General features: G+C 29.6%; 4 protein-coding genes across 10 annotated transcripts; 1 reads left to right on the top strand and 3 right to left on the bottom strand.

Moving 5' to 3' along the window:
- Positions 1-7,239: 7,239 nt before the first annotated feature.
- LOC129964249 (alpha-methylacyl-CoA racemase-like) lies at positions 7,240-21,845 on the bottom strand. Its single transcript, XM_056078991.1, has 6 exons — positions 21,560-21,845; positions 18,279-18,417; positions 15,753-15,896; positions 11,748-11,902; positions 11,153-11,351; positions 7,240-8,258 (listed from the first exon to the last, which is right to left on the bottom strand). Exons 1-6 carry the CDS (start codon positions 21,665-21,667, stop codon positions 7,864-7,866), a joined length of 1,140 nt encoding a protein of 379 aa, XP_055934966.1. The 5' UTR covers positions 21,668-21,845; the 3' UTR covers positions 7,240-7,863.
- A 12,022-nt stretch (positions 21,846-33,867) lies between these two features.
- On the top strand, positions 33,868-54,986 carry LOC129964250 (GDP-fucose transporter 1-like). The gene is made up of 8 exons (XM_056078992.1): positions 33,868-34,187; positions 34,814-34,874; positions 35,747-35,887; positions 37,732-37,848; positions 41,360-41,468; positions 48,307-48,599; positions 53,096-53,412; positions 54,727-54,986. Exons 1-7 carry the CDS (start codon positions 34,117-34,119, stop codon positions 53,339-53,341), a joined length of 1,038 nt encoding a protein of 345 aa, XP_055934967.1. The 5' UTR covers positions 33,868-34,116; the 3' UTR covers positions 53,342-53,412; positions 54,727-54,986.
- A 5,990-nt stretch (positions 54,987-60,976) lies between these two features.
- Positions 60,977-71,347, bottom strand: LOC129963431 (cytochrome c oxidase subunit 5A, mitochondrial-like). Its single transcript, XM_056077790.1, has 4 exons — positions 71,178-71,347; positions 70,344-70,582; positions 61,613-61,770; positions 60,977-61,123 (listed from the first exon to the last, which is right to left on the bottom strand). Exons 1-4 carry the CDS (start codon positions 71,254-71,256, stop codon positions 61,111-61,113), a joined length of 489 nt encoding a protein of 162 aa, XP_055933765.1. The 5' UTR covers positions 71,257-71,347; the 3' UTR covers positions 60,977-61,110.
- Positions 71,348-80,759: 9,412 nt separating this feature from the next.
- Positions 80,760-134,432, bottom strand: LOC129963765 (zinc finger protein 236-like). Of its 7 annotated transcripts, XM_056078312.1 has the most exons (7): positions 116,792-116,874; positions 99,867-100,001; positions 93,509-93,667; positions 92,886-92,945; positions 90,403-90,614; positions 84,507-86,090; positions 80,760-83,855 (listed from the first exon to the last, which is right to left on the bottom strand). In XM_056078312.1, the coding sequence occupies exons 3-7, from the start codon at positions 93,609-93,611 to the stop codon at positions 83,424-83,426; spliced, it is 2,391 nt and encodes a 796-aa protein (XP_055934287.1). In that variant the 5' UTR covers positions 93,612-93,667; positions 99,867-100,001; positions 116,792-116,874; the 3' UTR covers positions 80,760-83,423. The 7 variants fall into 7 exon arrangements, with proteins under 7 accessions (XP_055934287.1, XP_055934280.1, XP_055934281.1 ...); XM_056078305.1 differs by having other exon boundaries at positions 80,760-86,090; XM_056078306.1 differs by lacking the exons at positions 99,867-100,001; positions 116,792-116,874 and adding an exon at positions 134,345-134,432 and having other exon boundaries at positions 80,760-86,090.
- Between the last annotated feature and the right edge of the window lie 9,747 nt (positions 134,433-144,179).

The following is a 144,179-nucleotide window of genomic DNA, read 5'->3' as shown; positions in this document are numbered from 1 at the left end:
GCAATTTTTTAGAAATTTTATTCCATTGGAATTTAGCAATATTTTCATTCTTCTCTACAATAATGCCTAAGAATATTGCAGAAAATTAATTTCTGCACCATTTTAAAATTTAAAAAAAATCTTTTTAATGATACTAGTTTAATTACCAGACAAATTTTTCACTGTGGGACAAATATTCAGTTACATGATTTTCTTTTATTATTGAAAACTTAGGATATTAGATTCTATTAAATAAATGTATAGTTTAAATGAGGAATAAGAAAGTGAAATTACAATACCACAAAATGATGTCTTGGGACTATATAAAATGTTATAGATGAACATACATAACAGATGAACTATCCTCTGTTACAGTTCGTCAACGGATTCGGAGACGACCACATTTCGAAGACTCCATCTCATTAAGGAGTGAGGCGGGGAACGATGGGTTCATTTCCGGTATTCCCTTTGGCTTTGAATTTTGCCTATTAGATACTAATAAATGTAAATATCTCCTCCTTTCATCTTTCCTTTCACCCCTATTTTGAAGAATTAAACCCATCCTAACGCATACGCAAAAACGCGGAGGGTTTTACAATCTGTTGCTGAACTATACACAATTAAGTTTCATTTCGAAAATTGCAGTCCTAGCCGCAATGAAATAAGATATTTACATTTTAGTTTAGAGAATTTGATTACTGCTCAGAAGAATATTTATACTTCAAAAGATTTCAAAACAAGTGTGTGAAAATAAACATACAAATATTACTTCTCAGATACTATTTCATTTAAAAAATAATCATGTACTTAATTTTATTGTTATTAAGGATAATGAATTTTAATATACTTTATACAATTTTAGGCAGTTCTATCACTAAGAAGACACCAAAGAAAAGTGTTGTAGAAAAAAAGAAATTGCAAAAGGTTTCTATTTTTTTTTTTTTTTTTTTTCTGATGAGATTATATGACAGTGTTTTATTTTGTGAGTACTTTTCTAATTAATGAATCTGTTATTTCATTATAGGCTCTGGAAAGAACTATTAAAACAAATGTTGAAACAGAATTGCGTGCCAAAGCTGGTGGTTCTGGGTTGATTGATAAAAAAGCTCCGGCTGCTTCAAAACCTAAGAATGTACGTAAAGGAAAAAAGAAATAGAAAGAGATTAAAATTGCCAATTGAAATGTCTTCCCTTTTACAATAAAATATTTTATTTTATTGCTTTTTGTTATAACACTGCCATTATTTATAAAAAAAGTTATGCACAAAGTGCTTTTTTAAAAGATAAACAAAACATTTTAGTAGTCAGTTTTTGAATATGCTTTTGTAAAATAGTATAGTCAAAATTATTTCATAACTTATGAGTTGTTAAATTTTCATTCAAATTGAAAAGTTAACAACTGATTAGAAAAATCAATGAATTTGTTAATTTATGTAATTAAGAAAGCTTGTGTATATCAGTGATAATGATGTACGAATCAAGGCTTCTAGCTTTTTTGTTATTTTGTTTCTTTATTTTCATAAATTAAAATCAGAATCTCTTTCCTCATCGTGCTGATTTATTTTAAAATTCTCATGAAGAAGAATACAAATACAAACTTTTCCCTCTCATTTTGATTATGTGTAGATTCATTATCTTTTTTTAGAAGTCTGTGGTGAGGGGATATTTTGTAAATGAATAATTATTTCTACAGTCTTCAATAACATTTAAAGTTCCATCAAATTCTTTGTAATGAATTGTAAAAAGTTAATTTCAATCTGTGGATTCTTTTTCTTCCTATCAAAATTTGTTAAACAATTTACTGGTGTTTTTTTAATTTTTCTCTCCATTGAAACTAATCTGTAGTGAAAGAATGAAAAGGTTCAAGATTTTTATAATATGTCTTCGTCAATGAAATAAATATTATTTAATCATCATTTGGGGTTTCTTTCTTTTTAAATCCTAGATCTTGTACATTAATATGTTGTGATCTTTAGTTTTAACAGAGAAAAAAATGTCCTTTCTCTTTTACAAATGGGTAAAAATTATATTTCTTTTGGTTCAACAATGTTAGAGGTTAAGTAAATATTATTGCCACTCTTGAAATATTTCTATATTGAAGCTATTTTAAATTTGTGATATTCCCTGTAAGTGAAATGAATTAGAAACTAATAGCAAGTGTTTAATCAAGAGTGATCTAATTTTTAATATATTATTAATATCTAAAATAGGCAATAACAAATATTTTTATCTGAAAAAAAAAAAGGAAATTATGAATAATGGAGACTCCTTGTCTATTTTTCTCTTTAATATTTGTAGATAATTAAATATACAATTATGCTAATGTAGGAAAGAAAAATAGATGTGTTGAATCTTTTTCAGTTTTTCATTAAGTATTATTTTGACTTGCTGATAATGCTTTCAAGTGAAAATATATTTTATAATAAAAACATTCTATGCAACATTGAATAAATTATTCAATGCTGTTGTCATAGTGACCTTTTTTACTTCCATTGAAAGCTTTTGAATTGAAGCGAGATTTCATCTTGAATGGATTTTAAGTATTAAGGAGTGAAATATAAATATTCTAACAATAAACTAACATACCATAAATTGTCATGTAATTGTCTTCATTTCAATCTTGTATTAAATTTGAGAGAAAATGCTTTTATCAGAATCAAGTCATGAAGATCGAGCTCCTTTTCTTTTTTATTCATTAATACAAGAGAGACCAGGCTTACACCACCATTTTTTATTTTTTTTTTTAAAGAAAATATGTAGATGCGAATTACATATAATTTTCAATCTTACCTACATATAAACTGTTCATTAAAGAAATTTTTAAAAAAACCCATGAATGCACTTAGTTTAACATGTTATTCAAAACAATCTGTTGTATTACAGTATTCATTTTACAGTTTTATCTATCATTACTTACATTTTTGAACTTACGCTGAGTTTTAAATTGGTGAAATCGGGTCCAAGATGGCGCTATATGCCAGCATGTGAATTCATAGAAAAAGGTTAACCCAAATATTTAGATTATTAAATTTAAAAAATTGTGTGTAAAATAGCGTTTTTTCAAGGAAGACACCAATGTAGATAAATTTAAAATGCAAATATTAATTATAAATATTTAAGTAAAAGAAGCGCAACTTGAATCGTGGACTTGCAACTCGTGTGTCAGCCATAATGTTCCCGAGCCAGTGCTCACTTTTCGAAGAAGTGGAATAAACTTATTCTAAAAGATAATTATTTAAAATATGGGGAGGGATATAGAATCTTTTTTTTTAAGAACACATTTATATAGATAAAGATAAAAAGCAAAACTGTATCTAAATATAAAATTTGATCGAAATTATTAAGCCATTTTTGAAATACACGAAATAAATATATATATACAATAATTGCTTGCTTGAAGATTTTTACTGAAGCTCGAAGGTTTGTTTAGGTTCTGCCTGAACTAGGGGCGCCATCTCTTGGACTCGAATAGTTGTAAAAAATGTTTTTGTCTATCTTAATTGTACAAAATCATGTTTAAGAAAGACAAATTTGAAAAGCAAAGCCTTATCTAAATATAAAGCTTCTTAGATGCATGAAATATATATATATCATGTACTCAAGCTTGGATATTTACTTTGGTTTGTTTAGATTGGTAGCGCCATCTCTTGGGACTCTAATAGTTAATTTTTATAATTACATTGAAATTTATTTTTATTATAATAATCATACTTATTTTTCTTTTCTGCATTTATGTTTGATATGATTTATTATTTATTATATTTTTTTTATTCTTGGCTTGTGACATGTCTGATATTTTTCATCTTTAGATAGGGCTATAAATAATGTATGTTTAATTATAAAAATAATCATGCTTTATAAGCATAAAATGGACTTCTATCTTAATTTTATTACTGTTGAAGTAATATTAACTTATTTAAAGGAAGATCAAAATTAATCATTCAATTTAGTGATTGCAAACAACTTATTTCTCCTGACAATTATTAAATCATTAAAATATTAAAAACTTGTATTCTTAATGATTCCTAAACAATATTCCGATGTCATTAATATTCAACTCACAAAACTTATTCCCACAGGATGGGAGCAATTTTAACATTAAAAAAGAATTATACATTTTTATTATTACTGGTATTTAATAATTGTATAACAAGAATTCATATTTTTTGATGAGACAAATTAAATTAACACAAAACCTTTTGAGCATAAATTCAAAACACATTCAAATAAATTAAGCTTTATTGTCAAAATAAGTCAGATAAAAAGTGAATGGAAATAGACTTTTTATACATAGTGGGGCAATTAATCATGTACAGAAAATAAATAAATTGTGGATAAAACACAAATATTTATAAAATTCTATATTAAAGAAATCTTTTTTAAGCCAAGCTTGTCAAACTCATGCCATAGCAAAGTTAATAAACAAAACTTGTAGGAAGAATTTCATTGTTTAATATTTTATTCTAATAATATGTAGACACTATTAAAAGACCACAACATTCTGGCAGATAAATAGTTTGACTTCATCTACATTTTTTCAGCAACAAAAAAAACCTCCGAAATACATGGTAGCAGGGAAGTGATGTCAAGTGTCAGAAAAAAAACATTAACTTCACTAGTATCCAAATTTTTATTTTAATGCTGAAATTTAAAATTAATCAGTGATTTTTATAAAAATTTATATTTTACACCCCATATAAATCTAGACCTTGTTTATTTAGTCTGTGGAAGTATTCAAATATGACATACTTGTTTTCAGTAATATACATGTTTTGGAGAAATAAGATTATTCATAGAAATATTTCTATATTCATCTACACAAAACAAATTTGAATTATGACAGCGACAGAAAACCCCTTTCAATATGAAAATATTTTTATGAAAAATATTAAGTGCTATAGCCAGAATCCTTTAAAAATACTAATTATTACAATTAAAGTTCAAAGGTATGTAAAAAGCTTCAATAAAATATAAAACACTTTATAGTTTCATATATGGAAGATAAATGCAAAATTTTCATATAATTTCTTCTAACAGAACTTTTTTACTCTAATTCTCCAATACTGACTTTTAAAAGTCCACATACTCTGCAAAACATGAAATTTTATTTTAATTATTCTTCGAAAACTAGCAAATTCTTAAGTTAAATTTGCCTTGGTTATACAAAGCATTAACAAGTGAAGATAAACACTAGAACATCATTAGAAAAAATATTGATAAAGCAGTTTGTTAATGTACAAAAATATAATCTTGTAATTTTTAGCTAAATCCCAAAATAGTATCATATTCATATTTAATAGCACCAAATTATTAATATTACACTTGACAAATATTATAAAACTTAGAAATTTACATATTATAAAAATCAGTGATCTTTTAATATGCTAATTGCATCGTAATTGACAATATATATAAAAGGAGAAAATGAGATATTAATCTTCTCATGTCTTGTCTAGCTCAGGTTTTATACATCATCAGATAATAATCTTAAGTTTAAAAATTAAAAAAAAAAGTTCTTTATAGCATTTTTTATGTATCTATATTAACTTCCCTATAAATACCATAATTCATTTATACATGATTCTGAATTTCCTAATTGTTGTGTCATTTTATTAAACTCTATAAGTGAATATACAAATATGCATGCATTATATAATATATATTAAAATGCTTATTTTCTTATAAATTTAAAGTTTGTATACTTATTATGCTTTCATTACATTATTAATGACTGATTACTTGTACCTCAATAAACAACTGTCATTTGAACTTTTACTATTGCACTTGCAGGCTAACATCTGCAATGATTTCTGAAAGCTCTTATGTAATTCTCTCTTAAGAACATATAATGGACCCTAGAAGTATTTAAAAAATTGTCATATTTTGATCAAAGATATATAGAATCATTTTTTAAAAAAATTGCAACATTAGACCATTCTATATTAAGAAGAATTTTTTTTTTTTTCAAACTGTCAAGATACTGTACTTTGTTTTTAAAAAATTAGTGTTATCTATACATTTATATCTTTTCATAGGAAAATTTTAAAATAATCAGATCTTCTCTTATTATGAAATTATTTGTTTATAAAAATAAGCCCTTTATCATAAACAGATACCAGGGTAGCCAGCCGACCGGGAATCGTAAAGGAATTTTGGGAGCATAGGAAAAGCCAGAGAAATTTACTATAAAACCGGAACCGCTGGTATTTTTTTCATACGTAAAAAGAGACAACTAATGAAAATCAAACCTTTACTGATAATCTAAAACAGATTATGGAAGAGAAAGCTCAAACACCATATCTAACTTATTGGATATATGTATAAATATATAATATTCTCGCTGAAAGTTTTTGTTTGCTTTTTTTCAGAACGACAAGTTATCGGCATAATTAGCGAAAATGGTTTTGCGTACTATGGGAAAAGGCAGCCTAACTAAAGTCCAACTCCTGCTAACTGTTATGATTTTTAAGCCTTAATGGGTCTTTTTTATTTGAAAAGATATATAAGGAGCTATCCCCACACACACTTTTCTACCTTCGAACGTCAAATCGTTTATACCACATATTATGAGAGCGAAATTGGTTGCAAAATGTTAACCTATTATTGTTATTCCAAAACAATTTATTTTAATTACATAAGTGTTTCACAATAATTATATCCCCCCCTCAGAGAGATCTTTTTGTTGAATTATGAAATATTGAACCTTAATGCTATTATTTCCGTAAACCTTTAAAAAATATTATAAACACGTATTACTAAATTCTCCGTATGAACGAATGCTATGGACGTTATTTCTAATATTTTCTTTTAACATTTTTTTTTATTTAGTGATCGTTTAAAATTCCCCATATATTCAAAAAATGCTCTATAATTTAAAAATAATATTAAATATGAGAAATTAATTTCTTTGATATTATATCATTATAGGTGCACATGCCTCTCGTAATTTTTTCCAAAAATTCTTGTAAAAAAGAAGGGTGGCATTTTTCTTATATGATTTGATGTATATGAAACAGTTTACCACAAAAATTTACAAAATTTATTCATACTATTTTTTTTTTTATTTATTTATACCTTTGAAATATTTTTCTTTTTATGCAATAAAGGAAAAATTGACAAGGACCTCATTTCCTTTTTTTCTCTATTTTACCGGTTAAGTATTGAATTAGCGTGCAATCGATTTTTTTTTTACTAGTTGGTGAGCTTGATGTCAATGCAATTTTGTTTTCGTCGATGAAATTTTCGCATTTTGATGCAGAGATTTCATTTCGTATTTATAAATGAGTTTTTTTTTTCTTTCTGTTAATGAAGTTATTGCTCAGTTCTGATTGGCGTGTTGGTAAACTGTATGGATGGAGGAGAGACGCCACTGGAAGCAAACAAGTCATTTCATTCTTGAGCATTCCGCCAATGGGTATATATTTTTATATAGCATTTTTCGTGAGTAAATTTGACAAACAGTTCCGAGATGTGACTGATTGGTTAAAAGTAAGTCTAGACGGGCATGTATCTTGAAATGTTGGTTAATATATTTGAAAAAAAAAAAGGAAAGGGTTTTAGACTATTGAAGCTTATCTGAAATTTAATAAGTAAAAATGATGTTTTTTTTTTCTGAGAATTAAATTTGATTTTACATTGAATTTAGTTAAGAGAGTAGAACAATTTCTCAAATATTGTTCAATAATTAAAGAGAATAAAATAAAATGATATCGCTCTGAAGGTATTATAAACATAAAAAAAAAAATGTCCGGTAAATTTCTTAAAAACAGGTGAAGTCAGAGAAATCAAACAGAAGAAATGCTGGCCACCCTGGATACAGCAAAATATATCTAAAGGTTGCATCGAGTTATAACATTTGTATCAAAAAGAAACCTTAGATTCTGTTCTATAGAGAAGCTTTCATGTCTACACAATACACAGTTCCATCTTCAATAAATGATTCAATTTCATCCTCTCTAAATCCTATTTCAAGAAGGATCTCTCTAGTATGTTGCCCTGGAACCGGATTCGTTAGACCAGGTTCTGCTGGAGTTCGAGACAATCGAGGTGCAGGTCTAGGTACTATAGTTTCATCCTGTTTCATAAAAGACCGGTTGTGAGCATTATGAGGATGATTGTGTGCCTCTTCAAGTGGCACCACTGGAGTCACACAAGCATCGGTAAGATCAAATTTTTCACACCATTCAGCCTGGGTTTTTGTGAGGAACACGTCTGCGCATTTCTTTTGGGTTTCTGGGCCAAATTTATCTTGAGAAAAATTATCTGGATCCAAGCCTAAGCCTAAGAATAAATTTCATTAAAAAGGTTAGAAAATAAAGTTTTTTTTTTTTTTTTTTTTTTAATGGAACAGTTGATTTAATGGCTTTTTTTAAGGCATAGATTCAGTTTGAATGTGCATTTCTAAATTCATTAATTCCAAGTATAATCAGTTTAAAATAATTAGAAAAATCCAGCCCCATTACTAGTCTGATTTTTCCCCATTTTCACTCGAAAATTTGTGACCTTTAAGTATGCCAGCACTGATTCCTGCCTTTCCTCCCAAGCAGCTTGAATTATTGAGAGAAACTTCAAAAGCAATTTACTGTACAGTCTTTATGAAGAAAAGCATTAACAGAGTTCCTTATAATAATATTTTTATCATTCTTTTCAGATGAAAGTTTATGGGCCTTAGATATGTCACTTGTCCATGCCCCTCTATTTATGAGAGGTATTACAGAATGGAACTTTTAACAGAGTTCCACACCTCAAAAATTTGATGACAGATTTTGCCTATTTTACTCACCCAATTTCATCACATTGCAATGCAAGTACAGCTAAATAATCAAAATGCTTTCTGCTTACTGAGCAAGTATAATTTAAAACAGTATAGTTACAATGATATAACATATAGAACAGCACATATTTTATTTCTTTGGTTGTGATAAAATGGAGTTTATCAAAGTTGGTTGACATGATTATATTGATATGGCAGCTGAAGAAATGATTACTGAAGAAGCTAATTTAAAATAATTCCAGCAATTAAATAAATAGGATGAAAATCTTTGGTAATATTCTTAAAATAAATAATTTATGTTACTTTTTCTTTAAATTTTTCAAATAGATCAAAAAATTATATGCATATAAAGATTTATGCATCTAATCAAGAAACTTTTTAAAAAATTATAAATGTAGCACAATCAAAAGTTTATTTAAGATAAAGAAAATCTCATATAATATGACAAATTTTCTTTGAAATTTAGAAATTTATTAGCTTTGTCATGTTTTAATAAAAATTCTAATCAGGAAATAAAATTTATATTTTGTAATATTATTCCAAAAGAAAACTTGATACACAAATTGAGATTACTGATATGTTTAGTATGACTACATATCTATTTATTTAAGCATTGAAAATACTATATGTAGCACAAAATAACTAAGAAAGATGCTATTTTCTTCATTATCAATGTTACTTTCCTTTCTTTTCTTCAAATTTTTGGGTTAGATTATGTAAATTTGCTATATCAGTTCTGAAGTGTTTGCTAAAGTTTAAAAATAATTCAGTTCTAGTACATTTTGACCATACAAGCACCTATAAATTAAGAAATTAAAAGAAATGTCTTAATATAATAATTAATTTATTAAAATCCTGGTTTGAAATTTTAAATGGATTAATTTCAAAAAGTAAATCTTAGATTTTAAGTATGCTGTATGAGGATGGCTCTTCAAGTTTCTGTATTATATAAGAAAGAAAAAAATTTGCTCCTGATGAATTTTTTTTATGCACTGGAATGTGCACAAGATGAATCTTTTGTACAAGCTGATTTCAAGCATGTAACTCTCTTACCTTTTAGCCAAAATTACACATCAAGCCACTGTAACTGTTTGCTGATATGCATATTACAAATAATTCTCAGTGAAATTTAAACTAAACCAATTATGTATCTGAGAGAGTACAATAGTGTAGCAGCTATTAATTATACAAGCTGCCGGACCATAAAAATTTGTCATAATGTGATGATTTTCATTTGGCTACATTTTTTATGTAAAATGCTTGTTTTTGAAGTGCAAGGACTTAAAGTGCAAGGACTAAGCTATAAAAAATAGTGAAGTCTAGTGGACTGTATGATATCTGCAATTCATAACATTACTAGTATAGTTTGTGCTTAGTTGTAATTCAGTTATATAAACACAGTTCTTCACAAAGTTGATTTTGTAACTTTTTATAGAAAAATTATATATAAACTAAATTGTTTAAATTCACGGACACTGCTTTTATCATTTGTGCCATGTGTCTCAAAAGAAAAGAAACAATACATCCAAAAATCTAAATCATGATTTCTTTCAAATTATATATTTTTATGTAATTTAATTTGCTATTTTGATAACCCAATATTAGCCTTTAATCTTAAGAGAGAACAGAAACTGTACCAGTAGAATTTCTTTATCTATGAGTTGATACAGCTTCTGTACCAATAAATATTTAGATTTTTATTTATTTCTCTCCATTGATTACTATCTGATTATTTACTCTTTGCTTCATTCAACTCATGTGATCATTAATGAAGAAAACTGTAGACAGTAACTCTATGAGATGCTGAGAAAATACATTGACCTTATTTTATAATTATTTGGAATAGTAGTTTGGAATAGAACTAATCCAGCAATTTAAAGATAAATGCACTTAACTGAAGTTTTGCTGTTTCTTTGTTGAGGCTGAATTAATGAAATTTATTCCTAACGAATATGATTTGAACCATTACAATAATTTTAATTACATTGGAACAAATCAATAATGCTTAAAAAAAATTGTATCTTCAACAAATTCTTTTTTTAATTTTTGAAAAGGAAAGATTAAAAATGTTTAATAAAGGAAAGCAAGCCATCATTAAATAATATAATATTGCCTTTGTAACATTATGCTATAGATTATTATCATGGCATATTTATAAAACTTGTATATAATTGTCTTTTTTCCCCCCTTTCCTTTTTTCAATAAAAAAAAAAAAAAACACCATTTATTTTTTATTTCAATCAATATTTAATGTTAACTATTACAAAAGTAATCACCATGAAAAGTAAAATTGACGAACTCTATACATCTCTTATAAAATAATTTTTAAAAAGAACAGTGACAAGAAATCTGGAATATAATCAAAATTGAAATAAGATATTAAGAAAAGCAAAAATTTTACCTTCTATAAAAGCAGAATAGAAAGAATGTTCCAGTGCTCCTACTGCAATGTATTTTCCATCTTTTGTTTTATATGTCTGGTAAAAATGGGCACCACCATCTAAAATATTCTCACCTCTAGGCTTTGACCAAAGTGGGTAAGGATATGATTTAGAACGGCTAGCCCACAACCAACTGGATACATATGCTGATCCTTCAACCTGGTAGGGATAATGTTAATAAATAATATTATTCAGGTGTGCAACTTTAGGAAAGAATATATCCTAAACATCAGAATTGTGTCAATCTTTTAGTTTAGTAATTACGGCTATTTAGTAGGAAGCATATACAAATGAAGCAAACAGAAGAACCTAAAACAGTTATAATTCATTATTTTGATAATTGAAAAAGGTTAATAAATAAAAATACTCTTTCATAAATAATAAGCTGAAATATTGTCTTTAATTAAGGAGGTACAAATTAATATTATTTTCAGTGTAAAACCACATAACTTTTATGTGCTGAATGCTCTGTTTTAATAAAAACTATTTACTCATTTGAAATCATTATCATACTCATTTGAAAGGGAGGACGAAACTATTTTGAATAAAGTTTACCATGTTCGCATCAATCACTTGTCCTTTACCAGATCTGTATCTATCTAGTAAAGCAAGGCAGATGCCTAGAGCACAAATAAGGCCACCACCTGCAAAGTCTCCCATTAAATTGATTGGATGCTGCGGTTTCTCTCCTCCTAGGGCCGATAGAACACCTAACAAAAGAAGAAATATTTTTTTTAAAAACTAAGAGTATTTATCTTACGATAATTTTAACTGATTAAAAGAAGCTAGATTTTAAAAGTCATATGTAATACGAAAGACTATAATAGCACCCGATCGTAGAACTTTTTATAACACTTGTTAATTCAATATTTGTATTACATTTGAGTGAAATATTTATAAGTATCCCAATGTTAAGACATTTAAATACCTTTTTGATTAAATTTAAAATTCTCTTGGCTCTTAATAAAATACTCTATTGCAACAAACAGAAAGGATCACGATGTAATGAAGTTAAAGATTTTGATTCGTGCATTTTATTCAACATGAAAATTATTCTGATCATTTTATAATAATTTCTAATATACAACATTATTGTTTCTTAAAGTAATAAAATTTTTGGAGGAATTTCTACCTGGTTGCAAATTTTTTCCAAATTAAAAACGTCTCTTGCAGTATTTTGATAAATATTAAAACAGAAAGCACACGTCTACATAAGCTAAATTTAATCACAAATTCTATTCCTGTTGATGTAGAAAAAAAGATTTTGGTACATATATTTTTTCAGATACAGATTTTAAAAAAACTATATAAACTGCCAAACAAATAAAGCTAAGTTATTTTTCTTTCAACTATTAAAGGAAAAAAAAAAAAAAAAAGATGCAAATTTTAAAAAAAAATTATCAGAAAAGTATGAAATGGAAAGTTAATTTTTTTAATTTGTAAAGTAATTAGGATGAACAAAAATACCTCCTAAAAAGTTTACCTTATTCCATAACTAACATCAGAAACATAATTTCATACAGAATTTTATAAAAAAAGAAAAAGTTAAGTTTATTAGAAAAGAAGTGATAAAAATGAGATTTTATAATAAATTTTATTTAACATTTTACTTTTTAGAGCTCAGGGGCGGATAGAGGTTTGCCAACGGGGAGGCAAGACAAATCCGACAGGGGGGGCAAGCACAATTTCTCTAATTTGGGTTCAAAATAACTCATTATAACTCATTTTTACATTTAATTAAAGGAAATTATTATTTAGCTTTTTTTATTCAGATACTGGCCCTTTCTTTCATTGTTAAATATTTACAAAGATACTTGAAAAAAATTGTTCCCTGATTCTGTTATTGACCATCAAAAGATTGTCAATATTTGACTCTATTCTTTTTTTATGAGGCTCTTGAAATTTACTTGCCATAAGATCTAATTTTTGAAATAAATATAATTATATTTCATTTTAGATTGTGGTATATAGATAAAATAAGCGTGCGTGCACAGCAAAAATTTACTATAGTTCGGACACGAACAATATAGAATGCTGAAAAGATACAAATGTTGTTTCTTAAGAAGGTTGGAGAAAACATTTTGTAAATATAATGACAAACTTACTATTTTTTGTAAGATATGAAAAATGGTCTACTTAAACATTCGGTTCCCCATGTATTTATTTTTCAATGTATATTTAAGATTAAAACCAAGGGCAATAGTGGCCCCAAAACTTTCTCCCATACTTTCTAATAAACATGTCATGCCAGAAAATGCCTTACATGGCATTTGCATACAATAGTTACGAAATATTACCTTTGGCGTGAATTTAGAATTTTAATGAATCTGTTATATCATCCTTGGCGAGTTATTTGGCGATTAATCTGTAGCATGCATTAATAGTATTCAAAAATCGAATTTGTGTTTTAAATAATCGAATCTGTGTTAAATGACTGAAACAAAACTACACTTGTAGTCACAAAATTGAATAGCAAATTTGATATATTTAACTCATTTGAATTCTCAAGCTTGCGTGTTTCTGAAAGTAGAGACCAATAGACAGTCAATCCATGGTTCAATTTGGCTCAAAGTTTCATAGGAATTTATACTACAGATGTCAAATTTGTGTGTCAAATTTTACTGATCTAGCTCTCTTCGTTTTGTAATTATCGTGCAACTTATATTCGAACAGCCGGACTGACGGACTTCCTCTGAACAGATTTTATTCAAACTTTGATAGAAATCTGCAAATTTGGTGTACAGACCGTATACCGAATTTCAACTGCTTAGCTCAAAGCGTTTTTCAGTTATCTTTGTCACAAACAGATAGATAGATTTTTCCTAAAAAATGTGTTTTTCGAAAACAGAGAGGTCTGAAATGTGGAGATTAGTCAAAATCTCAAGTTCAAAGTTTTTGACAACTACTATACTTTCTCTATACTACGTATGCAAGAAAGTAAAAATCAATGCATTTATTAAAAAAACAATTGAATATGATATGAGCTCCCAATTTGTCCCAAACAAGATTTGTCATCTAATTAGAAAGTTAAGTAAATCCGTATGTGAAAGGGTAAATGTGCAATATATGAATATTCTATGAATAACTATTTTAATCATCATTTTAACAAGATATCCTTATCCAAAGTCCATTAAAAATTTAGAAGCGCATAATATTATATAGATTTTGCCGCAAAGAGTAACTGAAATTTTTTTTTAAAAATGCCTTTTTCGATAACATAGTTATAATACTGAAAGCAGAATCTGAAGAATTTAAGAAATAATTTATTTAATAAATTTAGTGCATGCTTGGATAAGCTCTTTCAGCGTAGCTGAAAAACTACCATACAACATATATTTATTTTTTGTCATCAATTGAAGTCGGTAAGACTTGTGTAGTATAATAATTCCAGCCTGTAAATTAGATTGCAAAAAATAGATATTTTAATGTAAAATAAATTTAATTCATAGTTATACAATTTACTTATTCCAGAGACTTATAATGAATACACGTAATTTGGCTACAGCAATGTAACTCTTCTTAGCATGCATATTGCAGAAGAATGTCCAGAGAAAACAGCGTTTTATTAAATTTAGTTTAACTATTAACTAGATTTTAATCAGAGAATTCTCAGCGAAATACATAAAATATATTTACCAATTGTTACCGAGGATGTAACAATTAGATGAAAAAAATGACAATTTTAGAATTATTATGCATTGAATTAGGGAAAAGAACTCTATTGCCCTATTCATGTATAATATAAAAGTATATTTCTCTAATAACTCTACTTGAAGGAAATAGAAATACTCGATGAAAATAATGTTTGTCTTATAAACTATGATAACACTTTTGCAGAAAAACAAAGATTAGTTGGCAAAAATGTGAAGTCTTATTCACTTCTCAGCTTATTGATTATTCTGCTAAATACGGTACAAATTATAAACTGAATTAACTGCATTTAAATCAGATGTCTGTGGACTCAACAGCATTGGCATCCATAGAATTGAATTCAGTCAATCAATCGAAAAGTTTTGGCAAATTGCGATATCTTATTCACCTATCACCTTATAGGTCACATAGCAAAACATAATACAAATTATAAATTTAATTAATGATATTTGAATCAGATGTATGAAAATTTGCGAATTTCTGTCTATTTAGTTCACAGGCGGCTTTCCAGAAATTGTCGGCAGAATGGGATATCTTATTCCCCTAGTCGTAGATACTGCCAAATTAATGCAAATTACAACCTTGATAAAAGATATTTCAATCAAAAACCTAAAAATCTGCTGATATAACTTCTTTCATCCTCAAGTGGTGAAAATTTTTGTCGCCGAAACTCTCAATCCCTCACCGACCGGGGGGGGGGGGTGCAAGAGGTTGCCAACACGAGGGAAATTGCCCCCCTGCTACTGCCGCCTCTGTTAGAGCTCTGCAAGTATTATGTTGCTCATATAATATCCTGATATGGCCAAACAGTATAAGTGAATTTATTAAGCAATTGAATAATCATCTAAGTAATCTTACTAGACATAAAAAAATACTTCCAAAGCTATGAATATTTATTTTCACACTCACCAGCTATTGCAATGTAATTAATATCATGACCAGCCATTTTAGAAAAAGGACCATCCTGCCCAAAGCCTGTTAACCGTGCATAAATAAGTTTAGGATTGAGCTTACATAATTCTGAAGGACCTAAATTGAATTTTTCCATCACACCTGAAGAATAGAAAATTATTTATATTAATAAATAATACTATTAGAAACATGACTATAAGCATTGCATTGCAACAAATTACAGAGAAATTTATAATTTTAGCCATATTTTAGATAATTTATATATTTTTTTAATATTTCTTTACCCTATATACATTTTTTAAAAAAACCTTAAAATCCTTTAAAACAAAAAAATAAGAAAAGTAAAAAAAAAATAGCTTGAATTTTTTTATACTGAAAACTTAGTTAATGATATCAATAATAAATCTATAAACTCTTATGAAGTTACAAAGAAAAATCTAATTTTGCATCATTTTAATCAATATCAAATAATTGTTCAGTAAATGTTTTATTGTGTTCATTAAAATAATTGTTATTATAATATAATGAATTAATATAATTGCTGAACATTATTAAATTAAGGTAAATGAATTAAGGTCTTTCCAAAACATAAAAGTATATTCTTATTAAAAAATTAAAATGATATAAAGTAATTTCAAAATAATTTGTATTTCAGAAATGATCATAAAACAGTAATATTGAATAATGACGATTTTAACCCTATGCCATTGGTTTACTCTTTTAAATTCCAATTCAATATTATAAATTGAATTATTTTCTTTCTCTCTAAAATTTTCTATCTCTTTCCTCTAATTCATTTTTTTCCCCTTCTAAAATTGGCACCGAATTTAGTTGAATTCTTACTTTTGTTTCAGAGCTTATTTGAAAAACTGAAAATAATAAATTGCAAGTCAACGAAGAATGAAATAATAGCCTAGTTTAAATGTGAGGAAGTATGTAAATAAACATTTTATCATAATCTAAACAAATGATAATAATACTTTAGGCATCTTAAGACCGCCTTTTTTATTTTACATAAATATATTCATCTGATGAAATGCAGTCTCTTTTATATTGTTTCATAAACATTTCCTTTCACATTATTATTCAAAATATCAAGAGCTCACTACATGTTTTGAAGAAATAAGTTATATATTTGCCGACATGTTAAATATGAAAATACAAATTATGGATTTAAATGAACTTTATCACAGGAAAAAGATTAATGAATACAAATATATACAGCATTTAGAAATACCAAAATATTTTAAAAGACAACATACTTATTGAATAAAAGTATCTGAATTGTCTTTTCTTTTTTAGCCATCCCCCACCCCTTAAATATGATGTTTGTGCAAAGGAACAGATAAAATAAATAATAAAAAATGGCATTAAGAAAAAGAAACAAAGAAATTTTCTCTACTTTTTTTTTTCTTTTTTATGATATCAATAATAAATCTATAAACTCTTATGAAGTTACAAAGAAAAATCTAATTTTGCATCATTTTAATCAATATCAAATAATTGTTCAGTAAATGTTTTATTGTGTTCATTAAAATAATTGTTATTATAATATAATGAATTAATATAATTGCTGAACATTATTAAATTAAGGTAAATGAATTAAGGTCTTTCCAAAACATAAAAGTATATTCTTATTAAAAAATTAAAATGATATAAAGTAATTTCAAAATAATTTGTATTTCAGAAATGATCATAAAACAGTAATATTGAATAATGACGATTTTAACCCTATGCCATTGGTTTACTCTTTTAAATTCCAATTCAATATTATAAATTGAATTATTTTCTTTCTCTCTAAAATTTTCTATCTCTTTCCTCTAATTCATTTTTTTCCCCTTCTAAAATTGGCACCGAATTTAGTTGAATTCTTACTTTTGTTTCAGAGCTTATTTGAAAAACTGAAAATAATAAATTGCAAGTCAACGAAGAATGAAATAATAGCCTAGTTTAAATGTGAGGAAGTATGTAAATAAACATTTTATCATAATCTAAACAAATGATAATAATACTTTAGGCATCTTAAGACCGCCTTTTTTATTTTACATAAATATATTCATCTGATGAAATGCAGTCTCTTTTATATTGTTTCATAAACATTTCCTTTCACATTATTATTCAAAATATCAAGAGCTCACTACATGTTTTGAAGAAATAAGTTATATATTTGCCGACATGTTAAATATGAAAATACAAATTATGGATTTAAATGAACTTTATCACAGGAAAAAGATTAATGAATACAAATATATACAACATTTAGAAATACCAAAATATTTTAAAAGACAACATACTTATTGAATAAAAGTATCTGAATTGTCTTTTCTTTTTTAGCCATCCCCCACCCCTTAAATATGATGTTTGTGCAAAGGAACAGATAAAATAAATAATAAAAAATGGCATTAAGAAAAAGAAACAAAGAAATTTTCTCTTTCATTACAAAAATTATTATTGATCAAAATCACAATATTAAAAAAAAAAATCATTGTTATCCAAAATTGAAAAATTAATGCAACACAAAACCTGGACGGAATGGATCAATAAGAACATCTGCTTTGGCACATAATCTGGACAGAATAGAGGTAGAAGTTGGTTTTTTGAAATCAACAACCACAGATCGTTTGCCTCTAGCTAATGCATCCATCTCTCCCATTGTGAAGGGCTAAATAAATAAATAAGCAAATAAAACATAACTAGATATGTGTCTTGAAAGTTGAAAAAAAGGAATTTATTGATTCAATGAATGATTTTCATATCATTCAATGAACATTTATGATAAAAATTATGCTTAGGCTTAAAAAATTTTATGAATTTATAGAGCATATTTCATTAATATTCAAGTTCCTTAACACAAGTATTTCTATAATTCATTACTAAATATTAAACATTAAAATGATATTATCATCAAGTAAGTTTCTAATACATAAATTCAACAGTGAATATCTTTTTGAATAAAATAAAGAAATATGGAAAGAAAAGGAATTTATAAAATCAACGAACAAAAGAGAAAAAGAAGTTAAAGAATTCATATGACTTAGAGAATGGTGTTCATTACTTATAATGTTTCAAACATGTATGTCTACCAGGGTTTTCTGAATTAAAGTCCTGTTTTGAAGAAACGTAAGGGATTTTTTTTTCTTAATTAACCTCATAATTTTGAATAATGGTCAAATGTTATAGAAGACACTAAAAATGACAAATCCTTATCTGTAAAATATTAATTGTGCTAAAATGCAATACGAAACATACAATTATGTATAAGATCTCATTCTAAAAATATAAAGTCTAAGCCATAAATGCAAACTGCATAGAAATTTATTTTCTATAAGATATAATTCTTATACAAACTTATCAATAAGTAGTTCAAAATGATACAGAATTTAATATTGAAAACAAAACAAATTCTAAAATCTTATTTGATGAATGATTAATCATGAATCTCTAACAAATAGTAGAAATAATATTTTAATTTCTTTGATATGCTCATATTAGACTTGTTTCAGCTTTTTTTTTAAAAAAAAAAAGCTAAACTCTTTAATACTATACCCATATGAAGGATATGTTATATCGATAAATTCAATGACTTTGAAGTCAAAACTTGAACTTCAGTTCTTTTGATACAACTTTTCACAATTAAGCATTTTTTTTTTTTTTTTCCCCTTCTTCTTTATTAAGGTAAAGATTTACAGCATTCAGAAGATGAACTATATACATCTTTAAGCTATCTTCGTCAATTTTAAAAATGGTATTTTATAATGCAATTTTTATTTTGCAGGACATGAAAAATAAAGTAATTTATTTCTCAACTGGTTATATATATATATATATATATAAACATCTAGCAGTATTCAAATTTTTCTTCATTATCTAACTACAATGATACGACAATGCAGAATATCTATACTTACAGTGGCTCAAACAATTAAAAGTACACCTTACTTTTACTTGCTAAATCCGACATACAATGCAAATAACACATTAACGGGAGGTGCAAATATGTTTTTATTTTTAAACATAACAAATGGCTTAATTTAAAGTAATAAACAAAGAATAATCAATGAAAAACTTCGAAATTGAAAAGTTTAGAAGCATTTTAAATAAACATATACATATTTTTGCCTCAAAAAATTGAGAATACACCAATGATATTTTTGTAATATTTCAGATGGAAAGAAAGGGTCAGTATTTAGTTGCATATTTTTTGGCTTTTATACTGGCATCTAAATGTCATAGTACTGATTCGACCAATTTCTGGAGATATCTGAAGTTTTACCCCATTCTTCTTGCAACATTTGTTTTAAATGGTTTAACATTTGTTTCTAATTTTGTGTCTCTGGACCACTGTTTCGAGTGTGACAAGATTTTTAATGACATTGATGTCGGGGGACTGTAATCGTGTGAGTAACTGCTGTTTACAATGAAAAAGATACCATAGTTGGACACTATGTGCAGTGTGCTTGGGGTCGTTATCCTGCAGGAGAATGAAATTTCCATCTAAACCCAAATTTTTAACACTTTCCTTTAGATTGCTGCGACCACACGGTTCACCCAATTTGCTGCAAAAATTTCACAAATTATTGGCAGAAGTTTAAGTGCTGAATCTATGCAAAATGTGAATAGACAAACTGACATAAATATTGAGTTGCTAGAAAGAAACCATTCATCAGCTTGCAAAATCAGAAAATCCATTTTTAGTTTGCAAAAACTCATCAATTGAAAACCAATAACTTTTGGAAGAAAGTTATATTTAGTGAAGAAAGTAAATTCAATATTTTTGGCACTGATGGCCATCGCGCTGTATGGAGAAAGCCCATTACTGCTTTGAATCCAAAAAATTTACATTCTACAGTTAACATGGTGGTGACTCCGTCATGTTTTGGGGTTGTATGGCTTCATCCGGGATAAGAAATTTAGTTTTTATAGAAAACATTATGAACCATATTGTTTACTCAGATATACTTTACAACAATCTAAAGGAAAGTGCTAAAAATTTGGGTTTAGATGGAAATTTCATTTTCCAGCAGAACAACGATCCCAAACACATGGCCCGTAACGCCAAAATGTGGGGCTTTTTTCATTGTAAACAGCAATTACACACACCACCACAGTCCCCTGACATCAATGTAATTGAAAAACTGTGAGCCACACTTGAAACAGCGGTACAGAAACACAAAATCAGAAACAAAACCTATTTAAAACAAGAAGTATGGGATAAAATATCTATACCACCAGAAATTGGTCGAATCAGTACCATGACATTTAGAGGCCATTATAAAAGCCAAAGGACATGCAACTAAATATGGACTCTTTCTTTATGTGCGAAATATTACAAACATTTCATTGGTGTATTCTCAATTTTTTTGGTAAAAATCTGTGTATGTTTATTTAAAATGCTTCTAAACTTTTCAATTTCAAAGTTTTTCATTGATTATTCTTTGTTTATTGCTTTAAATTAAGCCATTTGTTATGTGTAAAAATAAAAACATATTTGCACCTCCCGTTAATGTGTTATTTGCATTGGAAGTCGGATTTAGCAAGCAAAAGTAAGGTGTACTCTCAATTGTTTGAGCTACTTGTACAAATATGCATTACACTTTCCTTCCGAATGTAAGTTATAACAAATAAAATGTAGCAGAAAACTCCAAATATTTTTAAATAATAAATTTTTATATCATAAACATTTTAAGTGACTCCAAATGTGAAATAAATAAAATAAGTATTGTGTAAGAAAAGAATTTAAAAAATAACGATACAGTAAAATTTTAAAATTTCAAGAAGAAAAATTAATTTTTGATAATACTTACTTTATCTACTCTGATCACGGAAGCACCATTATCTCTTAATACCATACCACAAAAAGGAGCAGGAGCTAAACCAGCAAATTCAATAACTTTAAATCCACGTAAAGCCATGTACTTTGTTAATACAATAAACAAGCAAGTTATTTATTTATTCACTAACAAAATTCTTAAAAAATTCCCACCACTGTAATTTTTTACAAATTTTGTCATGCAAACTCTAATTTGAAAGCATCTTTCCTTAATTCTCATCTCTTGTCATGTGGGTTTTGTTAACAAACAGAAAATTAAAACCAGCTGATATATGCCAAAAGATAAATAGTAATGTACTCTCTGTTCAAAATACCAAATGAAATTGCGAAAAAATATACACTTAAGACATCCAAAAAAAATTGTAAAATACAAATACAATATAATACAAAGATTTTGAAATTTTAAAATAACTGAAGCCTTTTCCTTAGTTTTTATATTATATTAATTACATTTTCATAAAATCGAAAAATACATTTTTAACTGCAGCTGTAATTAGAAGCGCTATATTTGTAAATAAGCGTATGCGGGTAGCGTTAACCGGAGGATATATTTTTACCCCCTCTAAACTAAGGGGGATTTAGCCGTGTTATAGATAGCGAATGTAAACGGCGCTAACGGTCTGCTGCCGTCTGTAGGCAATAACAAGAACTACCCCAATTCCGTTATCTAGCTATAAATAGGGGTTTATAAGATTTGGCAAATGAGCACATTTGTGGCGATTTATTCTGATCTTCTTTATTTCCCCCTTTAAATAGGAATTTATTCCGCTTTAACTTTGAATCAAACTGTTTTGTTTCTTTTACTCTTTCTGAAACTTTATTCGTTTCCTTTTTTACTTGCTTCTTTTATATTCTTTCAGAAATTTATGTAGTTTTTTTTTAATTTCAATGTGAACTTGATGGAGATTAATTTTTTATTATTAATAAATTTAATTTTATCAAATTTTATTCATTAAGAATTTTTTTAAGTTATTTATTAAAAATTATTATCTATTAAATGATTTATTAATAAAACATAAATGTATTTATTTTATTATTGTATAATAGTTTTTTATTTAAAAAGAAACGTCTCCAACTGTCAAAAATAATAAAAATATTTTGATGCAAAATTTGAATAAATAAATATTTTTACGTTATTGAAGTTTTAAATAACATTTTGTTGCTATGACTCTTTATATAATGTATGTAAAAAAATTTTACTATTTACAACTTTTTTCTAATAAAAGAGAAAATGTGTGTCTACAGAGGAGCATAAATAGCGTTGGAGGGCGGGAATGTGTACAGTTTGGTAATGCAATTTTTCAACTTTTATTACTTAAAACTCGAGACAAAATTTGACGTTTTTCTGCTATGACTTTTGAAAATGTTTGTCAATTAAAACAGATTTTACTTCAACTTTAAAATCAAAATATGTTTATATACATTGTTTTTAATGGTAATTTTTTTAATTCCTTCTTAATTTCAATAAATTTTTAAATATTTATTTTCAACAATATCTCTATCTTTGTAATGAAAGACAAATCATTTTCATAGTTCAGTCAAAGCCGAACAATTTCCCTTTGTTTGGAAAAAAATGAGATTTTATCTAATATTTTATGAAAATATGAGATAAAATTATTCATAATTCTTATATAATAATGTTTATAGGTTGGTATACTATCAGTAAATTGCGTCCTTTGAGGCAAATTGTTGGACTTACAACTTCCAAATTTGGATTATATTTAGTTACTTCTTGGATACCAGATGTTAAGAAATGGTGCTTCAAAATTTAAATTACAATTTTAATTTAAAAAACTAAGGAACATTTCAAGATTTTCTTTAATAATTTCGAATCACATCACTGCATAAAACAATTTTTGCACCATTTTAAAATTCAAAAAATTACCTTTCTAGTGATATTTTTTTTTTCATTTAATTTTTTTCCCCTTAATCTTAATATTTTTCAAAATATTTTTAAGAGCTTTTTCGAAAAATATTTTTTATTGGTTAAGTAAACTATACTTTTATATACGGAAGTTGTAGTGATATTAAATAAATTTTTATCAACATATTTTTGTTATTTTTATTTAATGTAATTTTTTTAAAGATAATATAAACAAACAATCGAATCTAAAACCTTGGGTGTCTATGATGTTTTGGATGGGGATTCAAAACCATTTTTTTTTTATTTTCATTTCTTTTATTTATTTCATTTCATTTATTTTCATTGCTTTTTTTTCATTATCAATTTATTTTATTTATTACTAGCTGCCTTTGGCGACCAGCTGGTTCGCCAATCTTAATGTTCGTTTAAATTTTAATAATTAAATATTTTACGCAATTCCTACTTTAATAGATTCTTCATCAAAATATTTTAAAACTTCAAATTTTGATAGTGATATAATTCACTCATAATATTATAAAGGCCTCAGTCATAACGTAATATGTATCTCTCTAATTTTCTGTTGGCTCCCGTAGAATTTATGCTTTAAATTAAAGTGGAAAGAATTAATCTGCAATTAATATAATAATATTTTTTACTGAAACAAAGTATTTTTTTATAATATGATTACTGATAACAGAGTCATTGAGCGTTTAAACTTTATGGGCACTAAATAATATCTTTCTTCATTAATGTAATATCTCAAGAATTTTTCAACAAAATTTTCTCAGATTCATCATGAACAGATCGATTAATTAACAATGTTTAATTTTAAATGCATCAAACACTAAGAAAATAAAATGAATAGTTTAAAATAATCGGTCGAAAACAGGTTTAAAAAACTACTTAAAAAACGATGTACTTAAAACTATAAGCATATACAAAAAATATATGACTAACATAAATACAATTTAATTACAAAAGCATGCAACTAACCTAAAAATAATTTAAATCAAGAATCATCGTTGATAATATTGTCAACAATCAGAACACAATGCGTATGCGTGAATTTTCAACGCCAGTTACGGTAACGCAAATGCGTGAATTTTGCTACGCCAGTTGGGGTAACGCTATGCAGATTAGAAATTTTTAATTTCCTTTATTATGTGTTATTTTAATTCAAAACTACTTCAGAATGAATCTGAAAGATCGATTAATTAACAATGTTTAATTTTAAATGCATAAAACATTAAGAAAATAAACAGAATCCTTTGAAATAATCGGCTGAAAAATGTTAGCCCTACCCTCATTACTGTTTGGAAAAAAAAAAAAAAAACTGAAGCCTTACTCATTTGGCGGTGGGGAAAATGGAAGATTTTTTGGCGGGAAAGTTAGTTTTTAATTAATAATTAAAATTTTAATTAAGAATTCAAAAAAAGGGACCCTAGGTGCACATTTCCGACCTCTAAGGTATACATGTACCAAATTTGGTAACTGTAGGTCAAATAACCTGGCCTGTAGAGCGCCAACACATTCTCACACACACACACATTGAGCTTTATATAATTATAGATTTTCTTTCTATGTTTTTGAAATTTTAGAATGATATTTTTACCAACACTAATTTTATTCCTTTAATATACTGTCTCCAATTTTCTAAAAATTAATAATTTAATATAACTGGAACATCATCTCTTTTCTTCCTAATAAAATACAGTTCTTTATTTTACCAGTTTTTTAAGTTTTTTTTTTTTTTTCCAGCACTATATGAAAAGAGGTTTTAAAAATTTTCTTTCCTATTAGTTTTAATATATTTACTTCTTCGTTCAATCTTTAAATCATCTTTTCATAAACTGCAAGATCATTCTTTTCGGATATTATGCAAATCATTTGTATATTGTAATTTGCAAAAAAAAAAAAAAAAAAAAAAAAAAAAAATCTATAAATTGTTTTCATTCGTTAAATGATTGATGCTGGCAGTCATCATAAATAAATAACTTTTTAAGGTCAATACTTTGCACCCAATCAACAAACAATAGAAATTTTCTGAATTTTTCCAATTTCTTTTAATATGTTCATTATAGTTGTTACGTAAGCATGTTGTCCCGCCTCTCACTTGTAACGCCCTCTAGCGGTATATGTAAAAAAAACATCAGTCTGTAACATCATCGACGTAGCAGCACGCCGAAAGGCAAAGCTCAAAGAAACTCCCGAAAGCGGAGAAACAATAAAATCTTTAAAAAAACTAAAAAATGTCCGTCATCATTGTTGAACCTCTCCAATAGTTATTATAATAAAATTGTTAAAATTTTACCAAAGAATATTATTTTATTACTTTTTAAATTTTTATAGCTTATATATTTTTATTTATTAAAATTATCAAGTATTATGAATGAATCTCTCTTTGCCATTGATTGCCTTAAAAACCATTTTTTCTCTTTCTCTTTCCTACTTTAGGCGTTTACAAGTGCAAAGTTTTGCTCGAAGGCGACGGCAGAAATTTTCCGATGTTAGAGGAAGGGAAATAAAATTTCGCTCATTTTGATTTAAAATAATTCACAGTAATTATTTTATATGCATAACAATTAAGTACTTAATACATTATTTAATTATAATAAATAATAATTTGTAATAATTAACTACTTATATGTTGTTGGAGAATAAAATTGTACGCCCGAACGACGAGAAAAAACAGAAAATGCGGAATCAGTAATATAATTTCATATTAATTGTACCTCACAGATATAGGAAATAAATTTTCACAGTATTTAAATCTTATAACAAAATAAGATAAAAGCCGAAAAAATTATAATTATTAAATTATTATTATACCCAACTAATAAAAGATGTATATTACAATATAAAATGTTACGTGAATGGAATTGATGATGGTGGACGCTGCTTGAAGAATAATCCATCTACTGATTACCAATGTATTTCCATTTTTAATCCTTAAATTGAACGAACTTATCAAAATCAAATTGGGATAATTCACAAAATACCAATTATAGTAGTAGTTGTTATTATTTTTGATGAAATAAATAAATACCTGTTTAAAGTAAAATTGCTATTTCTCAATAAAACTTAATATACTAATGCTAAATTTTTTAACTAATAAATATTTTTTCTAATAAATTTCTCGATATAATTTTTTTTAACCGTGAGTTTGTATTTTTTATTCCTTAAACTAAATCTAATATATAAAAATGAATTTTTGTCTGTTTTTATTTTATGCATTGCCTTACCGTTCATCCGAATGCGATAAAACCTTACTAACTTATTGTTTGCACTTGCTCGAAAGTTATTAAAATTATTGGTATTTATTTTGAACACAATAAAATTAACAAACAAATCTTTCGTACATTTGTTTCTATGAATCAACTTTATTTTAAAATTTACATCTGACAAAAGACAAACAATAAACGACAAACGGCACATGTCATCTATAATCACACATATATCAAACAAAATAAAATTATTATCACCAATGCCAATGAATGTGAGTGAAATGAAATCGAAAATATTTAGTGCAAGCGCTAATTTATTTTTCTTTTCGTTAATGAATAGCCATTTACACAAGATATTATCATTCAACGTACAAAATATTTTGGCTGCGATGAACCACCCATATTATTCAGAGTTTATCGCACGCATATAAAATAGAAAAATAGAATCATTATTATCATTGCCGATCAAGGAAAATTATATATAATGATATTTTAAACTCTTAATTTAATCCAAATTAATTTCTAAAACTTTATCTTAATTTAGCCCATAGTAAAATATTCTCTTATTTCCTGATGTAATTCCATTTTTGATTTAATTAATTCCTTTGTAAAAATGATGCACCATCAGTACTACATATTAAATGAAAGTGATACTTCCGTTCCCCTTGTCAAAGGTAAAACGTATATTGAATTGGCGCGTGGTCGGAAATCCCATGTTATATAAGACTAGTGATCATTTATTTCGTCCCTTTTTTCTTACTTCTACTTTTGCTTCTCGCTGTGGCGGATGTGCCTTGCCCGCGTCTCTGCTTGTAAATGAAACACGCCTGTCTCCCAGAAGAGAATAAAACGAAATTAAAAATACAACGTCTCGTCTATGTCTTCAAACCTGCCTTCTGCTGCAACCAAAATAATCTTACACACACACACACACACACACACACACACACACACACACACACACACACACACACACACACACACACACACACACACACATATATATATATATATATAATTTAATCGCTTCATCGTGACTATTATAATTCCAATATTCTTTATCCAGCATATTTGTAAATTTATATGCTACGAGGGAAAAACAATTTAATCAATTTTACTTATAAGAAACATCCGTAAAAACATCTGTTTAAAATACAGTAGGCAAAATGATTATTTGTACACCACTTTTTTTTAAAGTTTTAGAAACATATAAGCAGCTATTTTATTCATTGCGACGTGTGAGCGTGAGTTTGTTGTTTATTTCTAAGTAAACGAAAAAAATATTTTGAAATAATTGAAAATAAAATCTAAATCTAACAAATTTGGAAAATTTCTTGCAAAATGTATATTTGTACACCTATATCTCGGGTAAGTATTACTATGATTTCATGTAATTTTTCACATTTTAGTTAATTTTTTGGATAGTTTGTATTTTTTAAACATTGAAGGTTATCTTTTTTAACAGTGAAGGTCACTCTCAGAGAAAAGTTGAGAAATGGCCACGAAATCAAAAGAAGTCTCTTTAGACATGAGAACTCGTATTGTTAACCTTAATAAAAGTGGAAAATCTTATCGCGAAATTCAAAAGATGGTTAAGTTACTCTTTACAACTATTGGTTACATCGTAAAGGCCTTATCACACGGGCAAATACCGTCTACACTTTCGTGGGCAATTTTCCGTTTTTACCCGCAGGCAACCGGTCAAGCAAGTTTTCCGTCATCGTGAGCTTTTTCAAACCTGCTTGAAAATGTAGACGATAGCGACGGAAAGATTGTTTGCAAACGAAATTCAACCAATCGTGCATGGCTTTGGTACTGACGTAGTTGCCAAGAATGGCGCGATTGGCGCCAATATGAAACTAATTTGTAAACACATTTCCAAAATGTTCTATGGTCGTGTGATAAAAAATGGGTTTTGATCGACTTTATTCATCAAAAACCGGCTATTTGGAATCCACTGAATATTCATTATTAAAGACAAATGCTACACGAAGAAATTCGTACAATAATTAAGACGAAGAGATATTGACACCCGTAGATAGTCATTAAAACTAAGAAAATTTGTTTTCAGAATTAAAAAAATTATTAATGTTTATGTGAACTGTCTTCTTTTTGTGAACTGTATTTGATCAGATTAAATCTTTAATTTTTTTTTAAATAATGGTATAATTTTTGAATTTCTAAAATATGTAATTAACATCTTCCATACAGTTGAAAAATTATTTAATTCTTTGCTGTTGTGAAAGTTAATAAGGATCAATTAATTTTCTTACCTCTGAAATATTGTGCAGCACATTATATAGTACATTTAAGGGAACTGAAGAATATGAATAATTCTGTTATTGTTTAATGCTTTGATTAATAAATAATAGCGAAGTTTTTATTTTTAAAATTAATTGCACATCCAACTCACAAAATCGCTTTTTTAGCATATTTCTGTGTTCAATTTGATTTTCACAATTTAATCTATGAAATACCAATACAGATACATTATGCAATTATGAGATTTTTTTTTGTACGTAAACCTGTCATTATTACTGAAAAATTAACAAAATTGATGAAACAGCAATATATCCCAGGATATAATGTATGGAATGTATGAACAGGAATCCCAACGAAATGTGTAAACTACAGATATTCACCAAACAGAAAAAGCGAATAAAGAGCGATAAATTAGCCATAAAGTACACCTGTGTTTTAGGTTTACCATACAGCAAATCCCCACCTGACGTCACTACACACATTTTTCCGTGCGCGTTTGCCCACGAAAGTGCAGACGGTATTTGGCCGTGTGATAAGGCCTTAAGAAAATATAAAAATACTGGACGCGTTGAAACTGAACGCAGGCCAGGAGGCCCGAGTAAATTAACTTCAAGAAATAAACGAAGTATTGTTAAAGCAGCTATTAGAAAACCACAAATTTCTGCTCAGAAAATTTCAGATGACCTTCTCGCATCTTCTAACATTAGAGTGACCGCTCAAACAATAAGAAATGTGTTACATAGTTCTGGTTTAAAAGACAGAACTCCGAGAAAAAAACCAATGATCTCTGAAGTAAATAAAAAGAAGCCTCTAGAATTTGCTATGAAATACAAAGACAAACCGATGGACTTCTGGAAAAAGGTTAATTTTCAGATGAGAGTAAGTTTGAAATTTTTTCACCCCCTAGTATCCGAAAAATCTGGGAAAAAAATAAAAGAGCCCTTGATAGTAAAAATGTACTTCATACCCTGAAACATGGTATTGGAAATGTGATGGTTTGGGGCTGTGTAGCTCATGGCGGTGTTGGAAAATTACAATTTATTTACACAAAAATGACAGCTTTAGGTTACATTGATGTGTTGCGGCATAACTTACTAGACAGTGCTAGAAAATTGGGTATCGGTGACACTTTCTTATTCCAACGATCCAAGATAACGATCCAAAACATACTGCGATAGTTACTAAAACATGGTTGCTTTATAATGCGCCAAGACGCCTTGAAACTCCACCACAATCCTCGGATATAAATCCAATTGAAAATTTGTGGATGCTATTGGATGCTCGAGTCCGAAAAAAAAAATATTACAAGTAAAAATAGTTTGAAAGAAGCACTCATGAAAGCTTGGGAAGAAATAGATCAAGAAACCAACAAAAAATTAATAGAATCAATGCCAAGACGTCTTGAAGCGATTGTAAAATCCAATGAAATACATACAAAGTATTAAATTTCTATAAAATAATTATAATTATGTTTAAAATTTGTCACTAAGAAAGTGTACAAATACTCTTTTTGTATAGTTTTTATAAAGTTTTATTCATTAATCAACTAAAGTTTATGCGATTGTTTTTTGTTCGTATTTTATTATTATTTTACCTCACTAGAATATATTTCTGCAATTTTAACTTAGTTACCTTATTTTATTTTGCTATAATATTCCAAAATTGAAGTGTACAAATAAACATTTTGTCAACTGTATATATTTACAGACAAATGTGAATACCGCATAAGTTGTTATATTATTTGTGTAGACAAATAATAACACATGAATCAATTTCCCAACGAAAATAATATTAGAATTTCCAAACAATTCGCATTTTGGAAAAATCCGTTGACAAATAACCTGGTTATTCGTGTTACAGAATTGATTCATGGTGGCTTTTTGAAATCCGGAACAACAGGTGCACTTTTTCAGGGCATAGCCAAAGCCTTTGATAAAATTTGACACGATATGCTCTTATTCAATGCGTTCGATTTGAATTGTCGGAGCAATTTGTCAAGATTTTATGCTCGTACCAATCTTTTCGTAGTTTTAAGGTACCAGTAAACCAGGTAATTTCGTCCTCCAGATCAATCCTGAACAGTTGTGCACAAGGAAGTTTTCTCTCTGCAGCGCATTTTAATGTTTATGTTAATGATTTACGAAGAGTTAGGAATTTTCAATTAACAAAATTTGCAGATGATACCACCATTCTTACAGTGAATAAGGATCCACAAATTGTCACAACACAACTGCAACAGTACATGATCCTTTTACAGCGCTGGCTCATCAGCTGGAAAATAAAAGTTAACCCAAATAAATGCTGTTGCCTCCTATAAAGTTGGTAATGTCCGATCTAGCTCATATCCAAATTTTCGACCATCCTGTCTCCTTTATAAACGAGTACAAATACTTAGGGTTAATTTTAGACGCTAAATTAAATTTTAATAGTTATATTAAAGCAGCCCTCACAAACATCAAAGCTATGATTATGAGTGTTAAACTTGTGGTGGTAGCTTCATAAGCCAGTTAACAGCATCCGGACTAGAGTGATCACTTTTGTCCAGTGGTTACACGGCTACAGAGCCTAACGTTGCGGGTTCGGTTCTTGGCAATTCATTCTCCATATTGGTGTCCTTGGCTAAGCAACCTTCGTGCAGCTGTCGTGGCATCATTTACTCTCTACAAAATGTAACTAACGAATGTCGACAAACTCATTTGACGCAGCTAAAAGTCGTCAAACACACTTGACGAAGCAATAAAAAAAAGTCGTCAGACTCACTTGACGCAACAGCCAACATCACCGCTTAACAGCAACAATTCACACATTCCTCATAACGCTTAGCGTGATATGGCTCACAAATTTAGGGGGGGGGGCACTTCCGCTGAAAACATTAAGAAGTTACAAGTTTAATAAATATCTGATGAGAATCGTTAATGCGCCGTTGTACGTCAGACACAGAATACTTCGCTATGACCTCCAAATTGAATCTGTTTAAGAATTTATTAAAAGAACATCAATTAAGTTCTTTGAACAATTACCCCAGATTCGTAACGAGTAACTTTAAATGCCAGTATATGATCCGGCTGTGCCCAGCTCTAGGAAAAAAACCTAGGGCTGCAATCGACAATTCCTACATTAATTTTCCGTCTGTAAACAGACTGAGAATTTATCATCTTTGTTATCAATCTGGTGGATTAAAATCTCTCAAAATTATTCCCATTTTGGCCTTAAAATAGCTACGATGAATTAGCTACACGCCTGAAACGTCTGGAATTTTTTAAAAATAACTAATCAAAATAGTTAAATTAGTTTCCATAGTAAATGGTACGTACAACGCAGTACCGTTATAGTTCTGTTTCCTCCATAAATAATAAAAATATTATTTTATATTAATAATTATATCATAAAAGTATTAATCTAACAATTCTACCAAATTTCATGACGTTAGTGCATTACGAACTAGTTTAAACTAGTTTTAATTAATTTTAATTTCCCCCTAAACTTACAAATTATAATTGCAATCCCAAATTGTGATGTGGAGGGGCTCGTGATTGCCATGCATTAAGAAAATGCGCTTCATTCTTGGCGCATAAATAATTGTTTCACTTTTTGGTGAAAAAGGCTTTTTTACAAGCAACCATACATGTAGTGCTTATTTCCCCATTTCCTTCACTACTGAACAACGACAATGTCGTGATGTTTCGGAGTTCCGAAGGTGACAAAGTGGTAAAGAACACCTCCACATCATAATTTAAAATAGTTATTGTAATTTGTAAGTTTAGAGAAAGATTAAAATTGATTGAAACTAATTTGGATGAGCGGATAGATCTGTAATGGCATGAAATTTGGTAGAATTATTAGATTAATACTTTTATGATATAATTATAAATATAAAATAAAATTTTGATTATTTAGGGGGGGAGGAGCACTTTAATGGAATTACGTTGCACGTGCCTTTTACTATGGGGACATTTAACTATTTTAATTAGTTATTTACGAAAAAATCGAGAAATTTCACGTGTATAGCTCATCGTAGCTATCTAAGGAGGAAACAGGAATAATTTTGAGAGATTTTAATCCACCAGATTGATAACAGAGGTAGTAAATTCTTAGTCTTTTTACAGACGGAAAATTATTGCTAGAGTTGTCGATTGTAGCTCTAGTTCTTTTCCTAGAGCTGGGCACTTCGGATCACATGTTGGCATTTGAAGTAACTCGTTACGAATCTGAGTAATTTTCTGAAGAACTTAATTGATGTTCTCTTAATAAATGTTGAAACAGGCATAATTTGAGAGGTCATCATAAACTACTTTTCTTCTTAAATATAGAGCGCATTAACAATTTTCACCAAATGTTTATTTTGGAAAACTTGCAACTTCTTAATGTTTTGGACGGAAGTGATCCTCCAAATTTGGGAGCCATATATAAAGACTGGTCTTAAAATCGCTGTGTAGAGCAGAAGCTTGAGCATAATCGAGAGCTTACTCCATGAAGCATTTAAACTGTGGAGTTTAACACTCATAATCATACCTTTGGTGTTTGGGTGAGGGCCTCTTTAATATAATCATTAAAATTTAATGTAGTGTCTAAAATTAACCCTAAGTATTTGTACTCATTTATAAAGGAGATGGGGTGGTCGAAAATTTGGATAATTTTTATTTTCCAGCTGATGAGCCAGCGCTATAAAAGGGTCATGTACTGTTGCAATTGTGTAGTGACAATTTGTGGATGCTTATGCTGTGTAAGAATGGCGGTATCATCTGGAAAAATTGCTAATTGACATATTCCAACTCTCAGTAAATCATTAAAATAGATATTAAAAAGCGCTGGAGAGCGCAAACTTCCTCTAGCACAACCGCTCAGGATTGGTCTGGAGTCACTACTAGAATGAAACCAATCCTTTAGAGCTATTTTCCTTTATCGCTTCTAATGTCTCCTCCCACCTTTGGACTACGATAGGAGTATAAAGTGTCCTCAGATTAACGAGTCTCATCTTATGCGGCTTTTTATGTCAGGAAAGGTTTATTTTTTTCGTCTGCTAAAGTTAAATTGTAATAAAGTAGCAAGTTTGAAAAATTTGTTACCATCAAATTATGAAATGCGTAGTTTTCCCCGATAAATTTTAATTTTTACTAAATTTGCTTTAACATATTAATGAATGCTAAATTTAAAATTTGATATTGTACAAGTGACTGAAAGATGGCTGTTAAAGTCCAAGAATCCTTGTTTTCCAAATATATAAGGATATTTGTTGTTGTGTCCTGTTACTGGTAAATTAAGCTATTTGAAATATTAATAAATTACTTTTTTTTTTTCAAATGGCAGATTAATTGTAAATGTTAAAACACAGTGCGTAGACGTTCTATTTATGTTGTCATATCATATATTTAAAAAAAAAATATGTTTAAAACTAATTGAAGGCTGTTTTTGTTTCATTTGTCTTAACATAATGTATTCATTCATCTAGAAATTAATCAATAAGTTTATTTACTTTTTCAAAAACACTGCAATATAACCAATGATAAATTGGTTCTTGATAAAAGGTTTTGAACAGTAAACAGAAGTGAACTATTCTTTTTTAGTTGAACTAAGAAAAGCATATTAAAATGCATTCTTATAAATCAGTTAATATTAAACACCTTTTTCGGTTAAATTTTAATCAGTTAACGTATTAAAAGTATTTAGCTGGGATGATATGATATTTCCATTTAGTAGTAGAAAAGTATATATTATTGTTTTAATTATTTGTAATATTTAAATGTTAATAACTATACTAGAGAAAAAAATTTATAAAATTATATATTTCATTTGACATATCTGTAAGAAAATATATTTGAATTGAATTAAAGTTAAAATTAAAACTAATTCTCTATTCAAATTCATTTATTTTATGTAGGTTTGTTTCAATATCATTAGTCTTTGTGAACAAATACCTTCTAAGCAGTGACCACTTTAAGGTGAGAAGTAATTTAATTTTTCTTCTTAATTTTTTTATTGTTTTAGGTATTGACAGTAATATTTAGTATACTTAAATATTAGTATATTATCTAAGCTGACAAATATCAGTGCAGTTTGTCCTTTTAAGATTTTTTCCTTTGATTATGTAATTGATTTTTTTAAAGAGTTTTCTACTTGTTTGCTTATGTATTTAATTATTTGTTATTTCATGGTTTGTTTGTATAGGTTGATGGTATTGGAATTCTTAAACTTTAATTTAATTAAGATGCTTGCTTACATTTTTGGTTTCTAATCAATATTTAAGTTATAATTTGTGTTTTTCATAAAATGTTATTAACTCTTCATGTAGCAATTAATTATAAAACTAAGAAAAATAACAAATCGAATCTGATTTTTTAGCAAAAGAAAATTAGTATTTTTTATATTAGAATTATTTTTTTCCTCTGCTACCATTTTACATGGATTAATTTTTATAAATGTTTCCTGGATATATTTATTTAATTTAGGTATGTTATTAATTTATTTTTAAAGTTTCATAAATATTTATTTGATAAATTAAATTTTTCCACATTCTTGAAATTAATCTAATATGATAAAAAATCAAATTATGCTTTTCTGAAATGCTTTTTATACGCTTTTTTCTGTCCTACATAGAAATATTTAGATTTGTTCTCATCAGTACTTATCTAACCTTAATGTAATACTGTTAAATTTCATTAATTCATTTCTTTATCTTTATATGTTTTTGTTGTTGCCTTTGAGCAACAGAATCTCTTATTATGCATATATAATTTAGAAAACGAACAATTTTATGATATTTATGTAAAGGACATCTACAGAAAATTGTTATTGGTAAATATTTATATTTTAGATCAATGCTCCACTTTTTGTGACTTGTTTTCAATGTGTAGTTACTGTAGCATTATGTGCTGTGTTGAGTTTCATGGCAGCAGTTGTTCCATCTCTAATATCTTTCCCCTCAGTTAAAATAAACATCAGTATTTTACGAGCAGTAAGTATTGAATTTCATATTTATGTTTTAAAAAATTATTAAATATCTGTTTCTAATTCTGATATTGTCAAAGCATACAGTTGATATAACTATTACCATTAGAAAAGAGAATTCTTTTAGAACTTTCATTTATTTATTGCTATTAACAGTAATAAGAAGTAACTCCAATTATCAAAAGTCCAAATCTTGAATTATCTGAATTTATTATTTTGTACATAATTTATTATTTTGCACATGTATATATGCATCTGTATAAATAATTTTTGAATTGGCTTTTCTAATAAAACTTTTAGTAAATTTTAAACTCTAATGCCAATCTGGTTGAAACTTATTTTAAACTTTACTATTTCATTTAAATATTTTTTTCCTAGTTACATCATTGACTTTTGCATGTTGAAGAAAAAGCTCAGCAAAAAGGAAAGAAGAGGAAGCTTTTTGCTATCGAATAAAATTAAAGAAATAAATTTATTATGTTTTCTAAGTTCATATGAAATTTGACAAAATCTAAACTATAATATATCAATATACAAGTTGAATGTAATATTTTCTGTTTCATTGCCATTTATTCTTTTAATTTGAAATAATATTTGCATGCTTTTTTTTTAAACTTTAAAGCAACAATATGTTACATTTAAATTTCATTCTGTATATCTGAATTTTTTTTAAAAAATTAAAATAAATATAAATAGTAACAGCTATGTGAAATTAAAAAGTATTTGATTATGCTTGCATGCCTGAAGTCCATGTAAATTTAAATTTCTAAGACAGAGTAAATCTATATAAAAAATAATTTTTTAAATTCTAAATCAAGTTTACTGTAGATAAATACACTTTAAAAAATAATAAAAAAACATAAATAAAAATGGAAAGAAAGAGACTAATTACTAAAATGTTAAGTGAACCCAAAATCAAAATTTAATTTTGAAGCATCTTAATTATATTTATTAATACTTATATAAATAAAAATTTTAGTTATATGCTTTAATATATAAAATTTTTTAGTTCATGTAACCCTTTAGCTATTTGCTACACCGAATTTTTTTCTCGTTCATGTTTAGGTTGTATGCAAAATAAATAGAAGTGAATTTTATAATAAGGAATAATAAAAGTTACAATTATAAATTAGAGAAATTGAAAGATTCTTAACCACCCCTAGACTTGAACATACTTGGCACATTCATATTTCTATTCAGTTATATCTTGCAGTCATTTTCATTTTTGTGAGAATCAATAAATATGAATGTGATCTGAGACTTGTCAATTTTTTTTCTCACTCATCAAATAAAGTGAATGCTCAGATCTGTCCATCTGGCCTGCCATTTCAAATTATTTGGTTATAATATTCATGTCTTTTTTTCAAACAGCATCGTTTTGAAAATGGAATAGTTAAACGATTATCTGCAATTGATTGATAAATACAGTGACAGGCTGATAAAATTTTAAATTCGTTTAATAACTCTTGAAATCATAGATAATTTAGCAATTTTCTGAAATTCTACTTCGGTGCAATTTTATAATTCACCAGCATCTTTTTTTTTTCTTTTTCCCCCCCTTTAAAATCTCCTTCATAACAATAATGAGGCAGTTGCAGTGATTTGCATTTCATTATGCCAGGAAGCCATGATCATCAAATACATTGAATTATGAGGAATGATAAACATCTAGAGAAATGAATGTATGAAGCAACATCCTAGGTGACATTGATCATTCATTCTTACTACAAGGATGAAGTACATACACATTTTTTGCTTCTTACTGATTGAATATTTAAATCTGGAATTCAGAATTTTATTGTTTGTATTTCATTTTCATTCTGTATTATAGCAACAATTTTATTTCCTTAGGTGCTTCCTTTGTCTTTTATTTTTGTGGCCATGATCACATTCAATAACCTGTGCCTTAAATACGTAGGTGTTCCATTCTACTATATAGGCAGATCCTTAACAACTGTTTTCAATGTGGTAGGTTTTTAATGTTTTTTTTTTTTTTTCAATTCTTATTTTTGTTATGCTATTAGTTTATTGGATTAATGAGTTTACTGCTTGATAAATATGCTGATTTACATGGAATTATTATGAATTTAAATTGCTTTATTTAATCTTCAGTTAATTGTTTTAATTGGTTCAAATGCTATTAAAAAACCCTTCATATGGAATTAATTGATGCAATCTGATATAATATTCTATTTTATTGACATACTTGCAACCTTTGGTAATTGATTTGTTGGGAATATTGGTTGAGAAAGAATCAACTCAAACTTTGAGTTTGTCACCATTTGTGCAATACAAGTGTTTGCAACCCTGTTAAAAAAAAAAAAAAACCATTTGATAGCTGATAGTTTAAGGTTAGTAAAAATGGAGCATTACATGATAGAGCAACGTGTTAACTCAAGATTTATATCAAATAAAAAACTTGTTTGTTTGTTATATTTTTATTGAATCATAAAGTACCCAGGATAGGATTATGTATAGAATAACACAAAAGGCAAATGGATTTCACGACTTTGCTGGCATATGCACACACTTTTGTCGAAATTTTCCTTGACTATTTTGCATAAATGTTGCTGAATTTCATTGATGCAGGGTTGAATTTCTTCCTTCAATGCATGTTGCTCGTAGGCATAAACCTTTGACTTAAAATATTCCCAGAAAAAAAATCCATTGGTGTCAAATCACACGATCTAGGGGCCAATTCTCAAATTTTTGAACTCCACCAGATTTTAGTTATTTTTGAAATATTGTTCAATAATGAAAATACATTGTTCTATCTTGCAACACACCATTTTTACTAACCCTAAACTTCAATTTTTTTTTTTTTTTTTTTTTAATAGGGTTTCCAATACTTTGCTGCACAAATAATGGCAAATTCAAATCTTGAGTTAATTTTGGGACACTTTATTTAATTTTAATTAAATTTCTTATGCACAACTTGATGTTTATTCTCTCAATATTTTTAAATTTCAAATTGGGAGGTGGAAAATATTGCTATTTTATTTCAGTAACCTTACATTTTTTCTATTCTGTTTATTGTTACATTGTCCAGTTTGTTTCTGTAAATTTTTATTCTAATGATCTTGCACCTCTTCCATTATTATTTAATATGTACATGTATATTCCTAATAAAATCAACTCTTATGACTTTGTTCGTGCACATAACATGTACTATGACATCATAACACCATTAAAAATGAAAGTATATAGATATTCCATTTCAAATTTTTTGTGGTATTGTAATTTCATTTTCTGATTTCTCATGCAAATTTACCTTAGCTTTCAACAGGGAAAGGAAATCGCATGATAAAATATTTCATGAAATTATGAAAACAATTTTAATTTCGTTACATCAGTGAAATCCATTATTAAAAATTATGCAAATAATAATAATAATATTTTCAAAAAAACGTCAAATTTTTGGAAAAATTTTCAGAACTAAATTGATATTATTATCTTTGGTACTCATAATTTATTATTAGTAGACAGCAATTTTTTTTTTTTTTTAAATTTTAGAATGATATAAAGATGTTGTGTGCAATAGTTTTTTCAGAAATTTACATTAAAAAAAACATACAAAAGATGCAAACTCCCCTTAAAATTGCAAAAAAAAAAAAAAAGTGCTACAAGTTGTATATTCTTATTTCCAAAGTATATCTGTACCAAGTTTGGTAATTAACAAGAGGAGGGCATGAGGTTGAAAATTGGGTTTGGGATGAGATTTAATATAGATTTAGGATGTTCACTCATAAAAATATTAAAGTGCAATAGGCAGTCAATTTTAAGAAAAGAGTCCTGAAATTTTCTGCATAGTTTATATACTAATAATCTGTCTCTGTTGCCGAGACCCAAATATTATAGTGGATAAGGCGCTGGTGTAGCATTTACGAGACCCGAGTTTGATTCTGGGCTAGTTTGGTTTTTTTTTCTAATTTACTTCAAATTAATTTATTAATTTACAAACAGTTTTAATTAATATTTTTCATTTTTTTATGTAAAAATAAATATTTATTCACCTATTTCTTAGATTATAATTTAATTTTTAGAAGAAAATTAATTATAAATTTTAATATACTTTTTTAAATATTCAGAATTACTTAAATTAAATTAACAATTTAAAGATGTTTTCAATAAATATGAGACTAATTTTTATATGAAAAAATAAATGTATTTTCTCTTAATACCTAAATCATAATTAAAAAAAATTAAAGATATGAACATGTTTTTTCTTTTAAAAAATATTTATATAAAATTACAGACAGTTATAATTAATATGTAACTCTTTTACCAATCAAAAATAAATGTTTTAAAAATAAATTTCCCTCAAAAATAAATATTCATTCACTTAATGCTTCAATTATAATTTTATTTTTGAGCAGAAAAAATAATTACAAATATAACTTAAATGTTGATAAATTTTAATTAAATTATTGATAATCATAAAAATATTTCATTAATTTTTTATTACATACAATATTTTTTTTGTGCTCCCTTCAAGACTGAAAAGAAGATTATTAATATTTTTACATACAAAAATATGTAAAATAAGTAAGAAATATTTTTATTACAAAATTTTTCCTGGATTATAATCAGGAATTCAGGTACTTGTAATAAATTATCGATGCCATTATTTTGTAAATTACTTATTCCATCAACATATTTAGTTAAAATATAAAAACCAATTGTGATAACTAAAGAAGTGAAATGATTTTTTTATGAATTAAATTTTAAAAGTTAGAGTTTAATATACTAGAATATATAGTTTTATTTTATTTTAAATAACTTTATAGCTTGCATAATATGCATTTAATTTTATATTGTCTTATTTGTAATAGGGTTTTCCTATATTTATTATTATTAATTAATTAATATTCAAATTTTGCAATATACTTTTATGTAAAACAGTTTTATTCAATATGATTATTTTCTTGATCTCCTTTATTTAGTATAAAAAATGGTAATACATATTTAAAGTCTTTCTATTCAGTGAAAATCTTTTAAAAAACATCAGAAAATGAAAGAATTTTTAATTTTGTTACATTTGAGAATTATAATGAATAAAAAATAAGTGATTCTTCAAATCTACATAAATCATTATGTGATAGAAAAGAAAATTAAACTAAGATTATAGTCTTTATTATTTGAGTTCAGACTGTGATTTACAAGATTTTTATTTTATTTAAATATAAAAATATTAACAATTATCTAAAAGTTAAATAAAAAATTATAATTGTTTTTTCTCAAAATAACATCATGTTAAAATGTTTTTTAAAATATAAAATATCATATTGTCAAAAATCCTTTATAAAATAAGAATTCTTGATTGTAAGACTATAATTCTCAATAGATATTTTAAAAAGTAATGAATGAAAATTGAAATAAATAATGTAGTGTTTTTTTTTTTACAATTATTATATTATAATTTGTGTGTTTGTGTTTCTAGTTTTTTTATTATTATTATTTATTTTTTTCATTGTTTTAGATATTGACATTTACTGTGCTGCATCAAAAAGTATCTTTTCAATCTATTATGTGCTGTGTATTCATCATTTTTGGATTTGCTTTAGGTGTGAATGAAGAAGGAACAGCTGGTAAGAACTTTTCATGTTAAACAGAAACAAATAAATTTCTCTTTATTTTCAATTTGAATCAGCTGAACATTTTTAAAATGCATATAGAAAAAAGCTTATATGGTGTATTGAAATTTTAAAACTTCCTTATTGTAAGAAATTCACTTGTTCATGTGACATTCATTTAATGTCTGTAGTTTTAATTAAACAGATTGTATTGAACCATTTAAATGCAATATATTTAAATAATATTAATTAATATAATAATATTTGTAATACATTTAGATAAAAAGAAATTGTGTATATATATTACTTATCTTGAAACAAAAAGGTTCAAGTTATATTCCTCTTTAAAAATGTGTCTACCTATTTATATATATGTTATTAATGAAGTATGTGTTCTACATATTTGTTCTATGTTTGATGTTTTGTAAATGCAAATTCTTAAGGGATGGTCATGCAGAAATTTTCAATATCTTTAGAACAGTTGGAATTGTACTGAACAGCAGTAACAACAACAAAAAATATATATACATTTGTATTTTATGCATATGCAATTATAGTACTTTTTTTTAATGGTAACTCATGGACATTTAGCTAAAATTTGAAAAGAATAAGTCAACAGATTAGATATAAATTTAATCTTTTAATGAAAAAACTAAATTTATGAAATTAATATTTTTACTTTTGAAGACAAAAATGATAAAATTTTAAAATTTTACAGAAAAAAAGCTGACTTTCTTCATAAAAAGAAAGAAAAAAAAAATGAAAGAAAGAAAAGGAGATTTTATTAAATTTTAGAATGCATGTTTTTATGTCTTTTAAAGAGTATTTTGCTATGTTGTTAAGTGCTGGTGTAGTGAATTCATATCCTTAACATGCATAAGTCAGTTGTGGGTTGTATCTTGAAAGCTAATATAGATTTCTAGGAATTGTAATAGCATTCCTATTAATAATCTTTTCATTGTCTGTGGAAATATTTTTTCAATCTTTCTCTCTTTTTTCTTGTATCCAATCAATCAATATTTTATCAATATCAATCCAATATTTTAAATTTTTTTAATTAAATAAATTTGAAATTAAAATGCAATTTTTTTTAAATAAGGAATACAAATATCTTACTGCAAGATATTCTTACTGCCATTAATAAGTAAATGTAGCTGAGGTTTGAAAAAGTAATTCTTCCATGGGGAAAATAAAAAAAAAAAAAAAAAAAAAGCTTTGCTTAAAATTAGTATAACAGATAACTTCTAAATTCTGTGTTCCAGATATAAACAAATATAAAAATAAATACAAAATCGAAATTTCAATACCATATTGGCGTTAAAAATTTATTATATGTATGATCTCATACAACTTGTAGTAAAAAAATGCAACAGGCTTTGAAGTCTCTCAGATTCTCCTGCAATAATACGCTTACACTAGTGTCAACCTTCTTAACATGAAACAGAATTACAATGTGAAAGCTTAATCCTTTTTGAACATTTGATCTAACATGGGATTTTTTTTGCATAAATGGTGAACAATACATGTGAAATGAAGGTTTTTGTAAATGTCCTTTTGTGAATGGGAATCTCTTCTCTCCGCCTTAAGGGGCACAAGAACGGACAGTGGAAAAGAGATCAACCCTTCCCAAAGCCCTGATCATTAGTTGCTGTTAGAAATTCCAATTCCTTTCAAAACTATTTCGAATGGTCCATCGGTCTTAATGAAATTTCTGATACTTATCGAATTTTTGATAATAAAGGAATTTTCATGACTTTCGGGACTGGCAGTAATTTTTATATTGAACTTCAAGACATTGTTTTGTATACCAGTAGACAGTATGTTGGTATTTTTTAAAACTTTTTAATGCACATACTTTTCAGTAGCATCTGCTTTTATATTTTCAAAAATGTACATTTTTCTAGTTTTACATTTTTAAAAACTTATCTTTTTCAATTTCATAATATAATTTTTATTAGAATATTTTATTTTGCATTTAAATTTAAGATTATTTTTAATGATAGAATATTTCATCTAAATTTTGATGCTCAACGTAGTTGATCGATTGCTTCGCGCTGTTTGGACTTGATCAAACTGCAATATTTATATCGAACTTTCGATAATGATCTAATTTTCATGACTATACAGAATCAGTTCTGGCAATATTTTACTAATGGATTTCAAAGCATTGTTTTGTATATCAGTGTGTTTTCTTTTGAGACAGTGTGTGTATATTCTTTTTAATCCACGTGCTTTTTTTGTGCTATGCACATTTATATTTCTAAAAATTTATAATTTTTCTAATTTTATATCTTTAAAAAATACTCTTTTCTAATTTCATGATATATTTTTTATTAAATTGTTTTATTTTGTATTTAAAATAAAGACTGATTTTAAAGAACAAATATTTATTACTCCGATTATATATTACTGCAGAGTTTTAAATGCACTCATGTCCATAACTTAAGGATAATTCAGAGTCATGCGGAAGTCTAACTCTAAAATACATATATCACCCGTAAAATGACTACACACATCTTCAAAAATCTTATGGAAGCCATCAGATGACACCGATAGTACGTCACAATGACGAGAGTGTAAGAGAGTGATGTATAAGGAATACAGGCAACGAAGTAAAATTGTTCGCAAGCGCTTTATAAGAATTTCAGTGCGGTAACCACATAGTTATGACACAAAGGATGCATTTGGATGATTTTTTACATGGTAAAATTATCGGCCGTCTGGAATGTGGGCGTATTCAGCTGGATATATCCGAGGAACTTGGAATCGCCCAGAGTGTCATCTCCAGGCTTTGGCAAGGATTCCAAGATGATGGTAATGTGAGTAGACATTACAGCACAGGTCGCCCCCGAGTTACAACGCTGAATGAGGACCAGTATTTGACACTGCCAAAAGAAACAGACGGATCACAGCATGAGACCTGTCTCGTCAGCTCTCTTCAGCCACTGGTACGACAGTTTCAAGGCAGATCGTATACAGACGCTTAGGGCAGATTGGTCTATATGCTCGTAGGCCTATCATATGTGTTCCACTTACTGCAACTCACTGCCGCCTGCAGTTAGCCTGAAGTAGAGAGCATGCATTGTGGACACCGCAACAGTGGGCTTTTCATGTTTCCCGACGTGTCCAGGTTTAGCTTGCTGTCTGATTCTCGCCGAACTTTCATATGGTGAGCGCAAGGTACCCGTTACCACCAAGAGAACATCATTGAACGACACAGTTACGTGGTGCAGGATTGCTCGTTTGGGGAGGAATTATTCTGGGTACCAGAACTGACCTGCATGTTCAAATTGGAACCATGACAGGCCAATTCATTCAATCAGGACGTCATTCTGGAACAACATGTACGTTTGTTTCGAGGTGCCATTGGCACAGAATCCGTGTTTATGGATGACAACACCCGTCCTCACTGTGCAAACATCATAAACGACTGCCTTCCATCGGAGGATATCACCCGTATAGACTGGCCAGCATTCTCACCGGACTTGAATCTAGTAGAGCATGTGTGGCACATACTTGGCCAATGAGTTGCAGCCCGTCAACCACCTCCTACATGTCTGCCGGAACTTCGGAGAGCATTGCTTGATGAGTGGTGTAATATTCCCCAAGATGAGATCGATAATTTGATACTCAAAATGCCTAGGCGTTCTACGGAATGTATTGCATCGTCTGGGATGTATTAACCATCATACCAGCCATGTAATATTGTTTTTTGTAAATAGTTTTTTTTATTGTAATTTGCTCCAGGGAGCAAAAATTTGTAATTTTTATTAATGATATCAAACATATAACATCTTTTTTGCTCTTTACCTTTTGTTTAATCAATAGGCTTTACAAATAAGTCACATTTGTTTTGCTTCTGACTCTTTTTTTCCCCCCTGAACTTGCATTATTTTTAATTTATGGACATGAGTGTATTTCTACATATAATCCAATCATTTTTATTCAGTTTATTTGATTGGATTATATGTTGTGCTGTTTTTAAATTTTCCCACAATTTAAAAAACTTTTTTTTTTTTTCTCCCCTCTGCCTTTTTTTTATTTATGTACTTTTTCCCCAAATTTTTACACAGTTTAAAGAATATTTTCTTTGCTTTGCTTTTTTTTTTATTCATGTACACTTATTTAATTTCAAATATACAATATTTTTAAAAATCTTGCATTTAATTGACTTAAGAAATTTTTTGTGAACTCGTTTTATTTGAATATTGGTTATATTTTGATTGAGTTTATATTAATGATAATGGCGCATTTTCCCTTTATTTGATTATGTCGTTTCATTATTGAAAGAAAATTGGAAGACCTTTTCTAAAATTTTTAATGTATTGTATCATTCTTCCCTAAATAAACGCACACTCTATAATATTTGTTATTATACCCGATATGATTTTTCATTTTTTTGATTTTTAAAGTAGTAAATTGCATAAAAGCTTCTTTAATTTTAATTTCTTTTAAAATTAAATTAATCTAATCCAACCATTTTCAAAATGCTAGTGCATATTGAAATTAAACCTGCGAATAACACTTTTAAAGTAAGAATAAAATCAATGTGTAGAATGAATTTTTCGGAACATTAGACTTCAGTTTTCGAATTTTATTCAGACTACTTAATTTTACTTGTTAAAGGCATTATTATGTCGTAAATGAAGAATGAAGGAAATTGACGTTTTCTAAACCAACAGTATGTTATTGAAAAAACGGAATATGAGTAATTGTGGAATATGGACATTGCTTTAACGTTGTCATAATTTATTGAGAGTGTTTAAAACAAAATTATTTTCTAATTATTTTTATTGAAAAAGAACACAAATATTTTTATTACAGAATTCCTTTTTCCTTTCCTTTTACAAAATTCCTTTTATTTCCAATCATTCTGATTAATCATTATGTTAGGAAATGCTATCTATAATTAATAGTAGCAATAAATAAATAATGAAATCATGATGTATCGAGAAATGTCGAAATTCGATCACCATTTGCAAGTCATTTACCTAACTTACTCCTATGAAATTATCTCATTTTTAAAAATATATTTGATATTTGTATCTTTTGTTATTTTATTTTTGTTATGTAAACCAATGGGAGTGGTCTCGCCAAAACTTTCTCACTTATTCTCTAATAAAGGTGTTACCCCCACCCCCTGTGAAAAATTGTGGACCTTGGGTAATGCCTTGCATGTCATTGGCATGAGATAATTATGGAATATTAAATGTTGTCATGAATTTAGCATTTTTACTGAATTTATCATGTAATCCTTAGCAAGTTTTTTTTTTTAAATTAATCTTGGGCATGCATTAATGGTATCCAAAAATCGAATTTATGTTTTAGATGTATTGAACCAAAATTTGACACAGAACTACAATTTTAGTCACAAAATCACATACAAAATTTGACATATTTAAGTTCTTATGTTTTTGAATTATTATGTTTACATGCTTATTCAGGTATATTACATGCTTCTTATTATTATGACTTCAGTGCTTTGTTGGATTTGACTTAAAATTTGATAGGTTTCCTCATTATAGATGTTAAATATATGTATAATCCTCATTATAGATGTTAAATATATGTACCATCCTCATTATAGATGTTAAATATATGTACCAACCTCATTATAGATGTTAAATATATGTACCATCCACATTATAGATGTTAAATATATGTATGTTTTATGCATCTAGTTCTCTTTGATTTGGAGTTATTGCATTAACTTATTTCCGAACAGCTGAGCAGACTGAATAGATTTTGCTTAAAATTTGGTAGATATCTCCAAAATTGATTTAAAGATTATATACCAAATTTCATTCATCTAGCTCAAAGTGTTTTTGAGTTATCTTTGTCACAGACAGACAGAACGATAATTCTAGAAATGTGTTTTTCGAATTCAGGAGGTGTAAAAAAAAAGAAGACCCATCAAAATTTAGAGTTTGAATCTTTTGATAATTTTATTACTTTTGAATTTTTACTCTACTTCGTGTATGAGAAAGTAAAAAAGAAGATTCACTTTTTCAGACTCGACTGAACACGCGATATAAAATACGTATGTGTTTTTTATTTTGGTTCTAAATTTCTGTTTTAAGTGCATTCTTAATGGAAGACTCTTCAGAAACAATCAAATATTTCAAAATTTTATTTTTTCATTCAGATATTTTTTATCAATTGAATTAACATATGTAACAGTTGATAACAAGCTAATTTTTGTAATCCAAAAATTTGTCATGAAAATTATTTATATATATGTGTATTTTAATATACATACTAATTAAATTTAAAACATTAATAGTGTTTCATATTGGCTTTTTTCATATGTGTGCATTTGAAATTTAATTTAAATTAGATATAATATGGTTTAATCCTTCTTTTATTCTTATTAAAATGGAATAATAAGATTTTTTCAATGCAAGGCATTGTTAAAGAAAACAACCAGTAGATAGATATTTAAAGATTTTTAATTTAAATTTTCTTGTGTTTTCGTTTTGGAAACTTGAAATGATTTAATCTATGTATTGCAGTATTTTAATTGGTTTGAATGGGAAGCTAAGTCATTGAATGTCATGTTGCTAAGTCATGTTGAATTCCTTAAATGTTAGGAAAAATTTTCCTTGAAGAATTCAATGGTTTAATGCATGACTATCTACTCTTTGTTGCACTTATGACTACTATAGAAGTAAACTCAGATAAATTGAGACTGAAAAGAAGTATTCTGTCTAAAATATGTTTCTGTTTATCTTGCCTGTCTTTATTATTATATTTATGAAGAAAATAATGATTTTTAAGTAGAGGGGAGGGCTTTGAAAAGCCCCGACTTAATAAATCTTGGCATCTTTCAATTAAAAAAATATTTATTTTGCAGGCTCTCTGTCTATAGAAGGTGTACTTTATGGAGTTTCTGCTAGCTTCTTTGTTTCTCTGTATTCCATTTACATGAAGAAGATTCTTCCAGTTGTTGATGGGAGCATTTGGGCTTTGACATTTTATAACAATATCAATGCCATTATATTGTTTATTCCTCTGATGATAGTCTTTGGCGAGATGTCCAGCATTTTTGATTTTGAATTATTGACTGACTCTTACTTTTGGACCTTAATGACTATTGGAGGCACATTTGGATTTGCCATAGGATATGTTACAGGACTTCAAATTAAGGTAAGGAATTAGCATATCTTTATATTATATTAATTTTACAAAAGATCATAGCTATCAAGTATTATAAAAATTAAACAAAAAAATTTATTAGGGTTGCCACTTGATATTGGGGGGAACAAATTCCCTGTACGTATATTCAAAATACGAGGAAATGCGCGAATAGCTCTTATGTGTTAATTATAATGGAATATGATTTGATGGAGTGATAAAAGTACGGAAAGGAAACATCAATTTAACATTATTTGAATTAATAGCATATTAAAAGAAAATTTTTATATTTACATATAGAGGGAAAGAATTTATCTCTATTTATTATCTAAAATTAGCAAAACAAAATTTATATATTAAGGGAGTGGATATACTACCTCTCATGCTCTTGAACTAAGAGTCACACAAAATTAAGGACTTGGGCGAAATAAAACACCAAACATTTTTGATATCATAATTCAAATCATTTAATGATTTCTTCAAAAAAAAAGTTACAAAAGCAAGATTGCTTTTTATTTATTTATTCATTTTTGACAATTAATGTATTTAGGCATCATTTTCTGCAAATTTTTCAGGCATCAGTTTCATGGTACTAATAAGTAATGAATAAAACATGACATTTTCCTTTGGCACAACATACATTTCTTAGCCATTTCACTTTCAGTGAACATATGTGAAAATATTTCCGATATATCATTTGAATGCATTAAAGGACGAATGTAGCGCAACGAGTTTTAATGCCCATAAAAATTCAGCTTCAAATGATTGTGCTTGTACTAAAAAGTTCGAAATCGGTTTATTTTCGGACATTAAATTTGATGCGTTATCTTTTCCTGTATTTCTCTTAAGCCCCGTTCCAGCGGCCCGTTGTATTTACTGATATGGTCGTAAATCTGTCATCTGACCTATTGTAGGACTACTCTTGCCTGTGGACATCGATTGAGAGCTTCCCACAAATTGTCGATAAAAAGAACAGATATCAATGAAGCCCTGAAAACCACAAGTGAGGAGAAAGGGGACAAAATGCGCCTGATTCAAGGCGCGCACAGACCGTCGGTATGGGGCTTTAGATACTAAGTCCAACAACAGTGATGACTCTTGAACTGGCACATAGTCTTGTATGTTTTCTTGAGATTTATTTGCACTAAGATCTAATTTTGGAAAAAATACAATTATATTTATTTTAGATTGTAGTATATAGATAGAAACACAGGCTGAGGTAGAATGCGGTGTCATTATAAATTAAACAAATACATGTTCTCATCATGGAAGCTATTTAAAATGAATGTAGAAATTATATTCAAAAAGTTTTATAAAAGAAATTTTTTAGAAATCCAACATGGTAAATAAAATGGAATATTCAGTGCTTTCGCCAAAAACCGATTTTTTCCTCCTCCTTTGTGTAGTCTCCTACCTAAAATAATTTTTATAAGAATTGCAACAACGAGAGGGAATTCAGATATATTTCGAAACCGAGGCGAATAAGCGAGCGCATACAACAAAAACTTAATATAATTCGGACACGAACGATATAGAATGCTGAAAAGATACAATGATGTTTCTTAAGAAAGTTTGAGAAGATATTTTGTAAAGATATGTACAAACTTAACTATTTTATGTAAGATTGAAAAATGAACGTGTGAAAAATGAGCGGCTTAAGCATTAGGTGTCCCATGTATTATGTATATGCTAAAAAACTATCAAACTTTAAAAGACAAAGCGTTTTATTAAAAAAACATTTAGATCTAGAATATGAACTCCTCTATCTTCATTTTTAAGCACGTGTTCTTGTGGTTAAGTACTTGTTTCCCTCGAAGCTATTGCAAGCTAATATACCTCTAAAAAAATTATTTTTATCCCCTCAGTTGCATGCATTGGTTTTTCGTAACCACTTCGCATACAATGACGAGTCTGGATCGCGCATCGAATTACTGAATTTTTAATCTACAATTAAGTGAAAGTATTGAGTAATTTAAAATGCAAAAATCACTTGAAAACTCATCATTGCCTCAAATGACTTTATATTATTTTAGGAATTAAAATAATAATAATTGTCCTTAATAAGATGTACCAGTTAAGTAAATTCGTATGTCAAGGTATTAATATATCATCTATGAATAAATATTTTAATCAAGACATTATCATTTTATCAAGATATCTTTATTTAAAGTCTATTAAAAATTTAGAAGCACCAGAAATTATATAGATTTTACTGTAAAGAATATTTATTAAAAAATGTAAAAGAAATTTTTAAAAAAATACTTTTTCCGATTACATAGTTATAATACTGAATGCAGAATCTTAAGAATTTGGGGTAGTAATTTATTTAACAAATTTAGTACATACTTGGATAAGCTCTTAGCGTAGCTAAAAAGCTACCATAACATATATATTTATTTTTTGTCGTCATTTTCAGTCGGTAATATTTTTTTAATAATTGTAGCCAGTAAATTAGATTGCATAAAAATGATATTTTACTGTTAAATAATTTACTATAATAAAATTTACTTATTCCAGTAATTTATAATGAATTCACATAACCTGGTTACAGCAACTTAACTCTTCTTAGCATGCATAAAATACAAGAGTATCGAGAGAAAAAGAGTGTTTATTAAATTTAGTTTAACCATAAACTAGATTTTAAGCAGAGAATTCTCAGTGAAGTAAAATAAAATAAAGTTACCAATTCATCACCGAAGAAATAACAATTAGATAAAAAAAAATGATTCATTTTATAATCTAAAATCTCATAAAATGATTCATTGAATTCCTAATTATAGAAAACTATCGCCCTATTCATGTTTATAATGGCACTTGCCATGGACAAGCTCGCTGATTTTAAGCCAAGGGAGCGTCTCTTGTTTTAGTTGCGCTAACTAGGGCCAAGAGTATGTCTTAGCTATTCACGCATCACATTCGCTTGTACAACCCCTTTTTAGAGGGGGGCACATTCACACATCTCACAGGTACAACAGATGAAGAACAACCATGCCCGATCCGGGACTCGAACCCAGGATGCCCAGGTCACGGGGAAGAGGCGATACCCCTATGCCAGGACGCCGGCCCTATATCTTGTGAAATATAAAAGTATTTTTCCCTAATAATTCCACTTGCAAATAATCGAAGTACTCGATAAATTTTTTTTTCTCCTAACTTATGATAACATCTTAGCCGAAAGACAAATATAAATCGGCAAAAATGTGACTTCTTACTCACTTGACACGTTGTCTGTTATTCTGCCAAAAGTAATGCAAATTATTAGCCGAATGAGCATTTAAACAAGATGTCTGAAAATTAGCGAACTTCCATCGTATTCAGTTCATAGTCGGCAGAATGAGATAACTTATTCACCCTGTCGGATACGCTGTCAGAAGTAATGCTAACTAGAAGCTTGATGAACGACATTTCAATCAAAAGCCTGCAAATCTGTGAATTTAACTTCTACATCTATCCAATTGCGTTCATAGTCAGGCGATCAAAAATCGTCCTCAAAATGCGGCATCTTATTGACCTGCCACCCTATTGATTATTTTACCAAACATAATCAAACCGCTTTAACAGCTACTTAATTGTTTACAACATATTAATTTTAAGATGGTTTTTAAATTTTCATATTCGAGAATGTGTGCTTTTCCACAACCATTTTGAAGTAATGAAAAATTTTGCCGACGAAACTCTCAATTTCTCGCCGACTGGGGGGCAATTCCCCCCCTGCTAACGCCGCCTGTTTTAGATTGGTGGTGGTGGTGGGGGGACCCTAAGAAACGTAAAATTTCCTGTACTTCCCCAGTTTTTATGAAAATTTTCCTGTTTTTCCAGACGGTTTTCAAATACCCTGTGTTTTCCCGGTGACGTGGCAATCCTGCTTACATTACGTGTGTATGAATGTGCAATGTTTAGAAACTTGTAAATGGCACTACAATGGAAATGCAGTTTATTTAAAAAAATTAAATGAAAATAATACTAGATGTAAATATATGCACAGCAAGAGAAAATAATTTTAAAACTGCAAAATGCAGTAATGTTTTTAATGAATAGTAATAATAATAATGTTTTGCACTCAGCATTTTAAATTCAATAAAACTTCAAAATAGACTATACATTTCACATGTTCAATTTTAAGTCAAGGCTTTTTTATTATTTTTTAAAATTAAAGTATTATTTCTCTAGATATATAACCCAATATTTGATTTTTTTTTATTAAATAAGTATGTTAAGTAATGAAATCCCCAATTGAATTAAAGGCATTAAAAATATTCACTATTGATTGCTAATGATTCAAGATAAAAATATTTAATAAAAAAAATCGATTGAGGAATAAAAAGAATTTTACAAATTTCGATTTAAGCCAAAATAAATTTGAATCCCAAGCAGTATGGAAAATTCAAGGGAACAAAAAAAAAAATTGTACTGAAAAATTTGAATTATTCATGTATTTAAATGAGTATGTTGAGTAATGTTATTATAATTGAAAATTAAGAGATATGTGCTATACTAAATATTTATAGGTAACTTCACCACTGACACATAACATCAGTGGAACAGCCAAAGCCTGTGCACAGACAGTTGTCGCAGTAATGTGGTTCAACGAGAAGAAATCTACCCTTTGGTGGCTCAGTAACTCCATCGTTCTTCTTGGTTCTGCTGCTTACACTAGAGTTCGCCAATTAGAAATGATGGCAGACCATCAAAAAGCAAAACAAAGGCGAGATATTGAGAGCAACATTGGAGAGAAATCTTCTATAAAGGACTAATATTTGTTTAATACACTCTTTTTATACATTTTTCATGTGTACAGATTTATAAGAAAATAAAATTAATGGTGGTAAGTGAAATAATTTTAGAACATTTGTGATGTATATAGAATTAAATTAATCATATTATTTTAATTTTTATTGAATTGCTAAGATGCTATATGCTTGAAGTATTTTTTTACTTTGATGACACGATTTCATAATCATAAATTATGAAAAAATGATTTAATCATAAATTAAGTTATTCTACTATGTAAAAGAAAAATTAAATAATTTTGAATACAATTTATATTCATCTCCTTTGACATTTTTTCTGATAGATCATATAAGGATGTTTTATTGACAATTATGGATAAATTAATTTTGTAATTATAATGTAAAAAAATAAAGTTATAAACCAAGTTCATATTACAATAGCATAAATAGAAAGGAAGAATCCATGTGTCTCATTAGGTAAAACATATTTAATAGTTTTTTTAATTAATTGAAAAGGGAAAATGACAAAATTTCTTGAACATTCATTCAATAAAAATTGTTTTATATGCAGTGCTACATTACATGATTAAAAATATCTTTGGATTTATTTGTACTTTTTTATTTGAACAGATTATTCTTGAACATCGACCATGTAAAGAACAGACTTGAACTTAAATTTTTCAATTAAGATTTAAATTCAAGAAATTATTTTGGATTTGGTTTAAACTTGACACATATCAGAATAATTTAAATTTATCCCATTTCACAGAAATCTGATAATAACTTGCAACTTTTATCAGTAATTTTATTTCCTGTGCATAATATTTACATGTATTTTTGTTAAAATAACATTGATATTCAGAAAGAAAGAATTTTTTAATAAAAATTTTATATTTTTTGATAACATGTAAAATTTTCAACTAAATTGTGAAAAATTTATATAGTATATGACTATGCTAGTTTAGAATTATATTAAAATTTGAGTAAATAAAAGTAGATAAATAATTTTTAAGAATTTTATTTATTTATTATTAGTATTTTACCAATAACATGCAAAATTTTCATCTAAATTATATGAAACAGTATGTGACAACATGTCAGTTTATCATCATATTAAAATTTGAAGTCAACATTTTGAATATTTGAGGAAATAGGAATAGATGTTGTAAGTAATTAAGTTCGTATGTATGAAGCATAAAATAGTTTTTTTCTTACTTTAAAAGTCAGATATATGTGGCAATTTTTAATTGAATTTTTATATAAAAATTCCATTTGAAATCAGTATTGTAAAAGCAAAATCATGTAACTTAAAAAAAAAATGTAAATATTACATGCAAGAAACAAAATTATTCATAAAAATTATAATTCATGAGCTTTTTATGAAGCCCAAATCATTTTTTTTCCTTCAGTTTCTGGTCATTCCCCTAAATACCATAGGACTGAATCTTCACTGAAAAATGCAAGCCCAAATCTGATTTTCAAATGGTCAAAGTTCAAGAACAGTTCATCCTACTTTCTACAGAAATTTGAAAAAAAATTTGTAACTCTAAAATTGTCTGGATATTTTTAATTATATTACATGCATTCAAAATGGAATTGAATGTAAGTAGAACATAAAACTAATAAAGATAAATTGTTCATATGATAAGTACTTTGTTAAATATATAAAAGATTTTATGTCTTCACATAATTTTTTATATAAAATATATTATTGTTCTTTGAATATATATATATATATATTGTACAAGTTGTTAATTTTCATATTCTAATGTTAAAATTTTTTCATTTAAAAAAAATAAATGTGATATTTGTGTGAAAGTAAATTATTCCTGTTATTTATTTGGAGTTTATCATACATTATTCGGTAATTTGTGACAGTTCTTAACTTTAAAATTTTTTCTTATAAGAATATAACATTTTAACTGTGTTGCTCAGTTTTAAATACTTTATTTTCTTGCTACTGTGTTCTTATATATCTTAAAACTCAGGTATGTTGAGTAGCACTCCCATACTATTAAATGTCTGCTTATCTTCCTGCAAGGATACACTATTGTTGATATACACATTGATTCAGTATCTATTCAAATGCTCATAATTATTGGAAAATAAATACTTTTACATAATTTTTCTATGTATCTATAAAAGACATCTAACAGAAAATCAAAATTTAATCCTATTTCCGCCATTACTCTTTTAAAGTTAAAATGATACATCAAAATAAATAAATTATGCTGAATATAACTTTGAAAACAATTCTGAGTAAATGATAGCATCATTATTTGAAAGCATTTTGTTATTACAAGGTTGCCATTCGAATTTGGGAAAAAAAATTCCATATATTCAAGATATAAGGAAATGCTCGAATAGCACTCATGCTAGTTATAATGCAATATGGCTTTAAGGAGTGCATAAAGCAGGGACAGGAAGCAACAATTTTACATTATTCGAAAAAGTAGCATTTTAAAAGAAGGTTTATATTACCTACACCCCCCCCCCCCAATTTCTCTTCACATATCCAAAATTTAGCAAGACAAAATTTTTATATTAAAGGGGGGATACATTACTTGGATGAAATAAAATATAAAACCATTTTGTTATCATGATACAAATAATTTAATAATTACTCAAAAAAAATTACAAAGCAAGATTACTTTTTTAATTTAAATATTTTCGCCAATTTATGCAGATTTTTCAGCCATCAGTTTCATAGAATTTATTGCTAACAAATAAAATACGTCATTTGTGTATGGCCGAACATATATTTTTCAGCTATTTCACTTTCAGTGAACATATGTGAAAATATATCCGATATTACTGTATGCATTAAAGGACGAATGTGACGCAACAAGTTTTGGGGCCCATCAAAATTCAGCTTTTCATACATTCAATTAGAGGCTTACAGATTTGACATGTATTCCTTTTATCCAACATTAATGCTGATTTTTGGAAACGGGCAGGCAAGTCTTGTATGTTTCCTTTTTTTGACATGACTAATAAGTGCCTGTTTTCCCATATTACTAAACCTTATTATCTTATAAAAGGAGCATTACGCAACAAATGAATTTTGCAGAACTTCTCGAATTCATTAAGCAAAATCGGGTTTGGTTTTTTTTTAAATCTATCCAATTTATATTAAATACGGATTCTGAGCAGCTCATTGTTTAAAATATTTCCCTAATCTACTTTGAATAAGCTCATAGTTTCTCAAATAATAAACAAGCCAATCAATAACTCAAATAAGGTAGACTAACACCACCGCGCTGCCTCCGCAGATTAAAATACATTTCTCTGGCAGAAATATTTCATTCAGTTACAGAAGTGTCGCACATGCTCATCAGCTTCAATTCGGGATTCTCATAGAAAAAAGAACTATCAAACAAATCGAAACTGGACTGATCTTTACAAGAAAAAAGGGGAGAGTTTCCATATTACACAATCGCAATTGATATCGTCTTTGGAAGCTATGGCTATGATTTTTTAAATGAAGGGGGGGGGGAACCCTAAGAAACTTAAAATTCCCGATTTTTACAAACTATTTTTAAATTCCCTGTTTTCTCCTGGTGGTATGGCAATCCTGCATTAGTTCTTTCCTTTGCATATTTCATAAATGAGTCTACATAATTAAGAGTAGTTCAAAATAAATATGCTCAAGATTTTTCAGCATTTATATAAATTTCGGGAGAAATATTTCATACAATGTCGGACATTATTGATGGTTATTTTGTTATTTACTTTTATCACTGAGTTACAGGAGTTTTTTTTTTAAAAACAAATGTTAAATAATAATTTTAAACAAATGTTAATAATAATGTTAAATAATAATTCAATGAAGTTACAACACTAAATTTCTGTTCATTGAAATACACTGATATTTTAATTGCAGAATCCTACATAAAAAATGGTAGAATGCTCAGATAGTAGTTTAAAGTTGAATAATATAGCGCATTGCCTCAAAATGTAACAATACTCCTCAAGTGAAGAAAGAATTTTATTAAATGAACTGCTTTAAAGTTTAAATTAAAGCAAAGAAATAATTTTCTTTTTATCATGACATCAAGAACAGTAAAATATCATGCGACTCAATGATATTGTTTATAATATCATTACAATAAAAATAATTGTTAAAATTATGTACAAAACTCAATTTAAAAAAATTATTAAAACTAAAAGGAAAAAATGCCCTTATTCAATAAAATCAAACAAAACTGAAGAGCTACTTTCTTCAAAACCTTTATGATGGCGTAAAAATAATTTTCGTGGAATACACTTTAAAAAAAAGTTTTTCTGTCATAACATTAAAGTGAAACTTCTAAAATTTTGAAAAATCCATTCTTAGTGGACTTATAATACCAAAAAAATAACTTTCTAAATTTTATGTTCTTAACTTCAATGGTTTATGTTGCATGTTGCTCTGTCAATCAGCACAAACCTTTATACATACACAGAGATTTCATTGGCAGGATGTGGGTAGGGTCGAATCGATAACAGCAACATGAGCAGAAAATCATTAAATTATAGATTCTAAATCCTGAAAAATAAATTTTGAAAAACTTCTTAGAATTCTTTTTAAAACAAAAATTTAGTGTCATTGGTCCAACAAATAGTAATTTTAAAATGAATGAGGATATTTAAAAAGTGCACCATGAAAGAAATTGCGATCGTTGAAAATTTATGGCTTCAAAGCTCAAATGTCATGTTGGATTTTAGACCTGACCAATGTAATTACAAACTGCAATGAATTATGATTCAATATAGTAGAGTAAATCTCCTTCGCAGGTCATTCAAAAGATAGCTCCAAAATGAAATATTAACTAGAATGATTATCGAATGCATAACATATTTAGAAGGCTTTACCATAAGTATTATTAAAGCAGTCTCTCTAATGTTCAATATATCTATCTCTTAGGCACATCAAACTCGCCTTGCCTTGCTTTCCCCTTATTTTATGATGAATGATCAACTTGCATATTCTTCTTTAACAACACATAAAAGGTTAAACATACATGTATCATGCTTACTTGAAATTAATTCATCATCTAAAATATTAAAAAGTTAGCTTTTTCGAGTCACAAGTTTTGACAATGTGCATATTTCATACTGCTCCTGCAGGATAATAAAGTATTTCAATAAACTGTGATGCCCATTGTTGGAGAGAGTGTGTGTAGGTTTGGGGGGGGGGAATGACTAATATTATCTAAATATGTATTCACATCTCTTATTCTGGATTCTATCTCTGAATTCTTCCCTTCTGATAGTTTTTTTAATTGATACAATCAGTAAACAAAGCTTTACAACCAGGCTTTCAATTTATCATATTCAACATCAAGGGAAACAAATTTTTTTCGCACATGAAAAAAATAAATTAAAAAACTTTTATTTAAAATTAAGCACTTTTATGGTGCTCAAAAAACAGCTTCCAAATTTAAGCGCATATAAAGCACCTTTCATGCCACTACACATCCTGTTCAGGGAAGTCTACCAAAATCCTGACAGATTTTTTTCACATTAAGATTTCTGAAAACCAAATATTTTATTAATAAAATTCAACTGCATTAAGAAATTAGAAAATTAACACTTTTTATAACAATAAGAGTTATTCTTGAAACTCAACTTGAATTTCATAGTGTTAAAGAAAGCCTAATGTTTCTTATAATAATTAATGAGAATTCCAACTACATGTGAATGATTAAAAAGTAAAAGTAAATTATGTGGAAAAGCCTGAATAAAGGGAAAATGAGTGTTCTTGCATGACATTAATTTATTTTGTGGCATAAAACTTTTCCTGGTCTTTAAAAATACAATTTCAAATTATGAGATCCAAGAATTTATTATCTGATGGCAATTTTATTGCCATCAGATAATAACAAATTTGACATAAAATTGTTATGCGTATTAGAAAATATTTGGACAAAATGATTTAATTTTTTTTTCTCGCACGCATGATGGTTTTTTTAAATGAAATTATTTATTCTTCAATCAATCTACTGTAAAATTATAAAATATTTTAGCTATAGAAGGTAATATCGAACTTTCCTTCATTAATATATTCTAGAATCTCAAATTTTTCAACATGCATAAAATAGGGTTGTCAAATCTGCAATCTATACTTATATGAAACTCAATGTGTGTGTGTTGGCGCTCTACAGGCCAAACCATTTCACCTACAGCTACCAAATTTGGTACATGTATACCTTGGAGGTTGGGAATGTGCACCTGGGGTTCCTTTATTTGAATTTTTAGTTTTTAATTAATAATTAAAAACTAACTTTCCCGCCAAACAAATCTTTTCATTTTCCCCACCACCAAATGAGTAAGGCTCCAGTTTTTTTCTCAACCGTAATGAGGCTAAGCTTAGGATTTTTCGGCGGATTATTTAAAACGATTCTGTTTATTTTCTTAATGTTTGATGCATTCAAAATTAAACATTATTAATTAATCGATCTTTCAGATTCATTCTGAAGTACTTTTGAATTAAAATAAAACAGATTTAAGGAAATTAAAAATTTCTAATCTGCATAGCGTTACCCCAACTGGAGTAGAAAATTTACACATTTGCGTTATCATAATTGGCGGTGAAAATCCATGCATGCGCATTGTGTTCTGATTGTTGACAACGGCTTGTTACGGAGTTGGCTTTGAAGGCTTTATATGTTTTCGACAGGTTATTTCGAACGATTCTGTTTATTTTTTTAGTGTTTGATGCATTTAAAACTAAACATTGTTAATTAATCGATCTGTTCATGATGAATCTGGGAAAATTTTGTTGAAAACAAAACTTCTTGAGATATTATATAAATTAAGAAAAATATTCTTTAGTGTCCATAAGGTTTAAATACTCAGCGACTCCGTTTTCAGTACTCATATTTAAAAAAAATGCTTCGTTTCAGTAAAAAAAAAAAATTATCACATTTATTGCAATTTAATCATTTCCATTTTAATTTAAAGCATAAATTCTACGGAAGCTAACAGAAAATTAGAGAGATACATATTACGTTATGGCTGAAGCCTTTATAATATTAAGAGTGAATTATGACTATTAAAATTTGAAGTTTTAAAATATTTTAATGAAGAAGCAGTTAAAATGGGAGTTCCATAAAATATTTAATTATTAAAATTTTAACGTGCATTAAGATTGGCAAACCGGCTGGTCGCCAAAAGGCGGCTAGTAAACAATAAATCTAAAACAATAAAAAATACCCGTGTTTTCCACTATTTTGTAAATTGAAATTGGACTGCTCTATACAGAAAAAAAGAGGAGAGAGTAGGAAAACAGCGAGTTTTCACATTACACGATCGTGAATGGTATTATTTCGTTTTTGGAATTGATGACTATCATCTTTAGAGAATGGCATTTTTTAAATGAGGGGGAAAAAATGTCTATTTTTCTCGATTCTTATGAAATTTTTCAAATTTTTTTCCCAATGACATGGCAACTGTTAAAATTTCTCATTTTTTCTATCCATTATACTTAAATATTCCTGCATACAATAAATTCTGAAATTAATTTTTTTAAATACAAATGCTTGGTTACATATGTTTAAAATATTAAAAAGATTTCTATTTAAAAATATATCAGCAAATTTATATTTATTGAAAATAATCAATACATTTAGAAGGAAAAATAATAGCTTGCAAAATAATTACAACAACAAAACAAAAGACTTTTACAATTTTTATTGGTACAATAAGATTTTCAATGTACCACTCTTTTTTGCAGCGCAAATTATCTTGATTTAAAACAACTAATTCTTTACAACTAGTTGAGAGCATATTCTCTATTGGATAATCTAAATTCATGAACTTTTCCTGAAAACAGAAAAAGAACAATTAATAACAGTTAAAATAATTTCGGATACACTTTTAAAAAAAATTTATTACAGGTAGCTTATACACTTGCCTAACTAAAATTTAAGAATGCCATTTGTTTAAAAATTAAATGTGAAGCAGCTTGAAGATACACAGAAAATGAAATAATAGAATATAAAGCAATTACCTGCAATGCAAAAAGGATGGGGGTGGATTCAATTTTAAGCCATTACATTACATTGATAGAATTGAAAAAAATTAATTTAAAATTTGTAATCCTATCAAGAAAGCATAGCAAGATAATAGCATTAAAGATGCTAGATCAAATGATATTCTTGAAGAAAATAATAACTTCAATCAATTACAACTTTAAGTAAATGTTACAATAGTGAATGGTTAGCATACACAAACAAGATGGTAAAAATATACTATCTGATATATTATTGAAGATTATAATTATCAGAACTATTAAATATGTTATTAGTTTACCCTCTAAACATAGGCTTCTCCCAAACATCTGGCATCCAAAGTTCAGGTTTATCATATCCCATTTCTTCTGGTGTTAAAACACCCAGTTCATCCAAAGTAGGCCTGATCTCTTGCAGAATATAAGGATATATTTCCTTCACACGAATGCCACATTTATCCTGAAATAAATGCCAAGAGGACGAATTTTAAATAATAGTCGTAATGATTTTATAAATTTTTTAGCAGAAATAATTTTAAAAAATTTACATTAGTATTTTAAATATTTTTATTGAAGCAAAATAGCTATGTACTTTTAACAGAAATATTACAATCATTCCTAATATATAAGCTAATCTTTAATATCAGTTTCAAAAATTAAAGAGGTTTGTGATCTTGTTTTCCTTGCATACCTACACCAAACATTACATTTTATGCTTAGCTTTCCAAGACATTAAAGATAATCAAGAATGAATTATAGATGTCTTCTAATTGGAGCAAAGAAATCTAAAATTGAATAATGCTTTAATAGGAACACTATACACAAAACATCATTTACTTAAACATTTGCATTTTTGGATTATATTTACATAGAAATGGCTAGAAAAAAAGCATATCCGTAGAGGGGTGGGCACAAGTGGAAAGTCATGACCCTGTCTCCTAACCTTAGACAATACTTTGTAGTCTGGAAGAAATGCTGCACAAAAGTGATTATATTTGAACTTTTGGTCAGGTTATGTACGATTGATTAAAATACCTTTGATCGAAACTGGTTAGATAAAGATATCAAATGAATCGGTTTATTTTTATAATCTACCTTTTGCAGCCTTACATATCCAATTTTATTTATTTATTTAAAACCTTCCTCGATGAATAGCCAATTCGGCATTGGAGACTAGTTTAAGCTCAGTGTTATGAATATTAGATGTAATAAATTCTTATATAATCAAGACAATGTGTCTATAAAAGAGTACTAAATGTAATACACATTATTAAAATTCTAATATACTCTATATATTGAGTTTTATATGGATGATGCTTAGGGTAAATTTTATTTTGACAATTATGGAAGCTTTAAGTACTGATTTATACGAATACTTCCTTTTATTTCCAAAGAAATTAAAGTTTTAAAAATATAAGTTCTAATTTTGCATTCAAAATAAGATCATACAGCGTATAAAGGCACATATATAATCCCAAATATCTTATTCTCAGTCGATTTTGTGCTTTTTACTTACCCCCAAATTCCACAAGAAAATTTCCATATCAAAGATTATATTCTTGGGCATGAATCCCCCCCCCCTCCTTCAAATGTTAGTATTTGCCCTTGTATATGCCAACATAAACCCAAACATAACTGGGACCTAAATTTTTTAAGCAAATATCATATACTATGCCCCTTCTAGGTTGTCAATTTTAAAACTTATCCATTCATCAACAGATTACATAACAAATCAACCATTCAAGTTCATTTGATATATCTAGTTACAAAATTTGACATATATCAAAATTCTAATAGTAAAACATAAGTAAAATTAATTTATTTAGGAAGCAGGGACAATTACAAGGTGTAAGTCTTGGCCCTCCGAAACCTTTGATAGTAATTTGAAGTTAAATTTAAAAAAATATGTGTTTACATTATATATATATATAGTTTTGAATGAACTTTTCCAAACTTACTTAGAAAATTTTATGCAGTGTAATTTAAATCATTTAAAATGGGATTAAATAAAAAATTGGAACAATTATTTCTGTAAAAGTTTTACGAATTAGAAAACTGTTTAAGAAAATGCCTTTCATTAATCTCTTAGTTAAAAAAAAAGATAAAAAGAACACTATACACTTAAATCATGAAAAAAAAAAATAGACAAACATATATAGATAATAATAATAAAAAACCCATCATAAACATTATTTCCTTTACACATGGAAATTTTAAATATTAATGACTTCCTTTATACTTTCCCAAAAAAGCCCTTCCCGTATTCTTTGAAACTCAGCTTAGTATTTTATTCCATATTTGTCATCAATTTAACCCATTAAGTATGAATATGAAGGTTACATCAGTTAATCTCCATATATACTGTAAAAAAACCCTGTGTAGTTTGTAGGATGATCAAGTATTGTTTTCTTTTTTAAACAAACTCTGACTATTATCAAGTGTATCCTCCCCCTGTCCCACACTGAGGCCCCAATCTTTGAAAAGTACTCTTGCTTTTCATGGTAAATAAATTTCTTTTAAAAATCTTTATTTATTTTATTTTGAGAAATTTAGCTTGAGAATATCCCCAAGTTGTAAAAAATTTTTATATTTTTTATACTCTCTCTCACTTTTATAAAATCACTTACATTTGGAAAAAACTGAAGAATAATGAAAGTTAGAATAAAGAAGGAAGAAAAGAGGAAAACAAACTAACAAAAAAATGTGTTTCTCTTAAATGCAATAAATTGATTCTTCAATTTTACACCCTCTGGTAATGGTGTCCAGGACACATGCTTCACCTGCTCCGCCCAAATTACACCACAAGCTAGATAGGACCTCAGGTACTGTATGAAAATACTTTCAAATGAAGCTCTAGAAAAGAACAATAAGGAACATGACAGATGATGTAGCCTTTGCAAACTGCTGTTTTTTTTTTTTTTTTTTAAATCTATATATAGTAAAAAGTTTCACTTCCTGCTTGCTTTTATTCAGCAACTCCGATGTTGTATTCGAATCATGCATGTCCTAAGGTTAGTGGGCTTTTTTCAGGAATTGATTTCCTCCCTTCAGACAACAAAAATAAATGGAAACAAACAGTTTTAAAAGTGTCATGAACAAAAACCCTGAATTCCTAATTATATATATATTTCAGCATTAGTAAAAATTCAGAAGAAATCCTATCAGTAGGGATTCAGAATTTTCAGTAGGAATGAATTAAAACATAAAATAAAAAAATTAAACAAATTTTAAAAAATTTAAAACCATTAAAAGAAAATATTTCATGCTGCTTAATTTTTACTAAGAGCATCTTCAAAAACAATATTTTTAATACTGCCTACTTTAATTCCTGAATTCTAATTCCAGCTATAGATTTCACTCTGAACACTGTTACATATAATTGATCATTTGAAAATATTGTACCTTGATCATTAATAATCAGACAATTTTGTCAAAACTCGAACATTGTGACTTATTGATGGTCATGGTGAAAGTTAGTTTAATTGGAATTTGTAAACTTTTCAGCTCTTCTTTTCAAATTAGCAGATTCTCAATCTGTCTTTATTTGCCTTTTTTCTTCATCTGATATCATTGGATGCCCTATTACTGTTTTAAAATTGCAGGGTCAACATGTATACTGCTTTGGTACTCAGCCAATTTCTAACCAAGAAATGAAACATTTCTGCTACTCAAAGAAGTTAAACTGAAAAGCTTTTACTAGTGTTGCCATAAACAGCAAGTCTAAAAGTAGAATTAACACATAATAGTTTTAAATTCATTTATTGGTGATTTGGTGTTAATTAAAGCTTTACTTTTCCCTTTTTTTAGTCACCATTTCACTTTCAAGTGCAATATAAATACTTAATACAATTTAATAATAAATTTCATTAAATATTTCAAACAATACTGGCAAAACAAACCTTAAAAGTCATGGGTCAGAACACTATCCAACAATTATGAAGCATATAAAGTGCAATGTTTACATTAAAAAAAATTATGTAATAGAGAGAAATATGTCATTTGCATGTTGAAAAGACATTTATTTTACATATTTTACATACATTTCTACATATCTTATATACATATCTATATTCTATATATCTTATCCTACAAGTTTCTTTTTTCATATTATGATTCTGTTTTGAGGGAGAAAAATTATAAAAATTTATACAAGAATTTTATAGAAATTAGGGCATATAAGAAGTTAAAATATATCTAGAGATATTATGGAAAGATTTTTTTGTTACTTTTTCAGAGATGCTGCAGAAATTTTTACCTAGTATAAAATTGATATAAAAGGTAAAATTACTAATAGTTATAATTCAGATAACAATATTAATAAAATTTGTGACAAAATCAGCATCATATAATTGCAAACTAAACTGTTATGTTTTTATCATAAAATTTTAAATAAAATTTTTCAATGTGAAAGAGTGAATGATTTTGCAATTATTGAATATTTGTTTAACTTTTGTATTCATTCATTGTTTATTCTTTCATGGACTCAACACATCTATGCTATTTCTTTACTAATGGGCCAGTGAGGGCATGTTTAGTGATAACTTGCGTCCCATCCTGAATTTCTCATTTGAAAAGAAACCCACCCATTAGTATAGAACTTGAATGCCCGGATAAATAATGAAAAGATTAAAAAGAGAAAGATAGAAAGCTTTAAGCAATTCTTAAAGCAATAAACAGCAAAAGTAAAAATTTTAATTAATTTAAAATTAATTAATCTTAAATAATTAAGATTAACTGCAACTGCAACAAGAACATTTTATTAATTAAATACATTTTATAACACTGAGAACTTTTCTCGGAAAAATATTGGGAGTATGATTTAAATATCAAAATAAATTATGCAGGAAATATCGAAATAAATTTACCTTAATTATTTTGCTTCAAGCAAAGTGGTTTACTATACTCACCTATTCATGATTAATAAAAATAAAGTAAGAATTTCTACATTTAAAATTCAATTGAATAGTAAGTAGAAAACAGCAATATAAAACTTGATCTTAGAAGATGCTTTATTCAAAAATTAGTAAACGATTTTTACCAAGTGAATTTTATTTTTCTTTACTTATAAATAATCATCTTTTGTATTTGAAAAATTTTAACATTTTATACAAAATGCTTACCTACCCTGTTTCAATCTGGAATTCAGTTGACTATATGAATTGTCTAACATATCTAAATATACAATAAGTATTACAAAAGTTAAGAAGAGTGTTTTGAATATATTCATCCAATCACAATGATGTCTTTATTTGTAGAAAGGGAGGGGGGAGGTCATTGAATATTTTTCTTTCTTTTACCTTTCTTAAATGAAAGCTGGAAAAAGTTTACTTTTTCTTTTTAGCGATTCAGGTCATTAAAAATGAATATTAAACTTACAAAATTGTATTAAAAGGCAAACATACATGTATAATTACCTTTCTGAATTTTTTACAAAAATATAAAGAAAGTACAAAGCTTCAAATCCATAGTAGTATTCTTTGAAATATGCATCGCTACTTTTTTCTTTTTTCAGGATCCTGAGATTGGCACTTTTATTTGATTTTACTTCCCAGAGGGATGATATATAGCAAGATCAGTACATTTCCATAATTATTTACTTTGACTTCCATCGCATGTTTAGGGTTTCTTTTCCTTTTGTTTGTCATTTTAGATCATACCATTTTAACTGGAACTTGTGAACCGATTATTTACATAGTTAGATCAAATGGCAATAAAACTTTCAAAAATGCAGGGGTGTTTGTGGGACCCCAAAAAATCCCCTGAAACTTTTACAAACTTACTACCGGCATTTTGGAGTTTCAAGAAGAGGGGGGGGGGGAGAAATGAAAAATTACAATTATGAAGTATTGAATGACCTAATTATAAAAGTTCAATGAATTACTTTTTTTGCAAAATTAATAACCATAAATTTTCAAACATATAAACTACTACATTTTATGCAAATATTTTAAATTACCTGAATTAATTCTTTTAAAAAAAATTATCTAATTTCTGCTGCTTTTTTTTTATTTTCTGATGTTTGTGGGCTTGTCTTTCTTTTGTGGTGAACTTCATAATTGCAGGAAGGTTGACTTTTATTTTCCTCATTTACAGTTGAAGAAATTTGCATAGAAGAAGCATATGCAGAGGTAGAAGCAGTTTGCTTTTCTGCTAATGTAGAAGGTTTTTCAGAGACTTTTATAGGTGACTCATCTGAAATACATGTTTTTAAGTCCTCTTGATATGTTTTCCAACTTCTGTTCATATTCAGTAAGAGATCTTTGTGAATTGGATCAGTCATTGGATTTTTTTAGCCATATTTTTCACATGAGGTTTCTTTAGAAGCCATTAAATCATATTTAATAGTCTGCACTGCATCTAGGGAATCAATCTTAAGAGAGGTTCTATAGTCAGTGACAAGTGTATCCATTAAGTTGAATGCACTTTCCACTAATGGACCATGGAAGCAGCTAAGGCAGGCTTTTGACCAATTTAGCCAATGTAGGATACTTATAATCATTTGTGAAATCATCTTTTAAATTAAAAACTTTAGACCAATATTTATCAATTGTACACTTGACTTGATTTCCACTTTCATCAGATGTGTAGAGCATTTCTTTGGCAATATCAATATCACTCTGGTATAACCTTATTTCAGCTTCTACTTTTGATTTTTCATTATCATTAAAAATATGGGACATAAAAGATGATAATTTTTCAAAAGCTAATATTGTACTGGTTTTACCTCTTAGCTCTGGATCTAATGCTGTAAAACTAATTAGATATGAATTTTTAAGGGGTAATTTCTGTTTCATATGCTGAAATTTCAAAGTGAAATTCTCTTGAGTACATAAATAAAAAAATATTTCAATAAGCGAAACGAAAAATTTACACGTGCATCAATAAATGAAACGAAAATTTTACACAGCGGAGAAAAAAAAATTGCGAAGCGATCAATGACAAATAGCTAATACGGCGAAAAATCCCCCTTCTCTACTTATTGGCGCCACGCCAGGAGAGATAAGACCTTTGAACACAGAGTCACGTTATCGCACATCTGGTCGAACGAAGTCTCTCCTTTTTTTTTCTGCCGCGCCTACTTGCCGAAAAGAATCCAGAAGAGAATGTCCGAGAACCGGGGGAATGAGTCATAACTCGCAATAAGGAAAGAACAAAAAAGAAGTTTTTTCGACCTTTTCACGCATTATCACTGCCTTTGGTGAAAGAGAGGAAAAGTTTTCACCACACACACTGACCTTGCGTTTTCTGCTTTCAAAGCAAACAAAATTACCCAGATCAAAATAAATAATTCATTATTATTCCTACTTCCTTTTGAACGACGATCCCCGGAATTTCCGGGTATCGAAGTTCAAAATCCCCGGAATTCCGGGGTTTCCCCGGAGCACAAACACCCCTGAAAATGGCAAAAAAAAATAAAATCTTTCATACAGAGTGAACACTTGATTATCTGGTCTTGTTAATATCTTTAAAAAATCAATAACAAAAAAAATTGTCCTAGAGTATTTTATTGCAAATGTGCCTTTGATACTTTTGAGTGTCCATTTTGATGTTATGGCAATGCCCGCTTCCAAAAAAAATCCGATTGCTTTAATATTGTTAAAGAAACATCCTTTTCAACTTTAATTACATGCCTATTTTGATGAAATAAATACATCCGGTTGCACATGCAAAAGTGTGGATAGTCAACATGCTATGAACTGGCAGTAATCACTTGATAGATGTCTATCTTTATATTTTATTCAAGTTTATTAAATTGCAGCTATGATTTAGCATTATATGTGTCAGGAAAAGAACATCATGCATAACATTCTCAGACAAAGAAGTCCAAACGAGTAAGTTTAGGCCTTCTACTCCAATCCATATCTTTTCCCAATTGCTGCTGAAAGATCTTGCTTATCTGTGCATTAAATCTTAAATAAGAAATTTTCCATGGATTGAACAGATGGCAGCTCAATCTTACCTCTTGTGACATCTCCAGGTAATATTATGCACAGTGAAGAAATTACTAATATCAGACACCTAAAGCATTTGAGAAACATCTTACGTTGAAACTCTAAGAGATAATTTACAGGATATGCAGAGATACGCAATTCTCATCTGATGCTTATTGAGTGATTAATATATATATTAAAATATACTAAAATGGATATAAAATTCTTAATACTTTCGTATAAAATTTATGTGCATATGTGTTTATTATTTAACATAATTTTATAAAAGGAATAGCGATTCCTTTTTATGTTCCTGTATATAAAAGATTAGAAATTAAGTTTTTTCCCCCCCTCTAAACCATTAACAAAACAGTTTTCTTTGCCATTAAAAGATAAACTTATGATTGTTCACACAATTATTACAGGATTATATGAATCTTCATTCCAAAAACTGTTTTACACTGAATACCTCATATAAATTTCTATTTATAACAAGGGAAAAAAAAACAACAACAACATTAATAACTATCAACTGACTTTTTTTATATATTTCCTAATATGATTATACATTCAATTTTAGATATAACTAAGAGTTATATCTAAAGAGATGATTAAGCATTCTTTGTATTTAATTTTTATTTTAAAATTATTTTGAAAATCTTCGACTTAAATTTTAAATATAAAAGTCAAATAATAAATATAGCTTTCGAGTAGATGTAAATAAAAAAAAAAAAAGCTTAATTCTACAATATAATTAAATGTTTTTAAAAAATATGCCTGGAAATAAACATATATTTTTGACTACATAAAAAGAAAATAGTAAAGGAATAATACTTTGATGTTAAACAGATAAATAATAATAATAAACTTAGAATTTAAAAAAATAATTAGAAATTATGTTCAATAATTTCTTTCAATATAACCAGGATTGAATATTTTAAAAACGAATGCAAAGTAAATGTCACTTAATAAATTTTAAGAGAGGTGAGGGCAAAAAATATGGTTAAGATACAATTTAACCTACAGGTCTCATTTTGTGGTAAAACCTTTTTCCTTTAAAGGTTGAATTTAAAAGAAAATGACAGATGAAGTGATGTCTTACCTTAACACCTTCTAGAAACCTTACAGCAAGAGCATAGTCATTTAATCTCCTACAAGCTTTGAGGGCAGCAATGATAATTTTAGGTTCTGGAACCAAGTCCATACCCTGGAGATCATTCATGGCCTTGCGGATCTCCCATTCATCAATATCCGGTCGATTAAAATAAGCTTCATAACGGGCATCAAATTCCTCATCAGATTCTTCTTTTTTCGAAGAGTATCTAAGGGCTGAAACAGCAACTGTAATAAAAAATAATCAATGCATTAAAATGACCATAACATTTACCACTTTTCAATAACAATGGATACTAAATATGCAACTTTTAACACCATTATATTTCAATTTTAGGAAATTTCCTTTTTGATTTCACTAAATAAAAAAAGCGTCAAAAAAAGTAAAAGCCAAAACATTCGGATGTTTGAAAGCAGAGAAAAAAATGCATATCAATATGTTATTTTCCTAACTAATAGAGTGTAAATATCAGTTATCCGCTTAGGCTGTCTCTATTCTGAAAGAGATTAATAAAAGAGCTAAATTATTTAAGAAATCTATTTCAACAACTAGTTAATAATCTGTAATAAATAAGATTCAATTTGTGTTCGAGACTCACTTTCATAATATTAATAACAAACTTTTGAATAACAAAATCAGTAACTACCCAAACCAAAACCCTGCGATAAAAACGAAGAAATAGATTCATATAGAAATGAAAAAAAAAAATCTTTATTAACTACAATAGTTTAAAATCTTGAACTTTGTTTTCTCACTACAAACTTCTAATAAAATGATACACTGCTATCGTAACAAAAATTTAAGTGATACCAAAATACTTACTTGGATTACAAGTTTTGGCAGAGGGTATTAAATTTGAGCGAGCACTTTGTATTAAATACTTTCCCAAATGCCGAAACATTTTTAACTACTATCAATAATTTTTCTAATTTTTTAACTAAATGTACACACACTTCGAAATTATGCCCTTCCGATTCTCCTTGATATCGATAAAATTTTCTTAGAAACTACTTATCGATATATTAAAAACAATTCCTCTTAATACGGCTTCAAGAAATATTTTTTAAAACTAAAATTAGAATATTTAATAAAAATCACACCATGATAATTCAATTCATTATACATAGGATATTATGACCCAATTGAAATTTACTTTACATTAGTTTTAATTTTGGAGGGTTCATGTCGCACTAGAGTCAAAATTATTCATTGCCAAAAATAAAGAATACTTTATATTCTTTCGTAATCTGTATCATTTTGCATTTTGTTCATTGGGATTGAAATTCATCCAATTTATTCAGCACCATCCTCTTCGCGAGAAACCAATTTTCAAAATCTAAACTCTAGAACGAACCGCACAAGAAACTTCCTCCCCCTCCGAGCATCTTTAATGGAATCTGACTCAGAAATTCAATCAGAAAAATGACTCCAGGTTCAAAGGAAACGAGAATGTCTATTGAAATCAAAAGATATTCGAACAGAAAAGATTGGCTTCTTAGTTTCAAAATAGAAGATTTATCTACCTATGATGCTATCGGAAAATTTTCGACGAATTTTCATCTAATTCCTCCAATTATTGATATAGATGGCCTGAAATATAGACAAAAACAAAAGCTTCTAAATTCTCTCTCTCTCCTTTCAGTCTAATCCCTCCCCCTCCCCAAATAAATAGAAATATCAAACTGACATCTCCAAATGAAATAGTCACCATCCTCAACAATGGTAGTTTTCCACACAGGCGATAGAAGCGGTCGCCTCATGCTCGAGATTTATAGGGGGCCTTAATATTTATTTTGACATATATCATAGTGCTAAATCGACGGAAAATTTTCTACTTCACAATCCCCTCTATGGTCTGGTTTGCAAAATTTCGCCTTTTATTTTTTTTATTTTTAAAAAATGTAGAAAGAAAATAGACGAGAGAAAAAAAAAAGCCAAATGAAAAACGTTGCGTGGGATAAGCACTGACAGAAGTCAGGAATAAAAAAAAAAACACCGCAAATAATTTCGAAAGCCATGGTTTTCAGGGAATTTATATGATTTAAATATGACAAAAGCGATAACATTAAATCAGCAATCTATATATTTAAAATAACGAGGAAAGAAGGTTAACCAGTCACTCAGCCTCAACTGTTGGTTCGATTTCGTCAATTTCTATTTCACATAAAAGTTCATGATCCTTAGATAAGTCACCAATGATCACCTGTCCCCGCCACCTCATTTCGAAAATGATTGCAAAAAGTTATAACTCCCCAGACCGATTACGCCAGTTAACTTCGCCACTTTGTAAGCATAGCTATTCAACTCTATGTTTATTGTGCAAGAATCTTTTAAAATGTTATTTTCATTTATTGTGGTAAAATACATTTGACCAAAGTTAGCTGATATGGCAAAATTAGTATAATTAATAAGGTGGGTGAACAGCTAGTGGCTGAAAGTGGCTAGCATCTTTTAAGCTAAAAACATAAACAATAGATAAACATCTTTTATTTATCTATTGAAAGGGATTAATTTTGACTAGTAATCATTACATCAATCCTTGAATTCGTGTGCTATTGTGCGGTTTTACTTTTTCACTAGAATCAATGTTGTCAGAAATGAGGGAATTTTATCTGTCTATAAGTCGGCGCTCAAACAGGCATATAGTCAACCTAGCCAGATGAAATTTAATGTGTGGTCTTTACATCAAATATATAGATTAGGGATCCACGATTTTTGAATGACAAATAATTTTGCTATTGTTATTTTTAAATATTTGTTTCAAATATCTGTTATTTCAATCATTTTATTAATTAACAATTATTAATTAGTATTAAATATAAAATTTATTAATTTTAATTAATATTTAATTTACTAATTTGAGTAACATGTGATTGAATTAATTTATCTATTTCAGCTTACTTTTAAAATCTGATTTTTTTCAAAACTATTTATTTTATTTATGAATTTATGTATTTATTTATTTTATTTATTATTTATGTATTTATTTATTTTATTTATTATTTATGTATTTATTTATTTTATTTATTATTGATGTATTTATTTTATTTATGTACACCATTTTCTGAAAAAGTAGAATTATAAATATGTGGTATTTTTTAAAATGGTAACTTTAGTTCTATATTCTACTAATAGATGGCACCAGTTACTAAACAGAATGCATGCAGCAATCGGAAAGTCATGTCACAAGCAGTTAAAAGCAATCTGTATGGGATAGTGCATTTTCAAATGCGAATATCGGAAAGTCAAGGTCGCTACCATTAACCAGAGGGGTGACTTCGCACAGCTCCGATAAATTTCAGTGATATGCAATTCAATGATACGATAATTCCAAGAATAACCGGTCAGTTCACTTTTCAACGCATTCACAGATTTCTCTTTTTCCCTTTATTCGCGTTAAGGGGATGGGACCCTCAGGATACTTTTTTATTACATTGAATTGTAAAATTATTTCTTGAAATTAGGAAGAAATATTTAATTCCTGAAACAAACAAAAAATATGTATATATTTGTATAATTTTTATATGGAGAGAATTCATTTCTTGTTTAGCTATTAAAATTATCTGTATCTGTATTATTAGTATCTGTTATCCGTATCTGTTTTTTTTTTGTGTGTGTGTGTGTGTGTGTCTGTGTGTGCATTTTTAAGAATAAGTAGAACTGATTTATTTCATAGTACCGAAAAAATAGTATTGTTAGAATATTTTATAGCCATTAAAGCAAATCAGGATAAACATAAAAAATGAGATTAGAATAAAACACAAAACGATATCACCAACGGTACTTAAAACCAGATGTGCGAATCTCCTTCAAATTTTTTTCCTCAAAAATGTATGGCTTATTTATTATGTATGCAACTTTTTAACGATAAAAATAAAGTTATTTTAAATTCACTATGATTGATAAATTTTCTTTATAATTAAAAGATAACTTTTTTAAGGCACAAAAATTCATCGAAAAATAATTTTAAATGTATTACTCAAAAAGGGTGATATAAAATACAAATCGATAATTTTTTTACGTGTCCTATGTACGTAATTCGTAACATTGTGAAGAGAAAACTGCTTTATTTATCAATATTTTCTTATAGTTTTTTTATAAGAATACCAATTTTATTTTCATTTTTTACAGACAATTGATATTTAAGAGATATTTAATTTAAGTTAATTTACTTTTTTTTTCCACAAAAAAGTTGTATACTTTGAAATAAATTTTAAATGTAAATAGTGCCTTGTCACTTTAACGCAAAAGGTTTTCTGCATTTTTTAAACAATTAATTATAGATGATTAATATAAAAAAATATTATAAATATATTAAATATATAAGATCATTTTAAAATTTTCATGTATATCTAATTTTTTCATTTCCTAATTGGGGAAATGAAAGGATTTTACATAATTTTGTCCTCTTACATATACAGAAAAATAATTTTAATAACTCTTAAGTTAATGGAAAATTCATTTAAAAAATGCCTTTTATTTTGAAGAAAGTATTTTTATTTGAAGTGGTTGCATAATAATTTCAGAAATGCATTAAAGAAAAATATTCAAAATTGCATTTACAATTGATTTTAACTGTATTTAACAATTATTACATTTCTCTAAAATATAGTGATAATAAAAAATAGTAAAATGTAGAATTCGTGAAAAATTGTTAAAAAAAACTGAGAGTGACAAAAATTGTAGCTTATTATAATCTTTTAACTTATGTAATATATAAGCTAAATGATTACGGGAGAAAATCGAAATAATCAGTATTAATAAGAATAAACATATAAAGAAAAAAGAAAGACCTTTTAAAAAATTTTTCCAGCAGAAATTAGAAATTCTTTATATTTTATACATACAAATACTCAAAAAGAACTGCCTTACGGCAACCGTGATAAAATTTGTAAGAAAGTTGCAATTCTTGATTGAATTTAGAGTTTTCTTTTATTGATAAAGTTTCATGTCCCTAGTCCCTGTCTTCCGTTCCCCGTGTTCTCGGCACCGGAAGAATGGCATAAATAACCGACACCCCATAAAGAACATGAACAAAATCTCTAATAATATTTTTATTTTGGATAATTTAAAAAATTTAAAAATATGATATCTATATTTAAAGCAATTAAATTATCAGAAATATTTACGAATAAAAAAATGCTTCATTTATATATTAGCCACCTTTGGCGAGCAATAGGTTCGCTGAGATTAATAGCTACTCAAAATATTATTTTAATATTTTATTTATTCTAATATTTTGTGAATTTTTTCTTAATGGCTTTCTCAATAATGCAGTTTAAAAATTCTAGTTTTGATAAATGCACAGCTCATATTATTTTTAGATTCTTTACACGGTCTGTTAATATGTTGTACATTTCTCTAAATTTTATCCATACTTTTATACATCCAAATATATCACATGAAAGAGCAATAGTGTTTAAAAGTGGGTGAATTTCAAAATTTTACTATTGCTTGATTCTGATGGGAAACCTTATTTATAAATACAACAAAATTTCAAAAATTTTATCAAAGGGATGTCTTACACTAAAACTTATTCATCATGGAAAAATAAATTAAATATCCATGTAGTGGTCAACATCATTGAAAAAAAAAAGCAAGAATGAAACATCTATATCAACATAAAAAACTATTTTAATTCAACCATAAAATAAATTGTTGTAAATTATGCTTAAAATCGTTTTTAAATCAATTAAAACTAAGAAGGGAAAAAAGAAACATGCTGCCAAAAATTAGTATAACTAAAATCACTTATTTCTGAATTTTACGATGATTTTTGTGAAAATTACCACATACAAATGCCAAAGTTCTGCTCAATTCTTAAATAATTAAGACTGTAGCAATTTTTTTTTTAAATTCGTCCAGAGATGCGCATTTCTATCCTCTAAAGTACATATGTGTGAAGTTTGGCAGCTCCAGGTCAAATGGTCTGACCTGTGGTACGCCAGTGCACATAGATTCACACAAATTAATCTTTATTATTAATAGAGATAGTTAAACGATCATTTTAGATATCTCAATTTCTTTTTCAATTTGTTTGATTACAATTTAAGACAAATAACCTTAATACTTAGCTATGTTTATACATATCAAATTACATTAAAATTTTTATAGGAATTCGAAATCCTTAAATCGTAAAGGGATTGAAAAACTAAATATGGCAACAAAAAAAAAAGTTTTTTTTTTTTTTTTTTTTTTTTTTTTTTCTATGGAAAGTTTATGAAAAGCTTTTCTGTTATGATGTGTTTGTAAACATAAAGTTTCAGAAATTTGATTATTCCTAAAATTTATAAACAATTTTATACCAACAGGAAATATATTCAATAACGACATTGAATTAATAAATATATTAATAAATACTATTAAAATTATCATTAAATATTATTAACTATAAATTTATAAAAAATATTATAGGCATTATTATAATTAATAAGTATTATTGATAACTAATTATAGCCATAATAAATCCATTAAATTAATTTCCTTATTACAAAGAGAAAATCCAACTCATATAACAAAAATATCATACAGATATGGAGTTATAGAAAGTTTATAAACTTCGAACCCGTTATTGCAAGTCTCTTACCTCTTACGAGTTATCATTCTATTTACTTAATTCGTTTCTATTGATATTCATTTTACTGATTGTTCTGATTGAGATTTAAAATTATTACATATTTCTTCGTCACTTTTGTATTTAAAAAAGTAGTAATAAAGCATATTGCACTAAATTGGAGTGTTGGAAAGGATTAGGTACAGGTTAAATAATAATTAAAAAAAAAAAAATTGAAATTTCGAATTCTGTGGAACACGTCATTTTATTTAAAGACTAATTGAAGTAGTCCATTTAACAAATCGATTGAAAAATAATACATATTATATGTCTCGAATAACATCTTTAGCAGCAAATTAAAAAAGAAAAATATTATTTTTATTCAAAAGTCTCTAGATCAAAATAAATATCTCAAAAATAAGAGGCGCAGAAAGAAATATTGTATATTTGTAATACTTTTAAAATATTGTATGATGAATGTAGAGGAATTTTTTTCTTGTAATATTCATTGTGGCAGCATATTTTCTCCTATTATTTTCTATCTCTTACACTTTTAGTATTTTTCCTTTTACACCAAATTGTTGATTATATATATATATACTGATATTTTAAAATCTAATTTAAACTTATTTAATTACCTATCTTAATTTAACCCATATTTTAATTCTAAAAGGTGCCCTTATTTCCTGATCCATTTTCACCTCTTTTATTTAATGAATTCAACCCGAGCTCTGTAAAACTGCTTTAATCAGCATTTTCACACGCTCCGAGCGAAGGGATGAAAATCATTCAACCGAAACAAATTCTTTTAAAAGATACCTATTTCCCCCTTACCTAAATCGACACATGTAAAAAAATCCCTATTGGAATTTCATGCTATATAATCATCGATACAAGATTTCTGTCTCTCTTTTGTCATTTCGCTCTTGTGTTGTGATGTAGATTTACGTATCTCGTCGCTTCTTGCTTGTATATAAATTATGTGACCCGGGATGGAATAAAGCGAAGTTAAAAATTCAAACTGTCTTCTCTTTCTTCGGCCACGAAACTGCTTCAAGAATATATTGTGTTTACATATATACATATTCATATTGGCTTTAAAAAATTGAATAACACTTAAGAGAAGAGAACACAACTCGCTGATAACACCACATGAAAATAGCTATAACAAAACTGATGTGTTCTTTCTTTTTTTTCTTTTTTTTGTCATTATTCATCCTTATTCTTATTTGGTTTGTAAAATTTCATTGTGGAGAAATTTTTCTACTAATATTCTAAATTTCTCAGAATAAATATTCTAATTTGCGCATAATCAATACGTTTAACATATTCCAGTTTGAACGAGTAATATTCTTAATCTAAAAGCATTTTTTTATTGTTTCTTATCTTTTTATAACATTCTTAAATTATTCTTTATTCAAAATGTGAATGTCAAAAGAAAGAAATATTCTAATTAAAATATTAATCATATCTAAAATTTATTTTGAATTAAAACAAACATCCAGAGGTTTCTTTTCTATGAGCACATTACGTCTCAATTACTTTATAATATTGCTTGATTTCAGATAAAAATATTATTTCTTATTTATGACACAAATTAAACGGTGCTTGCAGCATTTCTATTTTTTTAATTATTATTTTCTACTTTTTGTTCAAATGTATAAATCTTAATTCATGGAATGAAAAAATTAGTATTTCCCAAATAAATTTCTAGATGGCACCACCTCTGTGAAATAAGCTTTTAGCTAAATTAATATATTAATTAGAGTTGCAAAAACATGGAAGACCTATGATAATTAAATACTGCAAAATCATTAAAATATTTTATTGCCACCAGGAACTAATAACTGCACAAAGTATCAGAACTACAAGACATGAAGGAGCGAAAAATCGATTACAAAATTCCATTTTTACAAAATAAAACTTTCGAAGTAAAATCATTTAATCAGAACAAATTATTCAATACTTTAATGGCAACATAAAAATTTTTTGAGAAATTTGCTATAATAGTTCCTTCTTTTTGACTTTTAGATAGATTTATGAATATATATATATATATATATATACAATTTTAAAATCATATCTGGTGTTTAAATTATAATTGAAATTTAATTGGAAAATAATTTTTTTCTCGAAACTGATGTCAAATAAAAAATTATTTTATTTTTTCTTACCGACTGATACTGGAATTATTTTCAGTCATTGTGCTTTAATTAATCAATTCTTTAGCTTTTGTGAATTTCGACTCACTCATCCTTTAACCACCTGCAGTGATAGAAGATTCCCAGGTGCGCATTCCAAAACAGTTCACTGTAATTCGCAGCGAGGCCACACAAAGCCTCTGATAACTCAACAGAAATCGGAAAAAGATTTAATGGATTAATTTTCGCCTTAAAATTGTGCTCTGGCGAACATGGGTCACGAACTTCAGTTTTACTGCTGTGATAAATTGTCTGCCGACGTGTACAACACGTCGTTGGCGATTTTGTGACAAAAACATTTTGACGTGGGATACGTTTCTCCAGTGCAAGTGATAAACATTACTAGAAAATTGTTTCCTGTCTTTGACTTTACTTATTACGATGTTATTGCAAGTCTGATTATTCTCTTTTAATGGAAATTGTGATGTCATTTTTAATTCTAAGGTAAATAAATATCTTCTTTTCCTTTCCATGTGTTTAGCGTTGCATGCCCACATCTGATTTTTACGCCATAAAATCTTGAATTCGGAATATGCTTTACCGAAATACAGTGTATAATTTAAATGCATTGAAAAGAGAAAATTATTAAATTTTTAGCAAAACAGTGCACAAATATAGGACTACAGAACTGTCAAATGCTTTGGGTTCACTGTGCTTATGAGACGCTGACTTAAGGTATTATTATCTCATACTGCCAGTGACACTACTATTGTCTTATCCTCTGAATGCTAAATTCTGAAGATGTTCTCTCTGATATGAGTGCTCGAAATATCTAATTTTAAATGAGCTGTAGAATGCTATTAAAATGTAAATAAATATTGAACTATGTCTTTATTTCATTTAAATTATAAGATTCTACAAAATCAATTATTATAATAGATTAAGCAAATGAAAAAAATTAAATATTTTTTTAATTAATGGTAAAAATGTAATATTATGAGATGACTCCATCTAAACCATTACCTATGAGGAGTGCAAACTATCTAGTTACACCACTACAATACGCATTCAAATTGTAATTACAGTTGACATTATCAGAAATTAATTAACATCATAACATTTTTTGCAAAAATCAAAAAAGAAATTTTACAATGATTCCGCAGTTGTTAGTTTCTTTTATTTCAATAAATTAATAATGACATATTCGTCATTCTTTGTTTGTTAACTGTTAAAAAATTAGTATGGATAGCAAACTTTGATATTTAAACTAATAGCATGAACTCATTTTAAGTGTCCCCTTCTTTTTCGTAAGAAAAAAGTGGGGTAAGAAACTAGAGAAAGGCCTTTTTTTTCTAAAGGGCTTAACCGAATGCTTAATACTTATCTGTAAACTCCGCATTTTCAAGTGAGCTTAGATTCCATTTTCCTGCGAATTGTAAGAACCTCCCCCCCCCGTTTTAAATTTTGGAAATCTTTTAAACTTTTTCTTAAATTTAGAAATAATATTGTTGAAGTATTCTCATCGACAGTTCAATCCTAATTGAATTTAGTTTGTATAAAAGATTAATATCTTCAGTTTATAAAAAAATAATCTAATCGCCTTTTTCATCATTCGAAATATTAATTAAGTATTGCATATAGCAAGCATACAAACTTGACTAGCGAATTGAAATTCACTGATTTAAATTTTTAAAAAATGGCAAAAGAATGTCTTTTTACATTTTAATAATGAAAATTTTTGGTTACATAAACATGAGGACATATAGGCAATTACATAAAGTCAGAATGATCACAATGAAGAAATTTCACAAATGTTTTAAATATACAACAAAATGCCTTTTTTACAGTCGAATTCCCAGCAAAAAAAAATACACAAAAACATTCCTGATTACATGGAACTGAGATCATAATTACGCAGTCACATTTATAGTCACAAGAACATATCATTGCAAATAAATTTCTGATTCATTTATTATAATCGTTTTTTAACAGCTGAATTTGTCTTAGTAAAGCAAAATGCAGAGAAATAGGTTCATTCCCTTCGCCATATAATACGGTAAATGTAATAAATTAGTGAAAAAGTAGAATTATCTCCCATTATTCGTACTTACCACTGAACTTGGTAAATACGATAAATTATTGAATATTTATCCAATTTTCCGGTTAGTTTGTAAAATTTCCAGCCCGTAATAGGGAATGTAATAAGAGTTCATCCTTTTATTGCTCATTTTGTATTTTTCAATGCCTTTTACGACATGTATTATATAATTTAAGTTTCATTATAATTTATTACTTTATTATGATTATAATTTATTACCTCATATATGCATTCTAAGATATCTAATGAAAGTGAAGTACAAAAGCGCCATTTTAATTTTTTAAATTGAAATATCATTGTAAGTTTTAATAGCCACCATGACGTTCTTCTCATTCTTAATAACGAAATTTTTAGTGTTATTTAAAATATTCATTTTTCTTTGGAATGAATACCTCGCTACTCCCCAAAATAATCCGAATTTATTACATTTCCCATTACAAGTTGGGGATTTTATAAACTAATCGGTAAATTGGATAAATATTCAATACTTTATCACCTTTTGCTAGTGGTGGTCCTCAATATTCACGAGTAATTATGTATAGTCACCGAATTAGTCACATTTACCAACCATATATCAATTTAGTTTTTTAATACAACAAAGGACGTTCACATCAAAAGATGACTAGATATATTTGATAAAATATATATGTAATATTAAACGTTTAATGAAATAGTATGTATATTATATACATAATTTCTGTCCATTTCCAGTTTAATCCGAAAATGTAAAAATGAGCTATATGAAAGAAAATACAAACAGTAACTTGAAGTTGGATGCAGTTACGACAAGATGCCACAAGTGCGACGGATTTCCTAACTGTAGTGTATTGATTGTGAAAATGTTAACTTACAAACTGATTGTATGGATGATGTAAGACCTGCAATTTCTGTACAAAAATTATATACACTTTGCCTAAAATAAATTTCTTATTTATTAATTAAAAAAAATGCAAACAATCTAAATTTAGGTGAGCTGCTTTTCCTTTTCCGGAAAATAATTTTTGGGACGTGCTACACGTGGAAGGTAGAAAAAATTTCTCATAATAATTCACAAAAATGATTTTATTTATTCTTTTAGCTAAGACATGGATGTGCTTCTTGAATATAAAACTTCGAAAATGGAAAAAAAAACCCTTAGAAAGTATAACATTTTAAACAAAAGATGTTTGTATAAATATTCTTAAAACTTCCATGTTTGTCAGTCTCATAGTCATAGTTTGTCTATCTCAATCTATGTTGTCATAAGTTTTACTCATTTACCCATTTTACATCTCCAACAGTCTTTGATATAATCCTGAATATTTATGCAAATAAATAATGCATATATCATACTCAGAAAAATAAAAGCCAATTTTCAACAAAAAAAGATTTTTTTTTATATCCTTAATTAACAGATGAGACATTACTGAATGTCATTTTCAATGAACCTTCACCTTGAGGGTTACTATTTTATAGATAAATATTAACATATTTGCACATTGTGGAAATGTGCATTTACCATATGTGCAAATTATTATATGCATAGATAAGAATACTTGTTGATAACCAATTCTAGCATTGTCGTTCAATTGAATATCTGAGATTTTAAATGACATATCGTAACTAGGTGTTTCAAGCAAAAATTTGATATCAATTTGTAGTTCTGGAGTAAGTTAAAAAAAAAAAGAAACTTTTGATTTCATAAATGACGAATTGAGGAAGGCTACATAACTAATGCAAAGGTAATTAGAAGTATGGAAAAATCGTAAATAAATATCAATTCGCTGATAAATGAAGATAAAAGGATGCCTTTTGCATAAAAAAAGGTTTGGAAATGAAACTGGAATTTTTTGCTACAAAACCATAATTTATTTATTACTATTCAAACCACCAGAAGGTCCATAGCTGCCAGAGTATTACGTCACGTAGTACAGAATTTTCTCATAGAATGAAGTAATATTTCTGTTGTGTTCCTCGTAACAGCAGAAATGGTCTTTCCTTCTCTGATATCTGAATTACCGAATATTTGTAAGTTGTTTTTATAAATAGAATCTTAATTGATACTAAAGCTATAGAACTATATGGTAGTTTGAAATATAAATGCTGCTATTAATAAACTCTTTTTAAGACAAAAAAAAATCCTGATTCTTTTCCATTCTTTTTGAGCAAACGGCGCTTTTCTACCTTCATTCATTTATGAATCATTGAGTTTCAAAATTTCACAGGACTTCTGAATCACTCAATGCTATAAATATCATTGTCCAAAAACATGAAAATGTGTTCAAATTTAATGAGTATTATTGTCTCAGTTTCGAAACTCGTTCCTTCTTCCAGCGAACTTTTTCATCAGGCACTTCCAAAGTGTTGTTGTGTTCAAGGTAATGCAACTCTTTTATGTGGCTTTTCACATGCTCATTGCTTGAAAACTGCGAAGAACAATAACGACATATCAGATCTGTGTCTTTGGAAGATTCTGCTGTTTCGACTAGTCTTGCGTTGAAATTGTGGTCTTGAAATGATTTAGACATATCACCAGCTGATAAATTATTTCCAGGATTTGGTGCAGGACTTCCACTAACGGATCCATCATCAATGAGGCGATCCATTGAAGCAGTGGCGACTCTTTGGGATACACTGATAGGACTGCACGCCGTTTCTGTTGGTGATCGAGGCACGACCCGTGGTTGCTTTTTCCTTTGATTCCATGAGGGAAACGAAGAATCAATGCTCTGCAAATCAGAAGAAGACAATTTCCTATTAATATGGGAAATAAATGAATATACTGTTGATGTGCATGGATGGGTAATTTGAATTACTTGATTCACCGTTGACTGAATTGAAGGAATGCTTGCTAAATCATTTTCAGTGTCACTACCATTACCCCGATCATATGATGCATAGGACTTGCTATTAGTCAAGAGACTACTTCTTGAATTTTTAATATGACTGTCACCATAATGCTTAACAGATGAATTAATTGAGAATTCCCTTAAAAGATCTCTTCTGATTGGATTATGAGAGGGTTCTAAATGAATTATAGATGATTGCTTATGCAGATTTGCTAAATGACGCTGTAAGTTTGAATTTGTTGAGAAAGTTTTTTCGCAATATCTGCATCTAAAATGCTTACTGTTCTGTTTAGGTAGAGCATTCTTTTGTTTTTGAAAATTATTGTTGCTTTTACTGAAATTTCGAGCTGACTGGGAAAGACCATGCGTTTCAGAAACAACCATTTGGCTTTCATTGGCATGTGATGAATCCAAATTACTCTCAAGCAAATCTGGAGAATCGGATGCCTTGAAACTTTTAAGTGAAAGGTCTAAGGGATTTAAACTAAGATCTAAAGGTTTATCTTCGAGAAACTCATTGATTTTTTTTACCGTTGAAGGTTTTCTTGATAACATCGCCAAATCTCTCTCAGTCACCAACGACGAAAATGTTTCAAATGTTAGCAAAGGGTCTTCTTCAATTGAACTACATTCAGCTGTCGTCGAAGAACTTGATCCATCTGCCATCGTCAAATTTTTTCCTGCAGCCATTGGAGGATGTCTTTCTGTAGCCATTGACGGAACTTGTACATCCGCCATTCTGCTACAAGAAAGATCATACAACTCTTCTGCTATACAAACAGCCTCCATAAAGGTGCCGTCCTGACGATTCTCTGAAAGACGGCAAAGACCCTCTGCAGCCTCGATTTCTTTAGATTTGTTGTCCTCATCTTGGTGAGGCGAAATATAAATTGTTTGTCTCATATTTAGTTCTTTTACTCTGTTTTTTTCTTCTGATGTCATTTCATTGGTGAATATTTCTGGGTGTTTATTTTCTATGTGTCGAAAACAATTATTTTTCGTTGACGAACCAATGTCACAAATTGCACAGAAGTATGGTTTCATTTTACATTCGTTGGAGCGTAAATGGTGCTGCAAAGCCTGTTCGTTATCAAAAACACTAGGACAGTATTTGCAAGTGAATGTTTCGTCATCTGAAGAATTAGTATTTTCTTTTAAAAATACAAGTCGTTCAGAAATGGATTCACGGTCCTGAAGACCATGTTTATCTCTTACGTGTCTCTGTCCGTTAGCTTTATTAGTGAAAGTCAAGCTACAGAATCCACATTGGAATTTTCCATTTCTTTTATGTATTTGACTGTGCCTCTTTAGGCTATTTTTATCTTTAGCTGTATATTTACAGTTTTGACAGGAATATGATTGTTGCAAACTGTGTTTTATAATTTGTTCTGCTGAAGATACATCTATTTCTGTCTGATTTTCTGCAGCTATTTTCGGCTGGACATTTGAAATGATGTCAGTTATACCGGCCAAATCTTGAACATCAGTTGGGGCACTATTAGGCAAGCAATCAGAGTTGAATTGAACAGAGCTTCTGCTTGTGTTACTACTTCCAATATCAATGTTCTTTTTCGCTTTTTTCCTCCGTACATTGCCATTTGTTTGTGTTGTAACTCGAGGGATCTTAGCAATTTTGCCTTCCTCGCAAATAATTGGCCTTTTTCTCTTTTCCGGAAGCTTTACAAACTTTCCTTTATTTACTTTTGATTGCAAAATGGAGGATTTTCTGCGCAATCCTAAAGATTTAAAATAATTCTTTCGGCGATACATTTCTTTCTCATTGCTCATAGTGGATAGAAATTCAGGAGTTTCCTCCTCAAAATCCTCATCTTCTCCTTTGAGAAAGTGCTTCTTATAATGTCTATGCATGTTGCCATTTGTAGTAAAAGTCAGTGGACAAAGACTACATGGATAAGGCCTTTCTTTCGAATGAGTAAGTAAGTGCCTGTCTCTCGAGTTCGATGAATTCAGCACTTTGTTACAAATCGGACATGTTGCTTGGTCTGTACTATAAGTCTTGAGATGTTCCGTCAATTGAGTGCGCCTTTCAAATATCTGGCCACACTTGGGACAACTTATTATCTCTTCTTCAGGATTTTTTTCTTTATCCATTATCTGCAAAAATATAAATATACATATTTATTTATTAAATATTCATATAGTTTTTAATACAAGAATATTTGCCCAAATTTCATTTTAATAAATATAAGAATAATATGTATAATTATTATTTTATACAATGAAAAAAAAACGCATTGGGATGAGTTAAAAGATGGAATCTTTAAAATGAATTTGAAATGTTTTATAAATGAATTTTGATTTAAAACATCTTACCCGAGTGAGTTAGAAATATCTTCGGTGGATTTAATAGTTAATATTAGGATGTCCAGAAAGTTTCTTTCTCATCGCGCTATGAATGGCCTTATCTGGCTCTGCTTGTGTAAACATGCTGGTTTATCTATTAGCCATCTATGTCATCGGTTTCAGTCGTACCAGAGCTCAACTACATCCTAAGCCGGGACAACACCTCCAAAAAGTTCTTTTATCCATTTGGTGGGATGGATTGTAAAGGTGTAATTTTCTAAGAGAACCTTCCCCAAGGCGAAACAGTAAATTCTACGAAATACTGTCATCAACTGGATCAATCGAAAACTGCCATAGCATAAAAGAAAAAGTCAGAATTAATGAACCGACGAGGCGTTGTTTTTCATCATGACAACGCGGGATCAAATATTGCATTAGTCGTAAGAGAGAAGCTCTTACAGTTTTATTGGGATGTTTTACAGTATCCTTCATACTCTGCAGATCTCGCTCCATCTGATTATTACTTCTTTCGGTCTTTAAAATATTCTTTCGTGATAAGCGCTTTAAATCCATAAGCGAAATAAAAGCGCACTTCGAGGGTTATTTCTTGTCTAAAACACAGCAATTTTGGAAAGAAGGCATAATGAGGCTTCCTGAGAGATGGAAGAAGGTAACAGAGCAAAAGGGTTCTTATATAACAAAATAAATAATATCTTAAGCAGTAAATATTGTGTATTCATTTCATATTAGAAAAGAAAAGAAACTTATGGGACACCCTCATGTATTTGTATCCTGGTGCGATTTTTGATGAATTTTAATAGAATTACTTTCACATAACTATAAAGAACTGAAGGATAAAAATATGTAGAAGACTTTTCAGAACTTTTTATGAAGAATTCCTTAGTGAATTCACATGTGAACGCTACGGTAGTGAAATAAAAATTGAATTAGTATTACTTTGTTAGCACTTTGGTTGTCTAGCATTATATCTTTTCTAAGCTTTGCATGTTGTAGCAAACTTGGTGGATAAGGTGTTAGCTAGAAGTTCTTCGGGAGAAGAGAATTCTCGCAAAATAAACTTATTTTTTAAAAATATAGCACATTTTTCAGTAAATGATAAGAAATTTTAATGAACAAGTTAGCAAATTATTCAAATTATTAATTTTTAATTCAATTACTTAAGATATTACTCATATTTAGAAAATAAATACAGAACTACTCTTTTATAAAGCATAACTTTGGGACATCTAAAAATATATCTATTGTTGGGTTATTCGTATAAACTTGACTTTCAAAAAAGAAAACTTCAAAACTTTGCTAAGTTTTCCAGAGTTACTTATAGTTATTTAAGAGATATTGGAGCAACATTAGGATGCTAAATATGATATCTCTTCAAGGAAATTACAAATAGTAAGAAACAAGGAAACTACAAATCTATTCAAAGAAACTATAAACGATATGTATGCTTACCACTAGAATAATGTAGAAGTATTTAGAATTTTACTTGGTAAATAAACTTTCCAGTTAAATTTAGACAGTTTAAAAAAATTATAAGCAAATTTTGAGCATAGAAAGATGGAAATTCTAAGAATTGAAAATAAATATTTAAAGTTCAATTTTTATTTTGAGCCTATTGGACGATCACATACAATAAAATACACATTACAGCCAAAGCCAATTATAAAAACATTTTATACATTTATTTTATAGAGAAATTAAAAAGTAAAAAGCTGTAATATTCATCTATTCTTTGTACTTAAAATGAAGCAAACATTTCTGTAAGATTTTTAATAGGGAGATCTCGACTAGTAATTATTGATTTCTAAATATTGAAATTCGACATACACTATCTACCAATAAGTAATTGGGCACCTGTGAAAATGAGACAAACAAAATTTATTCTTATTCAACGGTCAGTAGAGCCTCCTCATGAGGCAGTTACAGCCTTAATCATACCGAGCATGCTTTCCACAAGTATTTGGATGATAGACTGTGGTGTTTTCTTCCACTCTGCTAGAAGAAGAGATGCAAGTTCTTACTTTGATTTTGGACGGTTGTTGCATTCCTTAATTCGACGATCCAACTCGTCCCAGAGGTTCACTATAGGATTCAAGTGTAGACTCTGGACAGGCCAGTCCAGTCAATTCACCCCATTGTCCTTATATCAATCCATGGTGGATCTCGCAACATGACAAGTGGCGTTGTCTCTTGGATGCTCCCTACAATGCTCCAACCTGTAAAATCGCTAAAGCGTAGGAAACGCATTGCTTTCTAGAATAATGGAGTTGCAGTTGGCGTTGGGCTTACCATAAACTGGGATCGAAGATCTCAATCAATGTCATGAAAAACATCCCAAGACTATAATTGCACCTCCACCAAACTTTACTGTAGGCACAATGCATTCTAACAAAAGGCGTTCTTCATGCACGCACCTAACCTAGACTCTACCATACGACGGATAGAGATTGAACCTTGATTCATCACTCCAGAGAACTTGCTTCTAATCCTCTATGGTCAGATTTCAACGTGCCTTCCATCACCTGAATCGAGCAGCAAGGTTAGATTTTTTAATCAAAAACTTATGGGCAACAGCATAACCATGGGAACCAAGCAAATGTGATTCCTTGCGGATAATATTTATCGAAACAACAGTCCCGGTTGTTTGTTGGAACTCCTGGAATATGTGCGCCATCGGTTTGGTGCGGTATTTAAAAATTTATTTGGACATCTCTCATCGGTATCTATCTCTTAGTTTCATGGATCTGCCGAGATGATGCACATTCCGACAATCACAACTCACCTTTCACTTCTTAATCACAAAAACCGTTGACGATTTTGGAATAACTCAGTAGATATGTCCTTTAAAGATCGCTCATTTCTGTGATATCCGATCTTTACGCCTTTCTCGAAGTCAGACAGCTCTGAATTTCGTGGCATCTTTCATGCGACTAACACCAGTGCTGTTTTCTACACGATATTTAAGTACAAAAGACGTGACGTAGATCAAGACCGGAGACATCCTTATTTGCATGAATGTCCAAATACTTATTGGTAGATAATGTATCTCAATTCAATTTAAATTAAATGCATACAATTAAAATTTCAGAAAGAATCATTGTTACGTGGTATGCATGTTTACCGTATATTTATAAAGGAATAAAACTGTCAAGAATTTTCGAAGAAATTTCTCAACTTTCGATTACGCTTGTCACTAATTTGCCACTGCCTAATGAAATATATTTGAGTTTAAGAAACGCCAATTAGTGATTCTTAAGTTATCTGTTTAGTAATTTTCAGATTAAAGATGGATGTTTAAGTATTAGGGATTAAGTTTAGAAATGAAGATTGGATTTATATGAAAGAAACAGGAAACGTGTTTATCCCCCCCCTCCTCCTTTAACAATTCGTTGAAAGATGTTATCGTCTATATAGTTATATATTCTTGTCTTTTGTTATCAGCAGCAAATCACAAACTGCCCATTGTTCTATTAAAAGACAGAGCAATTAGTTTAGCTTGGGGTGGAAAATTTTAAACATTTAATAATTATGTAACATTCGCTGCATTCCATATACAATACAGTAAATCCTATTAGTACATCCATCTAATCTACAAAGAAAACATTTAAAAATTTCATAATCATCATTTCTGTTTATATTAAGCTGGTGTATGAGGTCAGAACAACCGAACCTGGGGATGTGCTGCCTCCCAACTCGACCATCCAAAAGAAAATATTTCCTGTATAACCAAACGGTTCCAAGCAGTTCTTGGTCTTCCCCCTTTCTTTCCATCCGATCTATGCCGGTGCAGTTTTCGTATTATCATTTGGTGCATGCACAACGCCATTTTTTATTTTGTCAAAATTAGATATGTCTGAATTTGTCTCAGAAAGATCCTTAAATTTTCATTAAAAATAAATTAATTAAAAAATAAATAAACATCCAATTTATAATAAAATATTTTGTGAGTTATAGATTTGCTGGTGATAAAGGCGATTATTTTAATAATTAGTTTTTATTATTCTCGCATATTCTCGTCTTTTTTAAAGACTTTACAAATAAATTCAAGTATTTTTTCATCACATGCATTAAAATTAATCTACATTATGAGAAATATGCTGCATACCTCATTTGACTTTCCAGCTGGAGTCTGAAATTTGATAAGATTTTCAACTGCTGCTGGTGAGTTGAACTCGCTTGGAGTAGAGCTGCAAGCTTCCATCTCACCTGAACTCTCCTGCTCCATTGGTATTTCAACTTTTGCTTCTGAATTTGACTCTGATAGTTCAGTTTCTTTTGTCTGACAGTCTTTCTCAAGCTCTGTTCCAAATAACGATTCTGAAAAAATCATTTAAGAGAAAACTTACAAAAAAGTTTCTATTCTTTTATTGAATAAGTAACGAAAATATTTTGATTAGTCGTAATATAGATTCAAACAATGAAAAACTTCAGATTAGACAATTAATTCAGTTTTATCAAAGGTTATACCTTTAGGAAAAAAAGTCAACAGACGCTACATTCTCCATTTAATTTATTTGTTGAAAGCATCGTGTGTCTTGCAGAAAGTCAAGATACAGAGCGGATAAAATGTTCAATTAGATGCTTGTTGGTGTACCCATTACCTTTTTCAGGAGAATACCGAATTGATTCGACATCTTTGGAAAATCAAAAGCAAAAGAATGAAAGTATTTTTCTCAAACCGAAAACAAAGGGTGGTTTCGATAAAATAAAAACTGCGGGCGTGGTATTCCCAAAGCTTTCGCGCATGCATGTTCTCAAGTATCCTTCCTCCCACATAAAACTGTTTGAGATTGGTCATGACCGTGAACTCCACAAGTGTCCAGAATTTTATTCCCACACAGAATCTTATGCTTCGTAGTATAGTGAAGAAAATCGAATAGCATCTTAGAGGCCTTCTTTCAATGGATCAAAACCAGCATTCGATACAGAACTATAATTTAAATAACACAGCAAATTTCATTTATGTAAGTTGATGCAGTTTTGAATAATCCCATGAACGTGCGTGCGAATGAGCAAGCCACCAAACGGTTAATGTAGATGGATTTAGTTCAAGATCTGATACGGTTCCACAGTTCAGATACTTGAATTGTTTGCCATGTTTTATCCGTCTAGCTTTCACTTGTACTGGGGCAGATAGACGATCAAACTTCCTTTGAACGGATTTTGTTTAAAATTTGATAGAAATCTACAAATTTGGGTGTTAGGCCCACTTATCAAATTTTATCCATTTATCACAAAGCGTTTTTGAATTATCCTGTTTAGAAGCAAACATAATTCCAAAAATTGTTTTTTGCTGAGCTAGAGACTTACACCTCATAAACATAACTCAGAAAGTGGCAAACAATGCAATATTAACTCGCTTTCTTGCTTGTTCGGCATAAATTTTGTCATTGGATGTAGCTTATTGGGAAGTTCGTTTAAAATCTTTTGCAAAATTTCACATACACAAGACTAAAAAACAGTTATTTAAATAAAGAGATTTTTAATATACAATACTTTCCAAATCGACTGAAAAACTTAAAATAATTTTTCTAACACCATTCAGATTCCTAACAACATATGGATTATTCTGAAAATTTATGATTGTGAATTTTTAAAATTGGCAGTCTGTATGGGACCAGGAAAAATTATTTTATATAATTTTTTAGTCAGTTTTAAAACACTATGACATTATGTTTAAACAATTTTTTATTCATTATTGATTTGATTTGTTTCAAATTCGTAAAAATGAAATTTTTTAAATCTTTCTATCATTTTCGGATGGATTAGAGATTTGAAATTCTGTACACCTATGTATTATCAATTTCAATATTATTTTAGTATTTTCGGAATTTAATTATTAATTTATTGCAATTAACTGATTGGTTCATTTAATGTCGATCCATTTAAATAAATTTAGATCACATGTTAGTGGCATTAACCTAAAAGTGATTTTGGGAAAAAAATTATTTCTAGAGTCCGTAAATTTATATGTCATAGAATTAAAAGCTAAAAAAGTAGAAAGTAACTAAAATTAAAAGGAAATCCTCTACTTTTTCAGCACATTCATTAAAATGCATTTTAAAAACCTATCTAATCTAATGAATCTTGAATAATTTAATACTTTATTTTGCATATTAAATCCCGAATGGATTAATATTTTGAAAGAAGACTGAGTTAAATTGTAGATAATGAGTTTAAATATTACGTACAAAATTAAATCAAATTGAGTATTTGATTTTTTCACATTGAAGTCATTTACATAGCTAAGCTGTCAGAATTAAAACCAAACTATCTTTATCAAACAACAAAGTTTATTGAAAAGATAATAGTTAAAATATAAATCTTCTGTACCACCAGAGGCACGAATCACACATTAAATCACATTTTAGACTTAAAAATTGGAATGAAGTAACGATCTATGTAAAAACATATTTATTCTTTAGTCTTTGCAAGAAGCAACATCAAAATGATTTCTATTACAAGTAGGAATTATACTATTCCTGTTATTGAATTATTATTTGAATTAAAATCCAAATATCTTGAAAAATCTAATCCAAATATCTTTGTCCATTATATTTAGAAGTTCAATGCAGGATTGGAACTTACCTCTAGATTGGACATTTTCGTCTCTCATCTTATCCACTGTATCTTTTGTTTTGTCAGTAGCTGTAAAATAAAACAAATAATTTTCTTTGAAAAAAAGATTCTTTCATTAAAAAAGGAATCTCAAATAAAGTGGCGGATTTTGGTAACTTGTAAATAGCAAGCTCTACGAGGAAGAAGAAAATGGGGTTGGTCATTAATGGAAGACAAAGCATTTTTTTTTTTTTTGGTAATAGTTTTAGTCGCGATTAAAAGAGACGGAAGCAATCATTGGGCAGAAATGCACATTGCAGGGAAACTTTTCATAAAAACACACACTTTGCATTCATTTTAATCTTTCGCTTAACGATCTCATTCATTCTATTCATGACATTTAATTGCTAATAAACGGATGCGAAAGATAAGAGAAAAAGAGGAAACACATACAAGAATAAAAGAAAATTGATTAGAATTCTCATTTTTACCATTGCATTTATTGTATGCACTTATTGTGCGTTTTTTTTTTTTTTTCATATTTGCTCTAAATAAATTTATATCTGCCAAATGGAATTTTTAAATGCCTCTGTTTCTCTGTCACACTTTATATAATATATAGAAACCGAAATGAATGACTGAAATATGTATACCTTGTTGCATAGATTTGCGGCCACTGTCTTGTGCATGAGACCTAAGAAGGTATGCAGGTGGTGGTGGTACCATCTTTGAATAATGGAAGCGGAACCCTCTCATATATGCGGAATAATGGATGCAGAAACTTCACTCTTTTCTGTGTTTATAGCAACAATCTGAAATTATTTAAAAAATTTAGAAATGCTGCTTGATTTATTTCACACGAAAGCTAAATCAAATTTTTACAAATCGCGACGATAAGGTTGATTTTCGTTCATTGCGCTCACTTAGAAGTGAACAACAGACATTCAAAAATGCTTCAAACAACTCATTCAATTCTTTGAATTATTTGAAAACGTTGCTTTCAAGTTTAACTTCAGAACATGAATAACTTAGCACTGAAACTCATTGACCAGACTAACTATCTGAGTATAACGGATGTAAGCTAAAACAAGTATTTTTTTAAAAAAAATTTCATCTAATTTATATAATAAATGGAGACTTTAGCAAAAAATGAAAGGGAAAATTAAAATTTACTTTTCAGAATCTGAAACATCTCCTTCAATGTTATGTGAACATAAAATGACAGTTTCATATCGTAATTTTGTTCTTAACCTATTATAAGGGAAGTTAATACGGCACATACAAGTAGTTATTTTTTATTATTATTGTGAAATTATTTGCAAAAAATGTGGAAGGTAGCCGCCATATTTTGGCCGTGATCATTACTTAAAAGCTATATTTAAACAAGGAACAAAAATTCCGCGGATTTTTAAAACCCATAAAATTCATTTATCACTTTTTTGCGGAAATTTCATTCTAAGCAATATTCAAATCCACACTGTTTAAGAAAAGAGGATTATCAATAAGTGACTTATAGCTTTGACGCTTTGTTGACGACTTATAGCTTTGAATTATTGACAATTTATAAGATATACCCCATAGTAGTGTGAGTGTAATAATAGTTCAAAACGTAAGAGCGATAAGATTTCCATAACTTATTTACGGATGCTCAAGATGTTGGATGAGTAGGTGTTGGATTCGTACCCCGATAGAGATGAGTTCAAGAACTTTCTTCCCCTCACAGTATAAAACATTTTAGTGAAGGGGTGGAGGAATGGAGGAAAGGAAACGGGGATAAGGAGGACTGCAGACTTCTGGATGCCACCGAGGAAGAAGGGTGTCGAGATCTATAACGATAATTTATATAATATTCTTGCTATATATAACTAAGTCTATAGAGAGAATACCATTTCAATCAGGATATTACAAATAAGCAATGTACATACACTGTAATGTACAATGTACATATGTTTAGTCAATGATTTTAAGCATCTGTATCTCCAAGATGTTCTTTCTCTCCGATCTCCTAAAAATTACCAAAAGACAAAATAGAAGATACAGAAATAAAATATTTTGCTACTAAAATTTTTTCAGTTATTTTTTTTTTCAAATTTATTCCTTTGATGATTGGATACTTTTCTGAATTATGAAAATTTCGAGTTTTTTCTTTTTCTTGTTAAGGACTGTATTTTTCTACGAAGTTGTATTTAGATGTATAATCTTGTTAAGAACCGATCATCTTAATATTTTCACATCTCAATCGAAACTGAGTGGAAAGTTAACTTCTAAACAATGAAATTCTTAGAACGCAAGGGAAAACCTGAAAATCCCTTGAACACACGTTTCATTATAGATTTCCTGGAACACTTGATCCAAATGGTGTTGCCTCGAATAATATTTCAGTTGTAAATACTTTCATGTCACTTTTTAAAAGAATCTTCTTTGAAAGCAAAAATATTAGGAGGATAAATTTGAACAAAATCATTTCATTACAATTTGAAAAACACTTTCCTAATCGAATTTTCTTTTATTTATTAGCAAGTCGCCAAGAAGGAGGAGGGGATAGTAAGTAAAACGTGGATGAAAAGTTGTCACTTGGATGAAAGATAAATAAGAGGATCCTTGTTTTACAAGGGTGATTCAGTTATCGTGGATTAGGGCTGATATCTTTAAAAGAAATGGGAGGGGAGGATTGGCATTGGCCTTTGGTTGTTAAGTTGTAATTGACCACAGTATCCACGTTACCATCTATGGGGGCCGATCATTCAGACATCTCAACTAAAGGCTAAAATGGGTCAAAAACACTCAAAATGTTCCCGATGAGCCGATTTAAAAATGACATCCATTATTTGTCGATGAATCAGCAAAATAGACGTGAAATCACGGACGTTACGCTTCCGTGACAAAAATCGAAAGCTAAACTTAATTTTTGTATGTAGATCTGTTTTTGAATCAACTGGTTAAGAAAAAAAGATCTGAAATGTGTAATGGATTCTCTACATTATAATACGATGTTAAACACAAAACATATCGTAACGTGCAGTTATACGAAAATATATGGAAAAGAAAAATAGCCTCGTTGCTTGTAAAATTCTTTGCCATTTGCAATCGAGCATAATTCAGAAAATCAATCCATTTAAAATTTAATGAATAATTATTTTGTATTGAATTTCTCTTCAACTCTCAACAGTTGGTGCTTCATTTTATAGTCTTCATTAAATGTTGGTGATGCAACGGAATTTTTTGCAAGAAAAAAAAAATTGCACGCACGAAAAGTTTTGGATGAAATGATCCGCTCAAGGGAAACACTCATCCTTTTCTAATCATTATTCATCTCTTGCCATTCCGTGTCCAAGCGATTTCATTCGTCTGAAGGAGAGAGAGAGGAATCGCAGCTATCGGGAGCGGCGTGTGAATAAGAGCGAAACTCGTCAGAGGAATCCGAATTCCGTCGCAAACGAAGGCGTGAGCGATATGCATTCCCGGCCAAAAGAAAGCACGTGGATTATTATCCCACATCCTGATGAGCTCAGTTCGGACTTTCCCCAACAATGGCCTACTTTCTTTCTTTCTTTTCTTTTTTTTTTTTTTTTTAACTGCGATATCCTTTCAATTAGAGAGCAAAAGTCAGAGATTTAATGCGAGAACAATTGCTCCATTTGCGCTTTATAGGAGATTTTACCTTACAGAATAGACCATATTTGTGATAAATATATGAAGCGCTTGCTACTGATTATGCAATCGGCTGCTTTTATTCGTCTTTTGCTACTTTTGGATAAGTCAGATTCGGGGTAGCTTTATCTTCCTTTTCTTTTCTTTTTTTGAACTTGTTAACCGTTCATAGGCGTTATTATTTGGCATAAAAATGACATAGAATCCCCCAATATCTTGGACATTCTGTGGACTCTATTTTGGATGAAAGTGATCCCAATCAAAAGAGTCGAGTATCCAATAATAATAAAAACTGCACTTTTAAAGGATCAATAAAATTCGAATTTTATAGATCTTTAAGTGGAATATATTTGATTCTGATATTCTACGTCGTGTCAATTTTACTTTTTTACCATTTACTTTTTATAAAAAATTAAATGATGAATTGAATTAATATTTACTTATTTTTTATTTTACGTTGGACATTCTAATGAAAGAAAATAATTATATAATTTAAGTCTCGAAATTTAATTTAATTAGAAATGTATGCTGAAACTAATTTAATAATTTGTTTTTGGAATTTTTACATTTATTTAATATTTATTATTGATACAACAGATTTTGATATTATATATAGTTGTATATATTGAGAAGGGTGGTTTGAAATCTAAAGAAATCTGTTTTCAGCAGCTAACAATTTTATTTATAAATAAAAATGAAAAATTTAACTCTCTCTCAAACTAATTTTTGAATCACTGTTTGAATATATCGTTCGCAAATAGGTCCAAGTACTTTGGGGGAAAAAGGAATTGTTGTGTGCTTACAACACGATGGCAGGGGGAAAAAACGTGTCGTTTTAGACCGCATAGAAAAAGATTAAATATATTTAGCGAGAACTCCGGAAATATTTAACTATAAGACTCAAATAGTAAAGGATTCTGTGATTTTTAAATAGTGGGATTCATCTTAGTTTAAATAGATTTACGTTTCAATTTGAGAGGACTATTTTGAAACGACTGCATTATTTTGAACAATTGTCAGATGACGAAGACTGAGGAACTAAAATATCTCTCTGTCCTAACGTCTATGTTACTCCAACAAAAAGATGGGCTTCACGCCATATATGCATGAAGATTTTGAAGTTCAATACAGTATCGGACATCATTACAGACACTTAGCAACTACACCAAAAGGACTTAAGATACATTAAAATTTTTATATTTATATGCAGAAATTTATAAAAATGCAGTTTTTTTTTTTGTATTGCATCTCACCATTTCCTCGTTGCCTTTCGAAATGTTGCAAGTGCTGTCTGTCTGTACTGTGAGTGAGTGTTATATACCATAATAATAATTATTGAGTAGATATTAATTACATACATTAAAAAGGATATTATATAAGAAACGGCAGGCTAATCTATTTTTTAAAAACGCGCATCTTTCTATCATCTTATGGTGAATGCAATAAATCGGTGATTATTCCTGATCGCTGATGCAGTGGTGTTGAGTAATAACAAAAAAATACTTCCTCCCGTCAACTGGAACTGCGTGTTCATCTTTAACGGTATAGAATTCAGCTACTGGGTCATGTGAATAAAACATCCTGAGTATAAGATATTTTAACGGCATGAGTTAATAATGCTAATAGTATCTGGATATCCGAAAAAGCAGAAACGTATTCACATAACAGCCGTTATTCTCCATCCACTTACCCGAATGCGGGGCATCATGCTGTATAAGATAGATGCTTTGATATGACGGTTCATTCTATAACACTTTTTGAAAGGTCACATTGCCGATGTACTACCGTAACAAGAGATCCAACATTTATTTTCGGATGAAATACTTTCCAAGTTATATCAACACATATAGTGTGAGGAAATAAGTGATAAACAAGATAAGGCTTCTTCTGTAAGTCAAACAGATGATCAACAATTTAATAATGCTGAAGGTTAAACCAAAATATTTTAAAATGAAGAAATCAAAAAATAATTATAAAAGAAAAATATTTAATGAGGCAAAACAAAAATCGGTAAAATGAAACATGCGCTAAATTGTAAAAGTAAAAAAATAAAAAAAAGTCTTTTTGGAGGTCGATATTCTAAGTTCCATTTTAATAAGTTTTATCAGTGTTGTAATCTTTAAATTTTTGTTTGTACAAACTTGTAATGTCAAAATAGTATTTGCATGATGCATATTTTCCAAAAGAAGGGGGGGGGGAAACAATGAGACCTTCGGAAATGCATCCATAAAATGTGTTTATCTTTTATCGACCGTGGATAATTCTGATGCATCATCGCATGTATGATATAAATGCAATAATATAAGACATTGAATGTCTGAATGACATTTGTTGTGTACTTTTAATTTTTATAATCCTTTCATTGATTTGCAAATAAATTGTCTTTCTTTTAATGTAGATAAAAAATGACGTTCTTTTTTAATCACAGATATTATATATAAGCCAAAATAAATTATATATTGTCTACTAACTTTAATTTATACTAAATTTTTCAAAAATGTCATACTTGCATTGAATTTAAAATTCAAAAGTAAACTGAAAATTCCTATAAAAAAGTTGGAGTTTATTTTCGATTAGATTTTAAAAATAAATATGTATTTCTTTAAGATGACCTGTAATAGGAAATAAATAAATAGAGCAAGAATCTATGTCTTGCTTAACCGTACCAATATTTGAAATGAAACGAAGTGAATTGTCGCAACCGGGGACAAAACATTTACTTTTTTAACAAGTCTTGATGAATACATTTTACAACTACAACTTTTTCTTTCGTGAAATCTTTATAGATTCAAATAATTTCCGACTGATGAACAAAAAGTTCTTTTACTCAAGTGCTTTTCTTTCCTTTTATTTTGTGAACCAGAAAATGTCCAACTTGAAATTCACCTCAGCTGCAATACTCTTTAAAACCGACATTCATTTAAAACTGGAGATACGCATGGACCCAAAACACATTTCTGTTTTCCTCGGGTCTTTTTTTTTTTTTTTTCCTTTGTGAAAATGGGGAAACGCGTGAAGGATGTTTTCTTCCGTAAACGATGGAATATATGAAACAATAGTGATGCAATGCTGCTCATTTCGAATTCAGGACGTTAAAATGACTAGATGTTATTTAAAAAAAATCATGTGGTTGCATATTTAAAACAAACCCAATCAATTTTGCAGACAAGTTTCCATTTCTATTGTTCTACATAAATAAGAATCGTATTTTGGATTGAAAATGCATTTAAGAAGTTCAACAACTAAGAATTGGTAATATATAAATGAACTGCACTTTCTACAATTAGACCAACCGATTAAAATCCTTGACTCATTCGATCTGTGAGCCATTTAGAAGATTGCGTTCTACTTACGACTCACCTTACGCAGAAGCCTCAGGAACAAGAGCATTTCAGGAATGGAAGAAATTGACTCGCCATTTACCAAAGAGTTTTTCCTCTTGTCTCTTTGGTAATCAAATACTTTGTCGTATAATTCTGCATATGCCAAAGACTTCTACACAAATAAATGTTGGTTGTTTTAACAAGCATCAGGATTTATATGCTGAATAGTGAGGTTAAACGATAGAATTTAGAAATACAGTCACTTCAAAAACAAAGTTAATCTGCTGCATTAAAATGTTAAAACCTTGATTTATTTGATACAGAATTAAACATTATTTAAAATCATACATTTTGTTCACTCTTAAAGAAAGATTTATAAAGAAAATTTTAATTTATATACAGCTAGTAATATATAACAAAAATAGGAAAGAATCATTCAATATGATTTTTAATTCACGTAATAAGCAATACTTCACTAGATCCTATTTATTTATAATTATTTAAAACGGTATAATGAAAAAATAATAGGCTTTTACAGAACTTTGAAAAAAATGAATGTCCAAAATTACGTACAATGTTGGATAACAAACACATGCATCAATCAATCAAATGAAGCAAATATTTCTATTAGCAAATTCGAAAAATTCTAAGAAAAAATCCGTTCACTTAAACAAACTTGTCAAGCATTCAGTTACATGAAGTTTCTAAAATGGCATAATGTGATGGCATTTCTGTAAAATTTATATTCTCTTTCAGATACTTGTTTAAAATATATATATATATATATATATATATATATATATATATATATATATATATATATATATATATATATATATATATATATATATATATATATATATATATATATATATATATATAAGTGATAACCAATAAAGAATAGTTACTCCATATATTTATCTTTACTACCTAGTATAATAAGTTAAAACATGATAGTAAACAAATAATTTACAAGATAAATTAATAGTATTTGCTATCTGGTACAATGAAAATACTCTCAGTCTAGAGAAAAGTTAAATAATTTAATCCATCCTACATTGAAGTAAGACCTTTCTTCAATATACAACGCGATGAAGCTTAGGAATATTTTAAATCCTACATCTCCTAATCTATGTTTTACACCTGCCTATAGTTAGGAAAACATGTTGGCCATCAACAAAAAACATTATTTAAGGACTACCTGTAAAATGGAAGCGGCAATATCACAGCATCTTTCCACCCTTCAGAGGAAACGATTCTCTCCCGAGTGGGTTCGTTCCTCCAGTCTCACCCCGAAATTGAAGGTCACGCCTCTTTGCCGAACTTTATCGAAAATTATGTTTCAAGAGGGTCCGGACAGAAGGGATGCGATGCGCCCTAACACCAAAGAAAGAGAGGAAAGAGTGCAAAGCTCTGGCATCGAAGCTGTTCCTATGGCAACCATCCTGTACACAGAGACAGGCTACTGCAGTCGTGTGGCCAGATGCAGCGGATCAAGCGATCAATGGATGGTGGCCACACCTGTGCTCTCTCTTCCCCTCACCCACACCTTACCTGAGGGGAATCCGTTTCTCCCCCGACCCAACCCTGAATAGGCCCCTTCCATGCAGGCGCCTCGGTATCTCCGTTGAAAGGAATGCAGAATTACAAGTAGAGAAGTCCGGGAAATACAGACGAATAGATACAGCTGAGTGAGAGTTGGAACTAATCCGTTAATCTGCTACGGATTAAAAGATTTGGTGAGAAAGCAATATTTCGCCACAAACACAGTGGCAGCAAACGAGTTTTTTTAAAAAAAGAGAAAAAGAATATATATTTGCTTTACTGAATTTCAATTATATTCGCAATTTGGTCAGAAAGGTTATATATTTTAGGAATTAAAAGGTTTCATAGGCTAGCGTTATTTTAACAAAAGAAATAATGAATAAGGTTAAATAAATTCTCAAATAGAAAGAATTAAAGAATTTTATCTATATATTCCACTGCCTAAATCATTTACAAGAGATAAAATCGAAATGAATGTGAAATGTATGATTTTTCAACTCAGCATTAATTGTGCTCTATAAATTACAAAATATAAAAAAACTTTTTGTAAAAGATACGAGGTTTTGAAAAAACGGGAAGAATTAATTAGTGTCATAAAAATAACCCAACACATAGGATTTTTTAAAAAATTTATTAGAAATCTTAAAAATGGTTTATAACTTATTCATATTTTTAATTAAGGATTAGTAAATATTAGTTCTTTAGATATACTTTTTAAATCCGAATCTTTTGCAATAAAAATAGAATGGTCCAAAGAGTAAGATTCTTGATTTCGGAATTACAACAATAAAATGTATTTTCCTTTCTTTTACAGAATAAAATGTTTCTCAAATGAACAGAAATTAAAATGAAAACATGTCTTATTGTTAATGAAAAAGTTTGGAAACCCGACCAATCTAGATTCGGAAATAAATTATATTTCATTATATGCCAATTTAGATTTGTAAATAAATTCGATATTAAGTTATCAAATTTATTTTCTCTCCAGAAACGTAAATTAGAGATACCAGAAATAATAATAACAATTAAATCTTATACCAGCATAATTAAAAGTTGATATTTTTCCCAATTTCATAAAAATTTTGACTGGAAGTTTAAGGTTTTGATTTTTCTTTAGAAAACTATCAGTTTTTTCCAAAAACCTCAGTTTCTTTAAAACTACAAATGCTTTTTTAATGCAGATACAATCTAAGAAATCAAAAACAATTCGTTTTCTTATAAGTAAATTATTAAATTTTACAAAAAAAATGAAAAATTATAATCATACCATTATAAAATATAATTTTTCATTTCATCTGCATGATTTCATATCCCTACTCTTGCAAAATGTTTAGCATTTCGAAAAAAAAATATTTGAATTTTATAAAATTACTTCTCAAGGAGAAAAAATCATATTTTATAGTGGTATAACTTACCTGTGCAGGAAAAGATATGTAAAATTCCAATAAAATTAAGAAAAAATATTTTACATTTACAAAATATTGGAAAATTTTAACGTTTCCGCATACATCTCAAATTACAAATCTTTGGTGTTTCCCTTATTGATAATTAAAATAAATAAATCAAAACGAAATAAATCGTGTAAAACTCTCTTACAACAAACTTAATAGAAGCAATCGGAGAGCTTTGTGCAAAGAATAGCTGCTTACATGTCATGTAAAAAATTGCAAAATCTGTGGTATGAAACGATTTTTAAGTTCGACCTCCTCCCAGTTGAGCAACGCTGACTGCACGTCAACTTCAAATCTCCTTGACTGGTTTCTATTGTAAATATTTGCAGTCGTCATTGTGAAATCCTCCAAAAATTTAAAGATAAAGCTATCTTTGATTATCTCCAACTTCTACGCAGATTAAATTCAATCGAAGAAAGAAATGATGCCCCTTTGAATCTAAACTGGATTTAAACTTTTATGTTTTTTTTTTGGGGGGGGGGGAGGGTTGTGACCGCTAACCCAATCTCAAACGTCTTTATTCTAATCATTAGTCGGAAGATGGCCTTCTGGATGAAATTCGATCGGTTACAAGTTATCGGCAGCTATAGATTTCCTTTCACTGCATTTCACTGGTTGCTAATGCTAATGCGCAAAATCTGTGTTTCAAAATGCGTTTCTGGATTCCTATAGCTTAAACATCGATTCGAGGATAGAAGCATCGAAACTCAGATTCGAGGATAGAAGCTATTTTCAGTGGTCAATAGGCAGTCTCCTCTGAGTGTAGAGTGACTCAAAACACCTCATTTCACAATTAATCACGAATCGAAACTCTCTTTCTGCAATATTCTTCATCAATCGCTCAAAGAGACACCCCGACCCTGCAATTAGTCAGTGATAACCGTTGCCATCTCTGCATTGACTAACTGATCGCTCTCTTTTATATCATCGGATAACCCCAACCTAAGTGGAGACAGAAAAAGAGGCGCCCTTACCTCTGCGTGACTTGAAGGGGGCGGACATGTGACCTGCCCTCCCCCTTCTATCATAACCATCATCCATCGTTTTTAGTCATTGCCAGAATGGCCTACTCCCTTCATCATCTCTCACAAAAGGATGCTCAGGCGATATAAAAAGGAACACCCCCTAAGTGTTATTAGTATTAAATGCTCCGCTAACAAGATGGCCTGTACCCCGCTATAAAAACATCCACTCGTCGTGTGCATTGAGTGGAATCTTTTCACTTTGTGCGATCACGCGGTTTGGCTTCCTAAAGAAGATGGGAGATTTTACAGCTGTGTGTGGATTTAAAATGGTTGGCTGGAATGACTGAATACGTACGGACGAATGCCAGAGGATGGTAGGGTAACCACGTACACTTTTGTTTCATGCAGCGGAAACCTGTTGGGTTTTATGGATGACACGTTTCGGTGCTGTGGGTTTTAATACCACCGAATGGCGTGAATACTAAAAGTGAATAATTTAACGAGCTATAATGGCAACCTTTCAATGAATTTTTCTAACTTAAATTAAACTATGCGGGAGATTGCAAAATTGCCGATTATTTAGAAATAATGAAATTTTTGAAACCATTTTTAAAACTCAAAAAAAAAAAAAAAGTCTTATTATTGTGAGATACGATTTCCAAAGTATTCATATAATCTATAATGTTAGATTTTATTTGAAATATTGAAGTCTAAAAGTTTAAATGAAACCTAAAAAGGGACAGCATTTAACAATTTTATAAACTAAAGAAAAAAAATGAGCAGTTAGATAGCTTGGTCAAAAGAAAGTTAGAATTCTTTAAAACCCTTCCTTTCCTCCTTTTTTAGTTAAAGCAAAGAGTCGCTAATCAAAAACTAACAATTCGCTCATTAAAATTATTTGTCTTAGTTACAAATATAACTGAAATATTAATTTGTTTCATTTTAATTCATATTAAGATCTTTCTTCCTTGTACTGTTTAAGATTATTTATACCAAGTAAATTTGAAATTTTCATTGTGGATCTTGTAATAAGCTTCTTTTGATGTAGATAGCTTCATTTTTTTAAAAATACCTAGACTGAAATCAATAAAATTGATTTGATTTTAATTCATTTTTGATTAAATTGATTCCTTAATTTAATTAATTAATTGATTTTGATTCATTTTTCAAATTACCAAAGAAAATAAAAAGAGTCAGGAATTCAAACAGAAGCGACTTTATATATTTAGACAGATGTAAATTTCTTTTTCGTCTTTTACGAGCTGAACTTTTTTTTTTTTTTGAAATGAATAGCTCAGAAAAACTGGTGTTCCTTGTTTGATCAGAGATTTAAATTTCATTACATTAGCAGACATTTAGGAGATTATAATATTGAAAGATGCTTAATTCGCCTAACATTATAATTACATATTATTCTAAGATCCAGCAGCACGTTACTTTGCACTAAGCCGTTACGTCATATCCAGTCTTCGTTTCAAGAGATGATTAATTAATTCCAAAATGAATCGTTGAATTCAACTCCGCGTCACGAAATTATTTGCTCGAACTAAAGAGGAAGAAAAGGCTTATAATTTGGAAAACCAAATGGAGCGAACTATTTTATGCATTTTTAATGGTGTTGAATGGGTTTAATAATAAGAGAAACTTTTCCATGCTCAATGATTTCTAGTTTTAATTAGATTTTATTACATGTATGTATTTAAAAGAATATGAGATATGATTGCACATCAAAATATCACTCAATATATCAGAAGTCATTTATTTAATTTATAGAATCAGACACATGCTTGGGAATTAAGTATTTGATTTGGCATTTCGGTTTTAAGATATTTAATTTTGACCAGTTTTAAACAAAACAACAACAACAAAAAAAAATATCACGATCACTATATAATGAAGATATCTGGAGTTGACAGTTTTCATTTATTAACTTATAGTATTTGATACATAATAAAATATTTTAAACAGATGAGTCTCCCATTTTTTTTATTCGAATGTTAAAAATTATTCAGTCACTAATCGATTTTGGGAATAACTGGTTATTATTCCATTTAATTCCAATTAAATAGTCTAAATATGTCCACGATTCCTTCAAACTGTCAGGCATTAAAGACGTGTTATTTTAATTGTCTTGGATGTGTTTCATTTATTGGGTACAATATATCAGATTTCCAATGGAGTCCAGACTCATCACAAGATAGTGCCATAAGAAACACAAATGTGTGGTTCATCTATTTTCTCGATTCCGCAGCGTGTGTTATCCTTCTTGTAAACTACTCAGATATTAAACAGAATCCTTCTTTGACCTTCAACAATGGAAGAAAATCATGCGATTATGCAATGAAAATGGTTTGAATTTCAAGGCAACAATGTTATTATTTGTAACTAACGAGGCAAAAAAGAGAGAGAAAATTCACTCCTTTTTAGAATGTCTATTAAACAAGTATTAATAAAAATGCAATTTTTTTAAATTTTGAAACGGTATAAAATTTATTTTTGTGCAAAAAACGTTTTTGGAATTTATCGCAGAAAAATTTAGAATCAAGTTTAATTATAACTAAATAAAATTTCTAAAAAATGTCATTGATTTGCTACAGTCTGTGGAGCATCGATTATGCAGTGTTTTAAATCTGTAAATATGATGAAATTTAGTCATTTATAGAAGCTATAATTTGATGTAAAATACATCGCTAGTATTGTAAAGACTCTTAGCTAAATCAAAGCAATCCATATTTTATTCAGGATCCTAATATGCATTTAGCCAGAGAAGTTCCAGACACTTTAAAGTCCCCAAAGCAAAAATTTATTATTCGTAGACGTAATAATTTTATACAAGAGTTGCATGGAATGTCTCAAGTGCTCTATGGACTCTCCGTGGATAGTATGAAAACAAGACTTGGCCGAAATGGAATGCATCATCTATTGCACATAGCATATGCAAGTGACGAAAGGCTGCATTCTTGCAAGTTGCCCATTTCAAGGGTATTTTTCAAAAGAAACCGACATTTTCTTTCAGATTTACTTTTTAGCAAACCACTGAATGGTCAGAATTTTACCGTTCCACTAGCTCTTAAAAAAAGATGGATGAAAGAGTCGCCATTTAAAAGAGGGCTTCAAAATTACAGTGAAGGAGGCAATCGATGAAATGCAATTCCTGCTCTTGCGCCGGCGCAGCTCGCGCAAGAGGGATGCGGGACTAGCCCGCCTATTTTCGGAGGAACACCTCCCAGCCAGGGACGGAAAATGAACTTGCCTATCGCCCAGCCAGCTGCCTGCAGAGGATGCGAGTGATTTTCGAAGATGAAGATCCTAAAGGGAATACATTAAAGAAAAAGTCGGAATATCGATTCAAACCATTGTTTTCAGGGCGTTGGCGCTCATTTCTGTTTTCCAACGAGGGAGAGAGAGAGAGAGAGAGAGAAAGAACTTTCTGCTGCGATAAGGCGGAGAGAAAACGAATTTTAGGATGTAACGGAAAAAGCAGTTTTATTAGTATTCAATTCTCAATGCTAAAATAAAGGAAAAAAATTATCTTTTATTTTGTGAACATGTGCATAAACACATAAATTTTGTGGTATGAAGTTGCTTGAAAATATTCAAAAGATTACACGTAATATAATCTTCACTTGCAATCCATTTTTAAAAAATTCTAAAAGCAATCATGGAACGAAAATCCAATATAAATTTTAAAATTAATGATTTGAAATATTTTTCTTTGGAGTCATACATATATCGAATTGTTGCAAATTTTAAACAAAATTGAATCATTCAGTAAAGATGTTAAAATTTGATACAAGAATTACCTATAATCCATGACTATAGAATGTTCTATGAAATTTTAGTTGAATCAAAGTGGTGACGCATTTTCGAAACGGAAGTATCGTCTGATATAATAGAAGGGAGAAAAAAAAAAAAAAAAAACAGTTGAAAATTTGATGAGTAGATAGCACACATATATCCGTAAATACATATTTTCAAGGAGAGAGCGGGATTTATTTCATTAAAAACTATTAAAATTTTTGTTAATATTACTCTACATTATTTCATAAAATTATTTACCTTTTGCTTTCATATTTCAATGCTTTAAAAGATAACTGTTAAGCTCAAGTCATCTTCTCTCTTTAGGGGGGGGGGCAATAATTAACAGATTTCCCACGCGAAGTTAAGCTAAAAAAAACGACAGAAGTTTATCTTTTTAACATATTTAGATAAAGATTCCGTTTTGTAGCAACTTGAGGGATATTTGAGGTAGAATCTCTTCATTTAAACTATATCCAGATGACAAAGGCAATATACTAGTTTAAGTTCATTTCCATATATTTGTATGATATAGAGAAATGATTATTAATATAATGGATTCAATCTCCGAGCTTAAAAATGATATCCGCAGTGGCTCCAAAATTTTTCTGAAGTAATAATAATTTTATTGCACTGATGCGTCATGCGGCATAAATCTGTGCAAGGAATGATTTGGTTACATTAATTTCTTTCTTTCTGTCTAACTGGAAACTCGTATTACATTGAAGAGTTCAAATTCATAATTAAAATCCTATTTAGTTCCTTTTCAGAAGAAATTGAAATGCATTTAGCAATAAAGTAGTACTTGTAATATTAAATTAAAACTTTATATTATATTATATATATATATATATATAATAAAATAATAAAAATGCACATTATAACTTAACTGAGTGTAAATTTATGATGAAGAATTTTAATAAGAATTTTTATAAGTCCTCTTTGATTTCCTAATCGCAATACATTACATACATCGCAATACCATGCAATACATTTTTCTTTTTATGTAAATCTGAAATGATCTTGTTTAGCTTCATTATATAAAAGATTATTTGATCGTAGAATCATATTTAATCTAAAACTTTAGCACAGTTTCCCAGGAGGACTTTCAATAGAATTCATTTTCATGATTCCACATTTCACATGCCATTTGAATGTTTGGATCTTGAGCCACTAAGTGTGACAGGCAGACCTTTTTTTAATAGTCGGCGCTCGCTAAAAAGGGGTTTTCAAAATTTTAATTAGATTTGTAAGAATTAACGTCTCTCCTAAAAAAAATTGAAATTATTCTAAATCACTTAAAAATTTGAAACAAAATCTTCAATTCCATCAATTATATACCTATAAAATTTTAATAAATCTCAAAAATATTCATTTTGCATACATTTTACTACACTTCATTGTTTCAGTAACTAGCGTGTGCATAACCCTATTCACACACACATACTTGCTTGCTTCCTAATGTAGATCAAATTAAAAAAGTAAATGAAACGAATCAAAGCTTATACGATGCATTGGTCTAGTGGTTACAATACATATTACAATATCATTTGATTTTAAAAAAAATGTGAATCCACTATAGAGCATGAAGAATGCATTCAGATTCCAGTAAAAGTGCTCCAACTGCCTCAGAGGTTTTCATATCTCTTAAAAAGATAACTTACTAATCAATTAAAAGGGAGCTGCTTTCATTTCTATTGCAATTACTTATCATGCTCTCTTGGCAATTTTCCTTTAATGGCTTTTGACAGGTAGATAAGTTCCATACTATCTCATTCATTATCAAGATAAACATCCTATCTGTCATCAAAATAAACACCCGATACCGATGCTCGCCTAAAAGGGATTTCACTCACTCAGAGATGAGTCATGATACCAACCGAAAAATGCAAATGAATGACGCGAATGGGAAGAGAAATATGTTCAGATGAGAACCAAGCTCTCCGAAGGATGGTTTTCTGAATGTTGCATTACAATAGGGATTTTAAAAGTATGATTTCCTTTCACCTCAAAGGATATAATCAGAGGTCGAGGTTTTGCCGAAATACTGTTTCAGAAGGATGTTACTTCCCGTATAAAATGATTGACCTTGGGCAGTGCCGTGAATGCTCAGGACTCAAGATTTTTACTTTCGGAGTCCCACGCATGAAGGTTGTGTGTTTCGTAGCTTTATAATTAAAACAGGTGGTTGTGCATTAAATGTAAGCGATTGGTGAACGATAGTAACGGAAGAGTCTATTAACGTGCGATCTTTATTGCATGCCATGCAATGAATGCATGTTTTAAAAAACCTGAATATGTATTTTGGGAGACCTTTTTTTTTTCTAGCCCTATTGAAACCAAAATTGGAAAGAAAAAAAAGTATGATTGCAGTCACAGACCAAAATGCTTTCATTTAAATCATGGAATTTTTTAGTCATGCAAAAGTACATATCGACATATGATCAACCTCTTGAGATATTTGATTCAAAATTTGATAAGAATCTACACTTGATGTTAAATCTGTGCACTTTTTGTGCATATGGCTCTTTCCGTTCTGTGTGTGTGTGTTTTATTGTGTACATTTCAATTTGAGCAGTGGGACAGACAGACTTCTCTGAATAAATTTCGTCAATATTTTTTAAAAATATCTACAAATTGGGTGTAAAGCCCATATACCAAATTCCATGCTTCTAACTCAAAGTTAGTTGGAGTTAGTTATTGCATTCCCAGGCAAAGAGACATGATGCCAAAAATGTGTTTCTTGAATTCGAGAATTCCAAAACGTGGTGATTCGTTAAAATCTAGAGTCCATTTTTTGATGGTTGCAGTATTTTCTGTTTGCATATTGTTTTATTCGAGAAAGTAAACCTCCTTCATTAGAACGACAGATTCTTTTTGCACTTTCTTAAAAAATGAATACGGCTTATTATTGGAGATAATTGTAAGTGGTTGTACACCTAAAGAAAATTTTAAACGACTAAGGAAAACTGAAAAAACGAAAATGTTAAAATTTGAAATCAAAGAAGACATTCTTTTAATATTCACTGAAATATAATTTTTTCAAATAAGTTAATACTTATACGTTATACAAAAAAAAAAAAAAAAAAAAAAAAGATAAAAGTTACTTAAAATTTTAAAATTAATTGAAAGAATTAAACAAAAATGGTGAAAAGAGAGACCATTATAATCGAGAATTATGACTGGCTGATTTGCGCCCCCTCATCTGAATTAAATAGAATAATTAGAATAATTTTATTAAGAAAAACTAAATTTCAATCAGGACAGATAATTTAATGAGGCACGCAGGACAACTCTCATGTGTGATAATTTTTAAAATTTTAAAGATTCTTAAATAGATTTAATAAAATCCTAAAAGAAAAAAAATTCCTGGAGCAGCGCTAAAAAAATTTCAAACTGTAGAGGTAAAAAAAAAAAAAAAAAAAAAAAAAAAAAAAGAATAAAATGGTTCCTTAAGTGAGATTAAAATACTAAAATGTTTAGAATTTTTATTTGGAAAAAGATAGTATATAAAAATTATCTTGTTACTAAAAATGTCTTTAAAAATGAAACCATGGTATCATGATCGGAAACAAGGCTTCTTAAATTATGGGTCTCAGTCTCAAGCAGAAGTATGAAATTGTAGTTTTAGGTTTTGAAAACACTGCCTGATTAGATTTTTTTTAAATAAAATTACTAAATCAAAAGGAATTTATCTTATTTCATAAGATTCCATTAAAATTTTATAGATTAATACATCTGATTGCCTTCAACTAATCATTAAGGAATGCTCCGCTCTTCTTCTTGTGCATATTCTTGAACTTCCGAGCAAAGTTTCATAATAATATGCTTGTAACCTCACGTTCTAAAGAAAGCGCATCGCTGCACACATTCTGATTTTTTTTTTTTATTTCGTCTCTCTCTCCCAACAAAAGAAGTGGTTCTCCTCGAAAACTATTTTGCTTATTCTCTGACAAAAAGTGTCATTTCCCCGCGTAAAATTGTGGACCTTGTGCAAGGTCGTGAATGATACAAGTGCTCAGATGTTTATTTTCAGAGTTCCACTTACAAACTTGTGTGCTTTGTAATATAGTTAAAAAAAACCTCATGTTTGCATGCCATTGACGAACAATAGTACTAAAAGGCCTATTAGAAAAGATATCTTCCGCGATTATTATTATTATTTTACGATTAATGGTAGACATGCGGTAAATATCCAGGTACCAGAAAACCGAATAAGTATTTTGATCGCATCTTTTCAACAGATTGAAACAACAATTAAAATCAGAAGAAACAATATCAAATTTCCTTTATTTTGATCATTGCGTTTTTTGAATTATTCTGTTGACACACATGCGAAAGTACAGACAGACAGACGGTCGAACTTTTGATAGAACTGTTGCAAAATTGTTAAACTATCAGCATTTTAGGAGCTAAAATAGTTGACCAAATTTCATTTACCTCATTTATTATGTTTTTTATAGTTACTGCACTTACATGCATGCATGGGTATGGATTGACAGACTGCCAACCTCTTAACGAATTTAATACAGATTTGTATTTTAGGTAAACTAACTCCTGTTTACCAAATTTTATCTATTTAGCTTTATACGTTTTGTAGTTATCGTGTATTCGAACAGCCAGATATTTCTTCTTAATGGATTTCACTTAAAATTAAATAAAAATCTGCGGATTTGATGTAATCTTCATGCATCAAATTTTATCTGTCTTCTCAATGCATTTTTGAGTCATCGTGTTCACAGAAAGACAGATTTAATTCCAAAATGTATTTTATTTTTCACATTCATCGAGGTCTGAAACCGGAGAAACAAAATCTCATGTTAGCATTTTTTTTAATGCTTGCAATGATTTCGTTTCTTATATTTAATATGCAAAAAGTTAAAAAAAAAATGCAAAAACAAATGAAAAGAAATTGATTTCATATGACAGGTTCATATCCTAAAATCACATCAAAAAAGGCACACAGATGTAAAAGGATGTTGATGACTACTATTGAAAAGTCATCAGTTTACTCTTGACGTATTAAATGAGAAAAGGTAAAGCAATTATCTGTTATAAACCCGTGATCCGGGATGTGAGTAAGCGAACATCCCAACAACCTCATTTTAATTCGAGGAAGGGAAAAAAAGAAAGACATTTCACGAATGAAAGCAATCGTTATCAGAATCGTATGGACGAAGATGCCAGCGAGTCGACGCACTTCGGAGATACCACCGAAACACGCTTCGTGCAGAGTGGTTGATGACGTCACGATTCCATCACCATGACAACGAACAGAGCGTTCTGTTTTGCTTCACAGTATCTCCTGTGCCATGCGGTTTTTTGGCTGTGAAAGTTTTTTTTTTTTTTCTTTTCTTCAGATAATTCGGATGAGAAAATGATTATGCTGAAACGAAATGAGGATGCTGCGCTATTTATATTTTGTTGATAGTTGATTTGAGATAGCGAAATTTGCATTTGTCAGAGGTTATGTAATATTTTAGCCTGATTTCGGAAATAGAAAACTCGAAATTAGATTTTCGAAAGATATCATACATTGATGGAAATTATCCAAAGATGAATTCAAAACATCAAACGTTCCATATAAAGTTACTCAACTTGGAATTTAGCAATTCACCAAATCTTAGTTTGGGAAATTTCACAGAAATTTCAGAAATGTAAATGTAAATTCAAAATGGAAGGCTCAATTTTGAATAGTATTACAAGTCTCTATATAGAAATTTTAAAAATTTGCTGTCACCTTCACAAATAATTTACATTAAAAAATCATTAGTGGCTTATGGCCCTAGCTATGAAATAATGTCTTTAGTTATGAAATTTTAATGAATTAGCTATATTTACACTCTCACAATAATTGTATTCTTGTTAAGGGGAGTATCTATTAAACGCGGCAATATTGATATATAGCATTTGTCTACGAATATCTGAATAATTTTTTTTTAACTTTCCAAATGTTTTATGCAATTACATATTGCATAAAAATAATATTGAAACGACACTATTGAGATATACCAGTTTGAAATTATTATTGCTTGTGAGTGATTAAAATTTACAAATTAAATTCTTAAAGGGATTTCGCCTTCCAATTTGAATGAGAAAATGCGGTCATTCACAAGAAGCTTCTCCGAATCCGAGATAACCGTTTTCACTTCTTCGTATATGCAGCAAGTATTGTAATCGTCAAAAAAATGGACGCATCTCCACATTTTAGACTCCTTGAGTTTTTGAAAAACGCATTTTTTGGCATTTTTCCTGTCTGTGACACAAATAACTCCAACACGCTTTGAGCGAGACGGATGAAATTCGGCATACAATTTTTACACCAAATGTGTAGATTTCTGTCAAATGTTGAACGAAACCCATTCAGAGGAAATTTGTTTTTTAGCCTGTCCGAATATAGTGAATACGAAAACTATAAAACGCATAAAGCAAGATGGATAAAATCCGGTACACAGATTTCACTTCTATATCCTAGACACTTATAAAATTTTGGACTCAATCCAACGAGCGATTTTAGAAGCAAGTAAACGCAATGATTTAAACTTATCAAATTTGGCATGTGATTCTGTGATTACCAATATAGTTCTGTGTTACCTTTCGGTTCAATCGGTTAGGAAAAACGCATCTAAAACATAAACTCAATTTTCGGATATTATTAATCACATGCCAGGTATTCATTGCCAACATCTGGCTAAGCAGAGTACAAATTCAATAAAAAGGCACGCCAAAGGTTATCGTTTCGTAACTATTGTATGCTAATGCCATAGAAGGCATTCTCTGGGATAATATCCTTATTAAAGAGTATGCGAGAAAGTTGTGAGGAAACCACCCCCTCTGATTGGAATTCTTTCTTTCTACGGACTCAAAATAAGAGCGAGTCGGATAGCCAATAAATTCAGCCTTTTTACCAAGATTGCAGTTCCGTATCGAATTTCATGTAAAGGCAGTCAACAGGAAATCTGTCAATTCATCTTTATATATGATGAATCAACTAGCTAAATGGAGAGAGCATTTGGCTTACTTCTAGAATGGCCAATGAGGCCAACCTGCCAATGATCCGCCCATTTAAGCATACGAGAACGTGATAACTTAAAAAGGCTGCATTAGCGGGAGGGCATTCGATTCAAGACATGCTCACAGGTGGTGGAATCGCCTCTCGTACCTGGTCGTAACTAGACCGCCAGTGAATGGAATTCGCTTCACTTCCCGACCCGAAAAATGAGTATTTGCATCAAATACAGGACTATTTGACAAATAAAAAGAGGTTCAGACTGTATATTCGTTTTTCTTTATTAAAATTCGCACCCTACTTTATGAATGTATCAGAAAGTTGAAGAATGAGCTTCCACTGCGAAGAAAGTAGCTTATAAAACTGCTTTCCGTATCTCTACATTGCTACATCGATCTTTCTACTCGATAAGCTGCATTGCAATACATTCAAGCTGATAATCTCTAATAGCATGCGCCCCAACTTACAATGAATATCCTAAAATCATTTTGAATCGAAATTTTAAGGGGCGAAATAAAAATTGGATCTCTCAGAAGCCTTCCGTGTATTCACGGCCGTTGTGTGCGCTCTCGTCGTCAAGGCGACGATTTAGGCAAGGTGCAAAAAAAGGTCTCGCTCCATTTACGATGTCGAAAATACAGTGTCAGGAAAATTGATTGTTAAATAAAATCATAATATCTTTTTAACAACACATTAATAATAGAAAAGGATTAACATTTTTAAAGATGGCTTAAATTTAAAATCGGAATAACAATCTCTTAATATTTTTATTATTAATCTGAACATTTGATTCATTCATTTAATTTAAGGTAGAAATGAACGTATAGATTTTTATAGATAGATTCATTAAGGTAGATTCATTTATTTTAAGGTATAATAAACTAGCTAGTGCCCCATCCTTCCGCAGGGCTAGACTAATCCCAAAAATGTCCCAAAAAACTTATATTGTTCGTATATAATTCAATAAACTATAAGAACAATAATCTCTGCTGTACATTTAAAATTACTTTTTAATTTAAAATTCAAAAAAGAAAAGTTATTTGTAAAATAAATAAAATAAAATAATTAAAAATTTTTATAATTTAAAGAAAAAATTTAAAAAGAAAATCAACATTTAAAAATGACTAGTTACTCATTAACTTAAAAATGCTTTGAAAAACATTTGGGTCTTAAAATATTTTCTTGTCTATCAAATATTTCGATATTTGTTTCAAAAAATAGCTATCCATTACACATTAAGAACTGAACAGAAAATAATATTCGCAATTAAAAAAGAAAGGTAATGAAATAGCATACATTCACCTGTATATTTACTAAAATCAGAGTATAACCATTCTCAAAACAAATGTTATAATACATAAAGGATGAATGGACTGCCCCACACTCTACTGAACGCTTATATACGTTTCAGATCTTCAAATGTTTAAAGTAAGTGGCATGAAAATACAGTTAAGAGAGGTATGAAAATAAAAAGAAATTCCCAGTATGCCACGGTAAGTTAAACATTTCTTTTTTACATTGTATAGAGAGTATTGCGTTTAAAATGATTTTAGGAAGTTTCAATGCATTTATTTACTATTTATGTAGTAAAATAAGTGCTAAAATTAGGCATAAAAACATGCCAGCTTAATACATGCACTGACAAATGTCTCTATTTTCCGTTGCATGCCAATGCAATGAGGCTTACTACTTAACTACTTATCAAAATATAAAAGCTAAAACATATATAAAAGCAAAGACATATCTTACTATCATTCCACAAAAGTTATATACATTTCATTGATATGAAATCTCCAAAGGTGAAATTTACGAACAAACAATTTCTGAACAAAACCAATGACTGAAGATTAAACGAGATGCCCCCAAACTGGGAATAAAAATTATATATATAAAAAAAGAGTAAACAAATAAATAAATAATGCAATCTAATATCGGCAGTTTACAAGTAATAAGTAAAGCAACATTTAACCGCAACATAAAATCGATATCTGTTAGTAATAGTGAAGTTTGTTAGTTGATAGCAAAACGTGTAGGCAAATACCGGAACAATCACTGTTAGGCCTATTCGGATTAAAAGAAATGTTCACAAAAACTAAATGCATGACGAATATACTTAAGAAATACTAAAAACATGAATCTGATTAAATACAAATTCTCTATTAAGTGATATCTATCAGAAAATTCAAACACTTACTACAAAAATGGGAAAAATTGTTTTTCGCTCGATAATGCACAAAGATGGAATCACTGCGTTAGGTCGTTTCAAGAGCCCAAATCGAAGTTCTTCCGTCTTCCAGAGAAGCATCATAGAGGAAAATTCGACTTATCATAATGTTTGAGCAAGCTGATTGGCTAATCGTTCCCCTCATTGGAAATGCCCGTCCTTTTCATCGTTTTCAAAAGGAATTCGTCAAAAAGGGCTGAGCCTTTGTGCCTCCTCCGTACAAATGTGAAAAGGGGGGGGGGTGTACACTATTTAGTTCCAAAGAAAATACGGATGCAGGTTCGAGTCGATCTATTTTTCTTTCTTTTTTGTTAATACCAAGTGAGATTCTGAAAATTTTAACAAAGTTTTCTGCATCCAGATTATCCAAATATATTAACCCGTGAGCCATTACAGGAATCATTTTTGCTTACAACATCTCTTTCGTTGAAGGACTTCTTGAACGAGCTTTTAAACGTATATTTTTCTCTAACACTGTTTAATGATTCATTTTCAGTGATTCTTCATTCAGCTTATTTCCAGATTTTGAGGTTGCATCAAAGCGTTTTTAAGGAAAGGGGATAAAAGTTCGACGCTTTTCTTCTTTTTCATCCAAAAGAAAATCGAATAGAATATATTTTTTTAAAAAAAAGCAGTAGTTTGAAGAATGATATCGAATTCAAATGCTCACAAAGGTCGAATGGCGTCTCAAAGGCTTCGATTTCTAAAATTGTCTCACATGTTTCATTTCGGATATGAAAATTATTCTGCCGAAATCTTTTTATTGTTATAGTCATCGCCTCATGCTTACAGAGCTTCCTTAAAGCAGGAGTGGTCTCCCCAAAACTTTCTCGCATGCGAAAGTAAATTTGTATTTTAGACGCATTTTTCCCAACCAAAATGTGAGAAAAAACACTGCCATTGTACTCGGAGAATCCCATACCCTATTCGTTTGCCTGTCTCTGAAAATACAAACCCATCAACCCCTTGTTGAAAAGGGCTCACATTCTGAAAAGCCTCCACTGTTCATCTGTGTGCCGTCTTTTTTTTTTTTTTTTTTGATGTACCATCTTATTCTTCAAGCGCTCTTCGTTTTGTATATATCGTGTTAACTTACTCTCGACAGACAGAATACAGCTTCACAGAATAAATTTCTCCCAAAATGAGATGTCAAGACCAATGACCTCCTTCTATCTAGTCCTAAGCGTCTTTGTCACAGGCAAATACCACACTGATTCCATACATCATCAGGGAGCCCTAGAACGTGGAGATTCTTCAAAATCTCGAGTTCCAATTTTTTCGACGATTACAAATAAAATACACTCAAATATTCTGTATTTCCTATACGAGAAAGTGAAAAGCAGCATTCGGAAGAATGATTTAGAATGGAGAGGCTAATGAAGGTCCAATGACATCACGGAAACTTTGAATAGACTTTCGATTTCCCTCCTTGGCCTAGTTTGGGATATGAAAATGATTCAGAGATTGATTTTCGTTGAAAGCCTTTGTTTTATTATTAATATCTATTATATAGAGAACGTCCGAGTTTTCTCAAAGTAAAAAAGGCCCAAAATAGACACTTTTAATAAAATGGACTGAATACTCTTTGGAACACACTGGATTTTAACTTAATATGAATGAATGCGTCTCTTTTTTGTTATGCATTTTCCAATTTTTGAAATGGCAGTGCAGTTCTTCGTGGGGACAGTTTTAAACGAATATAGGGGAATGGCGAAGTTTTAAACGAATATAGGCTCTTTTTTTTTAACCGAAAGATAAAAAAAGATGAAAAGAGCAGTGAATATAAAAACTCTGAGAAGTTTCAGCGGGATAAATGAATGTGAAAGTTAGTAACCAGAAAGGATTAAAATAAGATTTTAAAAACACAGTGAAGTGATTTGGTTAAAAATTATTTGCAATGTCTAATATAAAACCATCTCAAAAAATCTTATTTTGGGATATCGCTGTTTTCCTAAAACATGACACGGAAAATTCTATTGCTGCCTTTTTCCAAAAGTAATGATTGCTTTTTAGTGAGATTTTTGTAAAACAGAATGAAAAGAATTCGATACTGTATACCAGACTGATATAGTTATATATTGTTTCCAGAAGTGAAATCGAAATCCATAATATTGTAATAATTTTTTTAATAATGACTGCTTTTAACTTAATAATGTGAATAAACAGAATGATATTATCTGGAAATGAAGTGTTGAGATATACACAATGATAAGATTGTTCAAAGACTTTAACATAGAAATCATCGGAACTAGAATCTAATAAACTCAACAGGTGGTTACTTCTGGGGGAGTAGATGCTGAATAAGGAAAAAATGTCTGAAATTTTTATTTTATATCTGCATTTACAAAAAAAAAAAAAGTTAATATTTCTATTATTACTCACAATTTAAAAACTTTAAAAAATATTCATCTATACCTATTTTATTACTATATAATTTTTTTCTCCAAATTTATAATTAAAAAAAATTATCTTAGGTATATTTTACAACTTTCCCTTGTTTTAGATACTTGTAGCTCATATGCACGCACATTGCGACAATATTATATCTATCTATCTATCTATCTATCTATATATATATATATATATTTGTGTGTGTTTGCGCATACTATCCATGCTATAAAATTTAGGTTAAATTGCAAATAGTATAAAAACTAAACAATTAAGCTGAAACATTATTGTGCCATGATATTCTGGACTAAAGATTTGAATCTCTTTTCACCCCCCCCCCCTTCTTCTATCTTTTCTTCTTCTGTGTTAAGCACGGCTTTATGATATGAGAAATTCCTTAGAGGAGAGGGGAAAAAAATGAATAAACAGGTGCAATAAGATTGTCAGAAGTCATCATTTTTTTCATTTGTATTGTAATATCTTGATCCAGACCGATCACATAAGAGAACAGCGTAATAAGCAATTCTTTTATTTGCAGCCTTATACATGTACAACAAACAAATTGTTCTCATCTAGGTTAATATTATTTACAAAAATCACATAAAAGTTGAAAGTTAATAGTGAAATAGTTCCTCGATCAAATCGGAGAATAAGTCCAGGAAACGCTCCAGAACTCCACCGATTTTTGTCGGGCGGATCCTAACACAGAAACCCGAATCACACGGAACTTCTCAAAAAATCAGGAACAACTTTTCCGGGCACCGGCGTCTTTCTGAATTCCAATTCGAAGCCTCTCACTGTTCTCATCTCTGCTTCAAAACAAACCAAAAATGCAGCATTTTATTCCCGTCAGATATCTGCCACCGATTTTCTCATTGATGAACTTGAATTCCCTATCACCCAATAGCTGTTCAGTAGTGCTTTCTCAATGGTCTCCACACAATCGTGAGAGTATCTGTTAAGGATTCCATCTTTGTAACTGGCCCCTCTCGGACACATGTTAATTATAATCATTTCACAGCTAATTTCTTTCGGGTTCGAAATTTAATGAAAATGGTTGCTGGTGATTGATTGTTTCCTGATGATTTGAGGAGTCCCATCATAAGGGAAAAAAGTTTAGAATATATGGATGTCTTGCCGTTCTTCTCCCTTGAAGACATGGTGGAGCTATTTGAAACGACGAGACACACATCTCTGTCCCCTCACTAGGATATAATAAATGACTCTACTAGTGAAAAGGATCCACATTAGGAAATCCATATCCACTAACTATGTGTGGGAAAACGGGTGACGTTACGTCTGGCCGGTATGCCAATAACCATGTGAGGAAAAAGGAGAAACGTATAAAGTATAGCTCTAATCGACAGGTAAAACATATAACATAGCCAGGATTTTTTTTTCTTTTTGTAATTTTAAAGTTTGATCCAGTACGATTATAAAGATTAATGAACATTAGTATCATAAACGGTGGTATAATTTTTTTTTATCCACATCTGTTAAGAACTTCCGAGAATGAGTAGTAAGCTACTAATAATAATAATAATCTTTCTTCAGCAAAATATGTTGAATAAAAAAATCGTCAAATCAATTGGATCAAATCTATCAAAAATCAAGATATCTTCAATATCCACAGGACGAATTCAAAATTATATATAAAAAAAGGAAATTTAAAATAAACATATAAGGTGATAAGGATTAAAGTTTCTTCCTTTAGAGCAGTTCTGAAGTGAAAGGGGGAAAAAAGCTTAATGATCATAAAAGCATGGAATCTCGATTATGCACATTTTAGAAGACAAGGAAAAGAACGAACTCCAAAGTTAAAGAAGCGTTCAACTTGAAAAACCGATGCCACGCCAACAGGCCTTTGTTTAAATATAATTCAACTGCTGTCAAATTTAAAAAAAAAGAAAAAAAAAAAAAAAAAACTGAAAAATTTACACTAGTAATAAATAGGGAGATTATATTAATTAATTGATTTTTTATTAGAATTAACCGTATTATATTAGTTATAATAATAATAATTTCATAGCTTAATCATCTTTTATTATAGTTATAAAATAATCATTCATATTATATTTCAGATTTATAAATGCGCAATTTTGCTAAGCGATTCAGTTTTTCAAACAGTATCGCTGCGATAAATTTGTTCTCAAAACTGACCCCTTAAGAAAAATGTATAAAAGCGCATGTTTACTTACAAAACTCCATAACCGCAACCAAATCCCGTTCTGAAATGCCATAAGCGTTGTCACGCACTCATCACAAAGTGTTATAGCAGACAGGTAGAATGAGGTGGACACACACGAAAGTTAGAATTAACAGGTGTGAAATGCAGATGAAAGCGGGAATATCTCTCGCCGATTAAAAAAAGTGATGCTTTTTAATGGGACGTCGCGCGCTTACTGAACCGCTGGGGTTATTAGCCTGGGCAGACGACTCCACCACTCTACTCTCCATCCTGCTTTATCCAACCTCTTCGATGAAATCTCGATTCCTTCTAGCTTCCTCAACACCGCGAAGTGGTTTCGTTTTCTGCCAACAGGTGTGATTTCAGTACGCTCAGCTGATGACGCAAATGTGGAGTCATCCTCGGATATGCTTAGTCAGGATGTGATCAAATGTATGGGCGCTTGATTCTTTATGTAAAAATAGAGAATAAAAAAGAAACACTAAAATTTCGCATATATATATATATATATATATATATATATATATATATATATATATATATAAAAGCAGAGGAAGAGAGAGAGAGAGAGATTGATTATAATTTCTGAATAAAAAAAATAATCAAGAAACATTCTTTAGAAGAAAAAGTTTTAATCCAATCCAAAATAATAATTTTTTTTATATAAAAATTAAAAAACAAATTAGTTTCTTAAAAACAAAGGACAATCAATCTTTTTAAACTGGGCGAAGAATAAAAATTCAGAGTGGTTTTTCTGTTGAAAATAATATGGATAAAAAAAATTAAGGGGAAAAAAATTGTCGGCATCGTTTCAATCTCATAATAAACATAGAAATGATTTTAATTTAAAAGATTTACAAACATCTTAAGATTAAGATGTTGTTATAACGTTTATAAAAACAGAATTGCTGTTTTTGTATCATAATCAGAATGTTCGCTTATGTAAGGGAATGCATTTTAAATATCACAAAGTAAACGATTTTTTTTATTGGCTTTAATCCTCCACCCTCAAGCCTCCATTCCAGATTATCCACACTATCTGTGGACATCTCTCCGATATGGAAAAAGAATTCCATAGTATCTGATCATTTAAATGAATCCTATGCATACGACTAAATGCAAACTCAGTACCCATAGATAACGTTGTGAATTGTTTGTTGCAGTCCCACACAACTATCGGGGGTCAAGTTGCACACCGCCTCATCGTTCAGCAAAGAGCTCCTATGAATAGTAGAAAAATCTTGTTGAGTGACGTCACTTTTCAGGAGGAAAGCCACATGTTGGGCGGCTCTCCCCTGATGTGCTCTCATTACAAAACATAAACAGCATAACATTCGTTGTTTCATTATTCCATCTGGAATAAAGAAAGCAAATGATTTCTTTTTACCGAGACACCCTTGGGACTTTCCACTAGGGCGGTAAAGCAAGCGGTCGTACCCCTCCCCCCCTTCCCTTCGACTTTTCCAGGCAAAGTCATTCTTTTTCATTGTTGGAATCTCGGTCAAAAATGATACTGGAAATCACAGCTTTTAGAAATTGAATAATTACTTGGTTTGATAGCAGAAGAGGAGAGGTCGAATTTTCAAAAAGGCATTTCAACAATTTTTCTCTGAAAATATCCGCAATTTCGAATGTATTTATTTCCGTGTCGTTTCAAGCCCCAACCCTTTAAACCCGCGTCATTAAGATACACAGTACCGGTTGAAAGAGTATCTTTTTGTTTTTTGAACATATTTTCTTCCAATGTTGTCAGAAACTACTTCAAACTATCGAGTTGAATTGAAGTGACGATTTTGGAATATTGAAACACCGTAAACATAATCTTAAGTAACTACAATATTAATTAACAAAGTTTTGGAGTAATGTCTTTTTTTTATCAATTATTTTTATTTGTTTCTGTATAAGGGTTTTGTTTAATTAAACACCCTCTGTTCAAGCTGATGAAGGGTTTTCGACATGACATCTGTAATTTGATCATTCAGCAACAAGAAGTAATAATTGATGGATGTACTCAAGTCGGACTCTTCTCAAATATAGGAAACAATTCAGTATACCGGAAAATGGAATATCGATGTTTTTAAAGAGATGTGTTGATCCGGGAGAAATGTCGAAGATCTTTTAACCTGGACATCCTCGTTCTATGTCTCATTTTTTCGACAGGAATATTACATGTCTTTCACGTGCGAATCCGTGCCTAATCGTTGCAGGCACTGCACGCGATCTTTGTGATCTCTTCAAAACTCAGAACCTACCGTTCGGTTTATCAGGTGAAGGCTTCAAGCAGCTGGGCTGAAAGGAAGATGCTTCGTCAAGAATCTCTAAGAATCGTAAAGCATGTGTGGAATGGGTGAAGACATGCAAGGACTGGACCAAAAAAGAGTGGGAAGATATCTTTCAGAGTAGTAAAAACGAATATACATTGTTTGGTACGGATATAGCCGTGTTCCAATGACCCGTGAATTTGCAGACAGGGCACACTTTCCCCCTTTGCTCCTCTCTTGCGGTTTTCCGGGGTTCTTTGATGTGTTCTGTCCAGTTTACCGTGTTGGTAAGGGGGGAATTGTGCCCTGTCTGCAGACTCACGAGTCATTGGAACGCGGCTTAAGATACAGTGGACTCGTTGCCTTCAAGGCACTCGTTTCAACCCCAAGTACAAGATTTCAATAATGAAGCATAGGAGTGCGATGTGTTTCTTACCTTGGCATCAAGTTTCAGTATGCAGACAACCTTGAGAACACCTTGCATCCCTATGCACGCAGCTCTCTTAGTCGTGGCTTCGTTTCCCATTTTCAACAGGAAAAGAGTCGAATCACATCCAGAATTGGCTCTCTCACCTATCCAAACTTGAAATGCCAAGCAAATGAATCTTTAACATGGTTGAGGGAGTTTAGGCCGAGAGGTCTTGCGGGAAGAAGTAATAGGAATGCCGATGGGAAATTTTCCCAGCTTCTCTCCTTCGTTCACGTTTTTTTTTTTGTTTTTTTTTTTATTCGATGCTTTGTAAGTGCCGAGCTGTTTTTGATACCATGAGTTTGGCCCCAAGTATTAGTATATGTTTCATCGATACTGGAAATTTTGTATACTTCCAACAAACTTTAACTTTTGGATAAATTTTGCTTATTTTGAAAAAAAAAATAGATAATAAATTTGTTAATTTCGATTTTTTTTTGAGTTATTATTGATTTATGTATCAAACAAAGATCTAAAAAAAATAAATTGTGTGTCAATTTCAGGAAAAAAGGATCCTTTTTTGGGTGAATTAGAGCAAAAAAGCATGACCTTGATACTTTTTTTGACCGGTACTGTAATACAATGTGTTTAGTTTTTGTTAATTCTGTTTACTTTCATTTTATTTTCAAGATGAATCAGTCTCGATGATGTAATATTGATGAAGGATATTTTAGTTTTTCAATAGCTCTAAAATAAGGAACCATTTTGAACAAGAGATCAGAAATGGTTGGTACTGAAGACTTGGAATCTAAATGTATAAATTCATATCTGTGCAAATATCGGTACAAATAAGTTACGAAAATGGCTAAGTATAGGAGGCTAATTACAAGCGGTGGATAATTCTCCATGTATATAAATTCGGTAGTCTTACTTCACCACTAAGAAATGTCCCTCTCTGGGGAAGACGAAAGCAATTGTTCCATTCGTCAAATGCAAATATCCGAAAAGGGGATGAAAAAAAAAATGTCCCTGGCGCCATTTACCCTTATTAAGTCATTAATTTGTTCTTAGGTTTTGGACGAATATTTATTATGTTGAATATTTGCTAGATATTGAGCTTAGATTTCCCATGTTATCTACACGGCAACTGATATTCAGAGGTAAAATAGACTTGTTTGGGGCTTCCAACTCTGCAACTCTCTAAAGCATCACGTTTGGGCTTGTACATTTTGCTTGTTTGACTTTTCTTATAAAATAATACCATTCCGCGTATTTTAATAGTTGGCAATTTTATTTATTAAGATTAATTGTTTTTTATTACTGCAATATTATTTAATTTTAAATAGTTTTTTTAAACTTTAATCGACGAATAAGATGTTTCGAACTCTGTAATTTCAAATTTATATTTGAAGTTCACTTATATAAATACCTAATGGAATATTAAAGGCAGATATTATTGATTCTTTTGGTGATTATTTCCTGGAATCTTAAAAACTAGCGTTTGAAAGAAAATGTTAATTTTTAAAATTCTTTATACTTTAAAACTGTGTTAAAATTTTTAAATGTGGTACACTTTAATAGCAGCAGTTCAGATACGTTGTTCTAAAGGAAAAAGTACTAAAAGATTCATATGCAATTTGTATTGAATTAAATATATAGAAAAGAAATTCATTGTATTATTCAATGACATAACATTGATTAAACCTCTTATTCCTTATCTTCGATAATTAGGCTATTTAATAAATTTTAAAAGATCAATTTTTTAAAATCCAGAAACATTATTTTGTAAATAAAAGTATGCTATGCGATTAGAATGCTATAGTTATTTAACACAATCATTCATGTAGCACAAAATGTCAATACAATATAAAAGGGCTGCTCATTTTTACGGAATTTTCATAATGCCGTTCATTTTGAGTTTAATGAGCTTGTGCGATTCAATGAATTGGAAAAATTTTCAAAAATAACTAAATTTATAGTGGCAATTACACACACGCCTTTTTTTCTCATTCTCTTGTGAGAGTCGATGCATGATGCGCCAACATTTTAATGCGCCCCGGTTAACTAATTTTAATTAGGTAGGTTATTTAGTAAATTTAAAGAAACTAATATTAATTTGGAGAAACGTTAATTAATACTAAATCAAATTAAAAATAAATTAAATTAATTAATTTAAAATATTAATTTAAAGAAATTAATATTTTAATCCCTTAAAAATCACTCTGAAAATAAATGTACGTAATGTGAATAGAATGCTACTGTTGCGGCATAAATCGTAAATATTTTATTTAAAAGTAGCTAACGATTATTTTAATAATTATAAATTTTATTTTGTAAATAGTTGTAAAATTCAGATTGGCAACAGTGATACTTTTGGAACTTGATGTTTAAAAACGATGCTAGAATGTTGAATGAAAATAAGCTGATGTAAATTTGATAATATTATCTATATGTAATATTTAGTTTTATAGTACGTTGTCTGCATTTTATTTTTGTTGATGCACGAACACAACAATTGGTGACCCTGGTTTTACGATGACAACGGATAGCGAACATTCTACGACTGAAACAACTACTGTTATGGATGCCGAAGCAAATAAAGTAAGCATAAAAATTCCACCATTTTGGTGTGAAAAACCAGACATTTGGTTTTATCAAGTTGAAGCTCAGTTTGAAATAAATACAATTTCTACTGAAGAAACTAAATTCAACTATTTGGTTTCCCAGCTTGAACCGAAATATGTTGAGCATATATGGGATATTATTAAGGACACTAAGCCTAATAAATATGCCCTTATGGAATTGATGAGACCAAAAGAAACTCAACAAAAAAGTCATCCAAAAATATTTGTGCACAAAGATTTAGAATCAACTTTTCGCGTTTTCCTTCGCATCGATAGAGTACGAAAGCCACTCGAACCCCCTTATGACGTTCCATATTTTGTTATCAGCCGTACACCAAAATATTTTACTCTGAGAATAAAGAATAAAGAAGTGAATGTAACTATAGACAGATTAAAGCCAGCGTATCTACTACCACAAGAAAATCCTGAAGAGCAGCTTGCAACTCCAACTTGTGTGAAGATTACACCTGCGTCCCAACCAGCTAAGATTCAAACCAAGGAAACTGTATCTCAACCTGATCTTAAACCAGCCTTAAGACAATCTCGAACTGGTAGAATCATTAAGACGCCATTGAGATTCAAAATTTAAATGTTGACTTTTTTTTTTTTTTTTTTTCCTCCTTTATGCTACTACTAAAATATTTACTTCCTACTTTCTAACGTAACGTTCGTTACTGGTAGGGGAGTATATGTTGCGGCATAAATCGTAAATATTTTATTTAAAAGTAGCTAACGATTATTTTAATAATTATAAATTTTATTTTGTAAATAGTTGTAAAATTCAGATTGGCAACAGTGATACTTTTGGAACTTGATGTTTAAAAACGATGCTAGAATGTTGAATGAAAATAAGCTGATGTAAATTTGATAATAATATCTATATGTAATATTTAGTTTTATAGTACGTTGTCTGCATTTTATTTTTGTTGATGCACGAACACAACACTACTCTTATTTAATACAATTATTAATGTAATGCATAACTTCAGTTCAAAATAAAAACATTTCACATTTTTGTGAAATTATAACTTTTTTTTCTTCTGGAAAACAATTAGAATTGTGTGACTGAATGAATTCAAAGAATTTTTGAAAGTGACTATATTTATAGTGATAACTGAGCTCCTCACCAAACCTTTTTCTCGGTGCCCCTTGAATACCAAACTTATAATTCGCCTCTGTTGACACCATCGCAATTTAATCTAAGCACTCATCTGATGGGCGCATTAGTTACTCTGACAACTTCCCTACCATTTGAAAAGCAATGAAAAAAAAAAAAAAAAAGAAAGAAAAGTGGTTTGCTTTTCATTCTGTATTTGGTACCGGTCTACCCGCGACACTGAGCTGCCCGAACTGTCGTAAGAGGAAGTCGCCAGCTGAAACGCCTCCTTCCCGCGCATCGCATCGGTTCCTGCTCGTATCGGAGTGGGAGCAAACCGTGTGTCACGTTTCCAGTGAGGGAAACGGCTGCTCGTTCGAGTGAAAAAGAAATGGTCGCGCGTGAAATCAAATAGCATCGGGGTGTCAAACTGAGTTGGAATTGGAGCCTTGATCGGGTCAGGCATTGCGCCTGTTTTAGTGCTTCTTTTTATTATTACCGGGCTTTTAACGTACCACCTATTAAACAAGTTTCGAATTTCATTTGTAAATTTCGTAGTGGCGCCATTTTATCCTCATTCTAAAATATCGCGATCTAATATAATGCGGGCGAAAAAAAAATGATGCCAAATAAATATTTAAAATAATTGTAGTAATAATTTGTATACAAATACGTCATTAAAAATCCGACAGCTATAGAGCGAACGAAACGTGTTTCTGTCTGCGCATATTGTAATTACCTCCTAACTACTGCCCACATACTAGACAAAGACCATTTTTACAATCATCAGTGTTTATACTACTTTCAAAGAACTCTATCCTCAATCAGAGGACCCATTTCTCCTCTTTTTAAAATCCAGGGTTTAAACTCTTTAAATAAATAAGATAAAATAATAATACCCAAATATAATACCAAAATAATGAAAATCATCTTGCACTAAACAACATCTTGCAATAGTGAAATAACAATATCATCTTTCAATTAGAATATTATATATATATATATATATATATATATAATTGAAATTAACTTGCCCTTATTTTTGGGTTGGTGCATAATTAGCAGGCGTTTCAAATCTGGCGACACTAGCTTGGAAGATAAAAAAGGAAGAAGTCGACCATCGGATTTGACGATTAGGCACTTTGGCAGCCGTGGAAGGGGGCAAAGTCTCAACAGATCGATTGCTGGCCATTCAACCACTGTTCGTCGTCTCAAAAAGCTGTGGAAATTGAGTGGATGCTCCCCACCCCGAATTCAGCGGCAACAATAAAGCCGCACCTGTCCGAATTTTCCCCAAATTCCTTCTAGGAAAAAAGTGGGGTCCGTTTCTGAAAGATTCTTCACGAACTGTGAATTCTTTGCCCTTGTAATCGTCTTTCAAGCAAATGGAAGCAGTTATTGAAGTAGATGGTGACTAGGCTCTGGATGAATCATTTAAAAATGTTACTGTTGAATTTTTATGTTTCCTTTTTCATAATAAATAGTGTTCAAGAACGTCTGATAATATCATTTAAAAACGCCTGATTATACACCAACGCAATAACAGTGTGGGTGTCTCATTGCAAGTTTTGGTTTCAATTGGTACATAAAAAAAGATGTTCGAAAGATATTTGTATATTAACCACATGCTAGCATTTAACCCCCCCCCCTCCAAAAAAAAATGTGAAACAAGTCAAAATGAAGCCAAAAAAATGGATATTTGGTATCGCTCATGCTATGTCTTAATTACATATTTTCTTTATTATGCTACAAAACACATTATTGTCACGTGTACAGTTTTGAAATAAAAAAATCTAAACATCCACTGCCCCTCCCAAGTGCACCATTCCGTGTGGAAGGGAGGAGGTTAAGACATTTTGAGAATATGCGAAAATGTGTCGGGGAGAGCATTCATCTCTTTATCTTATCCTTTTCACGAATTTCTCTGTTTCACTTCAGTAGGGCGTATATGACAGAAAAAAAAATTGGGCTCGAGTGTCTTAAGACGATAGACAAGTGAATCGAGGAGAGGAGGAGCATCAAATAATACAAGGCACACTGACGCGAATCACTTGCGAGTATATCTCACCTGCGAGTCCCGTTTCACCTGAGATATTTTCACTCACCCACCTGCGATGCTTGCGTCCTGCCGCGGAGAGGAAGGAAATCGCCGTCTCCACACAAAGGTTGTCTGGTTCCAGCCAGTTTTCTGACGCCCACTTCAGGAGGATGCTCCGTTCAGGGCGTTGGCCCTTGGGCCATTTCAGGACGCCTTTTTTTGTTTTATCGGGTCGCCGACTAGAGTGAATGAAATGGACAAAACTGGACTTTTCACCTTAGAAAATGATTCAGTTTCCTATTATCAAGACGATTTTATGCGATCGCAAGTCGAAAAATAATTTATTAAGGAACTTGAAGTGATTTTCTGATGGATAGATTTATTTTTATTAGACTGAAAGTTTGAAAAGCATTTTCCCTTTTTGACCTCTTTTTTGCTGAAAAAAACTGCCTTATACTTACTGAATTTTAAGGAGCTTTTTTTTTCTTTCAGTCCCCAAAACAGTTGTAAAAAAATATTTAAAATATTTTATTAAAGGTTTTGTTACATTATTGTTTCATTTTTTTAATTAAACATTTCATAGATAATTTAATTCTTCTATTGTTCTCTTCCATATGAAACCTCTTCTGAGAGATTTAGGGGCCTAGACATTTTGTCCAACCAGAAAGGAGTCTCCTGTGCAAAAAGCTCTGTTTATGGGAGGGACAATTATTACATACGATCGTTAACATTCCATAACTTTCGCATAAATTGTGAATGTTTCTAAATCTTTCCTGCACCTCTATACATAACTTTTATGTAAAAATCTGAATTGATTTTTAGGGAGCTCAAATATGTGAAATCAGGGACTGTTTTTAGAAAAGAAAAGAGAAGGTAAACACTATTCTCACTTCAAATATTTAAATAAGTCTTCTTCTTTAAATGCTTGTTCTTTAAAATATGATGTGACTTAGCATCAAAATTCTGAATCTAAAGGATCTTTTTTTATCTTCTCACTTTTGCGAAAGTAAGAAAAGGTAGGTAAAGCAGGTTTTAAAGTCTTGAGAGCCAAAAAATTGACTAAGTTGTCCGTTAAGTTAATCAAAATCGCTATGAAAACAAACCGACTCACTTGCTTAAGGGATCTCAAGACCCTTAAAAATTTTTCGATTTCTTAAAAAAAATATTTTTTTGAGTCCCATCTTTTTTGGCACCAAAATTTCAACTGTACTCTCAGCACTTCCAGAGTTATCGAGAAACAGCACCGATGGGATCAGAAAGTTCCTCTGCCAGAAAGTAAAACAACCGCAGCATTCTTTGATGACAAATGAAGCAATTACAATTTCAAAAGAAACGGAGCACTAACTAAGTGCAGTGCATAGGCTTCTGGAAGTTTTTAATTTGCATTATTTTCTTCAAATTCTTTTTTTACTATTTATTTTACTTTAACGTCGTTTTTCACAAAATTAAAAAAGACCTGTGTGCAAGATTTCTCAAAATTTACTTATTCTATTACTATTTAGGCTCATGCTCAAAATAAGTTTTTCTATGACTTATACATCAATTTTTAAATAATTATTCGCAAAAAAATTTTACATGATTTTAATTAGATTTTTTCTTAAAATTTCCTTTTTTTTAAATAATTTATTAAAAAAATTTTTTACAAAAACTTTTATAAAAAGTATGCATAACTTCAAAACTGAACATTTTTCTGCAAGTTAATATGAATTTTGTAAATTTTGACCTCTTTTTGAATTCAGAATCTTACGCTCATTAAAATACTGATTTTTAAAATTTTGAAAAAATATCCAATGTATATTTCTTTATAATTTTTCTTCAAACATGAGAAATGATGTAATTGTATATGAACATTCTATGGTTAAATTTTCAAACTTCAGAATTGTTTCATTTGTCACTTAATGGGTTGGATTTTTTTTCTAGGTAATTGTTAAGATACCGACAATAAATGTTACGATTTAGATCGTTTTTTTTAAATAAATTTTTTCCTTTTTAAATGAAGAAAAATGTGACCTGAATGCTTATATAAATAAACTTAATAGTTTTAAAAAAACCCCCATTTTCTCTGTAAATAAAGGATTCAATTCAATTAGGGAATATTATTGCATTGTACACTAATGACATTGCACCAACTGAACAAATCTCTATGAATATGGTGCAATGATACAAAATTTTTTATACAATCTTGGCGCAAACGCTACATGCCAAAACTCATTCATCTATATCGTATTTTTTTTTTTTTTAATTTACTGAGTTCAAATGTGCATGATTAAATTTTCCAAAGTACATCCAACAAGAACATATATTATCAGTTAAGAAGGTTTAAAATACACATCATCGAAATTTTGTGTTGATGGTTTCTTTGCATACTCTAATTGATAAGAGCAGGGGAGGCTTATTTGCTCTCAGTTTCATCAGCTGGGAGAAATGAATTCAGTTCCGGGTAGAAAACCAGCGCTCTTCGAGTAAAACCTTGACCCATTCATTCCTTTTCCCTCCTACCGTCCGAGTCAATCAGCTGAAACGAGTTCTCTGTGAAAACTCGAAAATCTTTTCCGGACAAAAATGGGAGGCAAATATAACTTGATCACCGAGAGAGTATAAAGTACTGGCAAGTAATCTATGCCAAAATGATGAGTATTCGTTTGCGAGTGATTTGTTGAGAAACTCATGGAATAAAGTTATAAGAATCTCCCTCTTTTGAGTAAAGAACTCACTGCCATGTTCTGAAAAGTTAGATTTTAGAAAGAAATCCTTTCAACTACTGTTCCTCCTGTTTCCTCCGCCTTTGCTATTATCTACTCTGGCGAGTATCTCTAAAAGTACGCATAGATGAGTCAGCCACGACCGGCGATTCATCAGTCCAACTCGAATCGGGAGTTCACGATGTTAAAATAGGGGTGGAAATTTTTAGCTCAGGTTTCAGAGTTTTTCCGACCCATTCTTTACATGGAGCAGCAAATTTAGATTTTAAAAAAAATGAGTCACAAAAATATTTTTGTTAATTTTTGAATTAAAAAAAATGTAAAAAAATATGAATCGTTGATGTATGATTTGTAATTATATAATATGCCTCATTAAGGCCTATATTTCTTGTACTAATATATAACATATAGATTTATTGAGAGATAAAAAGAGAAATTATATAAACTAATTAAAACCTATTCATTAAGTATTTTGAATAAAAAGGATTCTCTTCATTTTCTTTGTTTACAAACATAGAAAATATTTTTTTTTAGAAATGTATATGTGCTAGAAATGTATATAGGACACAAGTATTATTATACCATTGAAGGTCAATATCTCCAGTTCCCATTTTAAAAGTGGAAAAATTCACAGAATAAAATGATAATGTTGTACACATTAATATACATATATATAAATATACGTTTTCAGTATTTCATCACACATTTTGAAATGCTTTCACTCGCGAAGAAGGAAGAATAATTTTTAGAAATTTATTACAAGATCATTTATATTTCATAATATCATTTTAGATTTTTCAGTTACTCAACATTGGAAAAAAAAAAAAAAAAAGAAGCATTTTCCAAATTGCCTTTTTTATAAAAACAGAACGGCAAAGATCCAATGATGGAATATTGTATTCACAGTTTTTTTAACCACCATTTTAATTGAGTCAATATTTTTTAAAAAACTCTTCAAGTATTAATAAATTAGAATCTAAGTATCTATATCGACAGGTGTTTTGGAAACAAGAAAACATGTCCCATGGAATTTCAAAAATATTAGCCATCTTCTTATTTTTTATCTTCAAGATCTTGGACAGAATAATAGGAATATCAATAGAAATTTCTAACTGAAGATAAATGATATTCTGAAGATGAATATAAATAATATTTCTCATCCACAGCATCTAAGCTCCATTTTCAAGAATGTTCTTCATTTTTATCATAATATAATGCGTGTAATCATTCTCCGAATTTGTTATGAAACAAAATGTGGGAAAGAAAATTGTACACGTTACATAAGTTTAGAAATTCTAGATTCGAGAATGTAAAATATCTGAAATTTTGGCTATATGTTTGTTTGCAGAAGGTAATGAAATAAAAAAATAAAAATTCATGAAATAAAATAATGGAATTTATTTTTTAATTACTTAATAGAGAAAACTTTAAAAAAATTATATTTAATGACTTAAATCGGACAACTGCCCCCAACTACATGCTGCCCAAATTTTCCGTGATCTTATTTGAAGTCTGAACTCATAACTGAAAATGATTAGAGATGTTTAGTATTACAGCATTTCTTAGGAAAATTATTTTAAAAGTTCAGAAATTGACAGTCCCTAAATGGATGGATTAACAAAAGCAAAAATAAACATCACGTAATATTACCAAACTTACCCCACCCCCAATTTTTGTACTTTCTACTCTGTTCTATATTGTTTCTCCCACTCCAAAAAGTTTACTCTATGCAGCAGATATACACATTTTAAAATCGTTGAAAAAGTTGTTGATTTGCAGAAAAATTCTTCAAAAAATATTGAAGAGAAATGACTCACCTGTTGCATGCACGTGATTATGGATGGCGATCGTATTCTTGCGGAGAGTCACGCTCATTCGTATCTTCCAACCTACTAACTCTCAAAAGTTGCGGATGGAGGAAAGACAGCGAACGCGACGCGACGCGCATGTGCAGTAAACTAAGTCACGTGGTGAAAAGAGAAAAGAATTCTTTCCCACCTTGTTTTTAGCTATCCTTTTACACTTCATTGCAACGCGCCGAAGTGCAAATGATCATAGTTTTGCTTTATCGGTCGAAATCAATCGCCAAAAAATTATCTACAAACTGATGCCAAGCAAGTTTTTTTTTTCTCCCTTTGTTTTGAATAGGACGTTAAAAAAATGTCAAGTGAGCATGTTTAGAAAGTGCTTTAGAAGTAAACTTTACCAAGCATGAAATTTAGTTTAATATTCTTAATATCCCCTTTTAAAATAATTCCTATTCAGGGAAGAGTCTAGTAATTTTGAATCATGTTCAGATGCTCAAAACGACGCTTGATATGGTAACTCGAAGGACAATTCAGGCTCGAAGTGCTTGGAAGGCATCGGTGGAATAGAGATCTGAAGCCGAGACTTAATTGCGGGGATACCGAACAAAAAAATCCATCTTGAATTCTTCGTATCGGCCGACGGACAGACAAGAAAGAAGGCTGGGTATTGAGAAGGGAAGGTTGGAAAAAAGCAAAATAAATAAATAAAAGAAATAAAAGAATAAATTATAAAAAAAGCAGATATATTCAAGGGAAAAAAAAAGATGTATGATATAATTTGTAGCTTTCTTTTATTATTTTTTCTTCTTTTTGCTGATTCATTCACACAGGTTATAATAGGACACCATATTTTATGCGTACACTTGATATTCCCCTTGCGAGGGTACCTCAGATTTGGAATAAGAAGCTTGTAGCATGATGGGGGTTCCAGTCACTCTGCTAAGTACAGAAATCATGTGGGAACGGATGACGGAACGTACCTCTTACGGAAGGGTTTGCACTGTGGCCGGTGATGACCGTTTGACTAAACCGTAGTTCCCGCCTATGTTTTCCAGACATTCCTTGTATCTTAGGGCAAGTCGGAGTAGTCGATTGTGGTTCCAATCCAATTGGTTTCCAACAATTACGGATGATTTAACTGACAATAATTCATTTTTAAAATTATAGTAAAAGAAATTGCGAAAGGAAATGAAATTTAAAAAATTTTACTGAATTGTTAAATGCGATTATTGGAGAGTGAAGATAGGTGCAAATTCTTTTGGACTTAAAAGGGGCAATATTCTAAGCCTTGATAGAAGTAAAAGTGTTCGATTTCAAAAGAAAAATTCATTTAATTCATTTTTCCACTTTTTTTTCATATAATGTGAGTGAAGTCGTAAGTATTTACCCAATTTTTACTTTATCGTATACGAAGTATTGAGAAAGGATTGCAATCGAACTTTCGATTATCAAAAAAATTCGAACTTAAGATTCCGGCGAATCTGCACGGTTTAGATCTACCTGAGTGCGAAAAGCACGTTTTTGGTATTACGTCTGTGTGTGATAAACGTAACTCATAAACGCTTTGAGCAAGACAGATGGACCAAATTTGTAGATTTCTATAACATTTTTAGTCCATTTAGAGGAATTCCATTTGTGCGGCTGTTCGAATACATAGTTATATATAAAAACTAGAAAGCATACACAAAGAGCTAGATAGATAAAATCTTGTACTTTGGGTAAGCATAAAAATGCCGTCGTATCAAAGTCGCTATCAAATCCGTTAGGGGTTGACTGTCTTTCGGTCTGTACTTTCATATGTACATAAACGCGATAACTGAGAAATGCAATGACTTCAATATGGGAAATTTGTATGTGATTTTATGACAGTTGCGATTTTGAGTCCAGTTTTGATTTCGTTTTGTCGGATAAAAGACGTCTAAAATACACTTTTTCTGGTTCATGTGTAATAATCACATCCAGCAATTAAATGCTATGCATCGCACGCTAATAGACAGTTTTCTAACTATTGTCTGGTAATAGTATGCAGTTAATAATACGCAAATACTCTTATTAGAGAATTTACTAGAAATTTTAGATTAGACCACCCCCGCATGTTTCGCGGCTCACCTGATGATCTCTCAGGATAACGCAGTTGCGGTCTATAGCACCCGAGATCTTCGTTTGCACGTGATTATTTATAATAAAAAATGTATCAACTTTTTCTGAATGCATTGAACATCTACCTATGAATGTGATTTTGATATTTAAAAATGATGATATTCCTTTTCTTTGTGTTTTCCATTTAAAACAGACCTTCAGGTAGATTTCATACATCAGCCCACATTTTACGTACTAAAGCACTTTTTACAAATGTGATCTCTTTTTAATTCAATGCCATATTCATCTCAGGATTGTTATACATTTTTGCTTATTAGACAACAGCCCAAATTTTGTGCTCCCAAACTGAAAATATTATGTAATTACAAGATATAAAACCTTTACCTTTGAAAGCTTCCTGACTTTCTCAAGTCCCATTTTCATACTAAACTGTAAACTCTTCAACAAAATAATTGATTTTAGTGGCAAAATTTTCGAATTTTTAGCTTCCATAGGTTAAAATTTTGAAGGAATAAGTCTTTTATAGATCTCTTTTCTCTTTATGGTTCTTTCTCTCTTTTAAAGAAAGGATTATTTTTTATCTTATCAAAGAAGGTTTTTGAAGTAACCTTCGATATTTCGTTCAAGACGACTGCACTTAAAGCCATAATTTCACAAATCTCTGCTCAAGTACATATTAAAATCTAGCTAAGATAGCTCCGTGTATTTACTGAGATATTTACATTAGATCTACTATAAAGCAGTCCTATCTATCCTAAAACAGAAACAGTTATTTGCTAGAGCAAATTGCCGGAAAGCGCGTTCAAATGAAAATGATTCTAGTAGCACTATTTCATTCAACTGAGATTTCTCTGGCTCTAAGAGATTAAGTGCGTAAAAGGGTTAACGCACACTGCATCATTGAGTTCTTTGGCGTAGGACTCTAAGCGATTAAGTGTGTTAATAGCGCACTGCATCATAGAGTGAAGCAGAAGTGGAGGCGGTCCATAGATCTCTCTTAGCGAACACAGAAGTCCAATTTTTATCACAGGGTGCGTTAAATAAATATCACGCGATAAAAAGCGGCAATTTCGATATCAATATCATGGCTTCCATATCAACATTTGCAATGGCGATCACTGTGTAATTATCCTGTTGTAAGAATTAAATGTGATTGTTTGCGTGTAACGATTGAAATCACTACCTTGCACGACTCATTTCCAAATACCTGGTTTGTTTCTTTACTTTCATTTCACCAACCGTACGCCGCCAATGATTATTTAATAGCGGGTTTCTTCTGACACGCCCATTCATTTACTAGAAAAACTCAAAGTTGTATCAAATCAAATAATGCTATTGCAATCATAGTCCAGGTTCCAGGTTTTATTTGGATGCATTACTATATGGACATTCTTTTTTCAGAGATTAAATATCAAGAAATGAGATCTCAGGGATTAAATTATAAAGAAAAATATTTTTTTTATTTAAAATTATTGCCCTAAAACATCAGTTAGTGTTGAGTTGTAGTGGTAATATGAAGTGATTTATTGAGTTTTTCTTTATAAAGAAATATGGCTTCAATGTATGCAAAAATATTGAATGAAATCCTATTTATTTTGCTACGAAACTTTGATCTTGCTATTATTGTTTCTGCAATAATTAAAAGTGTTGATTTATTTTTGGAATTCCCTGTAAATGATGAGTTCTAAGTTACGGCAGCCATCTTCCATTCTATAAATCTACATTGAAAGCAGAATAATTTTTGTACTAATCCCATTTGCTCAACAGATTATTCATGTAATGCAATTGATTTCGGGAAAATGTATCTTTTGAACCTTTTCTGCAATATATTTCAAAGTAGATGTCAGCTGATTTCAATAGCAAAACTTCAAAAAAAAAAAAAAAAGTATCTTAAATTTTATAGGTGAATAATGCAAACATATAAATTAAAATTTTTCTACTCTCCACTTATTAATTAAACTGTTTATTAAATACAATGATGTGAAAGAAGTATTGACAGAGTATATAAATTAGATTCAAGAAGTACTGAAAATTTTCACTACTATTACTTAGGTATTACCGAAGTGTTTTTGAAGAAGTATTAACAGAATAGATAAATTAGACTGAAAAAGTGCTGAAATTTTTTAGTGCAACTACTTAGGTATTGCAAAAGTATTGTTGAAGAGGTATTAACAGATTCGATAAATGATTATTGTTCTAAATCCAAAATTATTTATTATTTAATGTTTATTGTTCTAAGTCAAATGACCTTTCGATTCAATTTCGCTTACTGATTACCACACCTTTAAATATCGCCTTTAAAAGTGTGACAAAAGATGATTCCGAGTAATCATTTTATTTTTTTCAGAGAGAAGGAAACATAATAAAAAATAATCGCAGACGTCAGCTAAAAAGAAACAAAGTGTACTCGAAAGACGGAGGAAGGGGAACGATATAAAATACGGATCAGTCAAATGGCATTCTTTCTTCATTGCTTTGTACAGTTGAACGGTGCCAAAACAGTGGCTAAATAAGTTCGAAACATGGTAAAGCTCTGAAAATGTCATCTGAAGGGCACCCTTTAAACAGAGATGAGGCCAAACTGTCGGGAAGAATGTGAAACAGATATGGCCACATTCAGCACAATGCCCAAAGTATCTCTCAAAGGGAAAAGAACAAATGTCCTATTCTTCACTGGACCCGCCGTATTCAGACAGACCTACTAAAGTTTCATCTGACCCCTCTTTCATCTCTCTTCTTATTGTAGCTGTGCGGAGATAGGATCCCCAACTCACTACGCCATTACTTGCCAACTCTGCCATAGCTCATGAGAAAACTAAAAATCAGCCTCGAGAACGAATGGGATAGGAGAATAGCATCGAATATTCTTTTTCGCAGCGAGATCCTCTATGACTCATATTCAACTTCCTCAAAAGCACTTAATAGTTAAAATCAAAACATCACTCCTCAAAATCAACAGAAATTCCTCCCTCGTAACTACAATATCCTACAGAGCTAACTAACCAAGGTTTTGGAAGAGGAAACAAAACAAAACAAAAATAGCTACAGGTTTTTTTCTGAATATTAGACTCATGAGCCTGTCCTAGCAAACAATCGCCAACAAGCCCAGCAATCAACAGCAATCTGATTACATTCAATGTTTATAATTTTTTTCTGCATTTTTTAAATCGTTTTGCAGTTATTTCTTTCTTCAGTTAGCAATCTTTAATTAGTTTACCCATAGCTAACGGTCTCAAAAAGCAGAGAGTCTGCATCTGCAAATATCAAGGTTTCTCTCTAAGTTTTAGGTATTTGCTTTTAAGTATTTTTCCCACTATCATCCACCTATTTTCATTTTACTGTTATTTTATTAAATCGTTAAATATAACTGTCCAGGATGCGATTTTGATGGAGTTATCTGTGGAGATCCAGCGGGTTATTTGTTTTGTCTTTCTTATTTTTTTCTTCTCTCCTTTTTTCCCCATCCATCTTGTACCCATCCAACTGGTTAGATAACTCAGTGTTATAGGCACCGGTGCCGCAGGATAGCGATGTTAGAATAATATGTGTTGTGAACAATATCATGAAATCGCTCGGATAAGTTGCCTCCACAAATGTTCGGTATTTGGCGCCATTTAGTGGGGCTGATGGTATGTACAATACTAATAAAAGTCGCCAAGAATTCTCGTACCTCACCTCGTTTACACGCTCAGTTCAAAATAATCCTGATCAAGGAGGAGAGCATTCGCAGTTTGCTTTCTTCACTGCTACATTCCATGTGCCGTCCGGTCAGTTTCTCTCGAATCGCTCACTACTTTTCGAACAGCGAGAATTTTGAAGAATGACTTTGAACTATTGTATTTTCAAGCTTATAAATTAAATAAATTCGTAAACAAGATCGGGAAATGAAATTTTTTGATGATCTCAATGCTTTTTCTTTCTACGCTTTGTGGTCGAGAAAGTAAAAATGGATGATTTTTTTTTCAATAGACAGTAAGTCTATCTGATGAACATCGAATTATCATTGATCAAAATTCTATCGAAATGCAAATTTGGAGATGTTAATTCGTCTTAAGTGTGACTCATCTTCTTTAATGAAATTCTCAATCTTTCCTTCATTGCTTTTATCTTTTCAAAAATAAAACAAGCTACGCTGCAAAGGGATTTGATTTTTTGTTTCGTGCGAGCAGGGTCACGTCATGCTTCAGTTCAAAAGCAAATAGAGTCACCCTCGTGCAAATGTCTAATGAGCACCTTTGTGCGATGGCGATACTGGGGAAAAATAATTTATGGTTAATGCTTGAAATGAAATTCTACTGACATAAAAATAATATGAACAGGAAAAAAAATTACGTTTTACCTCTAATTTTTTAAGTGTATAAACTTTTCTGTTTTGTATTTATATGCAAACATTTATGATAGAATTATACTCATGTTTATACTATAAATAACCTTGCAAGGGAAACGTAATATCCAAATAAATAAAACACATTTAATGCCAAATATACTGCTTAACATTATAATCTTACAATTAAAAAATTAATTTGCATACATAATACGTTAAATATTCGAAAAATATTAACGTATAGAGATATGCTTCGTAGGAATATTGAAAAATAATATTTTATTTTAATTATTTATCAACATATTATAAAGTTATTTTCATATTAAATAGTGTTATGTACATGCAAATAAATACATAAATGAAAACAATTTTAAATAAAATAATTTCAAAATTTTATAGGAAATAAATAATAGAAATTGAACTTTTCGGGCTTTGTTTCAAACAAATGGATTTACTACTAAATCAACATCTAATTTTTATGAAATATCATCTAATAAAAGTAATTGTAATATTTATCAATCTCTCTTTGACATCAATAGTAGCTCTGAGGATTTGTTATTTTCAGTTTTGAAAATGATCTCTCTTCTATAACTGCTGAGATTTAAACTAACTAACGAAATGCATAAAGCAATATAAATGTTAGAGGGGAAAGTGACTATACGGCTTTAGATTTTCAACTGCCGATGCTACATTCCCTTCAAAATTTTGAAAAAACAGTAATTTATGGTTTCTATATCATTTCTGATGCTTCGCCCTTTTTTCATGCTCCTTCCCGTTTTCGCCATAAATTGAACTTATCTATGCCAGAATATTTATTAAAGTCAAACATTTTTCACTAAAATTCAGAAACTTTAAAATGAGAAAATGAGATAAAATGAGGAGACAAACCTTTCACTTAAAGATAATATCATAATATTTAACTTAATAACAATAACAACTAAAATTACCTTGAAGTTCACTTCTTCTTTCTGTATGAGCAACTTTCGTTTCCATAAGAAATTAATTTTTTGATTTTTTGAGGTCTTATTATCTGTTGAAATTTATTTCAACGGCTTTTTCATTTACTATTCATGAATATACCATTGAAATCTTTATCGGATCTATACTCTATCAAAAAGCAGTTTAATTTATTTATTCCTTTATTTGGCAAGATTGTTCAGAAGTAACACGTGGTTTCTTCGGCTCTTATGGAAGATTCTGCCACTCAAAATGCTTTACATGGACATTGTAAGCATACCTCCTCACATAGATTTTCTGGGTAATAATATATACTCTAAGAATTAATTAAATAAAGATAAATGAATTAGTAAAAATATATTTCTATATATATTATTCTATATTTCTATATATATATAAATATATTTAACATATTTCTAAAGATATATATTAAATATATCCTGCTTACTTAATATGTGCAAACAAAAAAGAATTATTAAAAATTTTTAACATTTCAAACATAAATTTCAGATTTGAGAAATGCTGAGATTTTTAGTTTGAAGAATATTGCCAATAACATTAACTTAACCTGTTTTATGCCAAAACTATGTAACGTTTCCTCTTTTCCCTCATATGGTAATTGGTGTTCAATTGGTGTTTTGCAACTGCAAAAGCCAACAGCAGATGCAAAATAATGAATATGCTATTTATCGACCGCGCCTGCCCTCATATACATATCAGCATCACGTGGTTTCACTTTCAGAAATGTTCAAACAAGACAAGAATTTTTCTAATCGGGTAGGCAGCGAGACGGATTGCTTGTTTGAATGAGTATTAGAATTTATTTCAGCACCACATTAGATATAACGAAAAAATAAATTTGGTTTTTTGAAGGTCAATACTTCTCCATCTCCCCCGCCCTTGAAATGATCCTTTAAGGTTGCATCTCAAATATTGGAATGAGAAGCTTCCGGTATGTTGGATACAGAAGTGATGCGATGTCATCGATGATGGGACATGCTTTGTACGAGAGGGTTGTACCGTGACCAGTTATGTTCAGGACAAATCTCAGTTCCTGCCAATGCTATCCGGCCATTCAGATTTTTCCTGGAGTCCCCCGGGCGAGTCGAAATAGCCTGCTGTGTTGCACGGAATGCGGATCCAGCGTGAGGGCGAGTTTTTAGTTAAAAGACAAATTCATCAGGTACAGCCGTAGGTGGGGAGAACTGAACTCCCTTTAACTTTATCAAACTTTTCCCGGAATGGAAATAATGGTTTACCAAGACCATGACAACCAGCATAATATGCATATTCAAAGCTTTCTAATCATAACTTGAAATATTTGTTTTAAATGAACATATATTTTCACATCTGGTACATCTATAAATAAGAGAAGCAAAGTTAATGCATGTAACTTTTTTCATTTTTTTAAATCGAATGATCTGCATTTTCTCGTATGTAGACAGAAAAGTGCTGTAATCTCCCAAAAAAATTTGCCCTCGAAATGTTTATTTATTTCCTTGTTTATTGATTCTCTGAAATGAGAGAAGAACCTTAAGGAAACAATTTTGGAATAATACTAGTCTGACTGTTAGTATGATAATTTGAAAACAGAATAAACCATATAGTATATGAAATTTAGTATGCGATATTATTTGCATCAAGTTTGCAGAACGTTTTCAAATTTTAGGTTAAATCCATCAGTTTGCGCATGTGAATAGTAACCTGCAAAATACCAGAGGCTTTATCACGAAAAATAGGCCCGTCTTATATTTGGGACCCAACCATTTCCTAGTCAGTGTGTATGGGAGCTCAAAAAAAAAAAAAAAAAAAAAAAAAATTACGAGCTATTTAAATTAAATTTGGCATATCGTCTTTACATCATAATTCTAGATCTTTATGAAATTTTGAATTCGTTCGATCAAATGGAAAGAAGCTTCATAATATATTTTTTCACTGTATTCTAAATATAAAAAGAAACTGACTGTAGTCACATGAGAACGCCGATTTCAAGCATACTCCCGCCGGTTTCTAAGCTTTTATGCATTATTTCAATATATACAGTGGTGGCCAAAATTGTGGACACTTTTGAAAATTTTAATGTTTTCTAACTTTGTATGCTTATAGAAAATGTAACGTTTCACAAAATGGAAACACTTACATATCATTTTAAAGGGCATTTAATGCTGATGTCAATATCAAAAGTAAAATTCAAATACTTTCAATACAAAAAAGTCGAGAGGCAATAATTATCGAGATACATTAAATGCTGATGACTGCAGTGAATTACCAGTGCTTAGTAAGGTAGCTTTTATTTTTCATTACAGCTTCACACTGGTGTTTCATTGAGCTGACGACAGTTTTAAGCTCTTCCTTCTTATTGCTTGATACCAGGAAACAATTATGAACTCAATTAATCCTCTTTTATTTGATGAACGCTTCATATATATAAGAGTTTTCAAACGGTGCCATAAGTTCTCAACA

Source organism: Argiope bruennichi, chromosome 3 (genome assembly GCF_947563725.1).
Source record: "Argiope bruennichi chromosome 3, qqArgBrue1.1, whole genome shotgun sequence".
NCBI lineage: Eukaryota > Metazoa > Arthropoda > Arachnida > Araneae > Araneidae > Argiope > Argiope bruennichi.
This window is presented reverse-complemented; position numbering and strand designations above follow the sequence as displayed.

Coding starts and splice junctions, on each gene's coding strand:
- LOC129964250 (XM_056078992.1), top strand. CDS start 34,117: ATGGCTGTTAAAGTCCAAGAATCCTTGTTTTCCAAATATATAAGGATA. Junction 41,469..48,306: donor GAATGAAGAAGGAACAGCTG/GTAAGAACTTTT, acceptor TTTATTTTGCAG/GCTCTCTGTCTATAGAAGGT. Junction 48,600..53,095: donor TTACAGGACTTCAAATTAAG/GTAAGGAATTAG, acceptor AAATATTTATAG/GTAACTTCACCACTGACACA.
- LOC129964249 (XM_056078991.1), bottom strand. CDS start 21,667: ATGGCTTTACGTGGATTTAAAGTTATTGAATTTGCTGGTTTAGCTCCT. Junction 18,418..21,559: donor CCGTGATCAGAGTAGATAAA/GTAAGTATTATC, acceptor TTATTTATTTAG/CCCTTCACAATGGGAGAGAT. Junction 8,259..11,152: donor CTATTCTGCTTTTATAGAAG/GTAAAATTTTTG, acceptor ATTTATTCTTAG/GCTTAGGCTTGGATCCAGAT.
- LOC129963431 (XM_056077790.1), bottom strand. CDS start 71,256: ATGTTTCGGCATTTGGGAAAGTATTTAATACAAAGTGCTCGCTCAAAT. Junction 70,583..71,177: donor TGCCAAAACTTGTAATCCAA/GTAAGTATTTTG, acceptor TTTTTATTACAG/TTGCTGTTTCAGCCCTTAGA. Junction 61,771..70,343: donor GGTTTCTAGAAGGTGTTAAG/GTAAGACATCAC, acceptor CATTTATTTCAG/GATAAATGTGGCATTCGTGT.
- LOC129963765 (XM_056078306.1), bottom strand. CDS start 93,611: ATGAGAGGGTTCCGCTTCCATTATTCAAAGATGGTACCACCACCACCT. Junction 90,615..92,885: donor CGAAAATGTCCAATCTAGAG/GTAAGTTCCAAT, acceptor TGATTTTTTCAG/AATCGTTATTTGGAACAGAG. Junction 86,091..90,402: donor CAGCTGGAAAGTCAAATGAG/GTATGCAGCATA, acceptor ATATTTTTGCAG/ATAATGGATAAAGAAAAAAA.